This window comes from Larimichthys crocea, chromosome XII (assembly GCF_000972845.2).
Source record: "Larimichthys crocea isolate SSNF chromosome XII, L_crocea_2.0, whole genome shotgun sequence".
Lineage (NCBI taxonomy): Eukaryota > Metazoa > Chordata > Actinopteri > Sciaenidae > Larimichthys > Larimichthys crocea.
This window is the reverse complement of record NC_040022.1, coordinates 6,433,227-6,562,182: the sequence shown is the minus strand read 5'-3', so window position 1 is coordinate 6,562,182 and position 128,956 is coordinate 6,433,227. Positions and strand designations below refer to the sequence as shown.

General features: G+C 40.9%; 6 protein-coding genes across 14 annotated transcripts; 5 read left to right on the top strand and 1 right to left on the bottom strand.

Moving 5' to 3' along the window:
- Positions 1–1,131: 1,131 nt before the first annotated feature.
- Positions 1,132–20,477, top strand: plcd3a (phospholipase C, delta 3a). The gene is made up of 15 exons (XM_010740274.3): positions 1,132–1,654; positions 9,334–9,498; positions 13,223–13,451; positions 14,151–14,280; positions 14,786–15,011; positions 16,004–16,205; positions 16,306–16,450; positions 16,739–16,882; positions 16,965–17,117; positions 17,213–17,363; positions 17,514–17,630; positions 17,901–18,079; positions 18,505–18,640; positions 18,891–19,040; positions 19,132–20,477. The coding sequence occupies exons 1-15, from the start codon at positions 1,564–1,566 to the stop codon at positions 19,272–19,274; spliced, it is 2,361 nt and encodes a 786-aa protein (XP_010738576.2). The 5' UTR covers positions 1,132–1,563; the 3' UTR covers positions 19,275–20,477.
- Positions 20,478–21,834: 1,357 nt separating this feature from the next.
- On the top strand, positions 21,835–29,437 carry nmt1a (N-myristoyltransferase 1a). Its single transcript, XM_010740291.3, has 12 exons — positions 21,835–21,999; positions 23,927–24,032; positions 24,459–24,603; positions 24,710–24,828; positions 25,512–25,603; positions 25,733–25,849; positions 26,003–26,173; positions 26,265–26,373; positions 26,464–26,634; positions 26,724–26,888; positions 26,978–27,115; positions 27,717–29,437. The coding sequence occupies exons 1-12, from the start codon at positions 21,896–21,898 to the stop codon at positions 27,735–27,737; spliced, it is 1,458 nt and encodes a 485-aa protein (XP_010738593.1). The 5' UTR covers positions 21,835–21,895; the 3' UTR covers positions 27,738–29,437.
- Positions 29,438–31,489: 2,052 nt separating this feature from the next.
- On the top strand, positions 31,490–35,904 carry retsat.2 (retinol saturase, tandem duplicate 2). The gene is made up of 11 exons (XM_010740302.3): positions 31,490–31,724; positions 32,567–32,749; positions 32,940–33,181; positions 33,655–33,856; positions 33,939–34,136; positions 34,220–34,339; positions 34,443–34,581; positions 34,731–34,840; positions 34,940–35,109; positions 35,236–35,395; positions 35,484–35,904. The coding sequence occupies exons 1-11, from the start codon at positions 31,565–31,567 to the stop codon at positions 35,630–35,632; spliced, it is 1,833 nt and encodes a 610-aa protein (XP_010738604.3). The 5' UTR covers positions 31,490–31,564; the 3' UTR covers positions 35,633–35,904.
- A 1,013-nt stretch (positions 35,905–36,917) lies between these two features.
- cdk21 (cyclin-dependent kinase 21) lies at positions 36,918–44,625 on the top strand. 3 transcript variants are annotated; one of them, XM_027284824.1, is made up of 8 exons: positions 36,918–37,128; positions 37,292–37,528; positions 39,151–39,283; positions 41,034–41,201; positions 41,395–41,504; positions 41,608–41,658; positions 41,819–41,951; positions 43,941–44,625. In XM_027284824.1, exons 2-8 carry the CDS (start codon positions 37,299–37,301, stop codon positions 44,016–44,018), a joined length of 903 nt encoding a protein of 300 aa, XP_027140625.1. In that variant the 5' UTR covers positions 36,918–37,128; positions 37,292–37,298; the 3' UTR covers positions 44,019–44,625. The 3 variants fall into 3 exon arrangements, with proteins under 3 accessions (XP_027140625.1, XP_027140624.1, XP_010738615.2); XM_027284823.1 differs by having other exon boundaries at positions 37,289–37,528; XM_010740313.3 differs by having other exon boundaries at positions 37,286–37,528; positions 43,941–44,624.
- A 687-nt stretch (positions 44,626–45,312) lies between these two features.
- Positions 45,313–70,597, top strand: svilc (supervillin c). 5 transcript variants are annotated; one of them, XM_019258731.2, is made up of 33 exons: positions 45,313–45,425; positions 48,116–48,582; positions 49,669–49,824; positions 49,954–50,118; positions 50,571–50,605; positions 52,809–52,870; positions 55,070–55,215; positions 56,136–56,364; positions 56,463–57,040; positions 57,134–57,260; positions 58,951–58,992; positions 59,098–59,160; positions 60,222–60,290; positions 60,371–60,467; positions 60,549–60,674; positions 60,755–60,953; positions 61,989–62,155; positions 62,244–62,357; positions 62,450–62,586; positions 63,046–63,193; positions 63,571–63,716; positions 63,850–64,025; positions 65,059–65,203; positions 65,292–65,610; positions 65,722–65,873; positions 66,454–66,553; positions 66,645–66,849; positions 66,935–67,068; positions 67,156–67,311; positions 67,513–67,656; positions 67,748–67,860; positions 69,119–69,274; positions 69,447–70,597. In XM_019258731.2, exons 2-33 carry the CDS (start codon positions 48,305–48,307, stop codon positions 69,534–69,536), a joined length of 4,974 nt encoding a protein of 1,657 aa, XP_019114276.2. In that variant the 5' UTR covers positions 45,313–45,425; positions 48,116–48,304; the 3' UTR covers positions 69,537–70,597. The 5 variants fall into 5 exon arrangements, with proteins under 5 accessions (XP_019114276.2, XP_019114275.2, XP_019114277.2 ...); XM_019258730.2 differs by having other exon boundaries at positions 66,642–66,849; XM_019258732.2 differs by lacking the exon at positions 49,669–49,824 and having other exon boundaries at positions 66,642–66,849.
- Positions 70,473–76,299, bottom strand: tmem98 (transmembrane protein 98). Of its 3 annotated transcripts, none has more exons than XM_010751244.3 (7): positions 76,091–76,299; positions 73,965–74,192; positions 72,810–72,941; positions 72,447–72,480; positions 72,251–72,366; positions 72,092–72,151; positions 70,473–71,791 (listed from the first exon to the last, which is right to left on the bottom strand). In XM_010751244.3, the coding sequence occupies exons 2-7, from the start codon at positions 74,093–74,095 to the stop codon at positions 71,590–71,592; spliced, it is 675 nt and encodes a 224-aa protein (XP_010749546.1). In that variant the 5' UTR covers positions 74,096–74,192; positions 76,091–76,299; the 3' UTR covers positions 70,473–71,589. The 3 variants fall into 3 exon arrangements, with proteins under 3 accessions (XP_010749546.1, XP_010749545.1, XP_019114279.1); XM_010751243.3 differs by lacking the exon at positions 76,091–76,299 and adding an exon at positions 74,588–75,448; XM_019258734.2 differs by lacking the exons at positions 73,965–74,192; positions 76,091–76,299 and having other exon boundaries at positions 72,810–73,456.
- Positions 76,300–128,956: the final 52,657 nt, after the last annotated feature.

Here is a 128,956-nt window from a genome sequence, read left to right as displayed (position 1 = left end):
AAAGCTGCTCCTGCATAGATCACAGCTTGTGAGGATTAGCAGGCATGACTTAATCTTTCACCCTGTCTAACATGGTTGTTGGTGCAACTGAGACCAGATAAAAGATATAAATTGTTATAAGGCATGTATGCATGGCCTTGAAGTGTAAATGTTTGATATGCATCTTAACACGTTAGAGTTGTGCTTTAAAAAAAAAAAAAAAGTATTATTATTTTAATGAAGACAGCAGGTCCAGGCTGGTGTGACAGAGAAAAAGCAAACACCGGATACATCAGCTGCATTAAATGAGTGAAAGAAACATATCACTTTAAGTGCCCTCCACCCACCCACCAAACCTGCTGGTGTATGTGAGCTGTGAATGGCTGTGGATCAGGCAAGATCTCATTTTATGCTCTTCCTGACAGCACCAGTTTCAGACAGCCCAGCTGCCCCCCTCCTCCTCTGCTCTCTGTTATAACTCCATTACAAAGGGCTTAATTAAGTTTCCAACCAGTGCTCTGCTACTGTGGGTCACCTATCCATCCACTCACAACTTAAGATATAGCTCCTCTCTTTTCATACAGCACATCACCGTGACATACCTCTGAGCGTAGAGGTTGAAATGGACTTGAACAGAATTGATTGTTGTTGTTGAGATGTTTGCAGTCTCCTCTCGTGACCAACAGGGGGCGCTGCACTCTAATGGATTGGTGTAATTGCACAAGGGATGCTTTTCCCTGAGAAAAGAGCACTTCTTATGATTTTGTAATTTGTCTTTTTCGGTTTCACATTTCACATCAGTTGTCATGAAACGGTTTTAAAGGACACGTGTTGAAGCTCACCTGGAAAATATGAATGGATTTCAGAGCAGGCATGCCTTTGGGAAAAAGGTAATGCTCATCAATACACAGGCAGACATCCATGCAAAAGTAAGTACACATATTTTAACAGGTTTTTAAGGGTGTATTTCCTCTTAAAATAGTGTATTCGGACACCAAATAGCAGGATTTGGCATTTTATCTCTGCATATTAAATGTCAATACACAAAGTTTAAATGTTTTTTTAGCTCAACAATGAGCAAATGTAGCAGTCACTATGTATTATTTTCTTGTGCTAACTTGTATCTGAAGCCTCTTATTTGCTTTATATATTTAGTCTGTGTGTGTTTTAACATGTTGGGTAGGTTAAATAAATCCTTGAAGCGGTATCCAAAGCAGGTATGACTCATAATAATGCATGACAAACAACACTGCGTGCTCAGTGAACTTCAGAAACTTTAAAGTTCATGTTCTTCAGTTTCTCTGCGCTGGAGAGGGAGGCGCGGGTCCGTAAAGTGTGCGCCTTGTTTGGAGTCGTATTACGCACAGGCATGGAGAGCGACGCTGGGGAGGGACTATTTACATGTGGAAAAGGAATAACTTGCGCTCGACTGCCTCGCTCCCTCTCTCTCTCTTTTTAGGCTCGGGGCCACTCTGGTGCAGCACAAATCTGCGAGACACCTGCACCCCCAGATTCAAAGTTAACAGGCGAGCCTCGACTTTTTAAAGTTGTAGTTTTTCACTCAAGTTTACAGAAGTTGTGATCATGTTAGGGAGCGGGAAGTCACCGGCCACCAGTCCCAGGGAGGAGAGGAGTAAAGTGGCTGAGAAGACCGTGGACCTCAGCAGAAGAGTCGGTAAGGAAACTTTTAAGACCTCTTAAAAACTGCTGCTACTGGTCCTGCAGACCTGAATATTGGTATGGACCTAAAGATGTGTGTGTTTCTGATGCGGTCAGTATCCTCAGGACATCCTAAACATGAACTCAGTGAGTGAACAGTGATTTTAGTCACTCCTGTCATGTTTTTAATACCCACAAAACATATCAAGAGGGAGTTAGAGTGATTTTACAGTGCTTTTGTCATATTTTATATTTAAGTACAAGTGTTATGATATTTGCATCCTTTTAAAATACATGATAGGACTGCTGACTGACTGAAGGAACATTTATGACTGCATTTACGTGAACACCAAGTGTAAAAATTGAGTGATTTTATGAGAGAAAACAGTAAAAGACTAATATTTCAAAAGGTAATCAGCAGATAATGACAGCTCACTGACACATCAAATGTGTGTGTGTGTGTGTGTGGGTGTAGCTGAAGTGATCATGTGTCTCTGAAGAGTTGAAGTGCTCACTAGCCCACTGGTGTGATTCAGGCGCCTCACCACATCCCATCACATCCCGGCATACTCCCTCTCAGTCCAACACTGATGACTTCACACAAGCCCTCTCCTCTCAGCTCATGGTCACACCTCTCCCCAAAATAGACACCTGCTGGGCAGCGACACAGCACCTGTCAGATTCTCTGAAAACACGCTGGATGTCTGGACCGCCACTGATGTTGTCTGTGCCATTTGACCCGTTTATGCAAATATGAAACCAGACCATTTTTTAAAGTCTAAAATTAATTCATTTTTTTTTTTCATGTTCATTGGTAGGTTTAAACCAGGTCAACAGCATAATATCAAGGCCTGTTTTCAGTTTCACTAGAATCTTTTGCAATATTAAATAAAAAATAATATATAATATATAATAATACATAGCTGATTCCCTTTTCCAGCCTCATAACACATCACCAGTGTTTATTCTGGCATTCAGATAACTTAAAGTCCTGCTCCAAACGTTCATAAGTCCTGAACACTGAACTCCTGATTTGTCATGTTTTTATAGCAGTGTGTGTGTGTGTGTGTGTGTGTGTGTGTGTGTGTGTGTGCAGAGGTCTTTGACACAGCAGACTATGTGTTGAAACTCTGACACTATGCAGACACATGTTTGAGCATTACTGATGTTTGAGTTATGAAACTGTATCTCTGCGCCTGAAAATGTAATACTCGACTATCAATGCTATATTTGAGTCTACGGCTAATGCTTAATAATGAAGCCAGTGAGGTCACCCACACCCCCACCTCGACTCCAACCCCTTATCGCCATGTGTCGACATAAATCTAGTCTAGTGGCCTTCAACCCACCACGTCTTAGCAGCTCTTTAATCCCCCTTCACATAAAGTTTTGTCGTTAACAGACTGGAATGGAGTGAGTTCAGAGGTTTTTGTGTCATGTGGTGTCACAGGACTTTTTGTTTGTTCGCTCACTGTTACGTCTTTTACTACAGATCAAGTGGTGCATGCAGCCTGTGAGGCTGAGATTTGTTTGTTTTCAGATAATCTCTGTTTGAATCAGACACAAGTGCACATACAGATAAATATATTCATCGCCACAGACGTTCCCAAAAGCAGGAGGGGGTTGTGGTTTTGATTTCAAAGAGAGGGTCCAAGGTTGACAGCAGTGTTGTGTGTTTCTCACTCTGGAGAACTGTGACAGTGAGAGACAGTTAGTTTCTTGTCAGATTGACTTTGTGGGTTTGGACTGGAGCTTTAAATTCACAGATGGGCTGGACTGTATTTGTATCAATTATCTTGGTAAAAATCCTGAGAAAGATTAGATGATTTTCTTTTACTATGTCATGTCCACACTGAGCTCACAAGAAACCACAAACAGGTGCAAAGAGTCCAAAGATAGACCCCTAATTGACCTCAAAAGGAGGATTCTCCTCATTTTATTAAACATAATTTTGAACTAATGTGTCAGAGGTGTGCTACAGAAAATGATGCAATGATACATTACTTCACACATGCTTACATGCTCACATGCTCTGTGTCTGTGTTGAATTTCTGTATTTTGTCACCTTTATCACATGAGCACTCCAAATATTTGGTTTTGACGTGGTCAAAAGAAAAGAACGAGTTTGAAACGTACAACTGTGGCTCTGTGGGATCCCAAGCAACAAGGAAATAAAGCCAAGGTCACATTAGATTTATAGACCTTCAACTAAATTCAGAAATTATGGCAAAAACATATACTCTATAATTATTATAAGTGTGCCTTCTTTTCCAGCCTTGAAAGACAAATTTAATCCGATTTTTTTGATTGATCCAAACAGATCCTGAAGAAAAATGGGACTGACTTTCCATTATCTGGTTTCCTCCTGAATACTTTTGAATCTGCCAACCTCAGTAGCTGACTACTAAATATCTTTGGCCTCCAGATGAAAGAGACACAGATTATGATTTAGGGTCACGTCTTTGTTTAATATGCAGTATGTTCTTAATTTAGGTTTGGAAAAATATTTAACTATTTTCTTCAAATGTGAGCAAAGAGTCTAAAAGTAAAATCTTACAAGTAAATAATCCAGATATTAAAGATGTAAGAACGGATCTGTCAGCCGCACACAACAGTAACTTCATCTTAAAGATGCCTCTCTGTGGCCATATTTTGCTTATAAATGAGTAAATGAATGATGTATTGCTTGTTATGAAAGACAAAGAGACTGCTTTGCTTTCATATTCAACTGTGTGCAGTCCAGACGCCATTGGCAGCAAGTCTGCATTTCAAAAATGAAAATAACACTCAGTTTGACTCTAATCTGTTTTTCTGCGCAATCTGTTCTCAGATCAGACGATACCGCTGAGAGTCACAACTCCGAGCCATAGTCATCTTTCCTCAGATCATGTTTTAACTCGGAGAATACCTTCATTTTATTAAAGACTGCACCTTGGATTAAGAGATGCAGGGAGGACTGGCCTACTTACTGCCTGACCCGTCTTGTGGGGACGGCTGTGGGACAGAATTGAGAAAATTGAATTGACTCTCTCACCCATATCATATAAGCAACACTCTGACTTATCTATCTTTATGCAAGTGTAGAATCTTTGCTAGCTGGCTCTCGTGACAGTTGTTATGCTGAGAGAAACGTGAACCGTGTCCCGGGAGGAGCTGGTATGTGGGCCTGAGTGAAGAGGACTCATGCAGACACAATCTATTACTGACCAGCTGATATGGTTATTTTTCTTTCTCAGTCTGGAGGCCGTTCATGGTGTCAATACACCCTGAGGAAAAATATCATATGGGATTGATTTGAATGTTTATTGTTTTATCTCCGCTGATCCAGCTGAAGAAGCCACTTTTCTTTTAGTCAATTGTTCAGACATGGAGCTATTAGTTATTCGACAGATTTACAGTTTGTCAGGGATGGAAATGTCATTTTGTGTTGGCCTGTGACCACTTTGATCTTGAGTGAAATATATCAACAGCAGACATAAAGTTTTATAATGAATTCCAATGACTTTGATGACCTCTTGATTTTCCATCTAGCTCCACCAGCACGTCAAACCTTGACTTATTCCGTAAACTAGCTCCACGTGTACCAGATGGATTGGCACCAACAGACATTTATGGTTCCCAGACGATGAATCCTCTGACAGTTCCTAACATTTGAGCCTTTATGTAAAATGTAATACAACCAAATCTTTAAAAACACACACTTTCGCATGTTGTAGCAAATTAACATTTGCGTTATGTAAAATCTTATGTAAATTCAGGCTCACATTCCCGTTCCTGATAACGGAATTTTTATCCCCACATTATGTTTTCTGATTTCACTGATTTCTAAATCCGAATATACAATGTTTACTATCAAACATTGGTAAAAATGCAAATGTATCAGTAAAGCCAAAGAACCTAAAATGTGTTAGAATAATGACATAAATCAGAGTCTGTCATGTTTGAACCTTTGGAATCACATGGAACATAAAATGATCCTTAGCTTTAAACTAGCTCTGTAACTAAGAAGTGTAGCTATTTTTTGGGGATTGATTATTTGAATGTTTGGTCTATAAAACATTACATAACTATTTTAATGTTTCATCAGATTCCTTGTTTTTACCAACAAACAGTCCAAAGCAACTCAGCTCTGTTTAGCAGATTGAGTCGAATGATCATTTTAGGGATAAAAAAAAAAAGCTTACCATTTAGCATGATCATTACAGTCAAATTTCTAATATTTGCAATACTTTATTCTGTAATTATGACTTGCAAAACTAATGACATTGCCACTAGCTTCTGTTTTACTTTGTCCTTGTGGCTAATTAGCAAATGTTAGTGTGCTAACATGCAAGTAAAGATGGTCACTGTGAGCATAATAGTACATTAAACTTTACACTTCAGACCCTGCTGTGCAAAAACACAGAGGAGCTAACTTAGCTAACATTTCAGTGAACACCAATGTTTTATGTCCATTGCTTTCATTTATGACCAAATACCTTCAAACCTAATCGCATTCCCATAAGCTTCAGCTGTACTGTAAATATTATTTAACATCAGTATGTTAGCATTGTCATTGTTATTGTGAGCACATTAGCATTATGAAGTTAGTATTTTGCTCAGAATACCGCTGTTTTACATTAAACATTAAGTAGGTTTAATAGCCACGTGACATGTGAGCATGTTAGCATGATGGCATTAGCCTTGAGCCCATAGCCTCACATAACACTGTTAACTTTGTTTATGCTTCAACACTGCTCATTTTGCTGCTTTTCTCATTTCTCTTGCACACTGTGTTGAATTGCTGCATTAAAATAGCATTTATCATCAATTAGCATGGTTGCTAGCCAGTCGGCATGCAGAGCTTTGACCATGTGATAGTGGCTGTCAACCAGATTTGCAGACAGACGATGAAAAGAAGACTCTTGCCCATTCCTCTGTTGAATGGCCTTTCAGAATCAAATAGTGTATCAAAGCATAAATGTGTGTTAGAGACTGTGGCTCAGCCCACGCTTTCAGACTTGTACCTGCTTGTTATGTTGCGGCTTTATTAAAATGATGCAAGTAGAAAAGCAAGAATGTGGTTGAGGCAATAATAAAAGGTAAAGCCGTGGGTTGAGAGAGAGGCAGTTTGAGGTTGTTTGGGCAGCTTAGCGTGGTCAATGACCTGCAGTTAATCAGGCCCATGTGCTCTGCTTGTGGGAATGCCTTGCATGTGGTAACAGCTTGGAAAAACAGGCTTGTTATGGATGGAGGGCTGGTTGGGGGATTTCTTTGTGTTCGACCCTGATGGTGAAGAATCCACAGCTCCAGTTTGTTTCTAGTCAGGGGGGAGGGAGGTATCTCAGTGCAGTTTCTGTTGTGCTGTAGCTTCAGGGGCCCTTTGAGGAGCTTCAGCAATTTGGCAATGACAGTATGAGGACTGTGATTTAAATGAACGAGAAATAAAGTATGCCAACTGTGCCTGGACAAATCTTTAGGGGTGAGCAGAAGACACTAAGCCATGAAGAATAATGTGAAAAGAGAGAGAGTTTGTTTAGACTTCTCATTTGAACACTCCTGAAAGAGAAAAAGCTCCGTGAGAGATCCCATTCATCCCTGCAAAACAAGTACCAAGGCACTGCCAAATGCCCTTCATGAGCACTTGTGGTGTATTTTCATTATTTTGTCATAATAAGCGACAAAGCAGTGTGCTATAGCCATAACCGGTTCTTAACTAAACCTTTAAAAACACAGCTTTACATTTGCATTTAGACATTTGGAATAAGAGTCAGAGAAATTACTGTTTAAACACTCTGCGTGTCCTTTCAGCTTCAACCCTGCAGTCCAAAATCATACTTAGCTTGAAACTAGCTCTGCAACTCAGAATTGTTCCTGCTTTTGGGGATTAATTATTTGAATGTTTTGTCTATAAAGTGTTGCTATTTCAAAAAACTATTTCATTTTTCATCAAATTGCTTGTTTTGTCCAACAAATAGTCCAAAGTCCCTAATCAAAGCCAACTCATGTAAATGATCTTGTGCTTGTAAATTCAGAAGAACTATTTATCATGGAAAGATTTGGCTTTGTGGTTAATCATAAAACTTGACTTGTTATCTGACTGGATCAAATCAAACAGCACATAGTTTTCAACTCTGTTTCAGTTTCAGTTAACTTACTTACTCACTGGGCATTCATAGATCTTACAGGCTTCCTGCTTTCATCTTTTATTTTCTGCTATAACACACCCTGAACCTTTCACTGCTCAGAACAAATAATAATCCTTTCTGAGGTTGTTTTAGCTTCTTGATTACATTTCCATATCGAGGCAGATGAACCGTACAGGCAGGGGAACACATTGAAACTTTCCATGCTCCTTTTCTGTTGTCTCCTGGCCTGCCACTGTCCCAAGAGACAAATAAATCTACAGATTATCATGACTGATATGCATCTCAGTATTCAAATTTTCTCTGCTTCATTCTGACTTTGGAGTACATTTTGAGAAGAAAGTCTAGACTGAAGAAAACACATTACTTTTCCGACATCTTTAGTCAACACACCAGAACCTTAACCTTTAAGACTAAGGTTTTCCAAGGTTTGTATATAAAACACAAGCTTGGGTTTAGGGTATAAGCAGAAGAGTGTTGGTTATATTTGTGACGTCAACTTAAGAAATACAATCAACAAGGTCTGTTTTCAGTCAAATATTGCCATTATATAACTCTATTGGTGATTTTTAAAAGCAACATCCACTGCCAAGCTCTTGATTAAACAATAATCAAGTTTAGTAAAAAGGTGGAACCTGGTGTTTTTTTCCTGACACAGGAACAAAAATCTATACAACTGAAGGAAACTATTATGTTTCTATGGTACTCTGCTAAGACTATTATTGTGCTTTTCAATATTTTCTACAGGGACTTTTGTGCTGGCTGTCAGTCTGTCAGTCATTGGACTTTTGTAATGGATGGACCGTAGAAAATATGAATGTAGTACCTGTGATGTCACCTACAGGTTTCTGAAGAGCAGTTGTGAAGCTCAGTGTGGTGGCTCTTCTTGGCAGTCCTGCCTCCCCCGCCTCCCAGCTAATCTAAAAATGGGCCAAGACATGGAGTGTGGGTGGAGCTCAAACAAGCTACATGTGACAGCACAAACCTGTCAATCAAAATCGCCATGCTGTTAATTATTTATAACGTTAAACCTTAATATGATTTGAACGAGTGAGTTCTATTAGAAAAAGAAAAGCTATAGAGACCAAAAACCAGGCTGTAAACATGTTTATTAGTGCTGTGGCATCTAGCAGTGAACTTGTAGTTTGCAACCAACTGAACACCCCTCACCTCACCCCCTACCTCTTCTAAGCTAGTGGACGAACCTAAAGTGGGTGTGAAACTCGCAAAAAATGTGAAAGGCCCCGTCTAGAGCTTGTATTTGGTTTGTCCGTTCTGGCCCACTGTAGAAACATGGCAGACTCCGTAGAAGAGGACCCGCTCCCTCTGTAGATATAAAAGGCTCTTTCTAAGGTAACAATTATAAACAAATAAAAACATACTTATGACTAGTATATTCCATATTTAGCCAATAAATTCCTTCAAATCCTACACACTAGACCTAGACACACTAGACACGAAACCAAATCAAATTTAACTGATGATGCCGTGACTCAATGTCAGACTGAATCACAGTTTATTTTCATATTAAAACTTACTGTTTTGTTTTTTGTTTGTGTGTGGGCTTCAGGGCTGGACAATGAGGACATACGAATGATGATGCAGGGCACCAACATGGTGAAAGTTCGCTCTCCGAGGTGGCAGAAAAGCCGAAACCTTCGTCTCCTGGAGGACGGTCTGACCGTGTGGTGTGAATCCACCAAGAGATCCCGCAAAGCCAAATCCCAGCAAACATGTAAGTATTGCTGAAACTTGACTTTATGATCAGGGAGAGTAGTAAAGTGTGCACAGTGTGTGTGTGTGTGTGTGTGTGTGTGTGTGTGTGTGTGTGAGTGCGAAGAAGCACCACTTGGTCCTTAAGTGGAGAAGGGAGTTACTGTATAAGAAGTGATGGAGGGTTAGGAAGGAAAAGGAGCTCTGAAAGTGAGAGTGCTCATGAATACTGTTATGAAGAGAGAGGAAACTTAAGCGATATCAGATTAGGAAAGAGCTTATCTACAGTGGAGTAATGTAGAAACAGACTAGCAGGCCTTCCACTAGTCCACTACAGACTGGGATGTGAGTCAGCGCACTCATTCAGCTGGCTTATTGTTCAAAGTTGTTGAGCTGTTTCATCTCGGCTCTCTCTCTCATGCCCTCTCTTCTACTCTCCCTTATTGAAAGCTTGCTTGTTTCCTTAGTGAGTGAGGAGACTAATTAGAGGCTCTGCAGCCAGGCTAAATAATCTTCATGTGTTTTCATCATTACACATTCATCATGTGTAATTTATGTATCAGATTCATAAAACAATTACCTAGACCTGTGAGGAGTCAGGTGCAGTATGTTGTCTCACTTCTGCATTGGTAAGCATACTGAAGGTAACAGTTCCGACAATGCACGCGATTCAACTCTGGTGGTTTTCCTGCATGGAAACAAGATAGGAGTATAATTTGGGTGGATTGATCCTTTAAACATCCACCTACTGGTTGATTGGGGTGCCTGTGTGAAGGTGGATCTGACATCTGGAAGTAATGTTCCTTCTTAGGTGAAAAGATACACCTGGTGGCAGCAGGATTATCGCCTGAAGCAAAGAGTGGGAGTCTCTGCAAATTAAAAGCGAAAGGGGAAACAATGCAAAAAAAAGAAGTGAGTTCAGTGGTTTATACCACAGCAGGTAACAGGAAACAGACAAAGATTAGGTAGAGGTAGGTATTAGGTAGAACCGAGAATAAACACAGGCCTGAAAGCATACAGTAAAACCTCACTCTCACTGTATGTTCAAATACCCTGTGCCTGTATCTTTCTCATTAGCATACAAACTACAGCTGAAAAACAAGACAATTTACAAGCTGTTTAAATGCAGATGTTTTTCATCAGCATTGTCTTGTTCTTTTTTTATTGCTTTATTTTGGCAATTCTATATTCTCACCACTGGAGTACTTAACACATCACACATGAGGGAAATAATTAAACTATAATAGCTATTCTCTAGGGAGGAAGAATTGAGTGTTTTAGGTCAGCTGGACTCAGACCGGGAGTGGAACTAATTTATTGAGAAAATACCAGGGGATAGAAAGGTGAAAGGGAGATGAGATGAAGGCTGGCAGTGGCAGGACTGATGGGAGATGGATGGAGAATTGCAGGGATGGCAGGCATGCAGGAACGTAATGACTTAAGGGCATAAGGAAACAATGGTGAGCCTGAGCAGATACGGAAATAGCAGAATTTGAAGAAACAACTACAACTTCAATTGGAGTCTCGTTATGTAGTTGGAGAAATAAATTGCAGCGACTGTGAAACACTCAAAATACGAGGCCCTATCTAAAGCCAGTGTTTAATTTGTCTGCTCTGGGCTACTGCAGTGGAAAAAGAACCTGCGGAGTATACAGAAAACTCATTCGAAGGGATGAGCTGACAAGGTGTGTGTAGGCTGGGAGGAATGATGAGCTGACTGAAAGAAGGTGTGCAAAATGACCGGACACAGAAACAAGGAAGCCTGCAACACAAACATAAACAGAGAGCGAAAGATTGGGCACTTGAGGAAATACATTAGACAGTCCTAACAAGGAAGTAAATACAGGAGGACTTTATGCCCATAATGCCACCATTGTATCAAATGTACTGGGAAGTTGTTTCCAAACACATGCTATGTCTCTGATGAAGTTATTCAGGGACTCGATTTGGACACATATCTGGAAGTTTTTTTTCCAGTTTTATTTAGAGCTAATTCTTCCCATTGAAAATGTACTGTCCTGGTGATGAAGTTGGAAAGGTGTCAGCTGGCATGGATGAGATCAGTCTCTCTCGCTCTTTTATTTACTTCTTTCGCTGCTTGACCTTTAGCTCCTCTCCCACCTCTTCTGTATTTGTGCTCTCCGTTAACCTCCCGCTAGCCGGAGTAGGTGGACAGGTGGGCCGGTTTGTGAGTCAGTGGGTGGTGAAGGCCGTCTTGATTGTGCTTCAGCCACTGCAGCCAGAAATAGACTCAGAGTGGTCGAGTTGCAGTGTGTTACACTCCTTACAATGATGACAACAAGCAGTGTGAAGCCAGATACTGATAATACGACCATTGGCATGCTGTTGAGGACAGCATCCGTGTGTGTCTTAAGTGTGTGTTTGTGTGAATCCAGGACATAGGTCTGGCTTGATTCCTCTTTTCCGAGATCCAGGCGGTTCTTCAGGTCCACTGTGATCTGATGCCTGCAGCTAAGTGCTGTGTCTTCTGCACAAAAGCACCTGACATAGAATCCAACACTTAACACTTCAGCTGTCCCATTGTAAAATCACACACATACACACACATGCATGTCACTTTTGCCATGTCTCTGGGATAACGATGGTGTAGGAATGTGGAGTAATTTTGAAGAGGTGGACGGCAGAGGTTTTATGACCTCCAGCTAAAGAATGAGGCTATTGTCAGGGCAGACACTGCTTATTACCCAACTGAGTGATCACCACACTGTAGGCATGCCAGAGCAGAAATAGAAGAGGTCCTCTGCTGAATAAGGTTGTTGTGTTAGGAACAGCCAGTAGCCAGAGTGTGTTTGTGTTGTCTTTTGTCTTGTCTTGTAAATCTCAAATGTTTTGGAGATAAGAACCACTGTTGGGGTGGTGTATGTATTCAACCAAAGAATTAAACTGTTCAGTGACTGACGGGAAAGTCAAACATAAAAGAAAACATTTAAGTTGTAAATGAATATGTAATACATGTGATGCTTTTAGCAATGCTAGTCGGCCCACCACTTTGGTACAAACAATTCATTCATGGGTCCCACACAATGAATCCTAAATACTTTGGTGATCTCCTGACTTTTCATACTTGGGTCAAAAACACATTGGTTTAGGGCAGCAGCTAAAGATTATTTTCATTATCGACTCATTTACGGGTTATTTCTTGATTTATCAAGTCACAATTTATTGGGGGTGAAAGGAGTTGTTCAGTCTAGGGGGCAGTCTAGGACAGGACGTGCCTAGATAATGCAATATAAGTGGCATTAGCCTCAGCTAAAAGCATGCTGACATGTTCACCTTTGATGGTAAACATTATATCTGCTTAACATCTACATGTTACCATTATGATTGCCTGCCAGCTCATATTAGCATTTAGCTAACACAGCGTCACAGAGGTGCCAGCATGGCTATAAACTCTTTATTCTTGTTTTTATGATATATCTAATAAATCATCCATCCATCTATAAAAACCAATGAGAAGGCCACGCTCTTTCAGCACAACCTGAAAGTCCAGCTTTCACTTGTGTGTCATAAAGCTGCAGGTTAAAATTATCCCGTTGTGGAGCCTGTAAAGTGCATGTTATATTTTACTATCACATCGCTATGTCACACAGCTTGGTGTGATTTATGAATCCCTTAAAACACATGACCTTTGACCTTGTTGACTTGATGTCCTACCAAGGATGTTTCTACAGTACTCAGCAACACAAGGGCTCTTTTTGGTCTGAACTCTTCTTTTCCTCTCCCAGTCGCAGTGACAGAAGTGGAGTGCGTGCGGGAAGGCTGTAAATCCGAAGCGCTGAAGTGTCTGTCTGGGACGGCGCAGGATAACCAGTGCTTCACGGTGGTCTTCAGAGGATCCAGGAAGAGCCTGGACCTGTTGTGCCCCTGTGAGGAGGAAGCTCGGCGCTGGGTTCGAGGACTCCGCACTTTAAAGGAGCACGTGGCCAACATGACTCAGAAGGAAAAACTGGACCAATATCCTGCCCAATTTCCAGTATGCTAGAATAAATATAATGTGGCTGAGGCAGCACTGCTATGGTGACTTACTCTGCTGTCACATGTGCAGTCCCACATCCAGAGCATTGCTAAGGTGAGCAGTAATGGCTGGATAAAAAAGCCCTGTCTAAATATAGTCTGACTATCACTGTCAATTACAGTCCCTTATAGCCAGAGGATAATATGAGTGTAGGCATCAGGTAGTGTTTTCTGTTTATTACGCCCTCGTTCTCTGTTGATATATTTTTAGTTTTGTACGAAATCAGCCTTGCAATTATCTTGTTTATACTCTCTTGTAATCTAAGTTTCATACTGTAGACTTTTAGTAGCCTAGGTGATAGTTAATTTAATGTGTATGTGTGGGCTTTTTGTGTTACATGCAGGTGACATCGGACTAAAATAAGTCTCTTGTTGCTATCGAGTCTTTTATGCAGGTATTACATTCATTTGGCAGATTTTCCATTCTGGCTGCATAAAAATAACAACTTGATGTCATCAGAAATCGTAAATGCAAACAGGACCCTCCACTTCAGGGGCAAACAACAGGTGTACAAGTGGTCGATAACAAATAAGAATGGAGAGTGGACCTTCGTAAAGACTCTCTCCACATCAGAATGCATAATCTACTTAATGTTTGACTACAGTCTGAGTCTGCTTTTATTCCTTAACCCTCTACACTTGGATCCGAGGCTACCTGAAGCGAGCGGATCAGAACCAGGACGGCAAGATGAGTTATGATGAGGTCAAACGGCTGCTGCAGATGATCAACATTGACCTGAGCGAGCAGTACGCCCGCAATTTATTCAAGGTCGGTGTCGTCACGTGTACATTATTTGAAGGTTTTAGGCACCTGTAAAATACCTTCAGCTAGTAGATGTAATTTATATGAGCTCAGTTTACTGTGACACCCTGGAGTCTAAAGTCTGTGTTCAATTACTGAGCCAGTGGCAAGCCAACCAGCAGACCTACCCACCCACTCCTCCACATCTTTATCCTCTCCCGCCACAAATCAAGAGCCAGTTATTTCTTTATTGTGGGGGATTACTGCCTGCTATGTCCCTCAGCTCTCTATTACAGCTGAATTGTTGTTTTTTATTTCTGATGCAATTTCCAATACTGACCTTCCTCAGAGAACCCTATTCTTAATGTTAGTTTGCACAGCCGGATTGAATTGTTATGGAGATCCAGGATTTCCCTGCAGGGAATTTAAATCACTCCCAAAATAAAAGCATACTTTGTTTGATATTTGTCTATTTTTCCCTCTGCGTGTGTTCGAATGTTTATGTTTTTTTAACTTCTGCTCTATAATCCAGAAGTGTGATCGGTCCGGTGATGGTCGTCTGGATCATATAGAGATTGAGGAGTTCTGCAGGGAGCTGCTGAGGCGACCCGAGCTGGACTCAGTGTTCAGACACTATTCCAGTAATGGTTGCGTGCTCGCAACTGCTGAGCTGCGTGACTTCCTGGGAGATCAAGGAGAAGACGCCTCATTGAATCATGCTCAGAGCCTCATACTCACCTATGAGCTCAATGAGTGGGGTAGGTCCTAAAAGCACTCATTAAAAGCTTTAAAGGAAAGAACCAATAACATTTAGACTGTGAATGTCCCTTTATGATGCTCCTGTCTCCTGACTGGCAAACTAGTGATTTAGCAGATACCTTTTAAACTGTTTACAGTGAGGTCAACTCCTCTGCTGCACAATAATGTGATGCACTTCTAGTTTGCACTTCTAGTTTCCAGCAGTGAGAGTGGGTTGTTTTAAGGACGAATTAGTTAACACAAAAAATATCAGCTGCCATAGCAGAAATGTAAAAAAAGGAGAAAAAACAAAAACTCAAACTTGTTCACACATGTTCAAATCACACAAATGAACAAAATGATGCAATAGAAGTTAAAGTATTTTTAAAACATGCACCGTGGGACATTAAATCAAGACGTTTGCTCAACAGCACATACTGTTGCTGCAAATGGCAATTATGGGATGATTTAATTTTTATTGTAACAGTAGCACAAATGGAGAGGAGTCATGAAGTCAGTGAACTAACTCTTATATGGCACTTTTACTTTGCTAACATTGGCTTACATTAGCCAAGTTCAGCTGTAGCAGCTGAACCCCCGAGTGGGTTGAATTGAGCAGTGGTGTGTTTTGCTTCTCATGAATGAAAGATTGACAAATGTGATATTTGTTCTGTCAAACATTACACAAACACGCTTTACGGGCGACATAATTATAACTGAGAGAAAATCTGTGAATTAGTTTGAAAATAAGATAAGAAATGATCTGCACGATTTCCTTCAATACTAAATAAGTTTCCAAAATAAAGAAGTCAATAAAATGCAATGATTCCAACAGTGTTTGACTGCCAAGACTGAATGAAAATAGCTGTTTAGCTTAATCCCTGTGAGAGACTGAGGCCGCCTCTTGCCCTGGCTTGTCTCCCATGTACTTCGGTGCTTTTTTAAGCTCTTAATTTCTCACCAGTTTAGCTGATGAACGGACTTGATGGAAACATTTTGCGGTTTATTGCAGCTCAGAAAAACCTGTTCATGACCCAGAATGGTTTCACCATGTACATGCTGTCCCGGGAGAACGATGTGGTAAACCCTAACCACGCTCTAGTCTACCAGGATATGACCCATCCATTGTCCCACTACTTCATCTCCTCGTCGCACAACACTTACCTTACCAAGGACCAAGTTACCAGTGCCAGCAGCACTGAGCCATACATCAGGTATTCAGACCCATCCAATCACTAATCTTAATCCATCCAGGAGCACACTCTCTGTGATCGCCCCGAGGTGTAAGATTAAGTGTGTGCCTTTCACTGACAGGGCTCTGATACAGGGCTGTCGCTGTGTGGAGCTGGACTGCTGGGATGGAGATAAAGGTGAACCCGTCATCTACCACGGCCACACTCTCACCTCCAAAGTGCCTTTCAAGGAGGTCATTGAAACCATCAACCAGTACGCCTTCAGGGTAAGAGGAACGTGACTTGATGGTGTAAAACCTCAGCTATGGAGCACACTGCCATAGCATTACTGCTTCTCATTACTGCTAATGAAATAAGTGAGTTGTTAGTCAGCAAGCAAATCCACATTCCTGATGTCCTGACAGCCTTCTTGTGGTTGCGTACTCTGTGGCTCTGAGGTATTTTGGTTTTAACATGGTATAGCATTGCAGTGTTGGGTCCTGCATTGCTATTAGTGTGATCTAATTGCATTTTAATGGCTTGGCATATGAGTTTTCCTGTGTTTCTCCCTGCAGGCATCCCCATACCCTCTAATTCTGTCCTTGGAGAACCACTGTTCTGTGGAGCAGCAGGCTGTCATGGCCAAACACCTCCGTACCATCCTGGGCAACAAACTGCTCATCAAGCCCCAGCCTCTAAAGGATCTGCCTTCTCCTGAGGTATAACAAACACAGCTGGATCCTTTTTCTCAGCTCTCTGGTTCTCTAATGAAGTAATTTGTTCCACTGACCTTCATTGCAGGAGTTAAAGGGGTGTATTCTGGTAAAAGGCAAGAAGCAGATTCCTCATCTGAGCCAGCTGGGCAAGAATGGCAGCTGTGCCAGCTTCTCCTCGAGCTCTGAGGATGAACTAGCAAACAGCAATAAGAACACATCTAAGAAAGATCCTGCAAAGGTCAGTTCAGGTGGAGTTTTCGTGAAGTCTGCTACGCTGATAAAGTAAACCTTTTATATAATCTGCCATTTTTATTTTATGTTTGTCCTTCCTAGGTCTGTTCTAAACTGAGCCCAGAGCTATCAGAGCTGGTGGTGTACTGCAAGAGTGTCCCCTTCCGTGGATTTGACAATTTATCTGAAAAACCACCAGATGAAATGTCCTCCTTCTCTGAAAGTGATGCCCTTAAGCTCATCAAAGACTCGGGTACACCAGTGGAAATAACTGCATATTGACAAGATAGAGAGAAAGTCAAAAAAGATGTTGTGACATTGCTCTGCTGCAGCTGATTCTACAGAAACTATAATCAGCCTCCAGTGTATCATGGCATGTGATTTTCTATCTTTTCATTTGCAGGAAAGCTTTTTGTGAGACACAACAGCAGGCAGCTGAGCCGGATCTACCCCTCCGGCCAGCGCCTCCAATCATCCAACTATGATCCTCAGGAAATGTGGAACGGTGGCTGCCAGATGGGTTAGTACTCCAGACTAGATGTTAGGATGCTGCTCTGAGGCAGCAAATTAAAGCTAACCATTTTAAAAAAACAACATTATGTGGTCAGTAAGTGCCAAAGAAATGTTAGATTGAGTCTCATTTCTGCAAACTGCTGCTCCGCCAACACATTGAAGTCACTGCTTTTACCAAATCACTGACTGTAATTCAGCATTCATGAATGTTTTCCATCGGCACGTGTGCGATCAAGCCTGCAGTGTTACTGACTCTGCTGTCTTCTGTGCTGCGCAGTGGCTCTGAACTTCCAGACACCCGGGGAGCAAATGGACTTGAACCAGGGTCGCTTCCTTACCAACGGTCGCTGTGGATACGTCCTCAAACCGAGCTTCCTGTGCAGCCCCACGTCCAACTTTAACCCAGAGAACACAGGAGGAGGGCCTGGTCACGTCCCCACTCAGCTGACTATACGGGTGAGTGGTAAACCTATTGAGCAACAGAGTGACAGCAAATTTCGATTGGTTGACTCAAATCCATCTTAAATGAGTCAGAATTATTTATGAAATATGAGTGCATGTGTCTGACATGTATTGTTTTTACTCTTGACATGTCTTTATACTTTTAGTATTTTCTTTTTATTTCTTCATGGTGTCATTTTGTTGCTTCTTTGTCCTCTGCACATAAAACTATTCTTGCAATAGTTTGTATAGTAGTATAATAGTATAATAGTATGTAAAGAATCTTGCATGCACGAGGTCTCCTCCCTCCTCTGTTGCTTTTCCTGACATTGTTAGGGTTAGAGTTCGTTTTTTAATGGATGTTTTGCTGATGTGGAATGAGTTTCTGAAGATAGAGGCTTTTGATCATGATTAATGTTTATCATATTTTGCCCTTTCAGATTATATCTGCGCAGCAGCTGCCAAAAATCAACACAGAGAAGGCTAGCTCCATCGTGGACCCTCAAGTGTGGGTGGAAATTCACGGGGTGGCTATTGACAATGCAAGAGACAAAACACAGCGCATTGACAACAATGGTAATACTTCCCCTTTAAAACATTAAAAATAAAGCTCCAACCTTGTGTTATTAACTCTATGCATGTTTCAGCAGAGAGCTAACACAATGCAGTTCTAATAGAAGTGCAGGAGGCAATAGATGGCAGCATTACGCAGCACTGATCTTTGACATATTTCTGCAGGAGCTTTTCCTGTCCAACGCCATGATTAGTTTGTTTGGAAGGTACAGGACTGGATGATGTATTTACAGCTCTTGTGCGCCCTCTACAGGCTTTAACCCACGATGGAACTGCACTCTGAGCTTCCAGCTGCAGGTCCCAGATCTGGCCCTGGTTCGGTTTGTAGTGGAGGACCACGATCACACTGCCAAAAATGACTTTGTGGGGCAGTTCACTCTACCTTTCACAAGCCTACGAGCAGGTGCTCATTAAGAAACCCTTCACCTGTACATGTTATAGAGCAATCATCACTGTGGCGTGTTGTTTTCAATGTGTGTGATCTTTCTTCTCAGGGTATCGACATGTTCACTTATTGAAGGCAGACGGTTCCAGTCTGTCCCCCGCCACACTCTTCATCCATGTCAAAGTGAGCCGTAAAGGAGTTCCCGTCAAAAGTGTGTCCGAGCGTATGGCCATCGCCAGAGGCAAACAATGACGTGCATCTGAACTAGATGGAAAGCTCCATTTTCTGACAACAAAGTGCTTTTGGAAAATGAGCTTTGAATATGAGGAAAGAGAGAGAGAGAGGGAAAACGCTGCTGCTGCTGCTAGCCAGTCTCCCAGTCCAGGCCTCAAGTGGTCCAATTTACACCGAGCCACTTCCCAATGTAGGAAGAAAGATGTCGTTTATCAGAGATGAAGCAGCGCACTAGCTCTTAGCAAATGAATCGCCTCGGGCTGCATAATGAATCCATGATCCACTGTGGGAGTATTTGGTCCTGTCAGTGCTGAGTGCACTGGAAACAGGGCACTGAGGACTGTGGTTCATGAAACACACTTATATGGGATTTGTTACAAAATTCATTTTTAATGTTGTTAACTCTCGTGTAGATGATCTCTTAATCTGTCAGACAGAGTGATGATGTGTTATTTAATCCTTTTGTATTTTTGATTTGAGAGATATTTTAACATTTTTAAGTATTTCAACTTAAACTTAAAGAACGACGACAGTTTAACAAAAAAACATGTAACTGAGGCTGTCGTGTAGGTGCTATAGCATGAAAAATGTATTAATATTATTTTACAGATGTTTTTGTTTCAGCCCTAATTGTGATGAAAAATAGATGTAATAATGTTTCAGTGATTGCCACAGGTTATATTGTCCATTAAGGTTGAACAGATCAAAGGTTGATTCAGTCTTACCTGACACTTAAGATACTTGGCACTTTTAATTTCTCTCTGGAGAAAGGATACAAATAACAGTATATTTCCACAACTTATGAACAAACTTGAAGCATAAACGGTATTAACTTACAGATAGATGTTTACTTATGTTCTTAAACATTTCAGCAAGTCTTTGACAACCCTGTATCATCATTTTTGTTGCCAATTCTTGTCCTTACATTCACATTTAGAATATTGTGCTTGAACACTAATTGCAACAATCTAACACAACCATCAGTTACAGTAGGCTATGGTGAAGGAGGTTCCCTGATATTAAAATGGTGCAGTAATGAAAGGTGCTGCACGTGGATTACTGTAATTACAGTACATATCATCAGGATCAGTTTCAGTAGCATGTAGTAAATGGTGAGTGAAGTATGACTTTGCAGTTCTGAAGCCTATGTTGTGTGAATGGCAGTTGGTATTATGTGTATGCAAGAGAAAATGCTGTTTTCATAAAAGCACTAATAACACATCGACGTGTGAGTCCTTTTATTGCTGTTTTTGGAGTATGTGTGTATAGAGGAGTGGAGGTATATATATATATATATAAATATATGGAGGAATATTTGGTTTGCATATAACTGCTGTTTACCTTTTCAGCAGCTAAACCATTTGCAAACCGATAAGCTGCAGGAGATCGAGAGAGCCAGTGAACTGCATGTGGGCCAAGGCCAAAATAAAGCAAGAGGCTGTTTGTAATAAAGCTTATTATACCACTTTATAATGGAACCAAAACATGTTGCAGTACACCACTTTTTATTCACTGAATGTTTCAGCTATTTTCGCCTTCCTCTGGTTTATATTGCTCTTTATTTCACTGCTCACACTGGTCTGCACCCTGTGTACGTATTCTCAAAGTCACAAACTGCTTTCTTATAAGGCATACAAGTCTATAGGTTGTAAAGAACATCTTCATGAATGAGCAATAAATCACTTAGTAATGGTTTAATCAATACCAAACCATCAATTACAGCTAATTTGGGGTTGCCCGGTAACAGTGCAGCTCTAAATGTAATGTGGTAATCCATCAATAACTGTTGGTGAGTTTGTCACTTCCTGACAACCATATCATTCTGCAGGTACATAAATTATTAAAAAATGTTTAATATAAATATTGCAGAAGATTAGTGATCCAACCAAACAAAAGGAAATGTGCACAACCTCTCTAAATTAGTTTTTACTTCAGTTAAAGTCATGTAAGTCTTTGTTTTTCTTACTTTTAAAAGTCCCACAAAAGCACCAAACCAAACAATGAATTGTTCCTAACAAGTCTGTGTATCCAGAGCCTGATATATCTTCCTCCTCTGCACTGTAGACCTTTATTATTGTCCAAAAATAAAATAAATAAGCCACACCATTGACTTGGGGTGACATCTCTCTTCAGCATGATGCACATCCAGGTATAGAATTTTGAGTAAATCCAAAATACATGGTCCTGCTGCTTAGCTGCTTGAGCTCGAAGCCCAAAATATGTAAAAATAAACAAATAAATACTTGAAATTGTTTGAATTGTGGGCCCTGAATCTATAATCTATGAAAGTTTAACCTTTTTAATGGAATTATGGAAATAAGTAAACTTTTCTATGATATTCTAATTTTTTGGAACTGTATATTTGTCAGTAGTCATATAGAGTTAATCTAATGTTGCCAGGTTGTTACAAACTCTGTTGGCTGCTGTGGCTCAATAGCAAGTGGTAATATACATGCATTTCATTTTGAATCCTTATAATTTTTTTAGGCAGAGCCAAAGCACCGACACTTGATCGTGAGCATGCGTTTATCCTCTGATACCGAGCAGCCACTCGCAGACTCAGCGCTCTGAGCCAATAGCGTCGAGGCAGGTTTAAAGCCGTCGATGGCACGCGGTGGCTGCTCACTTCCTGGTTGAAGATGGCGGATGAGAATGAGACAGCACCGATGCCGGAGAAAGAAGATGTAGAGGACCACGGACACTGCAGCGACTGTGAAAACGAAGAGCACCACTTCGACGATGGGTAAGAAGCCAGGCTTGGCAGCGGAGCGCTGTGAAACATGTCACACCGCCGCACGCCAAAGCGAAGCGAGTGCTAAGCTAAAGCTTCGGCGAGCAGGTCCGGAGTTAGACAGCCCGTCGATGGGAGCTGTCCCGCCCAGTTCCTTTCACCCCATTGGCTAGTATCGGCGTTCGCTTGGCCGTTCTCAGATGTGATTGGCCGAGAGCGCGTTCTGTTCCTTCTGTGGGCGGGCTTTAGCGTCGTTCTCCTAACCCCTGATAGCTAGGCGTAGTATGGGGGGGTAGAAGAACTAAAAGTGCGCCTGAGCGCCCGTCATGTAACAGAACTCCACATTTACTATGACTCACACAACAAACAGAAGGAGTCCAATCTTTTTATATGTCTGCCAGCTTGATACAGCGCTTCGTACTCCGCTGCGGGCTGCACGTAACTGATGCAATTCACGGCAAGCCCAGCTGACATTTAGCGAGCTAGCTCGCCATGCTAACGTAGCTGTCAAACCCCCCCATTGTCTGTAAGAGGATCTGCGTGATACACAGTCAAAGCAAAAGCGAAATTATGGGGGGAGAAAAAAAAATGAGCATGTTGTTGCATGCAGCATGGCATCGATATGCGTCAGAGCATCACAGACATAATGAAAGCTGCTAATCCAGGCTAGCGCCCGTGTAGCTCTGCAAACAGGATTTAATGGAAATGCTACTTTCCCCTGGCACTGGCCTGTGTTAATATTTAACAAGCGGTGACACACATGAAAGCGTTCCGCTATTAAGGCGTGTCCGGATCAGGGCAAGTGGCGTTTTCTGCGTTTGGGATCAGACAGACAGACAGAGACAGAGAGAGACTGCAGCAGCTGGAAGCTGTGCTTCACAACCTTTTTCTTTTTGTTTGTTCCTTGTGACCCTTCATCACAAGTTGTGGCCTTTTTTTTTATTGTGGTCATGAGATGTGAGCAGTTTGACCACACTTTCTCAGATTGAGGAAGAGGAAGAAAGCGTCCAGTATTTCACCCAAAAATAAAATGGGGGGAAAAGTTGATGACCTTATTTGTTGATTTGAAGTGAAGCAAATGTGAGCTTCACTGACACACACACAGAGAAACAAAGAAAAGTCCTGGCTGTTAGCCGCTCCGCTCTGTCGAAATGGAAGCCTGTGGAACAAACTATTGAATGTTTTGTTGTCCATTGTCCCGGTCGGCCACTGACCTCTTGTACATCATGTACACGCTCGTAGATACCATACACTCTTCTCCCAGAGGTCATGTGATTCACCATCTGTGCTGGTCTTACAAATACAGGCCAGTGTGCTTGGCCTCTCTCTCCCCTCTTGGACACTAATGGGATTATCCTCTGTAAGTATGCGTTCTCTCTCAGGCCAGAAGATGCGATCGCTGGGTGTGTGTGTGTGGTTCCTCAGGTTTTAAGACAATGGGGGTTTGCAGGGCTACTCTGTGTGTCTGATTTATGCCGCTGCGTATTTCTTATCTTCCCTTGTATCACCTGATACAGGTGATGTGGGGGGACACACCTCATGTTCGTCTATCTTCACATTTGCTATGCGTTCTTCCAGTTTCTCGTGGTTCATGTTTGTTTGTTTTCCCTGTCGACGGACTGGTTTAGTTGTCTTCTTACCTGTCCTAACCTCACACTATCAAGACAAACAGTTATGTTAGTTCTTAAACTAAGTCTGGATGAACATTTTCTGAAATATGAACGGTGTTGGAAATAAACAGCAGTGAGAATAGCTTCAGCTGATAAGCTGGCTGCATGTATTGTGTTTTAAAGTGTGTGTGCTCCATCCTCATTATCCTGGCTATTGTGTTGTAAGCGTATCCCAGGTAGAGATTTAAAGTGATACACTTTGACAGGACGTGGCTTTCCTCTGGGATAGAAGACTAATAGGCATGCCTTCTATTTCTGTCCCGGTTCAGTGACAGGGGTCTGGGCGACGACACCGGCGCCAAGAAGAAGAAAAAGAAGCAGAAAAAGAAGAAGAAATCCGCTGCCACAGAAGCCGCTCAGGACCCCCTCGCCAAGGCATGAGTCACTTTTTTTTCTTTTTCTTAAATTTTTGAAATAACGTGTACCTAAAATTCAATAAGAAACATTAATAGACAAATTCAGGGGTGATTTACCGCTGTTTGCAGTTAGAGTTGTGATACTCAAGGATGTAAAAAGAAATCACGATAACAATAATTCATAAATCTGACTCTTATCTTCACCTAGATTATTTTTCTACTCGTGTACAGATGTTTTCTAGTGGTCATGGCTGAGTTGTGTGTAAACATGCTGTTGATTTGTCCGCTGCTAGCTCACAGTGCAGCGCTCTGCTGATTACACACTGTATGTTTACAGCCACATCTTTTTAAGAGGCCCTCACAGCTCACACCAAAGGTTTAGAGAGAAAACGATGATTTAACAGATTTGATTTCTGTCTAACTTTATTTCATTCTCTCCAAACAGGTGAATTCGTTGCCAGCTGATAAGCTACAGGAGATCCAAAAGGCCATTGAACTGTTCTCTGTAGGCCAAGGTCCTGCCAAAACCATGGAGGAGGCAACTCGGAGGAGCTACCAGTTCTGGGACACACAGCCTGTGCCCAAGCTGGGTAAGACATTTGTCAGGACTTTCAGTTCTGCCCTAAAACAACTAGAAACAAGTGAAAGTCATGTATCTCAGGTTTCATGTCAGAAACTGTTTTTGTATTCCTTCAGGGGAGACCGTGACATCACATGGCTCTATTGAACCTGACAAAGACCACATTCGTGAGGAGCCCTACAGCCTCCCGCAGGGCTTCAGCTGGGACACCCTCGACTTGGGGAACCCTGCTGTGGTAAGCGAGTGTATCAACACACACACACTCGGAGCAGGAATGCACATGAGAAATGCATCTTTTAGTCACCATTTTCTGGACTCTTTGTGTTTACAAGTGAACATGTCTTTTGTTCATTGTCGTCTCTTCAGTTGTGTGATCAGGATGGAATATAACTTTCTAAAATGTGAACATCTACCAGCCCCCCAAAAAAGAAATCATCGGTTTGTATGTGAAATGTACGAGCCACTTTCAGCATTCAGCAGCTGGCTGGTGCTAATTTCCCACCCTTTGTGTGTGACTGCTGATGGATGAAATAAAGAGCAGCTCAACCCTAATGCTGAGATCCACAAACATACTTTAGAGTGAAAACTAGGCCAAAAGTCAACAAAGGTGTAGCTTATGTACACAAAAACAAAGCGAATGCCTCGTTTTGTCGTTCTGATGTTATTATATATTCGGTATTCAAGGATAAGTTGAATTTGAATCTTGGGTGTCGGCAGAGCATTAGCATGAATGTGCACATAAACTGTGGAAAATAAGTGTATGCTGGAGAAATTGTTTCTTTTTTCGTAAGTGTTTTTGTCTTTGGTATAATTTTGGAGAATTTAATTCAGTCCTGTGTGTTTTTTTTTTTTTTTTTTTTTTCTTTGTAAAGTTGTGAGTCTAATTTTGTCTTTCTGTTGTTTCTTTCTGTAAAACAGCTCAAGGAGCTCTACACGCTTCTCAATGAGAATTATGTTGAAGATGACGACAACATGTTCCGCTTTGACTACTCCCCTGAGTTCCTGCTCTGGTAATTCTTCTCAGAACTGATATTTTCCCCAATTTTTCCACTTGAATAAATGTTTTATTGAATATCTGCGCATATGATGGTCGGTACGGTGATGTGTTGCATTCAAGCACTGGTTTATCTCTTTCTCAGGGCCCTGCGGCCTCCTGGCTGGTTGCCCCAATGGCATTGCGGAGTGAGGGTTAACTCCAACCAGAAGCTTGTAGGCTTCATCAGTGCCATTCCCGCCACCATCGGTATCTATGACATGTAAGTGAACACAACAGTGCAGCCTGAGAATTGATAATAGTGGAATCAATCACATCGATAATTTACGCCTCTTCCTAATTATCTTGCTCATTTATGAAATCAGTACAATTGGTCTGCCGTGTAGCAATGTTTTCCTGTTTTCCTTGGCAACAGAGAAAAGAAAATGGTTGAGATCAACTTCCTCTGCGTCCACAAGAAGCTTCGCTCCAAACGAGTTGCTCCGGTTCTGATTAGAGAAATCACCAGACGGGTCAACCTGCAGGGTATCTTTCAGGCGGTCTACACTGCTGGAGTGGTTCTGCCTAAACCTGTGGGCACATGCAGGTGGGTCTGACAGAATAGCCCTCCACGCATGCACGCACCCTTCTCTGTTTTTCTGTGACGTGTCGGTTACAAATCGGATGTCTATGCACAGGTACTGGCATCGCTCGTTGAACCCACGCAAGCTTATCGAGGTGAAGTTCTCCCACCTGAGCAGGAACATGACTATGCAGCGCACGATGAAGTTGTACCGTCTGCCTGAGGTCAGTGACAGCACGCAGATTAAACAAAAACATACTTAACACTACTAGGCTCCGTCTCACTGCGACATCTTCACTCTCTCTTGTCTTCAGGCGCCTAAGACTCAAGGTCTGCGGCCGATGACAAAGAAGGATGTGCCGGTGGTGCATCGCCTCCTCCGTGAGTATTTGAGCCAGTTCAACCTGGTGCCCGCCATGAACCAGGAAGAGGTAGAACACTGGCTGCTGCCCCGGGAGAATATTATCGACACTTACCTGGTGGAGGTAAAAAAAATAAAAAATACTCCATCACATTTTTTAAAAATGATTCCCCTTGAGAGGCTTTATGTAAAAGTATGTTGTTTTCTTGACAGAACGATGGCAAGGTGACTGATTTCTTGAGTTTCTACACACTGCCCTCAACCATTATGAATCACCCTGTGCACCGCAGCCTAAAGGCAGCGTACTCCTTCTACAACGTGCACACCACCACCCCCCTGCTCGACCTGATGTCTGACGCCCTCATCCTGGCCAAATCGGTTTGTGTTCCTCGTCAATCCACACGTGTGTTTTCTCTAAAATGTTTCCTCCCAGGGAACTAACAACGTTTTTCCCCTTCTTTATACAGAAAGGGTTTGATGTCTTCAATGCACTGGATCTAATGGAAAACAAGACTTTCTTGGAGAAGCTTAAGTTCGGCATCGGTGATGGAAATCTACAGTATTATCTGTACAATTGGAAGTGTCCCAGCATGGGGTCAGAAAAGGTACTTTTTTTTTTAATCTTTTTTTTTTATAATGGTTATGTCTTAACCTCAGGGTTTCTGCAGGTTGGCTTTCATAGACAAAAGTTAAATATTTCCTCTTGCTTCCTGCAGGCAGTGATGTAAGGTCATAAATTGTATCATATTGCAGGTTATCAGGACGTTACACACACAAATGTGATTGTTGCAGCAGTCGACTGTGCTGCCGGAGGTTCAGTCCTTAATGTGTCAGAAACATCAGACCTGTAGCTCACTCTGTCACTCCTGCAGCTACAAACTTGTATCACGAAGGGCAAGTGTTAATTTCAGCAAACAACTTGCACCGGTTAACTCTTCCTTTGCACATTTCTTGCCACTTTAATGGGTCCACATCACATTTGTTTCTTTTATTGTATCATTAAGAATCTTTGTTATATACTGCTGAAAACTGAGATATTATAAGAAATCATTTTAGGCCATGTCCCTGCTGATTTTCCATCATGCTGTCATACTTTGGCTAGGATTAATTTGCTTTCTGTGTGGTGTTAAAGTCTTTGTGTGTGCAGAAACCTTGTCGCCTCAGGTACCCCTAAAGTAACTGCTATTTCTACTTTTTCTGTATCAGGTTGGGTTGGTGCTGCAGTGACACCCCTTTTACGCCATACACGAGTGTCACCGACAGGCCAGGAGAGACCACACCATCGCACTGACCACCTGACAGATGGACTGATGACTTCCTGCTTCAGGAAAGGAAAAAAACCCACCGCCCATTTTTACTTTTTGACCTTTTGAACTTTGACCTGCACTACCGCTGCCAGGCAGGGAGGCAGGGGGAGTCTTCCTGCTCTTCCTCCTCCCTCGATCACATGGACCTTAAGCCATTGTAGTTACCATCCCAAACAACTGTATTTCATCTGAGAGCTGTCTTGATTGTACCAAACGCACACACACACAGACACCCACATACATACACACAAGAACAGTTTGCACAGATTACTGTATACCAAACACTCACTGTTGGCATACCTACAAAACATACAAGACATGTAAATAATATCAAACATGACTGCGGATTATGCCCCAACACATCCAGACTAGAATCTACTGTTTGATTTTATTATCATAAATGTTGGAAGTGCTTTTTGCAATTAAAATAAATCTGTCATCCTTCAGTTTTAGAGATTAAAAAAAAAAAAAAAATCAAAATGATCAAAAAATATTTTAAAGAGGAAAAGGCTCAAAAAGGTGAGGTAATAAATACCAAAAGTGGACACCAGATAAGGGCTTCTGTTAAGATTTCTCTCGTCATGCTTGACCCCGTCTGTCTGTTTTATTATTTTTCTCATCAAACCCTCCGTTCTGCCAGTCACCACGGAGCTGTTTAAGCACTGCTTGAAGAAGATGTTCATGCCACAGTTGGCATACATCTTCTCGTCTGTGCTAACTTTCATGACCCTCCTCCAGCTTGCTGCACTAACAGAAGACACCCTTGAAACACAGACTGATAACAGTGGGTCCAAGTCGGTTCATCAGAGTACGAATCGCTGTGGACGAGGCTTCCACACAAGGCTGAAGGTGTTCTGGCGGGTTTACTCAACACAGCAGTGGTCAGAATTGTAATGACACCTTGATTTAACTGTTCCCCAGTTTCAATATCCACCCTACTCAAACTCTGAAAGAGCATAGGTTGAAATCAGAAGTCGGATATCTTTGAGGGCACGTTGGAAGTCTTTTTGAGCTAATTATACAATCTTTGCTTGAGTGAATCACACAGGAAGTCTTAAAAATAGTAAAATTAATATAAAAAAGAAGAAGAAAAGCTGAATACTGAACAGTGAAGTCTAAGTTTACATGCACATGGTACATACTGTGTTAGTTCTTTGCCGTATGAATGCATGATCATTGTTTTTGTCTTATTTCATGAAATGTCACTGATATTATGCTTCCATAAGCTTTTATAAGGAAGTGACAACAAACACAATGGTGTTAACTGACAGGATATGAAATACGAGCTTTGCAAGTAGCATTTCATCTCGATACAGCGTTTGGAGTGCTACGCTGATGATGTGGGTGGTGTTGGTGTGTTAAAGTCTGAGGGTTCAGGGTGGATGTTGGAACTGAGCAGCAGTCTAGACTTTCAGGACATTGTGCCGGCCGGGTGGTGGTGGTGGTGATGATGATGACTGAGGGGTGAATGACTCTTGGCTCTTAAAGTGTTTCTTATGTAAAATGTTGAATCTCTTTGCAAACAGATGTAAAAGAATTAGTAGGTCTCATGGTGTTATGATGCAGGAAAAGACTGTGAAGATGCCGGTGATTTTTTTTTTTTTTTTTTTTTTTTTTTTTTTTTGACCAAAAAAATAAAATCTAGAAGTTGCTGTGAGGTTTTTCCATATTCAAGTTCATGTTTACACAAATTATCAAAGTACACAGTCCTTCATATCAAGGCTGCTACTTGCAAACTTAAGGAGAGGAAGGATAAATGTTAACTCAAGGTTCACTTGCCAACTTTAGCTGGAGATTTTTAACCCTCGTCTGAGGAAAGCTACGACGTTAAATTAAGACTTTTTTCGTCAAACCTCTGTGACCAAGGTTAAAATAGATTTTGCTTTTCCCTCAACTGACAAGTATTTTTAAGGATGTATTTATTTCTGGGGATTTGGGGTTTAAATTATCGGTTTTGTTAATGTTACTAGAAATTATTAACTGACAAAATGTTTGGAAACATGTCGGGACTGTTTTTCAGATGTTTGGTGTTAAGAGACAAATGCACAACAAAGGTCATGCTGGTTTCTTGTGTATATACAGTATGCTACTATTACTAACAATCATACTTAATCTATGCAGTGATGATTACTGCCAGAATTAAGCTATTTCAGGTCTTTAATTAAATCAAATAAGCCATTTTAAAGTCTAGAACATTTAAAGTAATGAAATAAAACTCAACAAAAAAAAAACAGGTTTTGATTTTGTTTTTAAAAGTTTTTAGAGTATCCTGAAATATTGTGGATAATGATCGTAGTAACGATATATGACTTACAGTACTAGTACAAGTTTGGACTCACCTTCTCATTCAATGTTTTTCTTTATTTTTTTTATTTTTCTACATTGTAGATTAACACTGAATACATCTAATCTATGAAATCTACATTGTAGATTAACACTGAATACATCTAATCTATGAAATAACACACGTAAAATTATGTAAATTCTGTATGCTAAAAAACAGAATATGTCTTATATTTTAGATTCTTTGTTGCCACCATTTGATGACAGCTTTACACACTCTTGGTATTCTCTCTTGTCTCGCACTTGTTGGCTGTTTTGCCTTCACTCTGTGGTCCAACTCATCTTAAACCATCTCAGTTGTGTTTAGGTCAGGTGATCTGAAGCAGCACTCCATTTGGAGTCATTGTCCAGTTAAAAAACAAATTATGGTCCCACTAAGCTTAAACTACATGGTATGGCATGTCGCTGCAGAATATTGTGGTAGCCATGGTTAAGGTGGTGGCCATTGGTTAAGTATGCTTTGATATTTGAAAGAATCACCAGCAATGCACCCACACACAGTCACACCTCTTCTTCCCTGCTTCAGGGTGGGAACCACACATGCAGATACCAGCTTTTCAACTATGAATTGTGGGGTCTAATATAATGTGTGTTAGTTCGTGGTTTCTGAGTCTGGTAACTGTAATGAACTCATCATCTGCAGCAGAGTTAACTCTGGTCTTCCTTTTCCGCAGCAGTCCTCATGCAAGCCAGTTTCATTGTACCATTGAAGGTTTTTGCAGCAGCTCTTGAAGAGGTCTCAACATTTTCTGCATTGACTGACCTCCACATCTTAAAGTAATGATGTCGTGTATTTACTGTACTGTAAACACTAGTTCTGAACAACAAAACTGATGGTCTGGAACACATTGAGAAGGCAAAACTAACTCTTGACCAAACACAACTTGATTTAGAGAATGCCAAAAAAGTGTGCAAAGCTGTCATCGAAGCAAAAGTTTGAAGAATCTAAAATATATTTATTTATATTTATATATATTTGTTTACATTTGTTTTGTTTACCACATAATGTGTTATTTGATAGTTTTGACGTCTTCAGTGTCAATTTTCAATGAGGAAAGTTTAAAAAAAGGAAAAACATTGAACGAAAAGTTGTGTCCAAACTTTTGACCGTCCAACTAATGATATTTGTTGTTGTTGTTGTTGTTTGTGTTAATTTATTATTCCTCATAAAGAAGACTGAGGTCAGACCTTATGTGTGTTCTTATGAAACATACTTTTGAGGCGTCGCCCTCATATTGAACGCTCACGCTGATTGGTCCAAACTGCCTGACGCGCATTTAAAGGAAGCCTGCAATTGGCCAGTCTCATCACCTGTCAGTTATATGGGCGGTACTACTCGCGGCCCAGGCTGACACGGAAGTGGCCGCACACTGTGCACGGAGCTGTCAACACAAAGCTGCAGCAATGTTCATCAGTGTGGCGATAATATTAGTTGTTTTGGTCATATTTATATTTAAATATGTCTTCGGCAGCTCCGGGCCCAATCCCTTTGAGACGGACAGCCGTGAACCGTTGAAGAAAATGGTTCACAACCGGAAGGAGAAAAATAAAGTTCTTAAACAAGGTGAGTCAGAAGAGCAAAGGTCAGAAAATATGTTGTTTAGGTTAGTTTGTCGGCTGCGAACACTGAACTGAAATTCATGCAATTAATAATGTGTTTAGTCAGCGCACCCTGAAGTGCAAAACTGAGGTTAAAATATTCAGATATGGAGAAGAACTGAAAAATGTGTCTGCGGGGGAGTTAACTTATTGTGCTGCAACATACTACAACGTATGGACATGGCTATGAATTTAACTATGCACTGAAATATTCCTATCAAACTAAAGTCATTCAGCATTTAATGCACTGAAAGTTAATTTTTAAAGTTTATTAAATATATATATTTATATAAAATAATAATATATTTTGCCTTATATTACTTCTTCCTTGGTTGTACCTAAAATATGAAATATGGTCCATATCAACTAAAGTCATAGCATTTAATGCATTGAAAGTAAGCCAAGTCTATTATATAATATATATAGAATATATATATATATATATATATATATATATAATTTTTTTTATTTATTTATTTTTTTCTTAAAAAAAACAAAATATTAAAAACCTTATCTGGTTCCAGATTCTCAAAGGCCGATTTCTTGCTTTGCTGTTTTTATATTGTTGTAAATTAAATATATTTTGGTATTTTATTGATTTAACAGATTGATAAAATGAAAAACAAACAATGAAAAGATTAATTTATGGTGATATATAATCATTACTGGCTTTTATTTATTTCAACTAGATAACAGTGCAAAGTTACAGTGGTCCTGAATCAGGATGTTTAAGTTTAACCCACCAAATAGTCCACCCTTGTGCTGCAGCCATGCTGTTGTTTGAGTGTTGTTTTACCCTTTCTTCAGGTTTTCTGGCCAGCAAAGTACCCGACAACCTGGATGCCATCATCATCGGCAGTGGGGCCGGTGGTCTCGGGCTTGCGGTGCTGCTGGCCAAGGTTGGAAAGAAAGTTTTGGTTCTGGAACAGCATGATCGGGCTGGAGGATGCTGCCACACATTCACTGAGAAGGGCTTTGAGTTTGATGTTGGTGAGATGGGCTCTTGTTTTTTAGTTTTTTAAATTTTTTTATGTGTCAGACCTCAAATTAAGAAGATTGTGAAGGTTTTAATGAAAATTAATTAAAACCACGTAAAAGTTGCACAGATGTGCCTCACTTCAGATGATGGGAATATTTCAAGAAACAATAAACTGACTTCCAACCCTGCTGTGCCCCTTAGGAATCCACTACATCGGAGACTTGCTGGACCACAAGCCTTTCCGCTGCATGCTGGACCAAATGACTAACGGACAGCTGCAGTGGGAGCCTCTGGAAAATCCTTTCGACCAAGTTGTGCTGGGACCTCCAGAAAACCGCCGCCAGTATCCCATCTACAGCGGCAGGACCCGCTTCCCAGAGGAGCTGAAAAAATGCTTCCCTGGTGAGGAGAAGGCCATCGACGAGTACATGAGGCTGGTCAAGGTGAGATGTTTTTGTGATCAGGTGCCTTTTCTCCCAGTGAACTGTGTGTTTAATAAACTTTAACACCAAGATGGTTTCGTTATCCAGACTGCATGCGGTGTTATCACTGATATCAAGGGTTTGTGAATCAAAGGTCGGATCATTTGGCTGCATTAGCTGTTATTACATAATTGTATCCAGACTGAGTTGCAACAGCGTTTTCAGCTGGACACAATCTGTGTCACTTTAACTTTCTTTATCTTTATGGAGTCAATTTAGTGAATCTGTTCATCTTTTTTGTTTTTTTAAAGCTGTTTGCAACAATCAGTTGATGGATGCATTTTGTGCATACTTCCAGTCTATAAATACTCTGCTTGTCCATTTCCCGTAAAAGTGAGCTTCCTCACTTCGCCCAATGTCCGGTGACTTTGTCAGTCTGTTTGAGCTTTCATCTGTTAGTTTACAGTCTTCATCTGTGTGTGATCTGTCTCCAGAAAGCTGGACGGGGCATTTGGCTCCTCGCTATGCTGAAGCTCTGCCCTGCCCCCTTGGCCAAGTTCATTGTCTACACCGGCCTCGCCAGGCGTTTGTCCTTCTTCTTCGAAATGGCTCCCCGCAGCCTGACAGACGTGGTCAACGAGCTGACGGAGAACAAGGATCTCAGGGCCGTCTTCACCTACATCTTTGGCACCTATGGTAGGACCAAGCCGCAGCTCTGTTGGTGTAATCAAGTTCTTCAGTTCTGCTCACGGTTTTTGTCTCCGTCTCTGATTTGCAGGTAACATGCCAAAAGATTCCAGTTTTTCCATGCACAGCCTGCTGGTCACTCACTACCTGAACGGTGCCTGGTACCCCAAAGGAGGAGCCACTGAAATTGCCTACCACATGATCCCCATCATTGAGAAGGCGGGTGGTGCCGTTCTGGTCCGAGCCCCAGTCAACCGCATCTTGTTCAATGATGCCAAGGAGGCTTGTGGTGGGTGTGATTTCCGCAGTTTTTCTTTACCCATCATGCATCTCATAAGTTACTCATACGTTTGTTTGTCTTCATGGTTTCAGGTGTGAGCGTCATCAAAGGACAAGAGGAAATACATGTCCATGCCCCTATGGTCATCTCTAATGCTGGCATCTTTAACACCTACCAGAAGCTGCTCCCCAAAGAGCTCCAGTCCATGCCAGGTTAGAGAAACCCTTGAGAAGCCTGGACTTGATATTCTTTTATATTTTTCCTTGTCAAGTGTGTTAAACTCACAATTATCTCTGATCTGCTCCTGTCATGCAGCTATCCAGAAGCAGCTGAGTATGATGAAGAACGGTGAAGGTGGCCTGAGTGTTTTTCTGGGTCTGACTGGAACGAAGGAGGAGTTGGGCCTGAAGGCCGACAACTACTGGATCTTCGCTGAGAACAATTTCGATGAACTGTACGTCTTTCGTCTTCAGTTGCCTGTTTAAGTTCTAAACCTGGTCACATCAACTCACCACGCAAATTACACAATAAATGTTGCGTGAAATAGTTGCGTTCATATTATGCGCACTAACCAAAGTCTTTTCTGGTCTATTATTTTAATAGTGTGGAGAAATACTTGAATGGGAAGCGGGAAGAATCTGCTACAAACGTACCTCTCCTGTTTGTCGCCTCTCCATCAGCTAAAGACCCAACCTGGGAGGAAAGATCACCAGGTACGGAGACATGCAACACGGCATGCAGCATGCACAGTGAAGCTAGGCTCATGCACGACTCATAGCAATTATCATTGTCACGTTTCTTCCTCACACCAGGGAAGTCCACCCTGAGTCTGGTCAGTTTTGCCAAATACGAGTGGTTTGAGGAGTGGAAGGACGACAAAGCGACTAACAGAGCTCATGAATACAAAGAGCTGAAACAGGCCTTCATTGACTCTATTCTGGAGGTTCTCCTGAGCATCTTCCCGAAGATAACCAGAGACAAGGTAACGTTTCCATCTGCTGCCTTCTGCAGACTCGGAGCACTAAGATTTATCACAAACAGCGTAGGTCTTTAAACCTTCTTTTTTCACCAAAACATGTGCTCATTCCTGTTTTTTGTGTTTGTGTAGATTGAGTACATTGATGCCGGGACCCCCATCACAAACACACACTATATCGGAGCCCCCAAAGGTGAAATCTATGGAGCGGATCATGGCGTCTCCAGATTCAGCCCTGAACTCAGCGCTACAGTGAGACCTCAGACTCCACTGAAGAACCTCTACCTGACAGGTCTGTGCAAGCATGGCATCGTCATCAGACACTGTGTGTATCATTCCTGACAGGACTTCATCTAAATATTTGTGTGTTTGCGCTGCAGGTCAGGATGTGTTTTTGTGCGGGTTCGCCGGCGCTCTCGCTGGAGCTCTCACCTGTGGTTCGGTCATTCTCAACCGCAACCTCCACCTGGACTCCATCGCCTTGGCCAAGAAAACAAAATTTGTGAATGCCAAACTTAAAGGAGAGTAACTGCATGGCAACATTCAGCTGAGTGACTGTTCACTGTAATTAATCAATACTACAAGAAGAAGTAACAAGGCTGTTGATCTTTCAACAGTCAGCCTGCGTTAATCAAAGCAAACATGACCTCAGTGCTTTTATAAACTATTCGCCACGTTGAAGTTCATCTTGTTGTGTTGTTTTATTCTAAAATATGTTCATTCTGAACTCTGTGCCTGCGGCGTTTGGCAGTTTGTAACAAACAATGCTCCCTTTTTAATATTAAAGGGTACAAACAATGAGCTGGGTGCAGTTTGGTGTATGGATTTTTCACAGTATTCATTTAACTTTGATACTTTGTCACCTGCTTTCGCAACCTGAATGTCACACCTCTGCAACTTGAGCACAGTGACAATATTAGGTGACGGATTCATCTGCAGCAATAGGAACGTTTTTAGTATGTTATCAGAGGGAAGTTGCTTCGAGAGAAGATGATGGTTCAGCAGCAATCCACCAATCACAGTGACGGACTGTAGCGACCTGTAAGCACGCATGACCATAAGTCAACTCAGAATATCTGTATGCTAAAAAGGAGGCCCAGTCCACCCTGAGAGTGATCATACCTGGTTGTTAAGGGCCGTGCAGTATGAAGCCTTTTTAGGTAGCCTATGTATTTGTCATATTTTTTTGGGTGAGGCCGTCTCAGCAAGTGTTGTATTGCAGAATTTACATACAGCTGTGTGTTTTCTGTTTTGCGGCTGTGGTTTAGGAAAGCAAATTTAATTACAGAAGATTCGTCTGACATCTCCTTCCAGACAGACACGAGAAGACACACATTCATTTTCTTAGAGTGTTGCATTTGAAGCATCAAGTTTTACATTTAATCACAATAATGATTTAGTCATATCCCCACACTTTTGGTCTTGACAAGCTCTGGAAATAAAATCCTGAGTCATCTTTGTATGAGACTGAGTCGAGACGTAGAAGCAGACCATGAAAATGTCTCCAAGACCAAGACTGATCTTGAGCACTACAACACAGGGAACGGGAAAAATAATAGATCTTCAGCTTCAGATGTGTATTCCTAAAATATCCTATTTAAATATAATTAAACAGATTGACTTTGCTAGTTAATAACTAAGATATAAAGTCTAAAATTTGTAAACAGACATTTGTTATTTACAAGCTCGGTTATCACTTTGTTGAAACGTCTCCAGACGCTTTTCATGTCTGATCTGTTTATCCACGTTGTTTACATGCACATCATGAACTCATGAACTCGGCACCTGAACGCAGCATGCGGTGGTCGCAGTGTGAGCTCTCTGATTAGTGGCTGAATAAAAAGGGGTGTGATTTCTCATAACTTTTTCTGATGCTTGCCTGCAGCGACATTTTGCTGCAGGCGGCGGCATGGAGGGCGAAGTGCGCTGTGCAGTCTGACGTGAAGTGGAAAAAATATTATTAATATTTTTATTCAGGGACAAAACTGAAAAAGTCAGCTCGTTCACTCTGCGTCACTGTGACAGGTGAGTAATACCTGCTAGCTTAACCTGCAAACCTCACTTTTTTTTTAATGTTAGCTAGCTTCATCTTTTCTCGACTTTTGAAGTGATGGAGGAGACATTTTTCTATGGACTGCTGTTTATGTGTAAAGCTCAGGTTAAGTTTTTATCCTGAATTAAGGAGCAGCGGCAGCATGGACGTCTGCGTCAAACCTTTGTGCTACGAGCTGCTGGCAGAGGTCGGAGTGGGCTCGTACGGTAAAGTGTATAAAGCCCGAGAGGCCGCAGGGAAGCAGCGACTCCTGGCGGTCAAGAAGTTCAATATCCGCGGAGACGCGTCGGAGGCCGGCATCCCCGCCGACATGATCCGCGAGGTGGCGCTGCTGCGTAAGATGAAGCACTTCAACCATCCCAACATAGTCAAGTAAGTAACTAAGTCAGTGGTTCTTAACCTTGTTGGAGGTACCGAACCCCAGCAGTTTCATATGCTCATTCACCGAACCCTTCTTTAGTAAAAAAATAAAATATGATTTTTTTACTGGTGCACAAAATGAACCGTGCATTAACATCACCTTGTTCAAATAACAAAACCAACACAGTGCATGAACTCACAACAACTTACCTCAGTGTGACTTCTGCTGTTGCCTTTGAGAGACCAGTTCAGATATGCGTGGCTTCACCTTGGCAAGTGCCAGTCTCATGTCATTTTCACAGCAAAGTCTGTTCCTTTTCTTAGTTTTTATGTCCAGCATCCTCGAAAACGATTGCTCACAAAGATATGTTGTAACAAATGGTATAAAAAATTCCAGGGCGGAGGCTCCACCGAACCCCTGAGACCGACCCCCGAACCCCTAGAGTTCGATTGAACCCAGGTTAAGAACCACTGAACTAAGTACTTTTACACAAGCAGGGTTCCGCTTTAGATACCAGTTACTTTACTTAAGATTTTTATTGTTGAGATTTGTGCACAAAGAAACACACAAAAAATGTAAAAACAATCCCAGATAGCAAAAATCTTTTGGCTTCGCTTTGGCCCAAATCTGGCTTGCATCTTGGCAAGGTTATAGGTGGATGTCTGGGCCATAAATGGCCCAAATTAGGAAAGCCAAAATCATACCAAAAGGGAGCCAAAATTCACCCAAAACAAATTGTGGACTTTGAAAATATAGCCATAAATGTCCCAGAAGAGCCCCAAATTAGCTGTTCCGGCTCGCGCCCAATCTTCTGGCATGCCCTAAACATGCCTTAACTCAGCCATATATTGCGGGCGCCTCCTTATCTATTATGGATAACCCTAATCATACCACAGTTAAGCCAAAAGGCTTTCTTAATGCCAAATGAAAGCCAAAAATGACAAATGTATGCCATAATACAGCCAAAATATTTGCTATCTGGGATAATTCGATTCACAGAATCGCAAAAAAAACATTTAATGGTTCCAGCTTCACAAATGTCAAGATTTGTGATGCTATTTCTCACTATTACCAAGATTATAACAATCGATCGATTTATGGAGAAAATAATCAGCAGATAAATACGTAACAAAAATAACCCAAACCCTCAAACTACAACAGTAAGATCCCGTGTTCACGTCATAATCATCTGTCATGACTAATGAGTTCTTTTAATACTTCAAGTACATTTTCCTATTTATACTTACAGTCATGACCGGAAATATTGGCACCCCAGCATTTCTGTTCTCCACTCACAAAAATATTGCAGTTTCCTTTGATATTTTCACGTTCATTTCTTCTGTTTGCATTGGAACAACACGAAACAAGTCAAGAAAAAAGGCCACATCTACGATATTTTACACAAAACCCCAGACAACCTCAACTTAATATTTGGTAGCACCCCCATTTGGAAAAAATAACTGAAACTATGCACACTTTACAGAACTTAAGTGAAGTTAATGGTCTGAATACTTCCCTCACCACTAGACAAATCCTCCCACGTTGAAGTTTAAAAGTTTTTGTTGTAACTGTTGTATGTAGATCGCTCACAGTTGTCCCTTGTGTTTTCTGATCTGTTCATTTGAATGTCCAGGCTGTTGGATGCGTCTGCTGTAGCAGTGGGCAGCAGCTTGGACCTCACTCTGGTGTTGGAATACATTGACCAGGACTTGTCCACCTACCTGTCCAAAGTCCCTTCTTCTGGACTGAGCCGTGACAGTGTTAAGGTGTGAACTCATCACCTGACTCATTGTAGCGTAGCTGCATGTGTTTAAGTCTTGAAAAGGCGACGATGAATGCTCACCCTTGACAGATTAATTTGATTTTTCTTTGCAGCATCTGATTCAGATTTTACCAGCGGACACTGACATACTCACGTGACTTCTCTGGCCAGACGTATGATATAAGGGACTGTACAAATCACTAACTCTTATCAGAAGAAACCTGCATCCTGCAGTATGGCTGCAAATGATCATTTTATTCATTAGTGATTAATCTCTTGACCGTTTTATTGGTTAAACAATGAATTGTTTGCTCCATAAAATGTCAGAAAATGAAAAATTGATCACGGTTTCCCAAAGCTCAAGTTGCTGTCCTCGATTGTCTTTCAACTAATTGATTAATCAGCTAATCGTTGCAGCTAATGTTGCTGAAATCTAAAATTCTAATGAAGTCCTTTATACACTGTTGAAGGCGCGTCCAGTGCCTGCACTGTGGGAGGGAGTGGTTGAGTGTTCGTTATGAACTTATACAGCTAGAATTTCCAGTTTGACCAGCATAATGTAAAGTCCTTGAAGTGGTGGAATGTAAACTTTAGTCTTTCTATTCTGTGCTACAATTTATTTATACTATACTTCTATTTATATACACTTATTTATACATTAAAGAAATAATAATAAAACATAAGAAATGATGTAAATACTACTGATACTGAAACTACTACATTAAAATGTTCTCACACTGGGGGAAATAAGTATTTAGCCTGCCAACATTTTTCAATAAACATGTTTGAAATGTAGATTTCCTCATTGAATGTAGACCAGACTGTGGACACTGATGGATTTCCCAACTCCTAAATGCTTCTCTCAGCACCATTGGGTTGAAGTTGAAGGAATATCACTATCCCATGACCACTTGTAAGATGTCTGTTCAGGCAGTCAGAAAGCACCACATGAATGGTTGTTACAAATAAAACAATGGTCAGTGCACTCCACCACCATGCTTCCCATGCATGATCACTCCGAAGGACTCCATTACTGAAGAAAAGGCGTGTTGAAGGCCGTTCGAAATTTGCTACACAGCATCTACTAACTACAACTGGTTCCAGAAGAGAAAAATTAAGGTGTTGGACCGGTCCAGTCGATCATCAGACTTAAACCCAAAAGAATATTTGTGAAAAGAACTGAAAATCACTTTATCTGTATAGTTTTATTGAGGTATCACCAACGTCTAAGAGAGACTGTTACTGTGCTGTCAGGTTGAGGTTCAAGGTTTGTCCTGAGATGCTCATATTGAATATAAACAGGGAAAACTTTTTTTCTAGTTTTTCATATCAAACATATTGAACTTTCATGTTTATAATGTCTATTTTTCATTGATTTATTCAGCTACTAAATCCAGTTTGATTTGAAACATGTTTGAATATGTTTGGATGAAAAGAAAAACGTGTGATTAATTTAGATTAATTAAACACAGAGCCTATAATTAATTTGATTATTTTTTTAAATTGCTTGACAGGCCTAGTAAAAACCATGTATGTAGTAAATGTTTGATAACAACAACAACAACAGTGTTTGCCTGTATTATTACAGAATCTAAATGTAAACAAATGACATTGAGTAAATAGTTTCGAGAGCTGTCCTACAAATTTTGCCTGAATAAAGTAAATAAAGTACTACAGCCAGTCTAGCAAACTTCCGAGGAGACACGTCCTTGGATTTGGACAGAATACTGAGTGCTGCTTTTCTGTCTGTACAGGATGTGATGGAGCAGCTGCTGCAAGGATTAGACTTCCTGCACACAAACCTGGTGCTGCACCGTGACCTAAAACCAGAAAACATCCTGGTCAGCAGCCGCGGAGAAGTCAAGATTGCAGACTTTGGACTGGCACGCATCTACACCTTCAATATCGCTCTCACTCCAGGTGTAAGCGACGCAATACGTGACCCCCTTTCATGTTTTATCCGCCGAGTGAAGACTGTTAAACGCTGCAGTAATTCACTTCTAAGACATTATGGAGTTTGTTTTTCTCGCATTTATTTAGCACTTGATTCTGTTCGTTCTCTGGCCTGAGGTGGAAAATGTTCTTTTCTCTCTTCATCCCCTTCTCTCTGTTCAGGTGGTGACGCTGTGGTACAGAGCTCCCGAGGTGCTCCTGAACTCCGTCTACATGTCCTCAGTGGACATGTGGAGCGCCGGCTGCATCTTCGCTGAGCTCCTTCTCTTGAGGTAAGCTGAGCTGAGTCTGTGTGCAGGAGATATGTGGAAACACTCTACTGTGCTGTTGTCAAAATAAAGATAAAGTCGCTTAAAGACATTTATTCTCCCACAGACCACTGTTTCAGGGATACACAGAAGCACAGCAGCTGCAAAAAATCTTTGAGTGAGTTATTTCTTCCTCTAAATCCTTGCACTACCAAGTACAGTTTACTTTAATTTGCAAGGAATTCACATTCCCTGTGTATAATAAAATGAATAAATAAGGAAACCTTAAAAACTTTGGCAAAGATGCTCAGTTCTTTGTTTTGCTGTTTGTCTGTCAGGGTGATTGGTTTGCCCAGCGAGGAAGACTGGCCCAAAGACAGCCCGATCTTGTACTCCATCAGCTGGGGAACAGAAGGCTCGTGCACCAAGCTGCTGCACAACCTGGGCCCGAATGAGCACAACCTCCTATCCGTGAGCAGATCTGTGTGTCTGTTTGTCATGACAACTCGCCAACGCTTACATGTCAAACCCAGAGTTAAGCGCTAAGAGAGAGGCTGACTTTGTTCAAGTTTTAAAGAAGTTTGGAACAGAAATAATAATTTTATACAGACGACATAGACCAAAAAAATCATGCTGATATGATTAGAGGTTTAACTGATGAATGTTACAGAAATTTTACAATTGATCAACATTATTTTGTCAGATAAGTCTACAGCAATGCTAGCAGCTCTGTTAGGCTCTACAGTGTAGCCCCAGTATGTGCCTCTGATAGATTAATATTAGGGCTGTCAATCGATTAAAAAAAATTAACTAATTAATCGCAAAAAATTCTGTAATTAATCGCGATTAATCGCGATTAATCTATCAATAAATGTATCAATAAATTAAATGCATTTTTCTGAGACTGAAGCTTATAATGAATATTTATTTATGTAAAATGATCAAATTAATGTAGAATAAACACAGAGAAAGTATATTTAAATTCATTCATTTTATTGGCTTAAGGTGCACATATGCACAGTGCAAACAGAAAAAAGCCAGAATGAGGAAATATACTGAGGAGTGCCACACTCCTGTAGTGTAGACTGGGTGTTTTGCTTTGAGGTGATATGTTAAAGTCGTGTTACTTCTGTGGAATTTAAATTCGGATTTGCAAACTGTGCAAATTGCCTTGTTTTTGTCCAACGAGCCGTCGGGCAACTTTTTAAAATGAAATGTTCCCCCTAAAAGTCCGTCCTTATCCATCTTTCCGCCATAGACTCTCCTTTAGTTAGGATAGATCATAGACATAAATACATAGACGCCGCATTGAGCAGGTTGGTCTGTTGCTGCGATAGGTTAACTCGTCCGCCATATTGGATGTGGCAGATCTGCCCGTAAACTAAAACAAGCAGGGCCGGTTTTAGCTGTGGGCAATGTGGGCGACCACACAGGGCGCAGTCTCCGTGAGGCCGTTAATGCCTCTTATACACCCATTCACACACACACTAATATATCTGGGAAACAAAGCTCTACTTTGCCACATCCAAAATGGCGGCCGCCACCGGAAGTAAACAAAACCGCGTTAATTGCGTTAATTTTTTTTAACGCGTTCATTTTTTTAAATTAATCGACAAAATTAACGCGTTAATTTTGACAGCACTAATTAATATACATTCATGTCACAGGGGTAACTCTGTTTCTCTAAAACATGATTAACAAGCAAAGTTTAAAAAACCCGCAAGGTCGTTTCCATCCAGGCAGAACATTTTACAAACGGATGCTTTGAGGAGTCTTCGTAGATTCAGATGTTTCTGGGCGACCTTATGGGACATTGCTGGTTAATTATCTTTTAGACAAACTGATGGTTGCCTCTGTGCCCTCAATGGGTAGTACTAAATACAAACAATGTTTCCCATGCACATTATGTGCACAAAGTATAGCTTTGTTTCACAGATGTTTGGACATTATTAAATTAGATTTTACCTGATGGAGGCACCAAACAAAAAGTAAACAATTACACTTCTACCCGAGAGAGACGTGAATCAAATTTCGTGAATCAAATGGCTGTTTCACTAAAACCCAAAACAGTCCACCTCATGGTGACGCTAGAGGTAAAGTCTGCAAGAATCATCCTCTGGGACCCATGAAATGTCTGTACAAGCCTTCAGACTTTAATCTGTCCAATAGCTGCTGAGATATTTTAGTGCGGGTCACCAGCTTTTCCATCCCCTGAGCCATGGCCATGGCTAAAATTAGCAAATATATTTACAACTTCACAAGTCTAAAGAGTTTCTCTGCATTTCATAGTTAAAAATAGATGTTTCTGATGTGCATTTGGCTGCTGGTTGTAGGTTTATTGCTAAGTATTTGAGAGTTTAGATAGTCAATAATTGATTTAAACCAAAAGCATCATCGAAGCAGCACTGAGATTACTTTTCTCCAAGTCATTTGTAAGGTGTGACATCTCTTTACCCACAGCAATGTTTGGCATTCAGGCCGAGCAGTCGCATCTCAGCTGCCAGAGCCCTGGCTCATCCTTTCTTCATGAAGCACTGAAGAGTATCAGTCGAATGCTGAGTGGAAGAAGAAGAACTTCAGCTCCTTCTGCTTCCTGCTCCACTCTACTGTCAGCTGTACTAACTAGCCTTGTGCCATAAAATCCACCGTAATAAACGCCTGCATCATGAGAGGCCGGTCAGGCTTCTGGGGACAACTTTACAGCTTTTGAACATCTGTAAATCAAAAACAAATTTTGTCCTGACTGTCTGATACAAAATCTTCAGCATAGTAAAGACCTGAGACATTTTTGACGGATTGCACCCTAACAGTTAAGTACTTCTTTGTTGTTGTTGTTGAGTGTTACTATTAAAAATATGAATTCTGTTTTGCTGTCAAACTACTGACACTGACACTATTATGAGCACCTTTACGTTGATGAGTTAGTATATGTTGTTTCACCCAAGCTTTTTTGTTCGAGACTTGTACGCTGATGGAATTTTTTTTTTTTTTTTTTAGATATTTATGGTGTAATGACAGGAACAGATTACACCTGTATTTAGGTTTGTATCGACCGATTACGATTACGAGATATTTCTCTACATGAGTTACACTGTTCATTTCTATAAAGAATTGTCTCTCAAACCGTCTCTGCATTTGAAATCATCCATGAATGATTAATTTTCATCTGGTGTCAACACATGGTTTCCCCTTGTAACTGCACAGTTTGAACAGCAGGGAGCAGTGCTGAAACAAACAACATTGAAAAGTGTTTTTAAAATGAGTTGTTATTCTATTTTAAATCTTATTCATCCTTAACAGACAAAATAACTCAACATAATTAGTATATTGAATATGCTTCTTTTATTCATTTATCTATTTTTTTTAGCTTTCATTTGGAGATTTTTAGACATCAATTAAATGCCAATGTAATTATTTTATGGTAGCACACAATGCACACAGCAGGATATTCATGGCAGCTTCATTATTTATGAAGAAACAGTGCTCCAGTGCTGTAACAATAAACAGGTTTTCTATGTCTCAACAACTTTTTAAGAATCAAGCAGCATGAAAGCTCAACATTAAATAAAGCAATTAAAAGTTAAATTTTGAGACATTGCCATACGTCTGGTCATAGGTTTAGGTGTTGGAAAAAAACATAAACATAAATTAAGTAAATGAGCTAAAACCCAGCTGATGTGAAGTGAACCTGGTTCAAACGTTCGCTCCAGAGAGACACAAAGCGAGAGCAACGTCCCTCGGCTGCTTCCTGGACAGTAGAAGGGGCGTACCACGGTTTGTCCATCTATTTATACTCTCCCCTCTTAATACGGAGAGCGCTCCACAGCTGCGACTCTGACTACATTTGGAGCGACTGTCCGTAAAGTGAAGGGCCAGTGGGGAGGGGAGCGCCGGTCTGAGGAAGGGCTGCGGCACCATTCATGCCCACTCCACACTGCGCGCAATGTAAGTACACATGTGACTTCATTCTACTTTTATCGTCTCTAATAACGAATTTAAAGTTGAAATAACTAACGAGGCGTCAGCTGGGATCAAGTTCTAAATATTTTATCACGTTAGTACGCTCATCTGCTGCCTGACCTGCTGGAGTTATGGCGTTAAGTTACTTTGTGAGGCTTGTGTGTTAAAGTTTTTTTTTTATGTAGTATTGTTTAAAAATGATTTAAAGGCAGTGATGGCTGTGCAGTTTAATGTTTTTTTGTTGTTTTTTTTTTGGTGTCGGAACGTGTTTTACGCAGACTTTACGCACCAATTACGCACGAATAAAACTGCAAGAACTCTCTAATTTTAATATCTGGTGTTTGTGAAAGTGCCTTACTCTTATTGTTTTCCACACAACTTCATTGTGGCTTTTAAAAAAACGTTTGAGTATCTTACTGTGTATGCGTCTGGGCATTAAGAAAGGTGTGATATAATTTGTTCGCACCATCTCCATCTTTGCCCAAGCCATTTGAAAAACGAGCAGTCTGACGTTCTTCGATGAATACTTGTCTGACGAATTCATCTAAATGATATGTGCGATGTAAAAGCTGCCATCAGAGCAGCTGCTAATTTGCTACATCCCGCTGGGAGCTAACAAGTGGATTATGGTGGTTGCATGAGGAGAAAGCTGTTCTTACTCTCTGCCCTGCAGCCACATGCCTTTAATGTAGAGATCAAGCAAAGGCAACAACAGTGACTGCAGCTGCTCATGTCAGTTTCAGACATCCTGGACAATGAATGGCGTTGTAGAAACATCCATATTCATGATGCCACATGTGCAATGGCATATTCAGTGAAAGTATGGAAGGCCTGTGAAGATTTGCCCTTGGATGGCACTCCATGGGGGGCTTTTACACAGGTAGCCTGGCCAGGATAGGTGTAATTGGTTAGAGGTTTTTTCTTGGCAAGCCTTTTAATCTGGTTTACTGTGCTGCTTCTGGACACTAAGGTGCTCTTCTTATGTAATATCTAACATGTCTGCAATAGAAAACTAACAATTAGTCTGTAAATATACCCAACACAGGTATATAATGAGATGTTGAAGGTGATATTTTTGGAGTTTTTGAGCAATTTATCTCCTTGTTTTTATATACTTAGCTCAGCACTAGTGACCTTTTGTTAAACCCTCTGGATATTTTTCATCTGAATATTATACCAATGTTGGGGTTTCCCTGTCTCGGTAAAATGGGTTCTGTGTGCTCATCCACCGGCTTTATTTCAGAGCTAGTGTCAACCCCTGTTGCCGGATTAGAAGGCCATGATCCCTGTTGAGCCTCGATGGCATTCTCCCGCTTGTCACATGACTGCTACTCTTTAAACAAGTGTGGCCACCCTCAACTCTTACTCATGTTCTGCCAGCAAAAACATAAAGGAGCGTGGCGTCAGTGAGACTGGAAGTGGGGGTGCTTGTGACGTGCTGGCCCAGGATAGGGAGGTGAGTTCTCCTGTTCCGGTTGGCTGACTCGTTTTTTTGTATGAAGTACATGCATGTTTTTAAGTGGTGACACAGAGCACCCATCCATCATCTCAGGGATCACTGAATGTTACAGTACAGCTCATTACAGTTCTGTGTGGTGTGGTCATTCTGGATCAAAGCTCTCCTGTTGACAAGGTCTGCAAATGTGGCCTTCAGGTCAGTCAATATGACTTTGTATCTGTATATTTTGGGTGTTTCTGACAGATGAAAGGCAGATCTAACATTCAGGCTCTCTAATGTGTTTAATCTGCATCTCTCTTGTTCTGCTCACTCCATATTTCTTTCCAGTGGTTTAAAAGAAGCAGCAGATACGCTAAAATCAACTTAAAGCTTGCGTCTTTTACTTTGTGAACTCTACTGCCACCAGAAGCACTCAGGCCTGTTGCAGATCCATCTGCTGTACTAAGTCCATGGCTCACATCTCTTTGTTCCAGCTCCATTGTGCTTCCTGCATCAGGAATGCTGACAGTCACAGTTTTGGAAAGCACACGGACACATATGCAAACACACATTTATGTGGGCGCACACAGCCGCTCATTTGCGAACCTAGCTGATGGTTAGCTGCTGTCTTTGAATGCAAATCGTCTCATATCAGTACTATTTATATGTGGTTGACAGCCTCAGGCTTTGCCAGTGTTGTTTATTCACTTCCAGGCAACCATGTTGCCAACAGAGACTTTTTTTGGCTCCTACTGTACTGTATGTGTGAACGTTGCCTGGGAACATGACATAATTCCGATCATCATGTGTATTTGAACATATTTGATACCACAGTTAATCTGTTTTTGACAGATAACATACTTTCTGTTGACATATTACAGTCAAAGTAGCTGACTAGCTTATGAGATAATATTTGAATATGAACACAGTGACTTGTTCCACTTCGGTTACATCCAGGGTTGTGGAAAAGAGCAACAAACCTGCAGACTCAGTGCCACAGAGGCCCTGGACCCAGAGTGGAGCTGAGCTGCTGGGGTGTTGAGTTTCAGTGCAAGGGGAGATTCCTGTATGGCACTGCAGGCTGGTACAGGTCATCTTACATGGACTTAAGCAAGAGGAGACAAGAGACTTAAATGAATGATGCACTTTTAGAAAAATGGACCTTTTCTTGGAAGACGAGTACAGACGGCTAAAGGACACGTGAGTGATGTGTTTCTGTTTGTTATTCCTCTTTCAGGAGCAATGTCTCACCCATCAAGGAACCTGCAACCCCTGACTAGTGGACGACTCTCAGCAAACAAAGTCTTTAGGTCCAATGGAATCTGAATTTTACTGGAGGAAAATTTGGCTCCCGTGTTCTGCTTTCTGTCCATAAATGCTTTGCAACAACTCAAGGAGAATCGACTGAATTCTTACTGAGGGGGACATGGACGCCATGGAGAACCCAGTCCTGGAGCCGAGATCCGAGCGGATCGCACGCTATAAAGCTGAGAGGAGGCGGGAACTGGCTGAGCGCTATGGCAACATGGAAGAGCTGCCGACCAAGTGGGTGAGGAGGGACGGGAAAGAGATGCACGACCTGGCGACCCAAGCCCACGGAGGGACACTGAATTCAGATGGCCTTGACGAAAGAGTTAACGGGAGGACGCGAGGGGTTACAAATGGATTAGATGCAGAGTCTGCGGATTTCAGCTACTTGAGGAGGTGAGTCATGAATGGAGTAAGGTTGGCTTGTGCGTAAAGTAATGCAAAAATCAGAGCTGGAAACTCAAAAATGTGTCTGCATGGGAGCATAAAATCTTTTTTTTTTTTTTTACAGTGAGCCCTCAACACTAACTGAAGAGGGGTTTTTTTTTATGTGGTGTAGACACTGCACATTGTCTGGAGCCTGGATGTTGAGCAGAGCAGGTGTTTTGAGCTTAATTTGTCCAAACACCAATAAAAGCAACATGCCCGCTTCCTCACCCCAGTGACACCTGTCACCTGCTTCAACCTTTTTTCACCTTGACATCAATACAAACTATAGGTGTCCTAAAATAGTGTAGCATCTTATTGATGTCTTCACTGTGGGGATTGAAACCAGAGAGGAAAAAGGATTTTGTGTAGTTGTGTTTTGAGTACGAGTGAGTTGCATGTCTGATCCACCTCTTTTTGTTGTAGTCACTGCTACTGAACATCTTTCTTTCAATTTAACTCCAATTTAGGTCATAATTTTAGAACTTATATGTGAGAAGCTGGAAAGGAAATCAGTTTATAATCAAATATGGGATATTTAATATACAATATATACATAATTTCTGCATTTGAAAGCAGAGAACGGTGTAAATCACCCCCATTCATTGATCCAAGCAGGTTATTCTTTGCTTCTCTCCAGTGACCTTTCAGACTTTTCTTAACTTCACCAGTTGCTCTGTGGCCTTTGTTGCTAATTAAAACTGAGAGGTCTAAATCAGTGGGTCCCAGCAGGGAGTTTTAAAGCCAGTCTGATTCTTCTTATGCATTTGGTTGGTACTCTCCCAGCGTAACACTTTTCCCATCATGTGGTCAGAGAGCTTCCTCCTGGAGCTAAAACAGAGAGCTGGCAGCATCTTTTTTCTCAGAAAAAAAAAAAAAAAAAAAGTTGTTGGCACCTCTTCTTTCTTTTTTTCACGATCCGAGCTGCGCATTGTTTTGGCAGCTCTCGATCGAAAGGTTCAGCATTTGTACTCTTGTTTCTGAGAGCGTTCCTCTCCCCACGTTCCCCAATCCTGCATCCTCACCTCCCTTCCCCTCACTCCCGCCCCCCTCCAGGCAGGGTTCCCAGGACTCTGCCAGCATGCTGAGTGGGGAGGGGTACCACGTCCCTATTGGACTCGATGCCCCGCAGCTCCACACTCGGGTGTCGGTGGGCCAGTTGAGAAGTGCCCTTCTGCAGCAGACGGGGAACGGAGCTCAGCCCGAGAAAGTGTATGATCACCTGCATGTGTGTGATCCAGACTGACACCATCAGCCTGTGTACCTCTGTGACAATATTTGTCTTCGCCTCATCAACTTCTTCCCTTTCCTCCTCCTACTCTTTGTTTGTTTGGATACCAGTTGTCCTGCCACGTCCTCTCTGGATCTGGCTGTGAAACCGGGCTCAGAGGGGGGCCGGCGACGCACGCGGCGTTACCTCCCCGGTGGGTCAGGTGGCGGTCGTAAGACCAGCGAACGCTTCAGGACACAGCCAATCACAGCCAATGAGATGGAGGAGAGCAGCGGGTAGGGGCTGTGTGCTGTAGTCTTGATGCAGTGGAGGCACAAGATGCTGTTTGCAGTGTTTTTCTGACGTAGTTTTGAAGTAGTGTGAGACATTTGACAAGACCTACTTACATTTAGTCATTCTGAATGTGCTTTGTTAGAGCGTTTTCTCATCACTAATAAAAATGCAGGTGTGGCAGGTACAGCCTTTACATAAATACCCACAGAGGGGTGTAGTTTGCATGTGTTTGGCCTCCGTCATGACCTCCACAGTGCTTCTTTACTGAGCATGCAAATATGACACAGTAGCTTGATTGCTCGAGCTGCATACTGAAGCACAAAGACGTGCATTGTAAGCTCGAAGCAGGATCTGAAAGAGAGTGCTGCAGGAGCCCGGAGATATAAGTCCACATCAGCTGCCTGTTCATATTTCATCTGGTGACCTCATGTTTCACCTCTTTTCACTCTTCCAGGCTGTTGGACGCAGAAGAAGAGGAGAACTGTAAAGGTAAAGCCGTGACAAACAACTTAACACTGACTACACAGTGATGTAATGCGAGAAAGGGGATAGAATATCTCACATGAGATGTTAAAGGGCGACAGAAGGAACGTAAACATCAGAAAAATAAATAACATTCCGTCGCTCACAAAACAAATATTTGGAGTGTGCGTCCAACAACACAGTCCCCTCCTTTAAAAAAACTCATTTCATAACTCGTGAAATAAATCAGGTTATATTTTTAGGCTCACAATAGTTCATCTCCTCAGCGATGACAGATTTACACCTCACAAAAACCATGTGAGTGCAGCTCCACTGGGAGAGTCCCACCCCGAACCCCAACCATAAAAAGATTACAAGCGAGTCTTTGCAAAGATTTACTCACCGAGAATTTTCACCACAACTACAGAAACAAGAGGCCGCCGTAAATCTAGTTTTTATTGCCGTCTGGACGTGCTTCAGCATTTTTTTTCTGCTTCTGCTTATGAACTCTGCAAATACAAAATAATTTAAGGCTTAAGATCAGATTTCCAAAGTGTTTTCTAAAATGTGGCACAGAAATCTGAATGAATTTCCTATTGAAGCTCATTTTACATTTAAAGTACTGTTTAATTATCTAGTGTACACAGGATATTAATCGAATACTGACTGGGTGCTGTATATTATTTAATTAAAAAAATGAAATATTGATATCATCTTAATAATACACACAGGATAGTATCACCTCATAAAATAAATAATAAATAAATCATTTCTGTTTCTTTATGCTCAGTGTAACTGTTGTACACTTTCGTACAGTTATCAGTATAGACACTCATATTTAAGTGTAATCTATTTGCCAAAAAAAGAAACAACACACACTAAAATGAACTTGCAACCTTTCTAAATTTTAGATATTGTTATCATAAATGATTTTGATTATTGTTTGTGCATCGTATCGCTGTGATAGCTTTGGTACCTGTATGTTCGTATGAGGGAAGAAGTATTAGAGGTAGCTTTATTATTATTATTATTATTATTATTATTATTATTATTATTATTATTAACAAGGATGGAACAATGTAATGTTGATAACAAAATGAAATTATTTCATGATTTATTTTTAAAATAGAAAGAAGAAAAGAAGAAAATGATGGGAAGAAGTGTGTGTTTTTATAGCTATCACTATAGAATAGTTGATATTTTAATATCTCATGTTAATATGACTATTAAATACTGGACTATAAAATAAACAGCATCTGTCATTAAAGGATGTAGTCTTTTGTTTGTACTTATTATTACTCTTACAATGTAATTAAATACGTATGTACTTATTAAGTATGTTCTAGGTAATCCCCGCATGTACGTAATATTGACACTGTAACTGAGAGCTGTTATCTAAATGACTTTTATCCTCGAACTGATAGCTGGTTGAATGCAGTCCTGCTGCCATTGCATCTTAGTGTTGTTCAGAGATGGTGTGTTATTTTATTATAATGGACTATCAGGAGAAAATTAAGTTTGATTGACAAAAACAAAACATATTCTTCACACCTGTCTGTGGAGGAAGAAGTACTCAGGACACAGTATAAAAATACTACTACTGTCTTCAAAATCCTACTGATGTAAAAGTACACTATCATCAAAGTGTACTTAAAGTATCAAAAGTGAAAGCATTATTGTTTTTTGTTTTTTTTACTGTTGAGGAAGTTTTCATTTCTTTATACACAGACAGGTTTCAGTCCAGTAGTTCCCAACCTAGGGCTCAGCCCCCTTCAAAGGGTCACAAGATAAATCTGAGGGATCATATTTTAAGAAGATTTTAACTTTTGCTACCAAATTATTTGGACTTTTGTCTAATCTTTACTTTTTTTCTTAAGTATTAGATAATTTTCCCTCTATTGGACTCAATCAGTTACTTAAATTAAACCATCTGAGAAGTTTAGAGGGGAAACTTTTAACAGTTCATAGACAGGGACCCAAACACTGAATTTAACAATATGTTATTGTATTTTATATGATCATCATGTGCCTAATAATGTACAATATTAAAATGTAATACAGTTACTATGTGGCAGATGAATGTGGTGCAGTAAAAAGTATAAAGTAACAAAACGTGTACTCAAGTGCAGAGTAAATGTACTTGGTTACTAAGTCTCAGTCTCAATTATCATGTTTATATGTGAATGTAATGACCTGATGACCTGATGATGTCTTTTTTTTTTCTCCACAGCTGATGTGAAAACAGACGACAGAGCCAAGATGAGTGTGGCAGCCAAGATGTCTTTGTTTAAAGTGAGTCTATGTTTGTCTCTGTGCTGAAACAGGATCCTTATTGCTATATTCATGACCTCCTCATTTTCTGCTGCTAAAAATAATTCTGTGTGGAGATCGTGGCAATTCCCTGCTTCTCCATCTAATGTGATGGAGACATTCATGTTTACTCATGACAATTAAACTGTTATCAGGATGTCACATCCTTCACGAACTCGTCTAACCAGAATCACTGCCAAGATAAAATGTATCCAGTGGTACTTAAGTAAAAGTATGTATCAGCAGAAGGACTCATTGTGTTTCTCTATCTGCTGCATTAAAGCAACATTAATTGGTATTTTTATGATTTACATTTCCAGTTTCAGTGTGTGTAATAGCACTGTGGTAAATATGGATAGCTGTACATGTATTTGTAAAGATTGTAAAGAGTGTCGGCAACTTTTCTATCAAGCAAACATCAAAACCAGGTCAACAACACAACTGGCTAATATTACTTACTAGTCCAACAGCAGTCAGCCCAGCTCCTCGTCTGTCTTTTAACCTTTTATTTCACCAAGCTCTCGCCAACAACTAAAAGTCAGTCCCAGATTTACTCTTGTCCAGTGGCCTTTTTCTCAGTCACTCTCTACTTTTTTCATCTTAGCTACCTCCATCAACGCCCTCCTCGTCCTTTTCGCCCCTGTCATTATGTCCAAAGAAGCTGGTGAGCTCGGTTACATTGCCCAGCTCCAGTTCTCAACACTCATTCCAGGTTGTCCAAAAACACCTGTGGCACAAACACTCACATTCCCCCAGTACTCTGTGCTCACAGTCTGGGCAGCCCTGGCTAACAAACTGAGCTGACATTATCTAACAGCAGCTACAGTTCTGCAGCAGTTTACAGGAAACTATGATTGAACCCTCTGAATGAGTTGATGCACAGCAGCTGGAGGACATCAGAAACCACTTTCTCCATAAAATATGATCCACTTCCATCAAAATCAGTGAAATGGTTGATGTGTGTGACTTAGTGCTGTAAAATGCCGCGTGCCTCTCGTGAGTGATCGTACCCAGTGCACAAAGTTAGTGCAGAAACAGACATATGGTGACGGAGATACCATTCACCTGATTACAAATCAGTGTAGCAACAAAAGGATTTAAAATCTGTTATTTTAAGGTAGAAAATTTAAAGTTGCTTTAAGGTTTTTTCTTATATACTGTAGTGTATGTACTGTATATACTGCTGTAAAAAGTCAGAAAATCATCTGTTTCCTGACTTTTTCTGCATAGAAATAGTTTATTTATATTAAGAAGTAGAAGAATAAAAATAAATTGTGATCGTTAAAGTAACCAGTAACTAAAGCTGTCAAACAAACGTAGTGGAGTAAAAAACTGTGATGTGGAGTGGAAGTATAAAGTTTGTTTAGTTACCTTCCACCACTGAATGTATCGAATCATTAAACATGACAATTAAAAGCTCGTGTTAGGGGCTGCTAATAGAAATGTATTGAACAGCTAAAGAGAAATCCATCATCGACAGTCACCTCAGCTGCTCACCTTACAGTCTGAGACGTGTGATGAGTCAGTGCTGAGCACGCAGAACACAACCTGATCATGTTGAGGGATATGACTGGTCAAACAGGTGCTCTGGATCCACAGTTTAGTTTAATGCTGCAGTGTGTATTTATTAAAAGAAAGACTAAATTTAAAGAGAGTGTTTAAATACACATCTAAAACTGCCCTCGTGTTTTTTCCTGTCTCTACACTGAAGCTGATTTTCTGACATTTCTTCTCAATCTCCTGCACATTTCTATGAAGTCATGAAGCACCAGGTGAAAATGGTGCAAAATACTGTATTGCCATTAACAACCATGGCTGAGGCGTTATAATTAGCCTGCTTCTCCATGTAGGCAGGCGGGGAGGTAACTGAAGCCGGCACAGCTCTGGTTACACTGTGACCTGTTGGGCTGGCATCCTATCCATGGAGCCAAGACGCTCCACCTTACAGCTCGCTGCTTTATTCACCAGCTATCCGAGCCGCTTCCCCTCCCTCCATCTGTCCATACAAATAGAACAGGAGACATCAGGAGAGGGAGTTTTCACTGCCATTTTTGTGGTCACCCCTATTACTTATTTAGCAGGTGGAGGATGTTAATTGAGGGCTGCTATTTGACCTGAACGTTGGGGTCCACCTGTTGTGGTGATGTGTTGATATTAACGTATTCCCTGCCTCCTCTGTAGGAGCTCGAGAAGTCTGCCGCCCCCGAGGCCTCGGCTTTACTGAAGCCTCGCTCTGGCAGTGTCTGCCATGAGCGCAGGGTACGCCGTGGCAACGACCATCGCTTTCTGACTCAGCCAATCACCTGTGAGGAAATTGTGGCAATCAGGTGGGCAAGCCCAGTGGAAAGATACTAGGTTTACATACATATATAGAAGCATATTTCATGCACAATTTCATGGGCTTTGTGCAAACTAATATTAGGATGGTGCAAATTTAGACATCTGACAGATGTGTTGTTTTTTAATCTTTGGGGGGATGACCTTCATGTGTTTAAACTGGCATTGCTCCCATAGAAATCATAGGACAAAGCCAAAACTAACAATGACATCAATCTTTAAAAACAGATCACAAATATACTGTGTAGTTTCATTTTTCATTTCAATTCAGTCTGAAGTAAAAATAGAATTTACTGGGGACTATTTTCAGCTGTGGGTTAATACACATTTGGTGACTATTTACAGCAGCGTTCTTGTTTGGTTCACTTTAAGGGGTTTTAAAATCAATTTTAGGGGTCACAAGACGATTAACAGGATAAGGAAGCAGAATTTTTTTTTATCTGCGAAGCAAAATTATATATATATTTTTGACTTGTATCTAAATTTGACTTAAAAAAAAAATACTGCATAGTTTTACCTTGCAAGGTAAAAAGGCATCTTATAATGTATTATGATTGCTTTTAATTAATTAATTAATTAATTTCCTAAAGTAGCTGGACACTTATTAGCAAACGTTACCTAAACTGGTGTGGGGACTATTTTCAGCAGTGGGTTAATACACATTTGGCACTTTAATGAGTATTTCCATATCAGGGCAGTGAATGTGGAATTGACTCATATTAAGTTATATTCAGAAACTACAGTGTGGCTCACTGGTGTGTTTTTGGACAGTAATGGATCTCTGTGGTACAGAGGAATATCAGAGTTTGGCTACATGGACAGCATAAGATCAATTAATTATTGGTTTTGGACTTTATTTTATTAAAAATATAGAATATCACCAACCACATGTACTCATGTTTCTCTGCAGCGCTCCCAAACCAGCACCACCAGTAGAGTCCCAGTCTGTACAGGCTGAACCAGTGGAAGATGGTGATGAGAGCTGCAAGCTGAGCATGAGTGAAAAGCTGGCCCTCTTCAACAAACTGTCCCTGCCGGGTAGTCAGGGGGCCGGCCCTGCTGACGGGCCCCCAGAGCGACGGAGGCAGAAGGGAGCTCGGTACCGCACACAGCCCATCACTGTGGAGGAGGTCAGCCTGGTAAGAAGACAACACAATAAAGACTATAAACTATACTTATATTACATGTTTCAACACTAAAAAGCTGTGTCTAACCTTTGCCTCTTACCTCTGTTCAGCTCCAGAAAGGCCCAGTACAGCTTCCTGCCTTCTCTTTGTCCGCTCATCTGTCCGACAGACAGCAGGCCTCGTCTGTCAACCTAAAACCCAGTGAGGTACGTCTTTCCCAGCCAAGACCTGATGTCGGTCCCTTGCCAGGGGAGCCTAGCGTCCCTACCGAGCAGGGCCTGCGGCGCCACGACTCTGAGCCCGGCTTGAGAGGAATCCTGAAGAAGAGCAGCACTGTGAGCTCAGAGTGGACCAGGACGGAGAGCGGTCAGACGGATGCACCGTCCAGCCATGAACAGAATGGCAGGGGTTGTGAAGAAGCAGAGACACAAGGGAGGATTGAGAGAACAGAGCGGCCGAATATTCCTGTACCACCACCGCGGAGAGAGAGGCGTCAGGCCGCAGGCGGGGAGGGAGGCTCGCTGCCTGCCGCTCCCTGGAGGCAGAGGGCTCGAAACAGGAGGGAAACCATTGCCTGTATGCCAGTAAGAGCCATGTCAGAGCAGGAGACTCCTCTGGAGGAGACCAGACCACAGGAAGAGCTGGTTTCCACTGTGGAGCACAGCTCAGATACTGTTGGGAGAGTTCAGTAAGTATTTTTAAGACTGAATATATCAAAATAGAAAATTTAAAAAGGGTTTTCTCTGATCCTGGTTTATATTCTATGTGATCTGTCCGAAAGGCAACAGACCGAGGCAGAGAGTGTGAGGAAGATGAATGAAGACACCACAGTCAGGGGACACGTTCAGGTCACACTGGTAGATGACACCGTTAAACTGCAGGCGGCGAACAACACCAGCAGAAGTCAGGTAAGATGTGTCTCTAATCCTTTGAGAGTCCACAGTGGGTTTCAGACTGTCAGCGGAGAGGGATAAATTGAGTCGAGCTGTAGAGTCAACAGGTTTCCATTGGTGGTTTTTATCTAACACAGACTAAACCCTGACCACCACAGGCCACCACACACATCGCTGCCTTTCAGGTCACTCTTGTTTATTTCTGTAGCTCTCCAACATTTTTTGAAAGGGTGTAATTCTCTTTTCAAAATCCTTCATTTGCCCCCATCACTTTTAAAGTTTCTGTTTGATTTACTCACTAAATTCTCTCAGATCATTCAGACAGTCAGGCTGCCAAAATGTTGTTATTCTTTTCAAGTATTATCTGAGTGATGTGCTGACTGTTTTTGCCTATAAAACCACATAAAGGCTGCTGCTTTTGCTGAGCTCCTAAACTATTGTTTACAGTTAATGATCTCCTAAAAAACAGATATTCAACATTAATCATGTTTTAAAGAAGCAAATACATCATAAGTAAAACCTTTAAAATGACACACAACTTTGATTTGATGTGTTCTGAAGAAATGACAACAACAAGGTTTTTGCATGTGCACAACCAAATGAGGTTTTTGTATTTGCATTTGTATTTGAACTGTATTTTGGTGCATAACAGTCACAGAACATGAATATATAATAGAAAAAAATATGCCAAATACTGTATATGTGTGTTTTGTTTTTTAGGAATGAGCTCTAAAGTGTTTGAAACAAAGAAGATGGAATGTGCAAACTTTGTGCAAAGTATAAAGAAAATGTCCAATATACAGAGATTATTACAAAAAATGTGTCTTGATATGTTGATGAGGCCAGCAGCATCAGTATAATGTATTTTTATGTGGTCTGAAATTCCCAGTTGTTTTTACTTTCCGCAGTTTCTTTCAAATACAGAAATTTGTCACGATTATATAAAACACAGGCTGCTTTCATGTCATATCATGAAAACCTGTTGAGTCAGTGACCTGAAACAGCGACTATTTGGCCTACATCATAGCACCCAGAAGTAATGCCATGATTTCTGTTTTGTAAAGCAAAATAAAATTCTGCTATACTATAAATCATTTCTTCTGCTGCACAGACCTAATCTCCTCCTGTGCATCAGTAACATTTAGTCTTCAGGAGAGCACGAGGTTCCACTGGCATCAACAAAAACTGCACTTTGCTGTCCATAAAGCAGCTTGAATCATATTTACAAATTAATAAAATGTCACAGTGTGGAGAAACTTGCACGTTGGGTTCACTCTTCCTGCAAGTGGGCGACGGTTAGATCGGTGTATTTGTCATTCCAATGAAACCAGATACAGCATCTCTTAGCAACAGCACTCTGGATTTGGTAGGTGCAAATGTCTTGAGATCAGACTCAAGTTACTGGGGAATATATGCAGACCAGTTAGTGTTTATGCACTGTGATGGGTTTGACTGTCTCTGAACAGGATGAGGAATGTAAACAGACTTATTAATCTGGTGGTTTGATGTCAACCCTTTTAGGACCTCATGATATCAGCTGCACCACTGTGATGCGTGCATGTATATGTGTGTATTCATTTTAATCATCTTTTCCTGCTCTATTAATATCTGCTTTATTTTTTACTTTCAGCATTGTTTTAATGTAATCCCTGTCATTTGTTTTATTATCTACCCCGTCTGTTTCCCTGCATACTGCCCCCTGTAGGAAGAGACAGATAATGTGGAGCGTGTCAGCCCTCAGTGCTGGGTAAGTGTTCAACACAGATCCTTTTAAAGCTCAATTATAATCTCTATCTCTAATTTTACAACAACTTTAGCTTTCCTCTCTTTTTTAATTCCTTCTCTCTCCCAGGAACCCGTTTTTGCCTCTGTCTTTTCTAGCAGCACGCCCCAATATATCATGTGTTTCAATCAGGTAATTGTTTGCTGCATGGCGGACGAATCACTGCTTCTTTTTTGGGGTTTGCAGTGCTCTTGTATGCAGTGAAAAGTTTTATCAGGTGGTTTTGACTTTTACAGATGACGTATGGAGTTTCAGTCACGCTAACGAGACAACTCTGTCACCCGCCGAGTGTGTTTGTGTGAAAATGATTCTTTTCCTGAAGTGAGACATCGCAGCTCCCTCTTCTCACTCTCTGTGTTGTCTCTCATAGTTCTCGTACACTTGAGGGTATCTAAAAAAAAAACAAAACATGTCATTAGGACACACCTAACCTTACCTGCTTTGTTTTTGTAACAACCTGCAACACTATTGAAGAAACTAGTTACAAAAAAGCTTTGCATGGTGCTCAAATAATAAATTGAATTATAATTTCAGACACAGTGAGTGTCTCCTGCTGTCATATTTTGGATTTGACTGATGTATTTCTGGTTGAGCATGACATGTGCTCGCTGCAAGTTAAGCAGTCTTCCTGTAAATGTGCTAATATATCTTTCAAATTGCTTTTACTTGCTTTACTTTAGCCACATAAACACACAAAAAAATATTAAAATTCATACAAATAAGTTGTACTTATAGACTGTATAAAACATGGATGGTGTGTCTGTAACATCGCCCACAGGCTTCTGAAGACCCATTGTAAAGCTCAGAGGTGGTGTGGTGGCTCTGGCTGCTGCCATCTTTGCAGTACTTGTCAGCCTCATCTAAAAATAGGTGAAGATTTGGGGTGGTGGAGCTGAGGAGGGCCTGAACGAAGCCTGGCTGTTTAAATAAGCCGCCTGTGTTGGCACACACCTGTCAATCAAAGCAACTACGCTCTAAATGATGCATAACCTTAAGACTGTATATGTTATAGAATTTGAACGGGCGAGTTATATAAAAAAAAAAACCTCAGTACAGTTGTCATGAACGGGAAATTGACTTCTTCTCTTCTATTTCTGCTGTGAAGTTGGGCTTTTTAACATGAAGTTCACTCTCTTACACTAAAGAACTCAACTGTTACCTCATAATCCATGTTATTCTCTTTTCACTCTCAGACGAGTCTGTCCTTTGAGGCACAAGAAGTCTCCTCTCCTACCAAGACTCAGCCTCAGTGGAGACAGAAGGTGACATCATTTCTTTAGATATTTAAATATGTTTGATCTTTAAATCTCACATTAACACATCCGTTTTCTGGCGATGTCAGACGGGAATTGAGGATGAACTTCAGACAGACAATGCTGAAGAAATGAACTCACAGCAGGAGAGAAACGAGCAAGAGACCGGACGAATGGCCAAGAGAGGTGAGTTTACTTGATCTCTTTACTCACCCTCTTTACTCTTAAAATCTCTGACTTGTGCCTGCTGTGTTTCTACCTTGTTAGGTCTTGGATCTCCAGAATCAGACAGAAATGATGCCTCACACAACAAGAGACAGTCCACTGAAGCTGCAACATGTGAAGGTGTTTGCTCAACAGAATTCTCTGTTCGGTCTGTGATGGTGTTTGAAGGTAAGATCATGCTGACGTAAGTTGTTAAAGTCTGAAGTATTTAAAGTTAAGACTTCCTGTCCCGTCCCCCTGCCCTGCAGCTTCACAGAGCTCTACGCTCTCAGCGGCTTCATGTGAGGTGAAGGAGGCGACGACTGTGGTTGAATCAAACACGTTTGATGGAGGTTTCTACAGAGATCAGTCACACCCGTCCGCCTGCGCACCCCCACCCTGTGGAGGGGTTGCTGCCACAGAGAGCGAGCAGGACCTGGGCATCATCTGCCAGACCAACACACCCATGTGAGTTTGGTTTTTACCACAGATTATTGGCATATACAGTATACACATTGCGAATATTCAGCAGTGGTGGAGGAACCATCTGTTTATAAATGTTTTCTGTTGAGATAAATTAATAGTTCACAAATTGTCTATAGTCTGTTATTGGCTCCAAAAAATGAAAATGAATTTATGAGGATAAATTGCACCACATCCCTAATATCACAGAGATATTGACAATATTTTCATATTCATATTTGTATCATATCATATTTTACATCAAACTTCTAAGAAACACTTGTCCTAAAATATGACTCATGGAAAAATGAAACTAGTGTACCCCTCCCTCACTCGCTGAATTAGCCAACAGCAGTTCACCACTGATGGTGACAATATTATGCTATTTGAGATATTATTCATTGATATACATGAATTAAAGAGGGATAGATATTTATATGTCAGTCAAACAGATAATTCATTGTTTTGGAAAAGGATCGCTGGGTCAACCTAAATGTTTTATCCTGGCAGCTGTTTTACAGTGAGTCATGTCTTTACTCTCAAAAATCACTTGGTCCATAACGTACCACCCGTCTTGCCCAGTGGCAGTCCCCCGCAGCCCTGATAAGAATAAGCGATTATGGAAAATGAATGGACCATTAGCTGTCAAATATTGTAGCAGCGTCAGGAAAACAAACAAAGAGCCTGGTCTTTGTGACGCACTGACAAAAGAATGCATTTAATAACATTTATTAATGGAAAAACTCAATTTATCATAAGTGAGGTAATCACAGTGATCAAACAGAAAGTTACGGTCAACAAAAGAGACTCACACATTTCACACACAGGTAAATAGGTGCTTCAGTCAGCTTAGTGTCATTTCCATGTGACCCAATTTTGATAATCACTCAAATCAATAACATCAATAATCAAAACATTGACAATATCAGTAAACAAATTTTAAAAAACATCAGAAACCTGATTCATGTCTCAAAATTAAATCCTTTCTGTGTGTGTGTGTGTGTGTGTGTGTGTGTGTGTGTGTGTGTGCATCTGGTGCAGACTGACCTCAGCAGTAGCACAGCACAGGCGCTCGGTGCGTCCGTCCCGTCGGACTCAGGGCTCCAGAAACCCTCTGAGGGCTCTGGCTGCCAGAGATGACATCAGGCAGGACTACATGGGAGAGAGAGTGAACACATCTTCTGAGGAGGCAAACCAAGCAGAGAAGAGTGAGAGGGGATATTTTTTTTTAAATTTCATTCATTTCATTTTATTTTGTCTTTATTAATTAACTTCCGTCTTGTTTGTTTTTCCCAGAGTGCAAGAACTCCTCTGAGTCACATCACACCAGATCAGAAGACGTCATCTCTTCCTCAGATAGTGCAAAGTCTTATCCTCCATTCAGCAACCTGATGCTCATTCACATCAAAGGTCAGAAAAGATTTAGTTTGTGTGTGTTTGTGTCAATATGATGATGTGTTTGTGTTGAGGATTTTTATATTAACTCGTGCCTATGGTGACAGGTAGGCGGCATATCCAGGTCCGCCTGGCGGAGCCGTCAGTGCGGTCGCTGAACAGCGGAGACTGCTTCCTGCTGGTCACTCCGGAACACTGCATCCTGTGGAACGGGGAGTTTGCCAATGAACAAGAGAAAGCCAAGGTACTATCCTTTTTTTCATTCGTTATCAGACTAAGACATTTTGTTCATTATCATATGCTTAGATGACATGAAAACTACCTAATTAACATTCAGAAAATGGCATATAAAGTTGGCACTTGATGCCCTAAAAGGCGTTTAGAGCATAAAATGCATTCAGAGCAGCAGTAAAACACATTAACACTGTTTCTGGAGGTGATACTGTTGCTTTGTGATGCTTTCTGCTCCCAGGTTACATTTATGTTCTCCTTTATGAAGCATTAAACATGCAGAATTTGTAGGTTTACAAAGTTTATTTTCCAGAATGTTTCACTAAACACTGCAAATGTCTGCATACAACATGTTTCCCCCTTGTTTTGTCACCCTATTTAAATAATCATATCATCATATCATATGTATGAATCATACGTTTTTCTGGTATGAGCCTATTCTGTGATAGAAATTGCTAATTTTGTTTTTCAGGCCTCTGAGCTGGCATCATCCATCCAGAGTCAGAGGGATCTCGGCTGTCATGCCTCCCAGGTCGTCCAGCTGGAGGAGGGGCTGAACTGTGACAGCAGCCTGGCTGCAGACTTCTGGAGCCGTCTAGGAGGAAGGGCGCAATACAGAGGTTAGAGGTCCATTTCTCCAGGAGTAAATTGTTTTCAGGCTACTGTGTTTATTATTTTCAAGGTCCTGACTCAGTAAAGATGGCACTTATCGCAGAGAGCAGGGGTGTTCCCCGGTGTCCTGGCAAAATTCCCAACCTGCTTCTCTCCATCTGGCCACCTAATCATTCGCTGAATGTAATTGGCCTTGAGTTTCCGTCCCTCTCCACCTCACGCTGAACAAGCCAAATTCACAATTCATCTGATGTGGCTCACAGGGGGTGTAATCACATCACAACTAAATGTCAACAAAAGCGACAACTGGAAAAATAAGATTAAATGATCTGCTGGATCTGTGTTGGACTGCACAGCATGGCTTTCTGTTTGCTTTTCTGTGCAGGAGCAAGTGCAGAAGAGGAGGATGAGCTCTTTGAGCGGGGGGTGGTGGAGTCCAACTGTGTGTACAGGCTGGTGGATAACAGACTGGTGCCCCTTGAACAGGCCTGGGCCTCCATCCCTAGTATCTCCCTGCTGGGCTCCTCTGAGGTCTGAGGTCCCTTCTAGATTCTCTTGTTTCTTGTTTTTGATTATGTGCTCTCTATAATTTGTTTTGTGTCTTTCCAAGTCTCTTTGAATAGCTGATGATGATATGTGTGTGTGTGTGTGTGTGTATGTCCAGGCCCTTGTGTTTGATTTCGGCAGTGAGGTGTACTTGTGGCATGGACAGGATGTTTCCCTCAGCAGGAGGACTGTTGCTCTCCAGCTGACTCACCAAGTGTGGGCTGGAGCTTATGACTACAGCAACTGTCGAGTCAATCCACTGGATCCCACACAGTGTAACCCCAGCATGCCGCGGTGAGTTTACACTGCAGGCAGTGAGGCTTTCAGTCCAATCAATAATACACACACATTACAGAAACAGTGAAGTACAGCTGTAAATATTTTCTACACGTATTAAGCATTGGAGTTGACACAATAAAGGCGTTGGATGTAATTCAACACTACATGCGGCATTAAGTTTACCGTGCGTGAAGCAACACCCTCAGATGTCTGCAGCAGGTCTTCAGTAAGTGCTGTAAAACCAAAGCAAATGGCTTATAATTCGATACAGCACATGGAGAAACCCCAGAATACAAGCAACGTGTCCACATGGCATCCTGTAAAATCTCAGCGTATCCACATTAGACACAGACATGCTGCAGCTGGCAAAAGACAGTTGTTTGGAAATTCAAACAAGTGGACAGAAGCTGCAGCACACTGTGCAAAAGTAAGTGGACGCCTGAACGTTACACCATCTGTGATTGTTGAACATCTTATAGCAAAACAGAGGGTGTTAATCTGCTGCTATAACAGCCTCCATTCTTCTGTGAAGGCTCTCCGCTGCAGGGATTTGCTCCCATTCAGCCTCAAGAGCATTAGTGCGATAAGGTCTGGCTCACAGTCAGTGTTCCAGTTCATCCCAAACAGTGTTGTACGGGGATCAGGTCCGGACTCTGTGCAAGAAACAGTTCTCCAAACTGCTGCTATAAAGTTTGAGGCAGATTTTTATAAAATATTTGTTTTGCTGCATTAAAGCAACATTGTGTAGAATTTGGTATTTTAGTGTTTTAGTTATACCACAGTGGTAAATATGGACTGTACACATGCATTTGATATGATTACATGAGAGTTGATCCGTTTGCTATTATATTATATTCATATTATATTCAATTTCTACCATATTCTGTAAATGGAGCCCCCTAAATCTTACGCACTGGACCTTTAAGGACATTAAAACAGTTAATAGTGACTTCTTCTATTTGTTCTTGATGCCATACTGAAAATGTGTTCTCTGTAAAGCTAAAACTAGACTTAATCTCTAATAATATGAAATAAAATGTATCCTCAGGACTGGTGAGGGGCGTCCCAGCTGGGCGTTGTTTGGTTGTGTCTCCGAGCAAAATGAGACAGCTCTGTTCAGAGAGAAGTTCCTGGACTGGACGGGGAAGACTGGAGACAAGGAGGACGTTGCTCCAGTGAACAACGAGACACAGGTTCATCTCACAGTTTAACCTTTCAACAAAATTCAGAAACAATTCTTGAGCTCTTTTAACTTCTTCCTACCTTCGTGTGTTGTCACAGCCCATCCCAGTTCAGTCTCCTCAGCCCATGTCCCCATCATCAGATCCCCTGAGTGCTTGTGACGCCAAAGCTCTGGTGTCAGGTCAGTCAGTGGAAGGAGACGGCTTGGTCCACAATGTGTTGGCTGGGGTTGATGTCCAGAGGGGGCATGGAGTCATCACGTTGGAAGAAGGAGGTCAGATGGAGCTGAAAACAGTCGCTGTGGACACCTGGCACGTCCAGGAGTTTGACGACAGTGAAATTCCCGTTGAGAGCACCGGACAGCTTCACGAAGGAGACTCCTACGTCATCCGCTGGACATACAGCATCAACACTGTTGGTCAGTAACATTCATGATATAATACGTGAACTCTTTAGAGCCATTTGAGCAAGAGCAAAATCATTTTTTCACCATTCAGTTCAATGATAATCTGTTTTTCCTCTGCTGTAGATGCCATAAACTGTCCTGATGAGAGTAGCAGAGTTCCCGCACAGAAAGAAAACACTGCCTTGTTCCTGTGGAGAGGACGTCACTCCTGTGTCAGCGGGCGGGACACTGCTGCTTTCCTGTCCATTGGGATGAACAACCACGAAGAGTCACAGGTAAGGTCTACAGAATAAATGATCTACTTCAACCTAAAGTAAAAACACTGCAAGAACACTTCCAATAGTGGCATATAAACTTCTTATTTCACCACAGTTTTGATGGAAAAAAACATGATTTTACTCATTTACTTCATGACTTTAGTTAAAGTGCAGTACAAGAGGCTATGTGAAAAATACACACAGTGTAAACCAACAGCAGTAATAAGTTAATAATATGCAGAGGAGTGTTTCTTTTTAATATTAAACATTATAAAAATGTTCCATTTGGCTTCTTCTTTCTGTATATTATGGGTGACACTTTCATGCATCCTTTCACATTATGCAATAATAATAAAACACTGAAAGAAACCATTCTTTACTATAGCTGTGTTCACTTTATTTTATCTTATTGCAAATATATATATACACCTGTGAAAAGTTAAACACAGAGCCTTTATTTATACCGTTACTATAATAAATTGAATACAGCATTACTCTTTAAGTATTGAATTGAAGAACTCAGAACTATATGCTGACATGTTCCGTTCCCCTGCAGCAGGACTGTTGTTGTTTACAGCCTTTGTGTTTGTTTCTGAAGGTGGTGGTACCTCAGGGGAAGGAACCCCCCTGTTTCCTGCAGCTTTTCCAGGGAGGTCTGGTCATTCACAAGGGCAAGCGAGAGGAGGCCTCTAATGCAGGTGCAGTAAGGACATATCTGTGTCTTCCTGTATTTATTTTGTTTTTGTCATGTGACTTATGAGAATTATTCTTGTCCCTCTGTTTCAGCAGAGTGGCGTTTGTTCTGTGTGCGAGGAGAGCTACCAGAGGAGGGCTCTCTGTTAGAGGTGGATTGCGGTTGTGCTGGTCTCAGGTCCAGGGGCTCTGTTGTTCTTCTTAACAGCCAGCAGGGGGTGCTGTATCTCTGGACTGGCTGTAAGGCTCATACCAGCTCCAGGGAGGTCAGCAAGAGGGCAGTGGAGCGTCTCACTCAAATGTAAGTCGCTCACACTGGTCAGGCTTTGAAAAAAACTATAGGAAGCAGTAATGCTTTTAATGCTGAAGGTTTATGTGTCTATCAGGTGTCCACCAGAGTTGGGTCTCAGTCAAAGCAGACCTGTGAAGGTGCAAGTAGTGGATGAAGGTTCAGAACCTGCAGACTTCTGGACAGCACTGGGACAGATGGACAGGAAGGCCTACGACTGCATGCTGCAAGGTAGAAAACAACACTTACTTTTGTTTCTCACAGCCCTGCAAGCTTTAAAATCATAGTGGAAAACCGTGCATGTCGGTCGTCTGTCAGATCCAGGAAAGTATAACTTCACACCTCGCCTCTTCCACCTGAGCGCCGCCTCTGGGAGTTTCCGGGCCGAAGAGCTGCAAAGTCCAACGAGGCTGCCAGGACTTGTGATGGCAATGCCCTTTGTCCAGGAGAGTCTGTACTCTGTACCACAGCCTGGTGAGAGCACACTCAACTTCATTGTTTTATTTGTCATATACGTCTTTTCAAAACAAAATTCACTACTGTATCCTTTAGTTCTTGCTGCGAAAACCAAAACATCCCACAGGAACATCAAAGTTGAACTTTATTTAATATTAATCTAATCGAATTCCACTTGCTTGTCGAATAAATCTGCTATCTTTCTTGTCTGTCCTCCAGCCCTGTTCCTGCTCGACAACCGTCTAGAGGTCTACCTGTGGCAGAGGGGTCAGCCCGAACAGACCGAGAGCGCGGCTTCAGCTTGGAGCTGCTGGCATAACGAGAGGAGGTGTGCCATGCAGACGGCGCTGCAGTACTGCAAAGGTAGGAGGAAGATGATCGACAGAAACAGCTCAGAAATGAGGTACTCTGGTTGTTTTGTTCAAAACTGTGATGATTTTTCTCTGTATTCTAGAGATGAACCCAAGACGCCCACCACAGGCCTACCTCATCTTTGAGGGGTCAGAACCTCTCACCTTCACTAATGTGTTCCCCCGCTGGGAGAAGAGCCTGGGACCCCACACACAGGTACAAGCACCATGCAGTTATATGATCATGTAGAAACAAGACCAGATGTTTGATGCATAGTTCAGTAACTTTATTTTTATTGACATTTTTAGGCAAAAGATAGAGGCTGACATTATAGTCGTAGTGACATACTGTCAATTTTTTCCCAGTATTCCACGCATTGATCATATTGTAGTCTTAAGTAAAGGTCAGTATTTACATACAGTTTATTTTATTGACAGTTGCTGTCTAGTCACCCTTTGTTCGAGGCTGGTGGAGTTTTAAAGATGCATTCATCCTGAGCTACAAGTTTGTCAAGCTCTGTTGAAAAGAAATCATTATTTCTTTGAAATGTGAAAAAAATTAAAGGCAAGAAAAGGGCCCAAAAAAATTGAAAGCGAGTGAGTCACTGTCTCTAACGTTCATCCTGTCCCTGAAAACTTGTTTGAATACATTTAAGTTTCAGTCACAAAATATGGTATTAAGTTCTTCTGAAAGAGCCTCTTTGAGTTGATATACCAAATATCACCTTCAGATCCCCAGACCAGAATCTGCCCCCCAGTTATTTAGACTGTTGTATATTTGATGTTTGTTAAATGAATGAATGGATGAATCTATTGAAAAGTTTCTACCGTCTACCTTCTGTTTCTTTAATTTCTTTATTAAAGTAGTCTCTGATCTGCGGATATCTAAAGAAGAAAAGACTGTGTGCCATCATCTGTAATGAAACATATTCTTCTACCAGTATTTTCAGGTTCTTCATTGGCTGCAGTGACATAAATACAGTCTATAAAACCTGCAATGATTTTTCTTCCTTTGACTCTGATTTTCTGCTTCATCAATTTATTTTTTTCTATGAAGTATTTCTTCATCTGAGTGCAGGAATCTATCGCCCACATCATTGAATAAGAACATGAAAGGGGGTCACTGTGCTTTAAAGGGCACAGACACCTGAAAGAATTTAATTAGATGGATGATGCCACATTAATGATTCAGCTTTTCTGTCAGATAGAATTGTCAGTCCCTGAACAGAGCATTTTGGATTTTAAGACACAGACAAGGACAAAGTTCTGGTTGGAATAATTGAAAACGTATTCTTGGAGTTATCTCTGTGAAATGTTTATTGTAATATCAATTCATTTGGGTCTTTGGAGGCTCTTTGGAGGTATTAGGGTAAAGTATTTTACTGAAGTTACCTCCTCAAGTAAATCTACAACATAACATAATCACAATAGCCACTTCTCTGTCTCTTTCCCTGGTTGTTTTTGATGTGTGTCAGGGCAATGCGGGGCGGATGAAGCTGACCTTGGTGCAGGACGCCCTGGCCCAGCTCATGAAGACCCAATACCCTCTGGAAGACCTGCTGCGGAGCCCCTTACCTGAAGGGGTGAACCCCCAGCACCTGGAGGTCTACCTGTCCGATCAAGACTTCCAGGTAACCTGACAGAGCAGCATGCAGTCACATCTTAACAGACGCCCACGTTTATAATCTGATGATAAATCCTGAGAGGAAGTTTAGTTTAAACTTTAACATTTATATTTTATTACGTGAATTGATTTTTACATCGTCCATCCTCCATAAATAAATCAGTACAATTATGTTTCAGACCATTTTGGAAATGAAGAGAGATGAATACGCCTCTCTCCCAAGCTGGAAGCAAATTGATCTGAAGAAAAGCAAAGGGCTGCTTAACTAGACAGCAAAAACTGGAGGACGCTCCTGCGGCAGGGACTTCCTCCTCCACCGAGAAGGGATGATGGCAGGGGGATATTTGCATCATGTTGCTGCACAAAGGACTGCTCACAACGTCATAAAAATAGGAAAGAAATTCACTTTTATTTATGTCAAATTAGTACGAGTGTGTGGACTTTTTATCAGACATGGATTTCTCCGTAGCTATTGTTCAGAGCAAAAACACATTTTCCTATGAAACTTCATTTTATCTGTACAAATAAAGAAAGATAAACAAAAAAAAAGAAAAAAGAAAAGGTGTGTGGGAGTGAGGGAAGGACATCAGTAACAAGCTGTGGGATATGGATGAGAAAACAAAGGAGTGCTTACAAAATAATTCAATGCTAATAAAAATGTAAACAAGAAAAAAATAAAAATAAAAGGCTGTCCACTTTCTAAATGCTTCCTCCTCGATTGATCCATCAAAACATCTCTGTGCACTCAGAGCTGCGGTGTGATTTCAGATTTCAAAGTAAAAGCTGCTTTTGTTCCTGATTGTCACTGAAATTTTAACAATAAGCATGTTTGACTCCATCATCTATTTTACAGTCACGTGTCATACAATGTGCTAATGTGTTGATTTATCTGCCAGCATCGTGTGTACAAAGGTTTGTGCCATGTGTATTGAAGCCCATGTGTTATTTGTGGCTGTGGGTAATGCCTTATTATTCACTATTAACTATGCCTGGAGGAGCAGGTGCTCCGATATCATCCCTCTGTCCCAAAGCAACACACTAACTCTGCTTCAACTCAATCAACAAATACATTCTCACAACATGGCTTAACAGATAATGGTGCTTTGTTTAAAATGTCTTTGTGATATCATTCTTCTTGGCCACATGCAGATGGAAAACAGCTCTTACAGGTGAACTTGATAATTCATTTGAGGTTTTTTTTTAAAAAACAGTTTGTTGCCAGTGAAAAGTGTTTCATGACTCACTGTGTAGCACTGACTTCGTACAGCCAGCTAGGTGCTCTGGGTACTCTGTACTTAAAAATAACAATGCTAACGTGCTCATATTCAGCAGGGATAATGTTTGCACTATTGTTTCGAGTCTTAGCATGCTAACAAAATTCAGGCTGATGGAAATGTCATTAAATTAGTGTACTGGACAAATTTAACTTGAACCTGCTGGTGGCGTTAGAGTAAAGTTAAGGGGATCATTAAAGTCTTTAGGGTTCATCCTCTGGGAACCAGGAATGTTTAAAGATTTGTGGCAACCCATCCAGTAGATGTTGAGATATTTCAGTGTGCGCTAAAGTGATTTACCGACAGAGAAACATGCTGCTAGCCTGGATAAAATGAAGAAGGGATACCAGCTTTTCCACTCGACTGGAAAAAACTTTGACCGTGCTGCTGAAACTGCAGCTGCTGGTCTCTTACAGATCGGTGATTTTGACAGTGTAAGAGCATCTGAGGGATGTTCCACAAGTCATGCTGACCCCACAAATTGTAAATAAGCCAGTCTGGTCTTCCATTGGTCCACTGAGTTGGAGCCCCTTTGGGTTCACTGGCTAACTGGGTGTTATTTTCCTCAAAATGGATTAGTTGACTAAGCCTCCATGTGACTGTGCAGTGCAGGCGAGATTGGATTTAGGCCTACCGCTGGGTTGATGGTGCACTCGGGAAGAAATTTCCAATGGCCTTTTCACTTGCAGGCAGCTTACCTCTTAAATAGACTAACTCTGAAAAGACCTGCTGCAGGATGACATATAGAAAAACCTACCTGTATCTGAATATGTGACATCTACTTTAGAGGTATTACGATGTGGCTGTGGCACTTTTTGGTGCAAATATGCTAAAGAAAAAAATTCTAGGGACAGAATGAAGTCCCTGCATCGCCTCTTTACTGCTCAGACGTATTTGGGTAATGAGTTTGGGTGCCTTTCCAATACCGTCTGGCAGAATATGTGCCTTAAGTGTCAACTGTGTGCCGAATTTTTAAAAAAGGCACCTCAAGGAAAAAATTGACTTATTTTCACACCCTCTTGTTTGTGTTTTATAATCTGCATTTGCTCTAGATGGCGTGTTCTCTCTGTGCGTCAGCTCCAGGTATGCTTCGTTCCGGTTCAGAGGCCAGGGCTGCCTCACGCAAAACCACCATGTGATCCTCGGCTGCATGAAGCGACTGGTCGATCCAGTCCATACTGCCGGACATGTGACAGGCATTGCGAGTAACCAGTACCAAGTGGCTGACTGAAAGCAGGAGAGCTGTGGCCCTGAGGAGGAAGAAAGGGACAAATAGATTTTTTAAACTGGCTCTTTAGGCTGAAAAACACTTATTTCTTAAAAAGACAGCTTCTTAAAAGTAAAGGAAAAAAAAGTTTTCCTGGTAGCATCAATTTGCTGTGACACTTGAGCATTTGTATTACTGTCTCTATCTCTATATATATCAAAAGTTATTACATTATGGATAAATCAAGTCTAGTGCTCACTCCTCTTCGGCTCTTACAGATCCCTAATCAATCACATTAATAGATCTTTGCATGAAGCTATCACAAAACAAGAAATGTGATTACCTTGCGTCCAGGAGGATTGGATCCAGAGGAGGGTACATGGATCTGACCACATCGTCCACCCTGCGAGATGGGACAGTGATGATGTGGGGAAGCTGGTCAGTCTGAGTCTGTAATGTGTTCATTTTGAGTTGTGGTGAATCGAGTTGTGGTGCGCGTTACCTCGGGCTGATCCGTTTGGCCACAGTGATGATGTCACTCAGGCTGGCCGGTGCTTTGACCTTTGCCCCTGAACCCATTGTCATGGCAACTAGCTTTTCAGTCAAAGTGTGGCAGATCTGTGGTGGAGGTGTTATGTCTCAGTGAATAAAAAGAGACTAAAAATGGACTGAAGGAAGCAAGGAAGAAAATCAGTTACCTTTAGGATGGAGATGCAGTGAGAGACCAATCCACTGTTGGAGAGAAATTCACAGAATTAGCTGCAGTCTATGACACTACGTTTACGTAAACACTCATTTTCCACTATTATTCTGAGTGCAGGTCATGTACACAACATATTCCTAATTAGGACTCAAGACACAAGATGTGGAATGTACCGATATAACTGAGTGAATTTCTAATATGCTTCTCAAATCAAATGTGTTTTTTTTACTGCAGTCAGCACTCTGTGCTCTGCAAACAAACCAACTCGCCAACCGTCAACATAATCACTGACAAAGTACAGTAGTAGCAGTGAGAGAAAACTCTTCTGTCATGTCATAATGCCACCAATAACACTTACGAGGCGTCCTCTATCCAGTCCTCATTCTCCAAGATGGCCTCGATGTGAGGGTTGGTGATGACCACGTCGTCCAGCTCCAGTTCTGATGGCTCACTCTGGGTCTCCATGGCTCCGATCAGATCCACTGTGGGCCTGTAAAACAGAACAGGCAAAGTAGAGGAAGCAAGGCTGGATTGCCAATCAGACCCCCAGGGGCCCCTAAAAGTCACAGTTTCATTACATTTAAATGGACACAGGTGGTGATGGCTTGATTTGTTACCCACAACCCACACAGCGCATTGGATGGGAGGTGGTGGCATCAATTGGGGTCTAATAGCAAACATTTGTCCTGGGTCCCCCTATATAGTTAATCCAGCCATGAGAAGACTGGAGGCAAAATTAAAGAAAATTGATGTCTGCTTCAAGGGAATAACTTATACTAGATGTCTGCAGGTTGTAGAGAATGAAATCCATATTTAAGATGATTTGCAACTTCTATTTTGCTTCCTGGAATTGATTGAACATACGGTGACTGATCAAGGTCTAAAGATGATCAATAGGATGAAAAGGCGGTGGAAAAACAGCAAACAGATAAGTCAGTGTAAAGAAAGTTCTGAGATTTCTTTCAAAACATATTAAATATGTTGGGAAACAGTTGCTGGAAACATGTGAAAAGACTTTGAACGATATATTACTGAAATGTGGAGTTAGAGGTTAAAACAGTTTTTCACCAGTTTTCAGTCCAGGGTTTTTGGGCGGTCCTAAAGGGTGGCTCGATGACACACTGAGGCCACCCTGAGCATACCCCTGCACCCCTAGCAGAGATAGAGATTAATTTATCTTGCTCAGAGTGTTTCAAAGTTAGTCATGTCATTTTCTGAACTCATCTGCTTCAAAATGACACAAACTCGGAACACATATCTATTCTTACTCTACACAGAAGTACACAAATGGAGTGACCATGTGGCTTAGGGGTTAAGATGCCATCCATGAAGCTACTGGGACCTTTGTTGTATGCCTGTTTGATTTATTAATGAATAAAGTGAATAAATAGGTGGAATATTTTAACGGCCGAACCTTTGCGCAGAGCACATAGAGACCAAGAAACGAACATATTAGAGATTACAATACATTTGAACTGATACAGATTTAGATTCTTTGTTTTGATTCACTGACTTGGAGTCAAAGTGGTGCAGCAGGTCATGAGGGTGACAGTAGCGGTGTCTGCACACCATCACCAGGGCAATAAAGGAGGCCAGGAAAATGGTGGCCAACACCCCAATGGCCACTATCACCACTGTCTCCATGGCGACTCCGGCTCCCACGATGACTCGTATTTTGAGAGGAAAAGACTCCAATCAGGGTCGGCTGATTGTCCGAGCTCGATTATGGATGGGCGCTCATCTGTGGAGAGGAGAATAAGTGGTAGTTTCAGTCGGATTGGGGTGACAGCAACTCGGAGAAAAGAACATTATCGCCACACTTGAGAATATTTCTGAGATCTCGCCCTGATTTCCATTTTTGTTGAAACACAAAGCACCTCTGAGGCAACAGAATGGAGAACACAATCAGCAGTGTTTTGTCCGTTTCCAAATGTGGCACACCTACAACGCACACATAAAGCTGATCTTTATCTGGGTACATACAGAGCTGAAGTGCACTTGCCCTTTGTTTGTGCTACGGCATAATGAGAACACAGTGTTTGCTATACAGAGGTTTTCCCTTAAACTGGAGCGACAACAACCAACAAAAACATTATATTAACTCTAACAAAACTCCCAAGAACTTTGACGTCTTACCTTCTGATGTTTACAGTAAAGTATTTTTGGATTATCTTCTATTTAATTCAGGTGACGCGTTTCCACGTTTAGCCTCTATGTGAACATGTAAAGAGTACCTGCCCTTCTGCCCAGCCTAGTCACTCATTAACCCGCCCTGCCTCATTTGATGACTTGTGCTTATGTGTGCCAACTCTCTGGAGGAAAGCTACCCAGACAGCTCTCTAGATGCAGTATAATTGATTTGTAATGAGGCTTGACATTTATAAAACGGAGACACAGTTTTGTATGCTGTTAACAAGCACAAACGACCACAGGGCAGCTGAACTTCCAACGTTACAACACTGTAAACCTGAATTTTTTGCCTGGATGATTATGTGAGTTTCTGCAGTGGAATGCTGTAATTCTTTAATCAGATTAATTTGTGTTACACTCGCCGTATCACACAGAGCTTTCTCCTGTCTCTCTCTTGCCCCAAAGCTTTTCTGACGCCTTTTCTTTTCACAGGCCTGTATAACTGCAGACATATATACAAAAGAGTGACCAGAGCTTTTTGAAAAAAAACTCTTTATCACTCAGGCTGTTTCTCCCACATTCCTCTGTGTCGTCTGTGATGATTAAGAGCAACAACACAGCAATCTTAAAAGTTATTTCTTTCAGTCTTTTTTGTCCTTAAACCCAATTTTAAAGAAATCCTGGGCCGATTGCCTTTAAGGAGGACCTTGCCAAATTGGTTTTACTGAAAATTGAGAACAAAATGGTAGTTTTTGTTGTGGAGTAACTCAGTGGATTTACTCATGTACAACTTTGAGATACTTCTACTTGAGTATGTCAACTTTGTGCTACTTTATACTACATTTCAGAGGGAAGTCTTGTACTTTTGGTACATTTATTTGACGGCTTTAGTCAGACCGAGATTCTAGTAACAGTATAAAAAGGTTTTGAAGTAAATTTAGCTGATTATATTCCTGTACTTTTACACATGTATATACAGTACATGAGTGGAGGACCTGTAACAGAGTATTTGTAGGCTAGTATACTACCCTGGTGTGTATGCATACTGATAATAACAAAGGGTACACAAGAATTTCTGAAATAAAAACCAAAACAAAAAACAGAAAAAAACTAAAAAGCTGTAATGGTGTGTACTTTTCATTTATAGTACACCTGTATAATTGTGTGTGGTCTCCAAAAGGCTCGTTAAAAATAAAAAATGGAGTCTCACTTTGAGGACCACAGAAAACATTAGTAAGTCCCATTTCAGCCTCAATTACTGTATTAAAACAGACAATTATTATGTTTTCCTGTTTCACCGTGTGTATTATTTCCTGTCACTTAAACAATAGAAACACACAGCAGACCACAGTAACGCACACAGTGCGTAAAGTTTCCATTTCTGACACTTTTACAGCTCAATCATGACAGATATAAATCATACTAAAGTCTGATGAACGTTTGAAAGTTACTTTTCAGCGCGCAGCACTTTGAATGAAGCAAACAAACATTTAGTCTCCACAGACTTACCTCAACATTTTGTCCTTTTAGTTGAATTCCTTTAGGGAGACACAAACACACTTTTTTCTCACCGCCACCGGGCGCGCGGAGACGGCACCAACATCTCCAAATCTGGCGGCGTGTACGCGCACGAAAGCAGCCCACGAGCCCGGTGAGCGCGCTGAGTGATTGATGATCAGACTTCACCTCAGAGCGCGCGACCTACAGCAGCCTTATCTGCGCCGTCGGAGCGCGCGCTCGCTGCCATGTTTTTAATGCTACAACAATGCACACACACACTCACACACACACACACACACACACTGAGCTGTCGGTACAGTGACCGCTAGGTGGCGTGTGTTACCCGCAGTAAGGCGCTGTGCTCATCACATGTGAGAGGAGGTAAGGTCAGAGCTGTCCATGTTAATGTTTCTGATGTGTACGCTGTTTATTAATATGCATTTAAAATGTATGCCTTTTAAATAATGGACAATTTGACTCATAGCATTAATTAATTAATTAATTAATTAATGATGGCTGCATTGCGTTCCAGTGTCTCATTAGCAAACGCACAATAGCTGCAGCTGGAATAACTAAATATAATTAATTTCACCTGTGCTTGCCGCCATTACGTGTCAAAAAGGTCAGTTTCCAGTGCTCAAATAGATTCAGTGCAAGCACAGAAGTTAAGGTCAGTCCCTCAATTTGCTACCAGAAACGTTACACTTAAAATAGTAACTTCTGATATTATAGTAAAAGTTCATTCTTGATATTTTGGAAACAGCAGTTGACAAGAAACAAGAGGGTCTGTTCAGCTGTTGGAGAGCTTTCAGTCATATTGCATGATCCTCGGTAGTAGGTGAAGTTTGCTCACTTGTCGTGAAATAGGTCAGATGTTCAAATTTATAGTATCCTCTCTCCACTTTGCAAGACATCTAGGTTCAAAGTTCATTATTAACCTTGGAAAGAACAGCTGGAGAAACAGTCTCCTCTCAAGCAGTCAGCAATATGTTAGGGTTAAATATTTCACCAGTAATACAAGTGCTGCATTAACGAACACGCTTAACACATAGACCTTTTTCACAGCAGCCATTTTGACATGAAATAGTAGGGTCAACACAGGTGTTTCCAGCGGTGCTAATTAAGGATTTGTTCCATCTATTGCAGCAGAGACTTTCCGATGAGCCAACAGCAGCGCCCTGACTCTGTTTGACCGGAGTGGAACGGAAACTTAATTAGTTTTATTGGTAACACCTGTGTTCACCGACTATTTCATGTCAAAACGGCTGCTGTGAAAAAGGTCTATTGATGAGGATCCTGTGACATTTAGCTCCAGAACAGTGCTAAATGGACTTTGAGGTGAGATTGCTGTTTCCAATTTCAAGAGTTCACTAAATACCTCAATTAATTTACATCTACAATCCATTACAACAGGGCAAACTACATCTGTACATGATGATATGATAGAAAGCTGCAGAACAACCACTAAATGAAGATTGTTATGCCGACTATATTCCTCTCAGAAATATATACAGCCCAATTTGAGGTATTTCTTCAGCAATTTGAAATATTAACAATACAATCTCTAACAGAAAATCACTTTACGGACATTAGACAGGGATAAAAATATGAAAAGAATTTAATGTTTGGCATTTGGCATGCAAGTGATTGTCTGAATGTATCCTAAAAGTGTGGTATTAATGTGATGTTCTTTTAACTGTAAATAGCTCTCAATCCACAAATAGGTGGTGAGACGTGCTTCCCATCACAAACATGCAGGATAATTAACAGAATACGACTTGAATATACGACCAGCCTTTTCGCCCTGCAATGTCAACTCTTTGAGTGTAAATCTGCAACATCCACTGTGTCTCCACAGTTAATCCATCTCTGTAGCAGCACAGTTTGCTGCTTTTTCCCATACATTCATGCCCTACATCCACTTTCCCCTTCATGCTCCACTTTGCTGAAGCAGATCCATACCACCAGCAGAGGTAATTATCCCCTCTTCAACTAAATCCAGAATCCGGCATGAAAGCAGAGTACCTTAGCACAGAGCCAGCGAAAGCTGGTTAATGTTTGAGCAATCCTGTCAATCACAGCAATGCATCATTAGGCGTGTCTGTGCAGTGTTCTGGTGCAGGTGCCTTTCTTTGATGTTTTACTCAGCACAGGAATAGAAGAGCAGACCGGGCCAGTCTCAGTTTGAATATATATGTGTATATATGTATATATAGTTAGTTTGGACTGACAACATATAGATTCTCATAGTTTCACACCTTTTCATCTGAACATTTTAATAATGAAATAATAATAAACATTCACCCTGTCCTACACCCTGTCTGATGGTAGTTATCTCTCCTCTCTTGTAGCTGCAGTGCTCCAACTGAGGTTGTCAAAAGTAATGATACTTGGATACTTTTTTGATACAGTTCTGTCATTTAATAGTATTGAAAGTGACAAAGGGAAAAACAAACAAACGGATCTACAATGAGATTTTCAACCCAGAACTGCACAGATGAAACAACAAGGAAAAAGATCAACTTAATCAGAAGTGACTTCTTCTGTACCAGCTCTGTTTGCAGGTTGTTTCACTCTCTTCTTCCAAGCATGTAGGAAAAACTCTGGCTCATAACAATTCAGAATTCAAATTCAATTCAAACAAGGCAACAGACAACAAAAACACAACAATTCATATATTATACACCAATGAAAACATATTAGTGAATATTTAATTCCTGCAAAGAAATATTCCCAACTCCTACATACTGAACCTTTAACATAAGAAAAAAAATGCGATTTTGTTGAACTCTTGTTTTTTTTAATAGTAGTGTTATATCAAATTTTAAAATTCTGGTATTGTGACAATCTCAGTTCCAACATCTATATCTTAAAGGAAACTTTAATGAGTCCCTTTACTGGTCTCTGCTTCCCCTCTTTAGCTCGTATTGTCCATCATCAGCCCACGAGCTTTGCAGTGGTGCCAGTTAACAAGCAGGTGAGTGTTATCCAGTAGCTGTATTGAGCAGCAGTAGAGCTAATCAGCTGGTAGCAGCCGATTTCCCCTGAGAGCGAACCTGCCAAGCTGTAATTGAACTATTAACTGTCCTTGATGCTGCCGAGGTGGCTGTCAGGAGTCCAGGAGCTCTACAGGAATGTCTTACCTGAGATTACAGAAAAAGAAGTTCATATTAGATTGGTTAAAATGCTGTAACTGTCCAGGATTCTTTTCAAAATATAAGCTTTTTCCCCAAAATATAAGCTTTTTTATGTCATTACCAGAGTTTTAGAAGATGTAGAAAAAAAGAAGCCTAAATGAGCCAATAACCAGGACTTTTTACATTTCTGGCAGTAGCAATTACTTAGACCAGGAAATGTAAGAACTTGATAATTAATGTAAATGACAATTAAAACTGCAGGGAAAGAAACATCAAAAACAAACCATGTTAAGGACTAATGCTCTTATGAAAACACATTACACATAGTCTATAACCAACAGAGAGACATTATAATTAAAAGATAAATACAAATGTTTAAGGGCTGTAGCTGCACCTCCTCAGGGTTTTTTTTTATTTTATTTTATTTTTTATGGTTATGTTTTTCCGAGCAGACACACTGGGATGCAATTAGATCGGAAGTTGTGAAAACCCACTCAGAACTTTTAACTTCTCACTTGCAATAGATTGCAGCGTTACTCCTGGGATAATCCAAAAATGGTCAGATGTGGAGTGTTGGTGGAGCTGAGGCAGGCTGAAACCTAGTTACTGAAACCAGCAGTCTGTGATGCCACCTACCTGTCACTGAAAGCTGCCACACCCTTATTGTGCAATGGTGATTTCTATAAAAATCCTCCATACAGTTTTTTTGACTGTAAAAATCAGCTCTGGAGACCAAAACCGTTTTTTGTACCAGGCTGTAAACATGTTTATTTCTGCTGTAAAGATGGCCATTTTTATATGTAGCGTTTATAGGTATTGACTTGCTTTTGGAGACAGTGCTCAAGTGGCCATTCAAGGAACTGTTTTTGAAACATATGGCTTCATTTTTTCGGTCCAGAAGATTGCTACTATCTATCTATCTATCTATCTATCTATCTATCTATCTATCTATCTGTATGTTGGCAGGTTTGCACATTGTACATAATCAGAGCCAATGGATTGTATCATAACAGAAATTTTCACTTGTTGTCTCCTTCACAACTGAAATGAACAAAGTGGTCTGCCAGCTGCTAAGTTTTGCAGTCGACATGAGGTAGTAAATGATGCATGGTCTCCCCTACAACTCCTCCTTATTTGATTTTTATCCAAGGCATTCTCCTCACTGCATGGAAGGGTTTAATGATGGAGGACACATCTGAGTTAGTCCATGTGACTCTGGTTTTGTTTTCAAACCCTAAACACAAATGCCTATTAGTCCAAGTTGATGATTTCACTTGGAGTCATTGGAATGGAGGCTCATCACTGCTGCTTTGGACTGTCTGCCTTTAACTGATCGATGTGGTGGGAGGAAGTCGGTTTGTTTACAGTCCCCGTGGCCTTTCATGACATCTGTGGCTCTGTGCAGCTCTGCAGGCACAGTAAGTGTGTGTTTGTGAAGGGAGGGGGGTTCTTTCGTTAACAGATGGCCGAGGATGGCCTTTGAGAAGCTGTGTATCTGGAGCAGCACTCTGATGATTTATCTATAGCTTTCGGTCTCTTAATCAGAAACAGTGTGAAACAGTCTTCCCTGTCAGTGCTTGACAACAGTCTTTGTGTCTGATGCCTGTTGTTGACAGAGTGGCAAGCTACTCAAATATATTTCCCTCAGCCTGCCTGGCAGGTGTGATTGTTTAAGCAGAAAATCAATCAACTTTGGCAATTTCTTGCTGTGTAATCACGTTATTTCGATGGCTAGGATTCAGATTAAATCCAATGCTTTCATAAACAGCTGTATCTCTTCCTCTTCCTTTACCTTGGTTGACTTCAATCTCTTCCTCATATTTCCCTGCATGAGTTAAAGGCTTTACATCATGAGACTGAAAATGAGAATCCGTTTGCTTGAAAACAAAGATGAAGAAATTGTTGCCATCTCCTCCAACAATGCTTCGGAAAATATTACTGGCCAGTCTGCAGGGAGAATTGTTGTTGGAAGCCCATATACCCCCTGTTGTATTCTCTGTGCCCATCTTATGTGTTTTGTGGGGGTGGTAATGCTTTCCTGATTTAAAAAAAAGGCGATGTTTTGCTTTCTCTGTTATATCAGCACTCTGAAGCTGGAGGCAAACCATGACAACACCATCTGTATGGTGAAGCAGGGAAGCAGAGAGACAACTCAGAAATATTGGTAAAGAGGCTTTACTCCAAAAGAACAAAATCTTTTTATGTTCGGTTCTCAGTTTGTCTGTTTCAAACCCCATCACCTCCACAACCTCAAGTGGTGTGTTTGGGACTTGTAACATGAGACAGATTTAGCTATTATACATATGAAGCATTCCCTGTTCATTTTGTGTTTTCCATGTACAGTTTTACACCTTGAGGTTTGTCGTACATCGATTTTCTACAGCTGCATTAAGCTTGAATGAGCACACATGAGCATTGCTGCCACAGATGTTTGTGTTGTTATAAATCAATTTCCTAATAGTCCAATATGGATTGATTCAAATGTAGTGTGGGTGGAGTAGTGTGTGGTGTAACCAAGTGCTCCATTGTGAACACACAGTGCATTCTCAAACTGTGTCCCGGATTCAGATAGGCGTCAGAAATGGAAAAAAAACACAATGCAGAAATGTGGTAGTTCTTGATGAGAGGAACAATTTTCATGCTTCAGTAAACTACATTAAATACTGGCTGGAGTCTTTTTGGGACCCTAAAATTGTTAGATTAAATTAGATTCCACATAAATCCCAGTAAAGTCACATGGTTTAATCACTAAAACTGTAATTGTGCCTCTAAATTCGCAAATTTGTTACAATGAGTCCAACTGTGTTTGTTATAATCCACATATTTGGCATAGCAATCATATTGTCAGTTTCATAATCCCCAGATTTGCTAAAGAGCTACTAGGGGGACCCACATGTCATCCCAGCTGACATTTTGTGTGCTGTTTATTACAAGAAAATAAGTCTACCTTCTTAAATAGTTGAATAATGTCAAAAATGGTAGCTATGGGGCCACTCAGGGACTTGAGCCTGCCATGTTCACAAGGGATTTACAGCTTTTGATGGAAAATGAGAGGCAGCAGCTGTGCATTACTCAACACTTTTAGTCTGGGTGTACCCTGGGACTATTTGGCACTAACATGACTAGGGAACAGAGACAAAAAGTACTGCTGTCATCATCCATTGACAGTATTTGTATGTATTTTCTTCCTTGGTTGCAGAGGTGAGGCGAAGACTGTTTTTGTATACTATCTTCAAGAACGTCTGAGCTCATGATGTAAATGCTGAACCATAGCTGGATGCATCTGAATAGTTCAGCCAATGAACACACTTCTTTCTTCTAAGTGCCATTTAGGATATACCATGCTTTTCAATGACCCTGTTTTATAAGAGTTGTGCTGGTCAGAATGGTCTTTCAACTCTTTAAAAAGACGATTTCCTGTGACAAGCAACTTCAGAATGAGGCTAAAAAGCCAAACTCGAGTTTTTCTGAATGTTCCCAGCTTTTACCCAAGGGATCTCCAATCCCTGTGGCTCCAAAGGCTTACATAATTTCCTATTTTATAAGCAGATAAGTTGGAATTGCAGGAAGCTCTCTGCAACTGAAAGCAATACAATGGGGCTGGGTGGGGTGGGCTCCGATAAAGGGTGGAGGACTCAGTGGAGTATAGGACATAGAAATGTCCTTGAGAATCAAAGAATCCAGCAGGCTTTTAGCCAAACAGCTCTGCTTCTTTATTTTGCTCGTCCCAGTCTCTTCAGTGAAATCCCTTTCTTGGCAGGCAAACAGAGAAAAACAGCATTTTGCTTTTGTTGTCTTTGCTGCAGATTACAGCATGGTGCAGGCTAGCACAGCATATGAGCATGTGTGTTACTATTTGTGGAGTTAGTGGATATGTGTGCAGTTCATTTAGCAATACAATCATCTGAGAGGATGTTTAAAAAGATCTGGATATGGAGAAATAGGTTTTTCATCTCTCATATGATTAACATTTAGTGATCAAGTCTTTAGTACTTGGAATGATGAATAATAATAAATTGAATAAATACATTAAAACTGTAGTGTTTAATCTAACTATTAGATTAGATAGACTCTTTGTCTTTTCCTTATTATCAGGATTTCAAAATATCTTCTTCCACTCTTCAAACATTTTGTCTCATGCCTATTTAACATGGTCAACTTTGTGTAAACCACTTCTATACATATCTTTCATGTATTGATCATACTTGAAAACAAATTTAAAATGTTTCAGCTGCTGTTGTTCTTGGGCCTCATTTGCTGTATGGTGCATTTATACTCTCCCATGATGTTTAGAGATCATTACACCTTTTTTGGTGTTTAAAATACATTCAAGCACCTGCGTGATTACAGTCCTCTGCTCTCCAGAGATAAAATAAACTTTAAAGCTGCATTATCTGCACGAGACAGTGACAGAGAGTAAGCCAAAACATCCAGAAAGCTAAAAAATTAACTGAAAGCTTAAAGATGGAACCAGGGGTATAACAAGAATACAGATTAGAGCCCTAATTCACTTGAATAGTACATGGAATTAAATTAGTAATTTTATTTTATTTATTTAACTTTATTAGTTGATATATTTATGCCAATTAGGGGTTGCAGATACTCTATATTTTAATTATTGGAAGGAGTGAAATTGGTGCATAGTTATGCCCTAAAGAGGATTACCTGTCATTTTGGTGAGTGTTTATTTTATAAATTGGGCATCAGGTGTTCATGTTGGCCGGAACTAAATAAATAAAGACTAAAGTAATGAAGTTAAATATATTTAGTTTTAATTTGTTTGATTGTTCTTTTGATGATAAAGGAAAAGAAATTCTTTTCTTCTTTGTTTTATGTTGTATAGTGAAACTGGTTAATCATGCATTCCTAGTGCCAATGAGTTTATCCCTTTTAGTGTTGATCTGCAGTGACTGCAGTTCATGTTATATATTCTGTATACAGCTTGTGTACTCATGTCAGAGTAGAGTAGGTTTCTGTGGGATTCACTGAAGCTTCCCCTCAACATTATTATTCAGGACTTTATTTTTTAGCCAGAGGCAAGACTGCCAAGATTTGGTTTTGAGATCAGCGTCCACATCAAGAGACCACATCCCTGAAATATCCTACATATTTTTTATTAAAAACAGAACAATTATAGAGTGAAGTCACCCTGAAAATCAACTTTTGTTCAGCGTCACACAGAGCCGAGCCTCTGGCCGTCAATGTGCTCCCCTGTACTTTGTTCCTGCTGACATCACATGAGCAGATCAGTTCTGTTAGAGCAAATTATTTTTATGATTTCTTGGTACATTTGACATGTTTTAACTCCTCTCGAAGTTTTATTTTACCTTCTGTTAGACAGTGCAGCTTACCTGGAAACTAACAAGGATGACAAATGAATATTCTCCACTTCCATCTACGTGCAAAACACATTTCTCTTTGCCTTCGAACTGTGTTTCTCCATCCACTAATCATTGCTGATGATATTGCCTCTATTTTGTATTCCTCCCAACATTTTTGACTTCATGTAATTAAATCAAATTTGATTTAGGGATTACTCCCTTCTCGATTTCTTATCACTGCACTGCAAAGCTCAGAAATTGCTTCCACCTTGGATTCTGTGTCTAATCTTTAGGCAATTTCTTGCTTCCCAAAAGCCAAAGGGAGAGTGAGAAGAGTGAGAGAGCGCACAATTTTATCTTTGTCACAGGTAAATCGATGGATCCACTGCTCCTGGGAAGTTATTCATACAGCAGGGTGGTGTGGACGGCCCGCTCAGAGTCTGAATTAGACTGAATTAACACAGAGACTTAACCTGAGCCGGGCACCCTCCTTTCCAAAGTAAATCTCCAGACTAGTGGTACAGATATGACCTGAGGGCAGAGTGGAGAGTAATAATAACAATGATTTTTCTGACTGAGTAGTAAAGGTCAAAGGATGAGAAGGGGGAAAACTAAGTGAAAAATGCCAAACCAGTTTTAATAAGAAATGTAAGCAGGCTGTTATGCTTCATCACAAGTGCTCATCGGATGGTCACATAGCTTTCGGAAACACTGTCTAGATGTTGGATTAACGTGTCTCACTATTTCTGTAATTTAACAAAAGAGTCAGTCCTTCCCTGAGAGGTTGTCGAAAAATGAACAATATTGTGTCAAACTAAATCTGTTCTGTCCTTACATGGCATTTCATGTTCAACGTAACAACATTACCACATGTTCGATAGTGATACTGATATATTACGGTAGTTAGAGAGCCCTCTGACATTTTAGGATGTCATGTGATAAAGGAATAAAATAAGTAATGTGTTTTCCATTTGTACCTTTCAAATTTGAAGTAAAAACAATTTCTGTGTCTGTCACTCAAGATTCAATGTCTGCTTCAAGAGTAGTTCTGTCTGTGTAAATGTTTGTATAACTCAAACTACAATCTGTCAAGTGAGAAAAGAAAATGCTGTTAATGTGTCCATGTGTGTCACTGTGTACCCACACCAGTCTGAATACTTGGATCATGGTGTAACATTGCTGTACAATGTCACAGGTGGACTGTTCCAGTCAGCTGTGTTTCTGATGAGGATTAATGTCCACAGTGACCTCAGTGTTTTGTAAAATGATATAAATCAATGATGGTCCATGACCACTGTGGTGGTGCTCTGATTGACTGGCCATCAGACGTCCTAATCAACCATGTAGGGTCAGTCAGCCCAGCGTAGAGGACAGGCTGCAATCATAAACACTCCCTAATCTCCTTAATCAGATTCTATTACTGACAGACAGACCTGCCTTCACATATTATTGCTCTTCTCTTGGTCGACTGCCCCGGTTTTTAACCGGAGCCAACGTGGAGCTCGGTAGAAGTGAAAGGCCACTTGACAAGACGCCTGGGTGGAAGCGATGTGTGTACCAAAACCTCGCTTCGCAGCGCTGATGAAATCCACTCTGTGGTCTATTGATCTGGCCTGCGGTTTGATTGATGCCGTCTTTAAAAATTCATTAGTTTGAGGCATGGGGGAGCTGCAGGGCGGCAGGCGCTCCTGTAGGGCACATTTGTCTATGTTTACAGAACCAGGAGCATTCATTCAGCAGTAAGAAAGGAGGCCTGACAGGGCCACCCAGGTCCCAATGAGTCACACTGTCACTCTGTACCAGACAAGCACACACAGTCCCACAAGGTGAGAACTGGAGCTAATATTCTGCATGTTCCTCTGCACCTTCATATCTATCTGAGGTTATTATTGATTACCTTGTGTGTAGCATCTCATCCTTTTCTGTGAGGTTATTGCAGCCTGCCTCTGTGCAGGCTGTAACACGGACCAGTGTTGTGCACAAATTCTTCATCTTAACAAATGTGAAATACATACACTTCATTTAGAGACTGTGGTTGTTCAATTATCTCCCTGAGTCCTGGGTCATAAATCAGCTGTGGGTTGTTTTTGCTATTAATAATGTATTGAGACCAAAATGTCAATGTTTATATTTAACATTTGTCATACATTCAAACAATCCCTGGATCTTTTTAAAAAGGTATAAATCAAACAATGGAAAACAACATTTTATTTTTTTAAATCTTTCCTTTATTTATCTAATTATTTGTTGTAGCAAAATTTTTCTAATTAGCTCTGCGATGTGACAAACACTCACAGGCTACTTTGTTAAGCCTGCATCTTTTCAAACATGTTTATGAAGCAACATTTGGAGACTTATGTGCTGCCAGAGCATTTTTAAAGCTCTTATTACCTTTGTTCCCTGTGCTGTCTTTCTGCCTTTACTTTCACAAATTAGGCGATTTGTACTCTAGTATAAAAAAAGGGGGAGGGCATCAAAGTCTGTTTTCCAGAGGAATCACAGCTGACTGACTGCTCATTATGTCACAGAACTGATTGTCCTTCTTTTGAAACAGTACTTTTGTTCGCTGTTTATGCGAAAGTCAGGAAGCTTATTTTATGTGGCCGAATGATTACACAGGTAGTTGTCAGATGAAGCACAGTTTCTCTTTCTTGTGTTTCAGTTACACAATGTACAAATTAGTTTTGTCATCTACATTTACACAACTTTCTGATCAGGAAATCTTAAATAGTTTATGGTGGGTCATTAGTTTAAGACATTCTCACTACATTTTACACCTACAACAGTCTTTGCAGATTTAAGTTGCAATGGCAGCTGTGCTTCTTTGCCATATGGTATGCCGTGGGCAAAGCCTCTTGCAACGTCTGAGTCTGGGGTTTATTTTGAGCACTTGACGTACTTTTGTGGTTTTCATCCACAGACTTTGTACTGTGGATCAGAATCTGACATGATGCTAAAAAATGTTGTGTTTGAGTGTGTTGAGGAGACCGGTCTGCACCATAATTTACAAATGGGGCTGTCAATCGATTAAAAAAAATTAACTAATTAATCGCAAAAATTTCTGTAATTAATCGCGATTAATCGCGATTAATCTATCAATAAATGTATCAATAAATTAAATGCATTTTTCTGAGACTGAAGCTTATAATGAATATGTATGTATGTAAAATGATCAAATTAATGTAGAATAAACACAAAGAAAGTATATTTAAATTAATTCATTTTATTGGCTTAAGGTGCACATATGCACAGTGCAAATAGAAAAAAGCCAGAATGAGGAAATATACTGACGAGTGCCACACTCCTGTAGTGTAGACTGAGGCGAGGTCCCCTGGAGGTAATTTCAGCAGGGTGTTTTGCTTTGAGGTGATATGTTAAAGTCGTGTTACTTCTGTGGAATTTAAATTCGGTCTTGCAAATTGTGCAAATTGCCTTGTTTTTGTCCAACAAGCCGTCGGGCAACTTTTTAAAATGAAATGTTCCCCCTAAAAGTCCGTCCTTATCCATCTTTCCGCCATAGACTCTCCTTTAGGTAGGATAGATCATAGACATATATACATAGACTCTCCTTTAGTTAGGATAGATCATAGACATATACATAGACGCCGCATTGAGCAGGTTGGTCCGTTGCTGCGATGCGTTAACGTGTCCGCCATATTGGATGTGGCAGATCTGCCCGTAAACTAAAACAAGCAGGGCCGGTTTTAGCTGTGGGCAATGTGGGCGACCGCGCAGGGCGCAGTCTCCGTTAGGGCTTTAAGTTAATGCCTCTTATACACCCATTCACACACACACTTATATATTTGGGAAACAAAGCTCTACTTTGCCACATCCAAAATGGCGGCCGCCACCGGAAGTAAACAAAACCGCGTTAATTGCGTTAATTTTTTTTAACGCGTTAATTCTTTAAAATTAATCGACAAAATTAACGCGTTAATTTTGACAGCACTATTTACAAACTATATTTTCTGGTCAGACTTGAAATACCCAAATCACATTCATTCAAATTCAAACTCTCTGAGTTCTTGGCTGATTGGGGTCCTTCTTCCATTGAAATGACTCCATACTCCTACTTGACTTTCCTCCATGTTTGTTTTTCCTTTTATGCAAATGTACTTCCTACATCAGGGCTGTGCGCTGCAGAGGGTCATCTTAAGGACAAACAATATTGCTGTAAAGATTGTTTTTGCAACAAAACAACACGAACAGTAGAGCACATGAAGGGACTGTTAATGTTTTTCAGTCACAGTGACCTCTCGTTTATATTTTTCATTTCATTTTCTTTCATCTCTACAAACTCCATCAAATTGATTGACAGAAAAGGCAGATATACTGTATACTGTGTCTGGCCATATGCCTCTCATGTGATCACTGTCAGCATGTGGAGTATCAATCCTGTGTGTCCTCTCTGACTCTGCAGCGTCTACAGGGGATTTACCCCAATCAGTGTATGTGTGTGTGTGCACATGTGTGTGGCGGTGACAGCAGCGGTTCAACGGCAAATGAAGAGTTAATCACCTGAAGAACATCACATGCTGTGGAAAATACCCTGAGTTGATAAGCAGGGCAATTAAGACGTGCCAATTAGAGCTCGCTGGTAATTATATCTGTGTTCTTCAATTAGTGCTGATTAGAGGCAGGTCCAGTCATTACTTAATGGTGAACAATGGGTCAGCAGGGGGCACAGCTCTTGTGGTGATGACAAGTGTGGTGAGGAGGGTGAATGAGCCTAAATAGCTGTGAGGAAGAAGGAGATGAGTGCCAACAGAGAGAATAAAAATGAGTGAGTGAATGGGAAGGAAAAGGCTTTTGTCAGTCTAATCATACCGCTGCTGTAATTGTACTTGTAGAGAGTATCGCATTGAAACCCTACACCCACTCAGCTACCGCTACAGACAAATGCCCACAACCATCTCACTTCCATATGAAAACAGAGACTGAACAGAAGGCGATCCCCACAGTCTGTGCTCGTAGCTCCCCCGCAGTGGATTCTGGGTCAGGTTGTATTCACCAGCAGAGCAGAGGGAAAGCCTCAGCTGCCAGGACATCAAACACTGCAGAGCTGCCGGCTTTTTGAAGCAAGGAAATGAGAATTTGCCTCTGCCTGAGCTTGCATCACCCATGCTCCTCGCCCACTCCAGTGATGAAGTGGGGGAAAAGTTCAGACACACCGCTCCACTCGGGCATCGTCAGCACAGACCAGAGCCCACGCTTTGTTCTCCATTTGTGTGTGGATGTATGAGTGATAGTCACACCGCAGAGGATGTGCAGTTTATTTATTAGTATGTCACTCTTCTGACACACTATATTGCAGCCCGTGTGCTTGTTTGATGAAAATGCCTCCATGTGTTAGGTGTGAGAAGCCGATGCAGGCTATTATCACAATACTGTTTTAATCTTTAAGCGTTTGAATAAAATAACACCTCTGGCTACAACTTGTTACACAAGAGGCTTGTGTGCAAACACAGGACACTAATGACTTCTCTCTTCTGCAAATAGACGTGCGTATTGTCATTCTCTAAGGTAATGCAGACGTCCTTAGGTGGAATGAATCTTTATGATGTACATGTATATCACTGATTAGTTTGTGAAGGGCCAGGATCTCTTGAGTTGTTGTCTCACACACACTAGTATTGTTTGAGCAACCCAGTTTCATTCAGCCACCTTCAGCTCTACCCACGCTCCACATCTTGGCCCATTTCTGAAGTAGCTGGGGGCCGCTGGAGGTAGGACTGCCATGACGGCCGCAACAAGCTCAGCCACTGCAGATTTGGCAAGCTGTAATATATCCACTCATAGTGTTTTGCTTGTGCTAGCATTAGTGGGCATACAAGCTAAAGGTAACCAGCCAGCTGTAACCCAGTGACGCTACTATCTGGATGTCTCACAACAGCAGCCAGTGATTAACCTGGGAGTCTTGGAACTTCAGTCTTTTCTAGTCGTATGTAAGCAATGTCTCAAAGCATTACCATCTATTCTCTCACATCATGGCTTTGTGTTCCTTATAACACACACACGCACACACATTGCGTTAGTTTAAGTAGTTTGGTGACGCATGTAAAAAACACATTGCGTTAGTTTAAGTAGTTTGGTGACGCATGTAAAAAAAAGGTACTTGGCCACATGTTGATGAGTCCTCGTCTACATGTGGCCAAGTATCTCATTTGGTTTGGGCTTTTGCTCATTGATTCCAAGAGAAACTAATGAAGCACAAGGACGATTACCACACAGCATCACAGGAGTCTTGGATCTTTGTTGTTAACAGCAGAATACAATGACTTAACTCGCTCTTTGTAGCTTCAATCACAATCAATCTTTATTCACATATTTATTCTGTCTGCATTTCAAGTAATGTCTACTAGGTGTTTGGTAGAGCTAGTAGATCTTTAAACAGTGCGCAGTCTTTCTGTCTTTGAATCGACCTTTCCCTTTTTTTCCTGCAACAAATGCACTACATTCTTGGGAGATTGGTGTGATTATTGGCAGTTATGTGACAGTTCATGAACATACCCTAACCAATGAGTTAATCAACGTGTACCAGATCAAACTATTTAGGGGAACGCTAACAGTGTTATTGGCTTTTGTGCATCTTAACACATCTTGGATTAAAATGTACTGCGGTTGCATGTTGATAGCCTATGTATGTATGGTCTGTTGTGCTGGTTCTCTGTATATACTTAAGTTGCGTCCACAAATGAACCAAAAACATAGGAACAAATTGTATTGCATTTGGAGCTCTCTGTGCACGTAGCCTCAATATGTATTTATTCTTTTTAAGGCCACACCAGGGGTCAGTATTTCCGTGCATGTTGTGTTGATGCTTTGTTTTTGCATGGCTGTGGTTTGAGGTTTTATATGCACACCATAATGAACCTCTGAGTGTGGACAGAGGTGGGTGGGCTGTTGGAAAGACGTGCTCTGATAAATCACATCTGTTCTGGAGACGTGAGCCTGATGCCTGAACTGAAGCGTGACCAAGAGGTGAGGGAAGAAGACCTGATAAAAGAGGGGAGAAGGGAGGCGGAAAATTGAGACTTAGACTCCTGACTCTTCCTCTTTTCTCTCTTCTTTTTCTTTGGCCTCTTTGCGCACAGGAAGCTACTGTAGCTAAATTGCACGCATGAGTAATCTCTTAACACAGTAGAAGTTGAAGTGAACAGATGGAGCATCAGAGAGGGTTATATAACTACTGCTCTAATATTGACAGTCACCTAAATGTTAAAAGTGCAGAAAAGTAAAGTGGTATACTGAACATGGTGTGAACTTTGTGATTCATAGTACAGTCGTCCCTCGCTATATCGTGGTTCACTTTTCGCAGACTCGCTATTTCGCAAATTTTTTTGGTGTAATTTTGCATGCTTTTTTTACAGCGTACTGTACAGTATGAACGCGCATTGTGGTCTGCGTCCTGATTAACTAAGGGAGTACTGTACAAACTGCGTGTAAAAAGCTGCATAAAAGTGTGTGGTTAGGGGTTTTACGGCCTTAAAACATGTAGAATAATAGTAAAACTTACTTCGTGGATTTCGTTTATTGCGGGTTATTTTTAGAACGTATCCCCCGCAATAAACGAGGGACCACTGTATATTCATTATATGACCAAGTCATTCACAGCAGAGACACTTTTCAATCTAACACCTCTTCAATGATGCTGAATATCATCTCTGAAGATTCCATGAGGGGTTCAGGTGAGGTTTCTTGGGATGTCGTCGCTCTCCATTGTCTGTCACTGTGGATGTGGCAGTGGCTGGTGTTAAAGCCATAGCTTAATTACCATACTGCAGGGCTCCCTGGGCCAGAACGCCTCAATTACCAGAATTACCCGCCTGTGGTGCCACATTAATTGTGAAGCAAACACTTGTCACTATAAAAGATAATTTAAAAAAATAATCTTTTTGAAAGATAAAGAGAGTGGGAGGGAAGGTTCAGATGCAAGAGGGGGCACTGTGCCCGAGGCTTCTGCAGACCCATGAGAGTTAAATGTGCCTGAACTCTCTAATGGTGCCACCGTGCATTGAATTTCTAATGAAGCTGCCGACAAAGAGTCTGGGCTAACAGGTGAGCTGCTGTGCTCCCTGCTTTATTTTATTATTTCCGAATTTCTGTACAGGGACAAAACACATTGATCAAATTCATTGTAAATGTGTCAGGCGTGACACTGTTTCACTTTTCACTTTTAAAATACACAGGAGATATTGTAAAATTGGCACAGGAGAGGCTACTGAAAAAGAAATCATGCCTAAAAAGACAAGAGACAAGCATTTAGGACTGCAAATAATAATAATGTTCTCAAGAACTGAACAGAACAATGGAAAAATGCTCATTGCTGCTTCCCATAGCCAAAGATGATGAGCTCAAATGCCTTATTTTTTCCAACCAGCAGTCTAAAATTCAAATATGTTCAGTTTAAAATGATCATATTTCAAATCTCAGACGAGAAAAATATGTTAATGTACTATAGATTTTATGAATAAGTAAGGTGGTGCAGTGGTTAGCGCTGCAGCCTCACAGCACGAAGGTTCAAATCTGCCAGCTGGCTAGGACTGTGTGGAGTTTGCATGTTCTCCCCATCTGTTTCTGGGTGCTTCCTTCCCACAGTTCAAAGACAGGTTAATGGGCTAATTGGTGACTCTAAATTGCCCTTAGGTATGAGTGTGAGCTTCAGTACTGCAAAGCACTTGAAATATATTCTGATGCTGTGATTTAACTGGCATAGTTATCACTATGAGTGGATATGTTATTTAATGCTTGTCTGACTACTTCAGCTGTGGTTTTAGCTAGCTAAGGTGAGCTTGGAAACACAGAAAAACATTTTTTTTTTTTTACAATTTTATTTATCATTTTTCCAAAAGTTCTTACAAAAGTTGTGAACCATCACCCCCCACTCCATCCAGGTGGCATTCCCACAGACACATCCACTTAAACACGTATCACGTATCAGACAGAACATCAAAAGAAAACAAATATACATCGGTTGTTGATCCTTGGGCACCCGACACCAACATTCTGGACCTCTGACATAGAAGGAGCATTGTAAAAATTTGAACGGCAGTCATAGAGAGAGGAAATAAAAATAATAAATTAATAAATAAAAACAGGGAGTCAGGCAAAAGGCAGGCTCTTGATATGAGTTATGAACTGTGCCCAGGTTCTGTCATATTTATCCTCCAATCCATATACTGCATACCTAGTTTTTCCCAGGGTCAGTCCCAACATTACCTCTCTAATCCAATGAACATAGGCAGGAGGGTTCTTCCCCTTCCAGTTCAGCAGTATCAGACGGCGGGCATGCAACGATGCAAAGGCAATTGCATTTTTATGGAGGCGGGACAGCTTTAGCTCATCTCTAACTACACCAAAGATGACTATCAAAGGGTCAAGCTGCAGTGTTTATGACTGAGAGTGATTGAAAGGTTGAAGACCAGAAACCATACAGAAAAGGACATGACCAAAACAAATGTCCCAAAGAAACAGGAATATTGACATCTAGGACAGTTTGGTGCAACATTAGAGTAAAACATTGACAGTCTTTCATTAGAGTAATGCAACCTGTGGACAACCTTAAACTGGATCAAGCCATGTCTAATGCAGAGAGAAGATGTGTGTATGCGTTGTATGGTATTTTTCCAGGTGTCTTCTGGTATTTTTTCTCCAACTTCTCCTTCCCATGCTGCCTTGATTTTGTCCCATGTATGAGGGCAGCTATCCAGAATTAATACACATTTTTTTGATATTGCTCTTTTGTTGCGTGGATTCACATTAAGGACCAAATACAGTAGGTCTCTGGAGGGTGGAGATGGATACCCTGGTAAAAATCTAGAGGCAAAACTCCGAACCTGAAGATACCTGAAGTAATGAGACTTTGGTAAATTATGATCCTCACATAGAAATTTGGAAGCAAAGCCATCATCAGTGAAAGGCTCTTGAAAGTAGATCAAGATCACTTCTGTGCCAAATGGCAAATTCCTGGTCTATCTGAGATGGTGCAAAAATATGATTAAATATTATTGGAGAGAAGCTACATATACTTATCAAATTAAAATGTTTTCTGAACTGACCCCAGATCTAAATCATGTTTTGGACCACTAGATTAGAGTTCAGTTTAGGTGTTTTGATGTTTAGTGGGAGAGGGGCAGCTAAGATTGAAATTGGGGAAACTGGCTCTAGTGTGGCTCTCAGTTCCATATCAGCCCAGACCGGACCCTCCTTGTCTGCGACTGTGGTGATCCAATGTCAGCTTGACAATATTAGCTGCCCAATAGAAATGAGGTAAACCCAAACCACCATCAGATTTAACTCTCTCCAGGCTTGCCTTCTTTAAATGTGCAGGTTTTTTATTTCATACGAACGAAGAGATAAAGCGGTCCAGTTAAGCAAAATAGGATTTGGGGAGATAAATGGGGATCATTTGGAATAAATAAAGAAACCTGGGCATTACAGTCATCGTCACTGCATTTATCCGTCCTACCAGTGAGAATGGGAGTTTCGACCCCTATCCAAGTCAGCTTTGGTACGATCTAAGATACACCTGAAGTTATGCTGAAACATAGCCTTAATTAAACCTGCTATTTCTAATCCCATGTAAGTGAATGTGTCTTTTTCAACTTTAAAAGGGAAATCTTCATAAGTGATCTGTTTTTCCAGATTATTCAATGGAAATAATAAAGATTTTGATAAATTAACTTTATACCCTGATATGCTACTGCATTTTTGCAGCCAGTGGAGAAGGTGGGGAATGCAGTTGGGTCTGGTATTTGCAAAAGCAAATCATCAGCATAAAACAAGGTTTTATGGTCAGTTTCACCCCTGGATATACCCTTATTCCTGCAATCTGATCTAATAGCAATTGCCAGTTGTCTTTTTTTGTGCAGTTCACCTGCAGCCTTCATCACAGACGAATCGATCTTGGTTAGCACACTGTGCTCCGATTGCTTTATGGCAGCCGTGATTGGGTCGAGATCCGGCCCTGACCCCGCTTCCCCGGCCGGATCCACATCAAGAGAGTCTAAGGCGTCTGGCCCTGGCTTTGGTTTTTGAGATTTAGGCATTTTGAGCAGCTATGAATTAAAAAAACACAACTAATTCGAGGAACTTTGTTCTTTGGAGACACGTTTGCAACTGGGAGAGACAAGAAGGAGAGGAGGAATATTAAGTAAATGTTCAACCTAAGCAGAGCCCACAGAAACACGTATTCACATGTTGCTGCTCAGCTGCGCCCCCCCTATCAAAACATTATTTAATTGCATATATTACTTATAGCTTGCCAAATTACTTCAGCTAACAAGATTCTTTTGTATTAAGACAAACAGTGTTGATTGTTGAGTACGGAGCAAAGGTGTGACTAATGATTGCTTTCTGCTAGCCAAGAGCAGGGGCCAAATAACTAACCTTACCCTAAACTGGGCTTGGCCAGCTAGCTGTACCTTGGCTGTGCAGTGTGGGTCTGGCAATGGTTGTTTCATGGTTTAGGCTGATGGAGTGATTTGCAAGGCATGCTAGTATATAGGAAGATTATTCTAAATATGACTGTAAATGTATTCTGTTGTTTGACTATTTGATTAATTGAGAAAGACAAAGACACAATCTGTAGAAGCCAGAAGTGAAGCAAACAATACAAACAATCAGTGGCAAGGCACAATGACAAATCTTGTTGCATTTTACCAAAGTCTTAAGATTATATACAAAAGAAATGTTGTGTTCCAGGTCTGTTGTGCTCCTTCTGTAAACACCGTGCAGCCGAAAAACAGAATATGTAACCATGGAGGCAGCAAAGACGATCAGTATGAGGTTGGATGTGTTGTATCCTTCATGGTGACTGTGTAGTGTTGTTGTTTGTGCTGTGCACTCAGCCGTGATAATTAAAAGACTCCCTCCCCTCGTCCCCCAGAGTACCCACTGTTTCCTACACAACTGAAAGAACAACTTCTCTGCATTACCTAACATCCAGAGTCAGACATAAAGGAGACGAACACTGTAAAATCCTGTTTCTAAGCAGTGAAATTGACTTTAATTAAAAACTGAATTACTAGTATTACAATACGCCCGTGTCTGCAGCTAGGGTGCTCCTTTGGTCATTGAGTGTTTCATGATTTCAGCTGACAAATGCCAGTTATTATCCTCAGAATTTATAATCATGAATCGGAGACTCGTAACTTCAAAGTGTCAACATCTCACAAAGCTTTTGAATTTCAAGAAACTCTCCTTCTTTATGATAACAGACTTGTTATGCACTTATCTTGGAAAAATAATAATCATCTTGGTGAATATGCGAGTTCTCCACAATTTATTTAATATTTAAAAGGTTGTTCCCACTCAGATGCAACACATATTATTCATCTGTTGTAGTTGCATAAACACAGTCTCAAGCTGCATAATTTTGCTGTGTTGTCTTATAATTTGTTTTGGGACACAGACAGCACAAACCTCCTCTTTTGTTCATTGGACAGAGGAAACTAATAATGTCTAGACAAGCTTTATATTTTTATCTCATGTTAAAGTGGAGAATAAAAGCTTTACCTTGCAGACTACTCTACTTCACTGAAAAATAACTATGATTTTGAACAGATATTTTAGGAATAAGCGCACTATTTGGAAAGAGAACACATGGTTACATGATGTGAGCGAGGATATTGTTCCCCTTGTGTACTCAGCGTGATGTCCTTGTCTGTTTTCCACATCTGGGGCCTCGACTGGGGCTGTTTCCAAATAAGAATTTATTTATTCATACTTCCTGGAAACACAACTGATATTGGATGAAATCTGACCTTGTGCAACAGAGTGAATACTATTTACTGTATAGGAATAATGCTTATTACAGCGAGCTCCCTTACAATGCAATGCAGTGAATTTGTTAGGTAACCATATGGCATACATTCAGTTATTTCATTTCATGTTATGTAAATGTGCATGCTGCCCGATCATTTGGGAAAATAAAACCTAGTAGAGTTGATGTTAATCTCAGCAGTAATAAACAAATACGAGGATGTCTCTGAGTGAGTTTATGACAGTGAAGGTAACAGTCAGTGACAGAAAGGCAGGCGAGGAAAAACGTCAGGCTGCAGCATTTCCTCCGAGGGCGAACGCTAATCCGGACGTTTATCTCCATGCAGTTTAAATCCATCTGATGTCATTTGCATGTACACACTTTCTCATGTCAATTATCAGAGGTCTGACAGCGCGTACACATGCACATGTCGCACATGTCGACTGTAGTTTACATCTGCTGCTCTGTGCCGAGAGGCAGGAGAGCAAGAGGTGTTCACAAAATCATTGTACTGTGTGTACAAACACATGCCTCATCATTATATTAAAAATTCATCCCTCAGTCCCTCACTCAAAGTCTCCTGTTGGACTCCATTATGGACCTTGTGCACCTTTTTTTTTTCAGGATGAGCAGGGATATCTGAAAATGAAGAGAATTGACACTGACACTTTACTACCGATTAAAAATCCAACCTTTCAGTGAATCCTATAAGCATCAGTGTAACTGTTTACAACAGCATCATATCTAATATATCACAGATAAAAATGAACTCTCTCCATGGATTAAGCATTTCACTCCGGTAACATCACTCAACTCATGATGGACGATTCCTAAACACAGCAGAACCAGAGATAAGTTTTACTTTTGTCTTTCTCTTCAAAACCCGGAGCCTGTATTACCCACAATGAAACACAGCCTACACCTCTGAGGCCAAGGACTGAGGGTCACCGCCGGATGAACATAGTGTTCTTTCACAGTGTTTCTCAGTGATGTCTAAATTCTTTTTCATCCGTTGAGTCACTTCCTACAAAGGCATCCTCCTTAACTCGATAAGTCAAGGAAGTGAATTATTTCATATTGTTCCATTTGACTTATTTTACCCTTCTCATATCTACCTCATTTTGCTCCGTACTAGTAAATTTGTTGCTGTTTTTTTAATTCATTTTCAAGTTTGTCCTGTGAAGCACTTTGTAACTTTGTTAGTTCCCCTTGAACTCAACATCCACTTTCTAGCCTCCTAGTTGAGGTGTCATCATGAGACAATGACTCGTGACATCAATTGCTGAAGGCCATCTTTTTTTTTAATTTAATGTGCCCTGTGGAGTTTTAAAGTCAACAAAGATATTTTTATATGTGCTGTGTCTCAACAAAACCTCCAGATCTAACAAACAGACAATTTTTTAGAGAATATGAAACCCACGTTCACATCCACGTTTGCTCGCCAGCAGTCGTCTTCTTCGTCCCTTGTTGGTATATTGCATCTTACCTCCACCAACTGTTACGGCAGGGCTGTTTAAGTAAGGTCTAAATGTAAAAAGTGTGGGTGGAATACAGACACTCTTTTTGGCTACCAAACCAGTTATCCCATTAGAAGCAGCTCTGTGTTATGTATTCTCTCCAGGTCTCTGTAGTGGCTGGCATGAAGAAGCAAACACACATATTGATGAGTACCAAATGATTTTTTTCATAATGACTTCTCTAGTTTATTCTTCCAAAATGATTCAGGTCCAAAAAAACAAAACAAAACAAAAAAACAAAAAATCAATATACACCAGCAGCTTTCCTCTTTTCATATTATTAGAATTTATCTTCACAAAATACATCAACACATACTTAATAGGCGAATACATAATGTAGCCCTTATTCTCACAGTGATTCGAGGTTTTCTTGGTGACTCATGCCCGCCACAGTAATGAGTGAGACGCCACATAAACAGGAAGAGAAGCGTGCGAGCCTCGGGCTCAGCCTCCGCTCAGCACGGATGTTTCAGCCCTCCAACATAATGCTTTTGTTGGTGGCAGCTAAGTGGTTGTGACACACACCTGAAGATACAGACTAGCAGTCATATCAGATTTAGGACATGAGAAATGGTCGAGGCACACACTGCTGTGCTGCTCCTTTAATCTGCATCATTCATTTCTGCCCTTCTCATGATCTCCTCGGATCAGCAGAGATGTCTCTCGGTTAGATTGTGCATCAAAAACAGCCAGTTGGTCGCTGATCTGGCTGTAATGCGCGGTTGAGAGGAAGCCTGCGGGGAAGCAGCGGTGTTTGAGTTTTGGATGAGAGGCTGCATGACAGGGTCGCTGTGTCTTGTGTGTTGTTGTCCATAGGTGGGCAGTGTTAGAGCGGTAATAAAAGGTAGATCAGACCCACTTCCCCCCTCTGAGGGATGAGCGAACACATTTCACTGCAGCTTTTTTACTGGATGATCCATCTCTCCACCGGAGCATCCAGGCGAGAGGCCAGAGACTCAGGTGCACAGCAGCCAGTGAAGCAGAGAGCAGCTCTCCCTGTGTGTCACTTTGACAGGGATTTTCTCTTTTTGCCTGTGTGCTTTAGAGGATGTGCGCCTACATGTGTGTAGATTTAAGCTTCTTTTCCCGAACTGTATTGTTTACTGCAGGGCAATGCCACTTTCACAGCGATAAACAACAGCACCTGGACCACTTACTGTCTGTCAAAAGTGTATTTTTGTTAGAGTGCTGTGTAAAAAGTCACGCAAGTTCAGTTCGGCACTGAATAGTTCACTCGTGAGTAAAGTGTCCCAGTGAGTCGGACGTTTCTCAGGGGATTCCTGCTCTGACAGGAGGTTGCTTTTGCAAGCTGAGCTCAGAGACTCATGGGATATGAGAAGGGAGGATTTTTGTCTCCCAGGGGTGCATCATATGAAGTTGGTTGAGGACATAAAGGAAAGGGGTCATGGATGGGTTCCCGGTTTACAGTTTTTTCTGCAAAAATAGTTGGTACACAGATAGCTTTGGTATGACTTCTGCTGTCTTTATAGTGAGAACTGTACTGAACGGGGATACTGTGGATCAGTTTAATCAGGAGCTTCACTGGTTGGAATAACTAAAGGACAGAATGCTACAATTTCATTTCATCAACATTTCATGTATTCTGCTGTTTGTTGTATTTTTAGGTCGTTATTAATTAGACTGCCACTAAAAACTGTTAGTGATTCTGCCTTCTTAGCCAAAAAAAGTTGACTATATATCTGAGTTATAGTTACTCTAGCTTTTACAAACTTGGGAAGGTTAACAAATATGATCTGATAACGGATTCAAACTAAAGAAGCCTCTCGGATGAGGTGACGAGGCGAAACTTCTTCAAGAAAATAAGCAGGTCCACAGTTGCCTTCGATAACCTTCAACCAACAACAGTATGATGAATAAAATGTGATTGGACGTCAGTGAACACAGTCTTTTGTGTGTGTAGTCTAGAGGTTTTTAAAAAAAGAGCAAAGACAAAGAAACAAAAGATGAACAACAAAAAAAGGAATATCAAACATTTATGTGTCGTTCCCTCTTGCCAAACAAATATTTATTAACTGGTTAACGTTAAGTTTAACACCTCGGTCCAAATCCCATCCTTACCATGGAGAAACCAGGACATTGTTTCCAGAAAAGCACGACGTTAATGATGTTTTAAATGCTGTTGTTGCTGCAAATTACATTAGATTCAGACCTAGGAGACATATCTCTGCATGCCCATATACTCTGAGAGATAAGTGAAAGAACATGGTTTGGTGATTTTGGGTAAGCTGGCTCAAAGACAGCAGGACACAAACACCATTCAAACTAGTATTGTGGCTGTGCGGGTGATTAAAGGTTATCGTTACATTGTTGGCTCAATCTTTCCCTCGTGCCTCATTGACACACTGACTCTTGTGTCTGTAGTTCAAACTGTCGGCTCATCGGAGCTTAATGCTAAGCTACAAATCAAACTCTTAGATGTGTGTGCCGTATGAATCCTTTGATGAGCGCACATTCGAACATTTGCTGCACAAACACGGCTCAGCTCTGCCAACCCTGTCACTATTTAACTTTGGATGCTATTCACAAGGGAGAGATATTCACTACACTAAAGGACTAATTGGACTTGGACGTATGTAGTGGTGGGCAGCTTTGTTTACTGGTGAACTATAAATACGACATTGATTTAAATCCTTCTAAACAGTGAGCATTGGTGTCTGTTGTCAGTACACCTCAGGCCAGGGGATGTGGGGGATTCACCCAGTCCAACTGTGGCACAAATGACTCTCTGTGGGGAGCTGCTACCGTAGTTAGTCAAAATGAGATTTGCAAATGTTTTGTAGAAAATGCCCATCGCGATCAGAGATCACTAACTGAGCTGGCAGCACAGACAGGCATCAGCTTGCTGTTTCAATTTTTACAGCAATTATCTGATTTTCTTCCAAGAGTCTGAGCCAGATTTATACAACACTGAAGCTTCACAGACACTGGATGTCTGTTTCAACGCAGACATGGCTCGGCATTAAACCAGTAAATATATTTAAAGTATGTAGTATGTCTGCTCTATCCATACATCTCTTTGCTGTTGGTGAGTCCGTGGAGATTTACAAGCTTCATATATATATTTTTTTCTCAATAGAACTTTTTTTCATCTTCACCATGCCATGAAGTTGTTGCAAAGCACCGGCCAACAAACTTTGTTTGCAAATATTTCATTTTGTTCAGTCTAATTTTGAGAATTTTGAGAAACTTGAGAATTTATATTTTGTGTTATTTTTTTTTATACAGTACTTCTATTTCATTTTCATTTAAAGGACCAGTGTGCAGGATTGAATAGCATCTACTAGAGTAGTTAGTGTGCCTGGAGAAGGCACATCATTATTATTTGCTATATATCTTTTTATTATTAAACATTACATTCAGAACATATGATGATGAGTTAATATTTTCTCGTCTTTGTATTTCTGCTTTTGCTCACTGGAAGATCTTCTACTTCTTCCTTCACTGATTCCAATAAAGAGTTTCAAATTGAAGCTGTTTATTGTTTTGCTGGCTCGCTCTAAGCTTTGTAAACTAAAATTAATCCTTGCCATATTTTTGCAATAAACATGCTCGCCTCTGTCTTATCTCTGTCTTGAAAGGTAATTCTTTATCTTGTCATTGATGGATGCAGATGAAATCTATTTTTTAAATGGCACTGGTATTTTCTTGGTAATTATTAGCATGAGAATGGAGGCCGTCCTCAGAGTTTCATGTGGCTGCTGCCTCAAGACAAAGCTCTCTCAGAGGATGTCACAGTGTGACGGGTCTGAATGTCTCCTCAGAGATGAACTGCGGCTTTGCTCTGCGGTGTGACGGAGAAAAATGGAAGAGGCAAGTGTCTGTGGCAGATGCTGGGCTGCCTCGTTTTGTCTCACATGGGACTTAACACATTTAGGACTCAGCGGGACACGACAAACAAACAACACCTTGTCCACAGACACAGAAGCACATCCCTCAGCTGCTCGATAGGCAGCGATTTGATTTAGATTTTTTTTTGTCTTTGAGATATTTTAAGATGGATTCCTGTTGTGCCCTCCCGGTGTCACCAGAGGCTGCCTAGCGCTTCCTGCTGGTCCTCTGGACACAGCGAGCCTACTAGAGCCTGTGAGCTGTGCCTGTTCCAGTCTTTTCCATCCTGCTGTCTATTCTCCGGCTCTACGGTGAAGCTGAAGCCCCGACCAGCTGGTGGAGCTGGGTAGCTGCGGGCTGCCTTGGACCCTGATCAAGTATTGATGTCTGGCTCTCCATGCTGGCTGACTCACCAAAGAAGAGCTGTATGAGACAGAGATAGAGAGGAGCTTCAGAGAGGATGGTAGATTCAAAGAAAGCTTGCATAAAAACTGAAGAGCTGTGTTTTTTGCATGCATATGTAAAAAGACTAAAGTTTATCCAACTTTCTTAACCACATTCAAATCCCTGTTGGCTCCTTATCATCCACTTGCCTTACATTAGACGTTTAGTGTATTTACTCCAAACAAAGGGATCGATTCTGTCTGATTGTGGAAGATTTAGCAGTAGATGAGAAACAACACGACTGTATGCCGCTGTGTGCACACTAATATGTCCAGCCTCATCAGGAGAAGGTGCTTTGGCAAAGAAGTGTGAGAAACTAATCATAGTTGCTGACCTTTTCCAGTCCTATCATACTGTGCATGGATAATCTCCATGCAGGCTCTTGTCTGTATGCATGGGTCAGACGAGGCAGCCAAAGGTCCTCATCTCTGTCTGATGGGGTTGTCTCAGTTTGTTTTTCTGCTGTGAAGTGAAGCAGCGCTGCTGACTTCTGTTATCTGGTCCGCTTTCTTCCCAAACAGAACAGTTTAACAGCTCTGTGGTGTAATCAGCACATCTTCACGGGCATGTACGGTTGACTGAACACATGAAACCAAATCTGCTACCTAATTATGTGAATTTGGTGTACGTAGTCGTGAAGCAAATGACTTTCTCTCTGCTGTGTGTTTGTGTGTTTGTGTGTGTGTGTAAAGGCATAAATTTCTAGGAGAACTGTTTTCACTAAACAAGAGCATTTAAATGTCTATTTGTTTTGTTTTTGTTTTGCTTCCAACTTTCAGCACTTTTAAATCAGACATATTTGAGAACAAGAGCAGAAAAAGATGTATCACGGCCACCATAGTTTTTCCTGCACACTAGGAAGGAGGCCAGGGGTTTGCAATCAGCAGCTACACCACTAGATGCCACTAAATCCCACACACGGGTCCTGCCACAGTCCACGAGCTCACAAAGACGACGCTAACATGCTGAGGTTTGATCTTTACTATGATCAACATGTTTTAGCTGCTAACATTTTTCTGAGGTTAATGGAAGTGTCTCATCTTTTCAGGTATTTGGTCATAAACAGATTTAAGTAGATAGTACCAGGCCTGATGACGGCGCTAGTTAAAAATTCCGGGAATCACCAAAGTACTTTGAGTTGGACATTGAACATGAATAGTGCCAGATTTCATGGTTCAAAGTGGACAGACCGACCAACACTGTCGTGCTATAACAGCTGACAGATCATGGTATGGTATGAAATTCACATTTTACACATTTTATATCTTTATTTTTCTTTTTTCATCATGATGTACTGTTATTTTTTTCACATGCTTTCACTCAAATTGCAGTTTATTTTCATCCTTTTCACACCATGTGTTTTCTTCTCTGCTATCAGTTGCTGCAGCAACAGTCTAGTTTCCTCAAGGGAATTATTACGTTTTCAGTTTAGTGTGCCACATAAAAAAAAATCTGCCTTTCACAATCATCTAAAGTAAATAAATCAATGATTCAATTATAATTGTTTGCTTCAGTGTTTGCATACAGAGAATTTTTCAAAGAGCAACTAATCAAAATGAACGCAGTTCAATTATTCATGGTTTATTACTTTAGTGTTAACAGTCAGTTAACATGGCAGATTAGATGTATTGCTTTAGATGTATTGAATTAGATTAGAACTGTCACATTAGATTTTCTCTATCTGAAATTGCATGTGGTGTTGGCCGCCAGTTATTTTGTCCGGTGGACCCAGTCTCTCACCCGATGCATGCTGAGATATCCTCCAGCTCTTCGGCAGACACTGGGCCTGATTTCCTGGTGACTCATTTCATCAGGTTTCATGATTCAAATCAAATTCTCAGACTAGAGACTTTTTTTTGAGCCACTGGTCTGATGCTTCCCCCTGAAATGTAAAAAAAAATTCTATTTTCAAAAGACAAGTGTTATACATTGAATTTTAGTACTGTAGTGTCCTTGACAGAGCTGATTCACAGGAAGAAAACATGATCTAAACAGAGGATAAAGACAGATACATGAAACAACAAAAAACAAACAGAGAGAGAGAGAGAAGGGAAGAGAGAGATGCATGCGACGTGCGAGGAATAAATGCACTGATCGTGTTCTCAACAAAGAGACGATTTTGACAAATGAAGACAAGGCTTAAAAGCTTAACCACAGCTTCATTGTTCTCAGCTCCATTCAGATTGTTGCATAAATTAAATGTTCTTGCTTTCAGAGGCTGGGTAATGGAAGAAAGTGTATATGTGTGTGTGTGTGTGTGTGTGTGTGTGTGTGTGCACGCAGCCTTGAATTCTCTAGGAGATTGTAGACAGCCACTAAAAGGCATGATTAGGCAGAGTTAATATATGCACAATCACTATTTAGCCTCAGTGCACCCTTCACCTCCTGAGGTGCTGGTGACACACACACACACACACACACACAGAAACAGAGGAGTCCATACTGAAACTGTGGAGTGGAGCTTTAAATTAAAGTCAGGGTGTTTTCACTTCACTTCTGTACACCCGAGATTCTGATAAAAAATCTTCTTCTTCTTTGCGTGACGCACGCTGAGGCTGTGAAAATGTAAATATACATAATACACACACACACACACACACACACACACACACACACACAGGTTTTCCTTTCCTCCTATGATCATTTTTATGTTTCTTAGCTGTTGCTGCTGTTTGCTGTTTTTTACAAACACAACATTTCCTCTTATTGTTTCACATTAAATTCTTCCAGTCCGTTAGGAGACATAATTCTACCACCTCCTGAAGGGCTTTTATTGTGAAACATTAGTTAGAAATGAGTTTGATTAACAGCAGCTTAACCTCAGTGAAGCAAAACAGAGTTGGTGACAAATCAGTGAGTGTGGACAGAATGGTGAGTGAGTGACATGAGTGGACTAATTAATGAATTCTGCCTTTTACAATTGTTGTTCAGGCCCCCCAAATTCCTGCAATTTAATGACAGAATTGTCCTTTGATGCTCGGCAATTAAAGAGGTGCAAAGTTCTTTGGTCAACTGAGACCAGTTAACCAGGACCATGTCGTTACTTTCCTCTGTGTTCCACCAAGCTGTGACTCCTGGTCATCCCTGCCCATGAGTCAATCTGCCATGACATCAACCTGAAAATTGGTACTGTCACTATTACCCCTAACCATGCTGCTAAAAACCTGGGCGTCGTACTAGATGATCGTCTTTCTCTCTCTGAGCACATTTCCTCCGTAGCGAGGTCATCTCGCTATGCATTGTACAATATTAGAAAAATCAGACCGTACCTGACCCAATATGCCGCTCAGCTCCTGATACAGGCTACAGTCAGCTCCCGCCTCGATTACTGCAACTCGCTCTTGGCTGGCCTACCTGCTTGCGCGATCAAACCTTTGCAAATGGTCCAGAATGCTGCAGCGCGACTGGTTTTCAATCAACCTAAAAGGTCACATGTCACCCCACTCTTCAGCGACCTGCACTGGCTGCCTGTAGCTGCCAGAATTAAACACAAAGCTCTGACGCTAGCCTACAAAACCATCTCAGGATCTGCCCCTGCCTATCTCAGCGTCTTACTAAAGGCTCACGTCCCGACCAGGGCGTTACGCTCCGCTCATACAAACCGTCTAGTTGTACCCTCGCCTCTCGCAAAGCGAGGTCACTCTAAACTCTTCTCTGTGGTTGTCCCCAAATGGTGGAATGACCTACCAACGGCTACTAGAACAGCAACATCCCTTTCTACCTTTAAAAAACTTGTAAAAACCTTTCTGTTTCGAGAATGCTTCCCTACATAACAAAACTAACAACTACTCTGTGCTCCTTTACACCTTTCTCAGCTTATGTCCTCCTCTGTAAGTCGCTTTGGATAAAAGCGTCTGCTAAATGCAATGTAATGTAATGTAATGTAATGATGCGGTGCGGCTTAAGTGCTGACACTGGATCATAGTGCTTTGAGCCATGCACACCAAAGAAGTGTTATGCACACTCAGTGTTATTGGCTACTGTTAACATCAATCCACATCTGCGACGAGCCACCATTTATCTGTCTTTACAGGAAATGTGCAAGTTTGAAGTACAGACATGAGTGCTATCTATCTTCTCATTTAACTGTTGGCAACAAGGTGAGTAACAACTATTCTTTTGAGACTTTATTTTGACACATTTTACTGTGAGCACTAACTCTGTGGATTTATAAATATCCTCAAAGATGTCTCACGTTTTCTCGGATGGCTTGAATACCGTCATTGACATCTGCAGATGAAACGCCTTAGTGATGTTTATGCTAATACAGGAGGAGCTATGACTGTACAGAGTGTCTGAATCTAAAAGTCAATGTTTGAATCTCTTTCATGTGGCCTGGTGGAATAAGATGAATGCGCTTTAATGGTTTTCTCCTGTGCTGAGGATTTCACGTGTCTGATTCCTGCTCCATCCGATGACAGCTGAGAAAATGTCTGAGCTAAGTAGCCTGTCTTTTGACATGTCATGTATTTAAAGGGGACACTTATCATTCTCTCTATACTTTATGTGGTGAGTCACACTCTACCAAGTGGTTAGAAAAGTTCATTATATTACTTTGAGGATGAGGACACATCTCTTCTTCAGACTATTTTTGGGGAGCTCTGTCAGGGTTTAATCTTGTTCAAACTCCCCACTGAGTGTAAAATTTTTCCACTACTGCACAAATAATCCTTTGGGTTTCAATAATTAAACCAGCAGGAGAGAGAGGGGGAAAAAAACAGTAAGACCTCATCCACTGTTGATGAGTGTTACGTGTCACTGTTACCTACGTGGCAACAGAAACTCACAGGCTGACCACAGCAGTCAAGAGCTTATTGGCTGCATTTATTGAGGCACTTTATATAATACTGGATTTGTATTGCTGTGTCACCTGTAATTCCCTGGTCCATATACCATATGTTCTGTTAAAATATACAGAATTTTGTTTTATTGGGGCCTTGCAGCCCTGCAAAGGCACCTTTTGTGTTAGTAGCTTTTCTAAACAGGAAGTAGGCCAATATCTCTGCGATACCTTGATGTATCAACACGAAACTTGGTGTATGGACTCATGACACCTTTCTGCGCAGGCATAGGCTTGCCTGCTATGCTGCTATGCTCTAGGCACCCCCATCGCTGCTTGCAGCTATATTATTTAATTTGTCTTGCTTGCTCTGTTTTGGTTCTCCACCACCTCCTGAAGAAAATATTTGGCTCTTTTAGCTGCTACGAGGCCCATATAAGGTTCATTTATTTATCACACTACAACACAGGGTTGTGCAACAAAATGCAATTTGTAGTTCCTTCATGCTGCTCACAATACAACTTTATTTGTCGACTGTTTGCCTGCTGCTCCTGAGAATAACTCGTCTACAAGCAGCATCTTTCACATTAGGAGCAGTAATTTATTCCACTGGTAATATTCATTTAATGCAGCTTTAAAGCTAGTTAAGGGAAAACAAAATGAAAAACAGCAAAAATTGTGTGACTTCAAAGAAAGTTGCCTCTTTGAGTATCCCTTCTCACTGAAAATCAGATTATCAGCATGTGTGATCCAAGAGTGCAGAGGCATTATATAGAGGGATATTACGTTTTATGCATGCATATTTAAGCATGGCTTAAATAAAGTCAATGCTTCCCATTTCTTCTGGGGTCTTGCAGGCACTTAAAAAGACTTCACACAGAACAAAGAGCAAATATCTTGTGGCTCAAAAGGAGAAGTTGAACTGGTAACCCACCGCAGCTGAACTTTGCTGATGAGTGTTGCTCTGATAGCACTAAGCTTTGCTCGAGCTTTACTGTAAGCGTCCAATCATGGTTTGCTGATCTTCTCGACTATCAGCTCAGAGATGATCCTACAGGCCTTGTGTGTGTATGTGTACGGCCACATGTGTGTCTATATTACAGTGACCATAAATACATATTTCACATCCAGGCACACATTTGTCACAGGTTGTAACAGTCTCTCTCGCTCTCATTGCTGCATGTTTTGACTGCACATATTTCATGATTCATCCGTTTGTTTCTTTATTGACATTTGGAAAAAAACACTTGGATAACTAATTTAAAGGTTGGCTTTACATATTTGAATCCTTTTCATTTTCTTGCACTTCACTAAAATGATCTTTCTCAGCCTGCTAATTGGACTGAATTGCCATTTTGTTTCACTCTATTATTCAGTCTGACATTATGTTCATGATTGCCATTTTGTGTCTCTGAGACTTATTTTTTCTAGAACCAGGAAAGAGTGATGAATCGTTTCCACCCTTTTCATTTTCAGCTGACACAGGCTGCGATAGAGGTTTATTTTTTCACACTGATTGATGAAATACGCTGTCAATCTTATGTTCACATGCTGCCTTAGTTGTTAAATTTCTGCCACCATTTTTCTGACCTTGACGTCACCCATTGGTTTTTGGACTACGATTTTGAAGCCTTGAGTTTGTTGCCATCTTTTTGGTTTTGGGACACAGAAGAAGTCAGATCATTTTCTCATAAGACTGCATAGAATGAGACTTTCTGAAACCAGTGGTGTTGCCACCTGCTGCCCATTAGAAAGAATTTTTCGTTGGATTTACATCTCATATGGAAGCTGTGTCCACTGTTTATTAAACAGTCTGTAGAGAGTGGTGTCTACAAAGCTTAAATGCATTTTAAGGGAAACATAATCTACATAATAAGTTATATTAATGTTTTAATGAATGAAAATGGTCATACAGAACATATCTGCAAAACATCAACTGACAATACATTTTCTTCGCTTTCCTTTTTCTAACTGCAGCATGAATCATGTTTTTATGGCGATTGTCTCAAAGGGTCACAAAGGGAGAAATCTTAGTTCCAATATTTAATCCAAAACACAATTTTTCAGTGTTTTAGTGGCCTAATCCCAACCGCCACAACACATTGCACATGTTTCTTCCAAAACTAAATTGGCAAAACTATTAGTCAGTTAGTTTCCACAGATGGCAGTCAAGCAGGGAAGTAACAAAACTAGCAGACAAAACGAGAAGCCGAGAGAAGGACATAGAAAGGCAGCCGTATGTGACAGTCATGTTGATGTCACTATGAACAGAATTTAAGATATTTCATTAGGATGGGTTCATAAAACTGCCACAGGTATGTGTCGTCCCCTTTTTTTTTTATCAATATGAAGGGTTATATCTGCTTTGAATAACTGAATAACTTTGAATTCCTCCTCAGAAAGAAACCCTTTACTTCTTCTTGCTCAACCATAGACTTAAAGTTTTTATGGTTAAAGTCAAATCTTGCATTCATGTCATTTTGCTGTCACACCAGCAGGCCTTGGTGTGACTCACAGGACCTCAGATGTCAGAGTGAAACCTTGTCAAACAGAAAGAAGAGACAGAGTAAAGGGTTTAATCACGCTGCCTGGAGTTATAATCATCTAGACTGCATACACATAGACACAAACTACACACACGCACACTGAACTGCAGCCTCAAAAGGTGTTACAGTGACAGCGATGCAGAGTCAGGCGGTGAATGAGCAATACTGTGATTTGTTAAAGTCAGCAGGGTTCAACGGGGAGGTGACTGCTACACTCCTGCTAAATCTGGACCTTGTTAACCTTTTTGCCTGCGTCTTGATGTCTCCCAGTCACCCTGTCATCGCCATCCTGACATGCTGTGCGAATCAAGGGCTGGTGGGAAGCCCAGGAAGGCTCTGGATGAGTGACAGTGGGCCATCCCCTGCATGTACCCAACATCCGGCATGTCTTCCCCCACCTCCAAATCCAGCTGCTGAATCACAGAAGAACAGCAGCTGATGGGATTTGACAGCATGTCTGACTGCCTGCCTGTGGGCACACTAACTGTACTGACTTTCACATACTAATGTTGAGGTCAGGGGTCATATGAAAGCATGCAACACTGCAACTGCGGTGAGCAGGGAAGCAGGGAAGGAGGAGTGTGTGCATGAATATATTCTCCTTGTGTACAACACATGCATAATTCAGCCCATTACCCCCAGAAATGTGTTCAAACTACACAGTTCTGCAGCACAAGATTCAGGTGCTGGAAGATCAAGTACTGTACTTAAGTGCAATTTTGAGATTCTTTAGTAGTTACAGTTTGTGCTTCTCCTTCATACTTATACTCTGCTACATTGTAGGGAGAGAAAATTCTGCTTTTAGTCATTAGTTACCAAACTTTAACTAAACCTTAATCACAACACAATCCACAATCTCTCCTCTAACCTATGTAGTTGCCATGTGCAGATAATGTAGAAATTAATCAAATTATTAATGATCTTTATGCTTTATAACTGGCTCAAACAAGAGCTTGAACCTGGGTGTTTAAAAACTGAAGGAATGGTCGGAGTAGAAAGAGGCACAGGCGGAGAGAAAGGCTTCATGTGGAGAAGAAGATTTAATACGTGATGAAGAGTGACATGTAGCTTTTATGTGATGGTTGCTGCAGTGGCAGCACCCATCGGTGAGCCTGACACCCTGCTGAACATCAGACGCCTGGTTTAAAGAACTGAAACTGGGCAGGCAGAGGAAGATTATGAGGGCTTGTCACTATCGTCGTCGTCCTGCTGCTGCCCTGTGTCACGTTATCTTGTCTGAAAATCTGTAATGAAGATATCAAATACAGTGCAACTCTGTGTCGTAATGTGATTCAATAGAAAGCAGCACAAAACCTGCCTGCTGCTATGTTTGTTAATGCTTTTCTCTTTGTCGTCGATGATTTTCCAGTTTTCCACTCAGACAAACTATGACATATATATGTAATATCTACGTGTTTCAACACTTTAATGAAGCTGCGATGAGTGAAAAGGTGTAAATATGTTTGTCCTTACTCTTCTTCTCTTATCTTTCACTCGTTCATTTTATGAATTTTATTTATCACCTAATTATTTATCCATTCCCTCTCTTGGCACATAAAACCTGACATATTTGACATCTCTGGAAACCTTTGAATCTTGAGTAGGCTAAAATGAATTAATAAAACCTATTTCAACGCCAAAAAGTGTTGCATGCCTTATCTCATGAGGAGTCGTCAGTTACTTGACAGATTCATTAAGTATTCCTTTATTTATTTTAATTATCTTATTACACTTTATAAAGTAAGTCAGGAGTTTGGTATACATACCCATCCACTGCAACTTGTGACACAATTTATTCTTGTAGAAGTTAATAAAAGAATATAACCTGTCACCGTGATTGATTGTATGTCAGCTTATCTGAGCTGAAAGCGTTTAGAAGTGTCACTTACTGCTCATTTTCACAAGTTTTTGCAGATAAGTTTAGCTTCATCAGCTGACAATTTGTCTTGAAGTCATCTTTAGTCAGACTTTTCTTGGGGCTGCTCTGAGTCAGTTGTGTTTTTGACATTTTCCTTTTGAGTTGTCATGATATTTAGTGAGAGCAGGCTGCAGAAAAGTCTGAATAAGTTTCCTCACAGCCCCTTTCACAGTAACATTTGTTTTGTTTTCATGACGACATTAAAGATGATAGCCGGTGTTGGTTGCAATCTAAATTGCATATAAAAGCTGCTGAACTTTAAATGGCAGCAAAAATTGGCAGCAGCTCTCCTAAATGCTCCTGCTGTCACCGTGACTGTGACAGGAAATGTTAAATGTAAAATCTAAATGTCTTTCTGAAACTGTGACTCTGTCAGATTGTTTGTCACATGTTTCTTATTGGTTTCCCAACTGTGAGGCTCTGTTGTCTGAGCGGACCGCTGAAGGTCAATGTTTCTGTTTTAGTTTGAGTGTTTTTGTGATCTATTTTCAGCAGCTCCTGTCCTTTTATCTGAGTGCACGGCTGATGTCTGTCTCTCCTTTTCCACTAAGAGGATCTCCCGCTGTGACTTCACCGCTAATCAATTTGTCAAAAACATTTTCAAATCTTCCATTAAAAGGTCAGTGATGGGGAAAAAAATGTTTTGAGAATCAAGAGAAACAAAAATTCTTAGCAAAAATGCAGCTCCAGTCCTCCGCGACCCTGATGAAGAATGTGCGATAATGCAAAAAAGGAATGGAGGCCTCATGAAGTCGTCTTGTGCTATGCATCACCTATACGCCAGTATCTGGCACAACGACTAGTCATTTTGTGGATACTTTAGGTATTCCTTATGGTATTTTAGCTTGTCATTACCTGGAAATCAATATGTTGATAACTCATACTGCATTTGGGGACTAATTTTACATCCAATGAAATGTGTTTTTTCCTATGACACTGAGTGATTCTGAGGTGTTGTCCTTTGCCAGAGGTAGTTGTGATCTCACTGATTGCTACACAAAGACAGAACTTTCTTCACTTCACTTTTATTGCTGATTTTAGTAAAACTGAATCATATTTTATGCATAAACAGCTGCTTCACCGCAACTCTCTGATTTTTCATTGTTTCCTGGTTGACAACTTCGGTATTACTTGCTAAAGTAGCTGGGTTAGCCATGCATCCGACAAGAAACCAATTCGGTACTGTATGGTACTATTTTATTCTGTTATCAGACAGTAACGCACACCAGTTGCTAATGGCCGTTGAAAAAAGGCAATCACTATCTGCAAGAAGTCTGTCCTAAGAAGCTGCCTGTCCATGTCCTACTTTCTCCATCCTGCACGTGTAAAAAAAAAAAAATAGACCCATGAATAGACTCATTTGTGGCAGCCCATGTACCATGTACATGAGCAGATGCTCACTTTCTCCAGCTTGTCCACTGACTAGTAAAACCAGCCGTCAGAGCAATTTATCCTGCTGCCTTTAAGCCCGATGGGTTGTTGTTCTTGTGTTGTAATTAAAAATGACACCTGGCACAGTTTCTTTTTCACACATGCTGGTTTTGGTTGCTTGACAGCCACCTGTGCTAAATACGGACACACATTAAGTGCTTAGCCTCGGCCTCCAGGTTGCTTTTAGTGGCCACATGAGGGAAAATCCCGTGGACAACGCTGACTCTGTTTTAACAAACTACAGCAGCAACAGCAACAAACCAAGAACCAATTCGGTCTCTTACACACTGGTGGGGGAAGTATTCAGATGCTTTAGGTAAAAATACTAATAACACACAGTAAATGTCCTGCTTTAAATTGTGCAGTATAATCAGGAAAATATGTTTTAAGTGTTAAAAGTAAAAACACTCAATGCAGAAAATTGTCCCCTATGGTGGAGCTTTTTTTCTTTTTTTTTCAAATTGTCTGACAGCCTTTCTGATTTTCTGGGTTCTGCTCTTAATTCTCTGAAGGCGAGGCAGTGAATCAATGAATTAATGTGGAATGATGCCAGTGAAACTGTGGAGATGAGATCTGACCTCCAGAGTAATGATGTAGGTTGACCAGGTGGATCAAAGTGTCTGATTCTGAAGCTGCGATGGAGAGCAGATTGATGGCTCAGCCTCAGGATGGAGGTGTGTGTGGTGTGAGGGAGCTTGATGACCTCGACGTTTCACCATTATCTGTGCAATGTACACACTGAGATTGTATGAGTGATGGAGTTTTGTGTCTGCGTGGGACCTATTGCTTCTCCAGAAATGCTGTAAAAAGATAAAAAGTATCTGAAAAGTTGTATTTTAAAACTTAACATGTTTAATTCCTGAGAATATGCTAATGTTAGAGGTAATAATTTCAGTAAGACGATTCATGTACAGTCTCATCCACTCTTTTGTGGAAATCTTTTCAGCTCTAGTACAAAAACATGACATGCTCATGGCAATTTTAGCCAACCAACGTTAAAGGTCCAGTGTTTAAGATTTAGGAGTATTTATGGAATACAATATTCATTAGTATGTTTCCATGAGTGTTTAATCACATGAAAAAAAGAACTGTTGTGTTTTCGTTGTCTTAAAATGAGCCCTTTATATCTACAGTAGGAGCAGGTCCTCGTCCATGGAGTACGCCATGTTGGAACACCATTTCTCTACAGTAGCCCAGAGCAGACAAACCAAACACTGATCTAGATATGGACTTTTGCTTTTTATATGAATTAGGCAGCCAGAGTTTTTCTTTCATACTTGGAAGTAGAGGGCATGTGAAAGTATCCATTTGGTTGCAATCTGCAACTTCACCACTAGGTACCACTAAAACCCACACACTGGACCTTTAAGTGATTCTAGCTACAGGAATGATTGTGGATCTTAGAAGCTGAACAGTAAGACCTTGTTTACTGTAAACTATAAAAGCAATGAAAAACAACAATGAGATCTAGGTAAAGAAAGCAGTACCAATCGTCCCCTCATTGTTCAGTGTAAACTGGTTAAACGCCTTACAAATGGCCTGTCCATTACCATTACTTTAGTTCAGTTTGCATTCAGGGCTGCAGCCAGCATTTAAATTACTGAGTGCCCCCACAGGGCAACTCGACCAACCTAAGAAATATTTGACTAGCCAACAAAAGGCCTCTGGAGTGGAAAGACTTTTCACCTTGTGCTGTTTGCACAAGTGTACAGCTGATGTCTGTTTATTCACTCCAAACACGACGTGTACCTAGGCTGTATATGAATGAACACATGCAAGATTTACTTTACATTTAATCTGAACTTTACGTCCTTACATGAACCATTTGAACTCTACAGTACACAATCCAGTAACAACTCAGACAAAGACATCCCTCATGTACGCACTATTGTTGGAAGAGCTGGTTTCATGCATCTCATTTAAAAGGAACGAAAAGTTTTTATGAATTCCCTTTTTATTGTGCTGTTTCTTATATTGTCCATATTGCTGTGTGTGTTTGAGGGTTACTGAGGTGGTACAGTGAGCAGTGCATGGCGAGCGAGGGGATGCGTGCACACTGCATGGCTTTTTGATGGTCCTTTTGATGGACTGGCGCTGGACTGTGGCTCACAGTGAAGTGAAGTACAAGGAACAACAAAGACTGGAGTTTTTTGCGAGCAGACGAATCATGACATGAATGAAAACATTTTCCTGCTCTGCCATCAGAGAACAATCCTGGGTGTAAAACTGTGATTGAGAGAGACGGGCTTCATCACATCGGGTCAATTTATGATGAAATAAGACAGCAGACAGAGAAATTGCAACCTGCCGACATCCGTGAAGATACAACACAAACCCGTTCTAACTTCAGTCCTGTTTACAATGCGCTGTGTATGTGAAGATACCTCATTTGAACGTCACATTTGACACTTTTTCATTACCTTCCATGAGATTAGAATAACTGGGGAAGTTTTGATGAGTTTCGTAGTGACTCTCTTGGCCAGGACAGCCACTTTAATAACACTTTATCAGCACATACTGATGTGAAAACCCATAAAGCACAGCATGAGATAGGCCTACAGCCACACATCTTCTTGTCAGTGTTTTAAAGAATGATAGTGAAATAGCAGCTCGCCAGCCACAGAGTCTACACTGCAGGCAACTAGATAGATAGATAGTGTTACTTGTATATGAGCTGTATAAAAATAAGTGTGCTGGTTGCTCAGTTTGTCTTAAACGTTTACAGTCTGCAGGTGAATGTAACAGGACAGAGCTACACTCATATCTGCATGTTTTGTTTTTTTTGTCATTCTCCGCTGCTCTTACTGGTTGCCAGGGAACGGTATCAGATGAACACAGGGTCTTATCTTGTCACACACCTAATTTCCTGTGGGCCAGCTCTCCCCTGTGGCTGCTGTTCCCGTGACGATGGAGATGAAGAAGAAGAAGGGGAGGGTGCCGGGGTGGGGTGACAGCGCGTTCTCCCGCTAAGACAACAGTGTAGTCACACAAGGTGGAGAGGCCTGTAATGACTGGGTAAACAAATGTGGAACATATGGAGCCCTCCATTGCCAGACACACCGCCACCACCTCCTCAACAAATGCATCTCACATTTCACATGGAGATTCAGTGGGACAAAGGATGTGTTTTGATGGTTGCATTCAAAAGCAAAAATACAGGTTTCACAGAGCCATGGCTGCTCGTGCACAGAGCTGAAGAGTCCCATTTCTCTCATCATTGCAGCTAACTCAGCGGGTGTTTTGTTGTTGTCAGGGATTTTGCAATGGGCGGGTGAGAACCATTTTACTCTATCTCACTGGAGATGCACGGTGAATACTATTTACACCACAGTGTAAGATAGATAGCACAGGCAATTTTGAATCTAGCCAGAGATGGATGGATAGCAGAGGCTGCTTTCAGAGCAGGCACAGGCCAGAGTGAGTGAAGAGTTTGGTGATAAAAGCAGAGTAATAGTGTTCCTGCTGCGGTGCCTCCTCTGGATCAGCAGCAGGGGGTCCAGGATTGAATGAAATCCATCTAGCTCAGTCGGATATTCTCTCACTTTCCTGAGAAAATTGACCAAAAAAAAAATCTGGGAAGGCTGCTTTTCTTTTACATCACTCAATTTCAGAGGGAATTCTTTTTACTCCACTGTAATTGTTTTACAGCTGTAGTTACAAGTCACTCTGAGGTAACTTCAATTCAACAAAGCCTTTTAGAAGATGAGCTTGTTTTTTATATTCAAAATCTGAATATAAAAAACAAGCTCAGTTTCTAAAAGGCTTTGTTCTTCTTCTGGATTTATTACCAGCCAATTAAAATTGGAGCAGATCAAAAGGCAGGGAGAATTCTTACTTCAACAAAATGAAACTTACTTTTAAAAATGACGAAATTAGAAATAATAGGCCTGTCTATGAAAAAAAAAGGCCTCCGATCATGGAGTATTTCTACTCTGTGCTATCATCGGGGTTACTTAAGTACAGCATCTGAATATTTATTTCACCCCTGGTAACCACACAGACACTGAATTACATGTGTCAATACATATACACACGTCAATACACACACATGCATGCTCAAGCATTAGCCTTTAGCACGACCCTCCTTGTGATCTGCCGTAAGCGTGCTTTATGTGCAGAGTGTATCCCTCTGAAGTGGTGGTAAAATCTAAACACTCAACACTTGTTTTTTCTCGAAAGACACCTCTTCTTGATTGTGGAGAGTCTGAATAACCCTTGAAACCCTGATTGGCACATTTAGCTTGCAAATGAGCAGGAAACAAGGAATCTTAGAAGCCTGAGAGAGCGGCGATAATCTTTATCTAGCCACGTTTTTACCAAGTGAACCGGCGCACGAGTCCAGTGCATCACTTTTATAATTGTTCTTCCAGCGATCAGATGTCAGGCCTGGGGATGAATGAGCCTGCCGTCTGTGTGCCGATGCTCTCGCCTGATTAAGATCTGTTACAGCGCACAACACAGCAATTCAATTAGTCAAGCCCCACTCCCTTGTTAACCAGTGAACTGTACATGAAAGCAGGGCCAGCCAATGCACCGCCGAGCAGCTCGTAACAGCCATTAAATATGAACAATCAATTCCTCTTTCACAAAGACTAATTGCTAGTTTTTCTCTTCCTTTATTCGTAAATGAAAAATGACATCAGATGAATGGAGATTTTGAAAATTTAAAGAAGGCACCATCTAGCATGTACATTTCCGTCTGTGTCTCTTATTTATGTGTGTGTGTGTGTGTGTGTTTGCAGAAGCACGTTAATAGCTCTCTCAGTCAAAATGTAAATATCTGCTGGGTAATGTTCCATCCTCTATCCCTCCTCCTCACCTCAGTGCTGATACAACAATTACTAAATGTGTGTCATACATGAGGAAACCGCTTCCATCAGTAAACCGGTTTATGAAGTGACGGCAGAGTCTGTGTGGAATAAGCAAATAGCCCGTTTGACTTAATGCTAATGTTACGCTCACTTGCTCCTGCTTTCTATGCACACTGGCATTGTTATCAGTGTTTATGTGTGTTTGTGTGTGTGTGTGTGTGTGTGTGTGTGTGTGTGTGTGTGTGTTTACATGTTGCCCCCTTCACGAACCCGATTGGCTTTTCCCCTTAAAGCTCCCACTGGGACCCCCCCCATCATCGCCACATCCCTCATTATTGTGTGGAAAGATATGCCCTGGGAAATGTGTTTTAAAGCTAAAGCTCGGGTTCAGTCAGAAAGTGTTCACTTGATTATTATCTCGAGGAAGCTGATCTGTATTCACAGTGGAACGCTGGCTTCATCTTGTGATTTCAGCAGAAGTATAGGCTGTAATGTAATTTCTATGGGTTAGGAGTGTAATTCCAGAGGACAGTTCAGATAAAAGCATCGTGATAATTTCCTTTAAGTTACTGCTTGTTGTTAAACATAATAATCTACACCTCCTCAGGGTTGTATATATTTATTGTTTTTCATATTTTTCCACCATAAACAGACACAAAGATCAGGCACAAAAACTGACACAAAATATATACACGCACAACAAACAAACAAACAAGAAAGACACCATGAAATTGTCACTTTTGGACCAAAGTTTTGTTTAATAATTAAAGTGCTCAGAATCTTCCTTTTTTAAATTCTGACTCGTCACCGTCTCTCCCTTTATTTCTCCCTTGCCTTGATGAGCTCATTACTGAAAACTAAATATGCCAGGGAAGTGTCAATTTAATCCAGCATGACTGGAATCTTTATAGCAATTTACTTTGAACTGTTTTATACCGACTCATGACTCCTTAGTCCACCTAACCGGCCAGTAGGGGCTACAACTGCGAGGCTAAAAACAAGGTTTAACAAGTCTGTCACATTTTGACCATTTAAAAAAAAAAACGTTAAAAAACGTTAAAAAACGGTTGTGAGTTAGACACAACATTAGCTGAATAAACCCCCATTTTCATCGGCTTCGCTGCCATCTTGAGAGGGAAGGAGCCTGCTGTATGTCGCCTCTCTGCATCTGTGTCGTCGCCATATCGGAGAGGTCAAGATCCGCTAGTAAACAAATACAGTGTGCATCATTGATTGTTTTTTATGATCAGTGACTGTCAAGAATGAATCCCAATCTTCCGATGACATATTTTCACTGTATATTGGCTGATCATCTACTGATCATATCGCCAAGAAATACCAAGTTGGTGTTTTGTTGTCGGATAATGTTCCAGCTCCCACAAAGATAACACACATAATGAGGCTGACATTATAAAGATGTCAATTCAGACTAGATTGTTGTTGTTATTGATTTAAATCGGAGGACACCTCTGACCAGATGCAGCAGGGCCTTAAAAGAGCAGCGATTCCACAGACATCCTCTCCCTCTGACTCAACAGTGAGTCCTCGTCCTCGTTGTCCTCCTCCTCCTCCTCCTCCTGTAGCTGGTGTGACAAGCCTTTTAATTGTCTCATTCTGATAACATGTCATTGCAGGCCTGAGACCGAGCAGTGACATCTGCTAATCATCTGTCCAGCGCTTGTTCACACATCCGTTCATCCAGTCCGGGGATCTGATTGCCTCTTGGTGGCCTCTGTCTGCCCCCGATTCATTCTCACCTTCTATATGTATCCATGTATTTCATTCGCGCCCACTTTTTCACACTCCCGTGCTCCTCCACTCCCACGCTTTCCCACCTATTTCAATTTCAATCTCGACATCATTTTTCATCTCTGCTCCTCGTCCACCACGTCTCTGCATGTGAGCGCATCGCTGCAGCCTCGTTCTACTCTCCTCTTCCTCTCTGTCCACCTTCTGTTTTTTTTCTGTCATTAAGTGTGAGTCTGTGTCATTGTTGAAATAAAGAGTTGACAGACTAGAAGTCAAGCTCCTTCAAGTATAATTCCAGTTCATTATAAATGTTTTTTTTTCTGACAGGTTGTATACAAGTCAGCAACCATCTATATAACTGAATGTGGGCGTAATGTCAGTAATAGTCAGTCACTTAAAAGGACACTGTGTGTGTGTTTGTTTACATCCTGTATGATCATTTGACTGCTCATGTTTTGAGCACTGATATGTTTCATTTTTAGCGATGGCGCCATGTTCCCAGATCTCAGTAATTACTTTTGTGTACATTGTCAATGTGAAAACGGCGCCAAAGGGTCACTCGTGAGAATTACCACCGCTCCTTGTTCATTTGTCCAGCTGCTGTTTTGCTGATGTGGTTTACTGTCACTCTCACAGTGTTGTTGGTAACAGCAGCTGGTAGGTGAACTCAGTGGAGCATTTAGCAGCTGTAGGGCCTGATATTTACTTAGTTGGTGGAGACCAAAAATGGAGCTAAAAGAGAGCTAAAATATCTGACCCATATTCACCCAGTGGTCAAAATCACAACCATGAATAAGCAGCTGTGACAATGTATAATAATATGTTGTAATATGTTAATGCTGTGGTCACATGTCCAGCTTCACGGCAGAAATAAACATGTTTACAGCCTGATACAAAAAAAACAGGTTTTGGTCTCTATAGCTAATTTCCCTGTTTGTGACAACTGTACTGAGTCTGAATTTTAGAATTTTATGAATTTTTTTCAGCCCGCCTCTGGTCCGCGGATGATTAGCTGCGAAGCGGAAGTGGCAGGACAGCCACCATGGTGACTTCAAAACGGCACTTTGGAAACCTGTAGGTGACATCACTCATGCTCTGTCCATTCTTTTTACTGTCGTTGGTCACAAGTTGTTTACGCTGCCCCCACATGGCTAAGAAAAAAAAAATCACTTATTGCATGTTTGATACTGTCGAATTTATTGGCCTTGTTTTTAGGTGCATCACTGTCAGCTGTATATATAATATATATTTTTATCTTTGTGACTAGGCGGGCTCTATAGCAACAGTAAGAAGAAGTGTTAGTGCAATCCTGTCTTTCATATGTCGACTTGAATCTCTTTTTTTTTATGCACAAGCAATCAAACCAGTGTCTCCTCTGCAGATACCGCAAATAGTAACTCGACTGTTAACTTTAAAATTGCTGCATTTTTCCCAGTTTGATTGACATTGTTCTGCACACGTCTTGCATCATTTTCTGCAAGTACAAAACAGTAAAGTACAACCAAAACAGTGCACAATGACACCTACTATGGAGCACATGTTTCTTAGTATATACAGCAGATTTGTTCAAAGTTTTGTTGTCTGCCAGTGACCCTGTCCTGAAGTCTGCTCTGCTTTTATACAGATAATATTTCCATTCATATAAACTGCCCTTCTGGTGCTGTTTGCTTTTCATTTTTTTTTACAATTGGAAAGGAAAAAAGGTTATTATAGTCATGATTGGTGGAAACATCTCCCCCCTTCCTGCATAAATGTACGTTTGTGTCTTTATATTGTGTACGTATGTTGTCATGCATTGATGCTTTGATAGTCGGGGGATGAACTGCTGTAGATAAAAGAGAGTCCATGGGAGCCTTACTTGATAACATTGGTGAGATTCGGTGAAGTGGTTGGAAAACATTGCACTCTGGGCTCATTGCCCAGAGAATTGTGCTGCTCTTTCCTCAGGGATGTCCTCCACTCCTCCACGGTATATTACCAAGCTCCATATGGTGCTGTGGCAGAACAGAATGGATTTATTATTTAGTTGCCTGGTCACATAAGAGCCAAATGAGGTCAAACAACTGGACTGGCAAAGCATGGGAGACCAAAACTGTCATAGTTGCTGTAGTAGCTCACTTTCCCATGAATACAGAGAAGGTGAGTTGGCACAGAGGTGCAGTACGGACTGGTTTTATTTCCTCGGGGTCAGGGACACATAGTGGCTTCTTCCTCTTTTCAGATCTCTAATCTTTATTGTGCTGTTTCCCCTCACCTCCATTTATCAGCAGCTCCTCTCCTTCTCTGCCCACCGACACATCCGGTGATAAATTACACTGCCCACAGTGGATCACTCTGCATGAATCACTGCTACTGTAACATGGCATTGAACATGAAGGGATTGACTGTGCAGCCTTGCCAACTATTTTTTCTCCACTATAAGTAACATTTATTATGGTTTATGTCATTTTAAAGAACCGGTATGTAGGATTTAGTGGCATCTAGTGGGGTAGTTGTGGACTGCAAGCCCCTTCACTCACCCTCCTGTTGAAACTACAGTGGTCACACACATGAACTGCCCTATCTATAGCCAGTCTGGCTTACTGTAGAAACATGATGGACATAACAATTCTTATTTTTTAGGTGATTATACACAAATGAAAACAGTTATATGAGGTTATATTTAATGTCTGCCATATTCTGTAAATAGAGCCTCCTAAATCTGACACACTGCACCTTTAAATTGCAGTATATCATAAGTACAGGTAGACAATATGACGCTATATATGGTGAGATGATATAAATTTGTCTAACACTTAGATACTTAGATTAGATCATTGTGTGCAACGTTTCCAGTCAATTAGCAGGACTTATGGTAACATTGAATGTTTTTTCATTTAATATTTTTGCATTAATGTGACAATGTATTGATCCTGTTTAATTTTCTGGATTTCTGTCTGCTAATTTTACAATTAGTTTCATATCAGAATAAACAGTGATGCTGTGAAATAAAATAGCATTTACATGCATATTGCCCATTCCTATCACAATGACATTGTATTTTTGGGGGAACTTTAAATCAAGACATCTCATCGCATATTGCCATAAAACCATGTACAGTTGTTCCCAACCTTTTTGGCTTATGTCTCCTTAAAACTACTTTTGATTGTCAGTCAACCAAAGAGTGTTCTCCCCCCATTTTATTTGAATAATCTTTAGAGCCCTAAAAAAATTATTCAGTTATTCTCAAGAAAGCAAAGGCAAAGATAAGAGGAACGTCTAAAACAAAACAACAACACAATACTTTCAACTTTTCTGTCATGTTATTTGTCTAGTGGCTTTTCCAATTTATCTTTGAACACTCAGGGGCAGTCTCCCAAATAGGCAACCACTGGCCCAATATTACACCAGGAGACATTAAAATCTGATTCGATTGTCTTGTGTTTTTGTGTAATCACGTAGAAACTTTCATCAAAATTTCAATTGACATGGTTTTGGTTGCTGTCTTCCTCTGAGGACATCTGAAAAGGTTTGAACAGATTCCTGTCACAATTTATTTGAGTTTGTGCATCTCTCTTGCTTGTTTTCTCCACGTTGGCACACCTAGTTCTCTTCTACTGTGTGTTTTTGCTGAAACAGATTCCCGTCTCTCATTACCATTGGTTTGCAGTGTATGTTTTATTCATACGGCCTGGATAAGTAACAACACCGCCCAGGCCCTTAACTAATCACGATCCCGACGGGGGAGACTCTTTTCCATCATTAGCTTCACCTGTGGCTGATCCTCAGCCAGAGATGCTAATGTGGCAGTGAGGAGGTTAGCTACACAGCTCTGCCTGCATCTGTAACTACAGTTTGAGGGATGAGACCTAATCATCAAATCGCGTCTGTCATCTTCTCTCTGCTCTTGCTGGAAGCGCGGAAGCATCAGGAGTCTCTAATTGCCAATCAGGGATAACTAGAGTGCTGTGGTGGGTGCTGGCTGAATATAAGACAGGAAACTACTACAAAGCAGACTGCAATCCGGTTCAGTCAAATGGAGAAATCCAGGCTTTGCCGAGGAGAATGAAGAGGTGTTTTTGTTCCCTGTTCCCTGTGTAAGGTTGAGCTGTGTCCCTTTGAACACTACTGTCACCCTGACAGGGACAGTTAAGTTCCCCCTATAACCACCAGACTACATTTGATGTTTCTTTGCACAGCAGCACCTGAACCATCTTAAGGGTGATGCAATACTTACAAACAGATTGTAGTCTCTCTGTATTTATGTCTGAGTGTTACATCATTACAGGAATTCAGATTGAAGACTCCTGAAAGTAAACACTTTAAAGTGTAACTGAACCTCAAACCACCTTTGTATGTGGGTATTTGGTGTTATTGTTAACTGATTCAAGTTCAGATCTATCCATTTTAGTATAAATATGTATAATAATATACTTGAATTCAGAATGTGTGCGGTTGTATTTTTCTGTTTAAGAAGAAAGATAGGTATATCAGATTTTACATATTGTGCTATATATTTGCATAGTGACCTCCCTCTACAGGTTGAAACTTGGCTATTGCTTTTGAATTTGACCATTGGGTCATTTTAAAGGGAGGTGACGCCTGGTGGCAGCTTCCGTTACCAACAATTATCCAAGCCAGTGTTTTTCTACTAACGTTAGAAAACCAAAGCCACAAAATCAGAATAAACTTCATATGCTTCGCTGTAATTTTAGCTTTGACTATAGACTTGATGTTGGACCACTGCTGTGTTGTAGTAGCTGCCATTTATTTTTTTGACATTAGTAGACTCTTTTCTAATGCACTGCAAGTTAGCAGTGCACTCTGAAGCGTGCGTTAAAATTCGTCCAGAGACCTTTACATAGAAATCAGTCCACAGGCTGTTGTAGGCAACTGAGAAAGTCGTAGAAGGGATCATATTTGAAGGGATGTTAAAACCTCATCATGTATTACCAATAAGAAGTAAATAAAACATAAAATTCTCTGTACAATTCCTCAGTATCTTACATATGGCACCTTTTAAGCATCAACAAAAATCGGAGTGAAAATAAAGTTTTATACACCTTGTAAAAACTTTGCTGTTTAGCCTGTTTCTCAAGACTGTTGTTGTTGGCAGATCATGTTCAGATTGACATTTCCCTCAGGTGTACCAGCAGGGATGCTAAGCAATGTACTGCTGTGGCCAAAATGTATTTTGGAAAATCAATTTAAATGTACAATAGATTCAGAATATTTTCACCGATTTACCTTGCCGACAGCCCACAGTTGGTGATTTTCGGAAAGTTTTGGTAAGTTTTGTTTACTTTCTAACGTATTTGAATAAAATGTGTTGTAGGAAGGCAAATTAGCTCAGTTTGGTGAAAGAGAGATTATTTTAGTTTTCATAATAAATGTCTGAGCATCATCAGACGCCTGTTTTAAACTGAAAACTGACAAGTTAAATGAAGTGGATTGATAATAATGTCTAATACTTGGTTATTTCAGCACTGTTCACTGGTAGCATCTGCTCTTCCTCCAGTTTGGTTTGTGCTACCTCTGATGTGACACACGTCTGTTTGCAGTCACCAACATGTCGTCCTGACTGCTGGCTAGTGACAAGCTCTGTTTTTCCTCTGCTGTCGAGCAGGTACTGTATCACTCACTTATTTTCGGTGCCGCTGTGTTTCCTGTAAAGCACTTTGTGAAGTCTGCTTTTAATGCTTTAAAGTGCTGATATGTTTATTATTATCAGACACAACACTACAACCACGTGCTGTGGGGAAAGAGCGCTGCACAAGTTCAGATGATCAGACAAGTTGTCAACAAATACACACTTCATCTGTATTTTGTAAGCCAAATTATTTGGAAGCGATAGCTTCTGTGTTGGCTGCATCCCCAGATCTCAGTATTAACGTTGGCAAGCAAAATATGTCATCAACAGGAATGATGTGAAACCTAAAATAACGAGACTGGTGGAAACTGGTGGAAAGACCTTAAGTATAAGGCTCTTGTTATCAGGCCTAGAGTTTGGTCATTTCAGGTCTACTTGGCATGCAGAGGGGCAACAAAGAGCACATGCTAGGACATCCAGACCATAAGTCTAAAAGCATTAATGTTTTATCCCCCCAAAAATGATTTAAATGCTCAAATATAGCCTATTATTACTATTTACTATGTACCTATACACTATGCTTCTTATACTTTTTTGTCCAATATCACACCATGGTGCATTGAAATCTGGGTAATGGCCATCGTATTTAGGATACAACTCTTTGTTTACATTCATACAGCATTCATATGCTCCTGCGCACAGTGGAAGAAAAGTTATCATGGCTTTCGCCCGACGTTATTGTTTGTTGTTTCTATAAAAGACACAAATACGTCATTTCATTTTTGAATTAGATTTTTAAATTCTAAAACAGCTGGTCACTGTAGTTTGTAGCAAAAGTTAATCAGGCTGAAGAAAGTTGCGTATTTGCTGGGGACTACTTTCAGCAGCGGTTGATACAAAGTTTTGTGGATAGGACAGCATGCGTGATTTAAAGTATGTTGGATCCTCATAATGAAGGAAAATGTCACTCAGTGCATAAATGTGGCTCACTAATGTGTTTCTAATAGTTTGGACACAGAGAAATAAAGTATATCAGACGTGTTAGTACAGTCAGTTTGATTGTTGGTTTTTCATATTTTCTGGGATTTGCTGACAATAAACTTGGAAAACTAAAAGTAGCAACATTTTCCTGCCAAAACATTTCTATTTTATCTGCACAAATCATAAAATACAACAACCTCTTACCCTCTTACTGACAACAGCTCGCTAATTGTCAGCACAATATGAAGTGACAGACAGAGTTGAGCACAAACTCCAAACAGTCTGTCAAACCGAGATTAATGAGCACTCGGTCCACAGAAAACTGGAGTTAGACCTTTTTTTTAACTCATTGCCGTATATTTCCATCAAACCATTATTAGGAGGTCAGCATGATCCAGAGTGAAGTATCATGTCACCTGGAAAAGATATGAAAAGAAACTTTATAGAAAGAAAAGGGGATTATTCATGCAAGCTGACTCCTCTCTGTTAATCACATTGTGTTCCCCTCCTGATACCCTAGATGAAGCTAATATCAGTGAGGGATTAATATCCAGGTCTCCTATTAAACAAGAGTTAATGCTGCTGCTGGCGAGTGGGTGGATGGAGATCGTGAAACAACTGCCATGTTGACAGTTAACTGTATTTAGTCTTATTGGGCGATGGGATTATGGGAATTATGGGCATCCACGTACTGCCTGGAAAATCTTATTAAGTGCTCATTATCTATTCTATTAGGCAGGAGAGATGCACAAAGAGCGCGTTCCTCTCCACATTTTCATCCCTTTTAAATCATCATGTTTTATTAGTGTTTGATACTTGCTTTTTTAACCGCAATAATTTGGTAATTAAATTCACGGTAGTGCTAATTTTCTTTCTTTTAAAAGATAAATAAATAAATATTCTTTACTGAGTGACTGAAACCTTTTTTGGTCCATTTGATCCACACAAAAATACTCCAATAAAAACTAACACTTAAAATCTACATCTCTTCTGTGGATAATGTTGATTTCATCATGATCGTTGAAGTCAAGCAGCAGAAGTTAACTGACAATGGATAAATGCTTCTAGCCCATGTTTGGGTGAGCTCAATAAGTAGTCGTGCATATCACTGTTTATAACCATGTGGTAACCTCTGGCGCTGCCTATGCAGAAGTGCTAAAAGCTGTAATTCCTTGAGTGGCCGCTTGAGACAGGCTGTACAAGTGACTCAATCTCCATAAGTGGCCGTATTAAAATGTCCAGCTTCACAGCAGAAATAAACATCTGGTTCCGGCAATGGTTTTGCTCTCTGTGGCTAATTTCCCCCCCTCTGTTACAGATGGCTTATTTGAGCATCCAGTCATCATTCAGGACCACGATCCATCACCCATGATTTGCCGATATTTAGATTATTTATAACACACTGTGTTTACCCTTTGCTGGATGGACTGCCAAAAACAAATCTGAGGTCATAAATTAAGTAGTGAGTATACCCACTTCTCCACACATCACTGCTTCTAATATAAGTTACCAAAGACTTTTCTCCGCCACCACACTAACAATTCGATAACGTTATGTCATCACTCTACCTCTTGTATTTATCTTCCTTGATGGCCGCAAGAGTTTTCTGTTCATGTAGTTTTCCATGAGGACCTCTTGATTAATCAATTGGTGCTCATGAGTTCTCCAGGCTTTCTTCTCCTCCAACATAGTCAATATTGAATTGGAACAAAGAAAAAAAGAAAAGAAAAAGTAATTGAACGTAACAAAGCTCTGGTGCTTCAAAGGCTCCCATAGATTGGCTGTCACTATGCTGACAGCCGGCAGCTGAGAGCCACTTCATCCACTGACTGCGAATACGACAACCAAGCAACGCTTGTCTTTGGCAAGATTTCAACACGAATCGCCCCGAAATAATTAGCTGAGGAAGCAGATGATTTAATACTGTACTGTGCATTTTCTTTTCATCTTTACAATTCACTGGGCTGTGAATTACAAGCATAAAGCTGCATGCAGTGACGCCAGCGTGCTGAAAACATACAGCTGCAATATCAATATATCAAGCCTCTATTATTTCGAG

Coding starts and splice junctions, on each gene's coding strand:
- plcd3a (XM_010740274.3), top strand. CDS start 1,564: ATGTTAGGGAGCGGGAAGTCACCGGCCACCAGTCCCAGGGAGGAGAGG. Junction 9,499..13,222: donor AGCCAAATCCCAGCAAACAT/GTAAGTATTGCT, acceptor TTCCTCTCCCAG/TCGCAGTGACAGAAGTGGAG. Junction 17,631..17,900: donor GAACGGTGGCTGCCAGATGG/GTTAGTACTCCA, acceptor TGTGCTGCGCAG/TGGCTCTGAACTTCCAGACA.
- nmt1a (XM_010740291.3), top strand. CDS start 21,896: ATGGCGGATGAGAATGAGACAGCACCGATGCCGGAGAAAGAAGATGTA. Junction 24,829..25,511: donor ACTTGGGGAACCCTGCTGTG/GTAAGCGAGTGT, acceptor TCTGTAAAACAG/CTCAAGGAGCTCTACACGCT. Junction 26,635..26,723: donor TCGACACTTACCTGGTGGAG/GTAAAAAAAATA, acceptor TTTTCTTGACAG/AACGATGGCAAGGTGACTGA.
- retsat.2 (XM_010740302.3), top strand. CDS start 31,565: ATGTTCATCAGTGTGGCGATAATATTAGTTGTTTTGGTCATATTTATA. Junction 34,582..34,730: donor GAGAACAATTTCGATGAACT/GTACGTCTTTCG, acceptor TTATTTTAATAG/TGTGGAGAAATACTTGAATG. Junction 35,110..35,235: donor CGAAGATAACCAGAGACAAG/GTAACGTTTCCA, acceptor GTGTTTGTGTAG/ATTGAGTACATTGATGCCGG.
- cdk21 (XM_027284824.1), top strand. CDS start 37,299: ATGGACGTCTGCGTCAAACCTTTGTGCTACGAGCTGCTGGCAGAGGTC. Junction 41,202..41,394: donor ATATCGCTCTCACTCCAGGT/GTAAGCGACGCA, acceptor CTCTCTGTTCAG/GTGGTGACGCTGTGGTACAG. Junction 41,952..43,940: donor ATGAGCACAACCTCCTATCC/GTGAGCAGATCT, acceptor CTTTACCCACAG/CAATGTTTGGCATTCAGGCC.
- svilc (XM_019258730.2), top strand. CDS start 48,305: ATGGACGCCATGGAGAACCCAGTCCTGGAGCCGAGATCCGAGCGGATC. Junction 64,026..65,058: donor TGTAACCCCAGCATGCCGCG/GTGAGTTTACAC, acceptor ATGTATCCTCAG/GACTGGTGAGGGGCGTCCCA. Junction 67,069..67,155: donor CTACGACTGCATGCTGCAAG/GTAGAAAACAAC, acceptor GTCGTCTGTCAG/ATCCAGGAAAGTATAACTTC.
- tmem98 (XM_019258734.2), bottom strand. CDS start 73,132: ATGTTTGCTATTAGACCCCAATTGATGCCACCACCTCCCATCCAATGC. Junction 72,367..72,446: donor ACTGCATCTCCATCCTAAAG/GTAACTGATTTT, acceptor CCTCCACCACAG/ATCTGCCACACTTTGACTGA. Junction 72,152..72,250: donor GCCAAACGGATCAGCCCGAG/GTAACGCGCACC, acceptor CCCATCTCGCAG/GGTGGACGATGTGGTCAGAT.